This window comes from Equus przewalskii, chromosome 9, assembly GCF_037783145.1.
Source record: "Equus przewalskii isolate Varuska chromosome 9, EquPr2, whole genome shotgun sequence".
In the NCBI taxonomy this organism is placed as follows: Eukaryota; Metazoa; Chordata; class Mammalia; order Perissodactyla; family Equidae; genus Equus; species Equus przewalskii.
Genome location: NC_091839.1, coordinates 71,776,213 through 71,920,391, shown reverse-complemented (window position 1 = coordinate 71,920,391; position 144,179 = coordinate 71,776,213). Strand labels below are relative to the sequence as shown.

Genomic DNA, 144,179 nt, shown 5'->3' with positions numbered 1-144,179 from the left:
CACGGATCTGTTCAGCAACGCTTCACTGTTTGGCTTCTTTTCTTCTCATTGATAACTAGATCCTCTCTGTGCTTATAAATTATCTCATTAAGAGCGCCAGCAATTAACTAACATATTAATCAATCACAAAGTAACAAAGGATGATGAGATTCTTTTTGACATTTGCAAGTTAAACTGTGGCCTTGATCTCCCTTCAGAGTTCTCCTTCCCCACGTGAAAAGAAGAAAATGGTCATCGTAAATTAGGAAAGTTTAAGGGAGGGTGTTTTATCTGATACTGCAGCCTGCAGTTACTTACTGACATTTACTATCTGTGAAACAGAATGGTGCTGTGTGTGGAGTCCTACAGCATTCTGCAGACATTCGGTCCTGAATCCCTGGGACAGAGAAAATGAACAGATTAAATTACCCTGTACTATTCCTTCACCTGTTCATAGTAGAATCTATGAAAACAAACGAACTCCACCAATAGAGGGAAAATCCAATGGCCCAAGTAGAAAGCAGCCTTTCCTTCAAATGTAAGGAAATCTTGTTTTATGGGTCAGAACTTTAGAATTAGAAGGCACTTTAAAAATCAGATGGTTCAGCTTCTATTATAGATGACACTCTGTTTATCTAACTCATATTTTTCTGATTCTATGTTTTAACCCGGATTGCCATGTTAGGTTTTGTTACAAAACCGTCTGGCCCTATTAACAAATCAGGCTGTAAAACACCTTCTACAATGTGTCATTTATTGGCGGAGAGTGGTCCTGGGAGAGAATTAGAAACAGCTGAAAGCATATACAGGCCCACTGCGGCTCCTGTTTTAAGGGCAGTTTAAAAGTTCAAATCAAGAACCAGCCCTGATGGCTACTGGTTAAGGTTCAGCACTCCCCACTCAGGTAGCCTGGGTTCAGTTGCCCGGTGTGGAACCACCCCACTTGTTTGTCAGTAGCCATGCTGTGGTGGCAGTTCACATGGAAGAACCAGACGGACTTGCAACTAGAATATACAACTATGTACTGGGGCTTCGGAGGGCGGAAAAAAGGTTCAAATCAAGAGATAGGAAGAAACAGAAAGAGCAGAACAGATGTGGCTGCTGCTGTGGCTCTGGCTGTAGACAGGCCCTGGCCTCAGAGACAGGGAAGACCATCCTGGCAGTTTGACATACTTCCTCCCCAGCTCCCTGGCATCCCAGCCTCACCTGGGCATGAGAGAAGAGAACAGGCGTGTCCCAATCCTGAATACTCCTGCTTAAGAGAAATGTCATGACCCTTGGACAAATAGCATCTTCTCTGGCAGAAGTTGGGAACACATCTCTCAAACAGACTTTTTTTTTTAAATTAAATTAACATTTTTAAGCTCCTAATTTGTGCCCCTCTGCAAACATCCTGATTGCTCACACTTCCTGTCCCTGAAATGGGTCTCCTTTCTCCATCCTCTCCCCAGCTCCCATCACCATTTTCTCATCACCATATCTAGGGGAATGTCATGCTAGGTTCCAGGTTCTGAGGATAAAAGATGGATCAGACACAAGAATCTTCCTGTCTAGTATCACCGTTATGATAAAACTGCCTGAGAAATATTCCTTGAGCTCAGAAATGTACTTCCAAAAAGTTAAAGAATTCTTCTGCAGCTTCATGGTTTGCCATTTGGTTTTTCCACCTTCTAAGGTCAACTCCACTTTAAAATGACAGGAGCCTAAAGGAAAGGAAACTTCGCCCAACTTATAAGCTAAAAAAATTGCCATTTCAGTTATGATGAACCAAAGACACATGAAGACCCGGAAGTATCCCTAAAGAATACTTAGGTAATATTCTATAACATATATATTCTGTATAAAGTGAGATGCACTATCCACAGAAGAACCTTTCTGCTTAATATTCCTTTCCAAGCTCTAAAATGCAATTCCTTGGCAATATAGCCACCTGAGATTCACTCAGCGTTTACTTAGCAGTAGCAGATTCTGACATGGCTTCTCTGTGCGAAGCGATCTCTCCACACAGGAGACCTTCGTGATCGCCGTGACTCCTGCATTGTAATTCTGGAAAGTCCTAGGAGGCAGTGTGGGTACTGGAAAATGCATGAGCCACGGCATTACAGAGTTTACATCCTGACACAGCAATGCAATAGGGGAACCACCTTGGGTGAGTCATTTAACCTTTCAGAGCCTGTTTGTGCACCTGCAGAAAGCAGATAACGATACTCTGAGGAGGTGAATAATGTGGTAGAGCTCCTAGGAAGGGGCCTGGCACAAAGGAGCTGCTCTTGGAAGAATGGTATTATCACTGCCATCTAAATACCCCTTGGACTCGCTCCCTGACACCCTCTCACCCCCTAACCCCACTGTCCTGTGCTTTTAGTGAGGCCGAGCTCTGCAGCTGCAGCATCCGCCCTTTCATCTCATTTGTTTCCTAGTATCAATGTCTGTTGCGACCACGTGCAATATTCACCACTCGCTGCCTTTGCTGTTTGCTGTTTTTCTCTCTCGTTTTCTTCTCTCTTCCATCAAACTTCCTCTACACTTCTTGGCTTGAATGCTGATGTGGTTGGCCTTTTAGGATTTTTATACGATACTGAAGTGGCTCTATTCCTTCTGAATAGCAAACCAAGAGACCATTAAGTGCCAAGTGCCACCTTGGGCCAATCCAATCAGTGTTTTGGTTTGATGGCTTTAATACTGGATGCTCTGGGTCAACTTTTTTTTTTCCATTGGACACACTTTTAACTTTTTTCTCTCTTTAGATCCTCTGGGTTCCATGCCATTCCGGATATTTAAGATCACTGGAATTTTGGCCTCTGGGATAAGTGAGGTGTTGCTGCAAATTGTAGGTCTACTCTTTAACAGTTAGGAATGCACTGGAACATCCACAACAGCATTTCCTTTAGTGAGAAGTACAGAAAAATATTCCATATGATTGGAAACTGCCTATTATTTGAATTTTTTCCTAGTTCTCTATTAGTATAACTTATTGTACATATTACTTAACTTGGATGCTGTTTTATAGGAGTAACTGTTTTTCTTGATTTAAAAGGGAAATTCTGCTGCTGAGTATTTGCCTTAGTTTCACTTCTTTTTCGGTGTTTGGTGAAGGACTGGGCCACGACATCAAAGATACCTGATGGGTCGTGGGGTACCACATCCCCAAGACAGTGGCAGGCGTCAAGGTCCGCTGTGAAATTCACCTGCACCCCCTACCTGATTCCTAATGATGCCAGGCTGGTGAACAGGGACAGACTGTAGCTTTGGTCACTCTAGAGGGATAAAAGTTTGTCTATCCCGTGCGATAAGGATGAGGTCACAGGCTAGCTAGAGATTCTTGTGCAAGTAGGAAAATCTTTACTGAAGATGGGCATCTGTGGAGAAGATTTGAGGGCTCATGAGGAAACTGATGCAAGGGGTTATTTACTCAGATAATAATTAAACACCAAACACAAGAGTAACGTCTTTTTGTTGTTGTTGTTTCTGAGGAAGATTAGCCCTGAGCTAACATCCACTGCCAATCCATCTCTTTTTGCTGAAGAAGAATGGCCCTGAGCTAACATCCATGCCCATCTTCCTCTATTTTATATGTGGGGTGCCTACCACAGCATGGCTTGCCGAGTGGCGCCATGTCCGCACCTAGGACCCCAACTGGCGAACCCCGGGCCGTCGAAATGAATGTGTGCACTTAACTGCTGCGCCACCGGGCCAGCCCAGTAATGTTGTCTTTATACATGCAGAACGCCTCCACTCTATAATCCAGATACACCCAGCAGTGACTCTAACACACCTATCAATGGCAATTGGCTTGGAGCCAAACTGTCCTTGCTCCACTTAAGTTAACTGGACAGAAGGCACATCTTTCTTGGTAACGTCTTTGCCATCACCCTCAGCCACCACAGGCTTGGCTCACTCTGCAGCTGCTCATTTGAGCAGAAAGCCCTCCCGTACTCTAATCAATGGCTGGTTTCACGGCGGAAGTTGTGCACACTGATTTTTGCCACACTGCAATAATGCATCACAGGCAAGAAAGTGGCAAAACAGAACAAAACCCATCTCTCCCTGGAATAAACATTCCTTTTGTAATGTTCCTTTGCTCCCAGACTTAAAATCCTAATGTATCTTCTCTGAGCCGAGTTGTCCTGCTTCAGCCTAGTTACATGCATGATCAAAGTGCTCCTCTAAACCTCATCTTTCTGGTCTCTGTCAGAGCTAAGCTCGGATGCCTTTCTACCCTATTTAAAAAGGAGGGGATTCCATGTGAAATTCCTTTATTTTATTACCTCACCCATTTTAATATAAATATAACATCAATTTTCTGCTGATTATAATTCGTTGACAATGTGAATTATAAGCATCTTCTTTTTGGACATATAGATTGTGGCTTCTTCACCTCAGCGCTAGTAATGTTTTGGGCCAGATAATTCTTAGCTGTGGGAGGCTGTCAATTGCTTTGTAGGAATTTTAGTAACAACCCTGGCCCCTGCCTACTAGATGCACAGCCCCCTTCCTTGTTACAACCCAAAATGGCTCCAAACATTGCCAAATGTTCCCTTGGGGCAAAAATCACCCCAAAGTTGAGAACCACTGATATTGATCAACTATTAACCTTTTTATCTATGAAGATACAGCAGGCAGAAGTGGTATTCCCTCCTTGGACGTTTTCAAGGAAAAAAAAGAACTTGAATTTGGTCAGACATGGTCTTTACCCTTTAGTCAGTTCCTAAAGCAAACTTATGAATGTTTTCTGGACAAATTTTCTCAGCTCGATCCATTGCCATCTATTCTCTTGCCAAATCTTTTACATAAAGAACAGATTACAAAATTTATTTCATACCTAGAATTCATTTAATTTCCACAAATGATAAGAAGTGGGTACTGATAGTCAGTTGGCTGGGGAGCAGCAGAGGGTCATTGAAAGGAAAGATTTGGAGGAGGACAGGCCTGAGTTTCAATTCTGGCACCACTGTCCACTGGCGATGAAAACCGAGGCAAGTTGTTCAGCTTCTGTGCAACTCAGGGCTCTCATCTGAAATGTGGGAGTATTAACCCCTTGGAGGGATGTTGGGAGAACTAAAATGAGATGAGATATGTAACAATATATCTCACTAGCAGAGGATGAATCGGTTATGGCTCTTCTTATTACAACACTAAGATCAGAGCTTTGTGTCCTGTACTACAGCTGCATATGGAAGCAGCTTTCTCAAGAGCGGCAGATTTTGCCCCCATTCTGGTCACAGATCTCTTTAAGGATCTGATAAACAGAAAACTACTCATAAGCAGAACAATTTATAGGCAATTTCAGGATATTCAGATTCCTCTGAAGTGTATATTGAGCCCAAGTGAAGAATCCCTCTACTGGACATGATGAGAGCCTTCTCATTTTATCTTCTCCTCTAACTGACTCAAGGAAGTGGTGCCAACTTGTTTCCTTTGCCCATCGCTTTAAACTGGCAGGCTTTCTGTGGAAATAAATTGATTCCTCTTTCTCCTGAAGCTAGAGAGAGATGGTTGGCCAACACGTCCTTGAAATAAGTCATTGGTCTTGTAGAGTACAAATAGGCTTGCCAATTTCCCTTCTTCAGGAAAAAAAAAAAAAAGATGAAGAAGCGTAATTGGTAAAACTGGTAAAAAGGAGTCAAGGTCATCATTATGATTAGTCACTGGATTAGCTTCCTATTGCTGCTATAACACATTGCCACAGACTCAGTAACTTAGCACAGTTCAAATGCATTATCTTACAGTTCTAGAAGTCACAAGTCCAAATGGGTCTTTCTGGGCTAAAATCAAAGTGTTGGCCAGGCTGCATTCCTTTCTAGAGACTTGAGGGGAAAATCTAATTTCCTTGCCTTTTCCAACTTATTGAGATGGCCCACATTCCTCGGCTCACGGTCCCCTTCCATCTTCAAAGCCAGCAATGACCAGCTGAGTCTTTCTCACATGGCATCCCTCTGATGCTTACTCTTCTGTCTCCCCTTTCCATCTTTAACGATGCCTTTGACTACATCTGGTCCATCTGGATAATCCAGGATAATCTCCCTATTTCAAATTCAGCTGATTAGCAAATTTAACTCCCTTTTGCCAGGTACTCTAACATATTAACAGGTTCTGGAGATTAGCATATGGACATCCTCAGGATAGTCTACATACTATAGTCACATTCTTCTGGATATTTTTTGTGACAAGGTAGGAACAAGCCCTGTTACAAGCCCTGATGAACATTTACAGTTTAGAAAAGCAGCAAGTTGGCCTTATTTTTTGAATTGTCAAAATAGCAATTAACAAAATATCAAAACAATTAACAAAATAAAATATCCATATCTATCTTTAAAATAGGGCCTCTCAAAAACTGCATATACTCAATTCATAATTTCTCAGCAACTTAAGGTCTTCCAATTCCTGATAACTCAGGCAACTGGAGAAATTCTTTATAGCTCACTACACAAAGTAAAGAGAACTCATGTATTTTGTAAAGAAAGTTGCAAATACAGGTAGAGATACCCGTGAAGACTAAGTCAAGCCTGCAAGAATGAGGAAGAGCTCAAAGCAGATGAAGGCACTAATGGCAGAAGAAGGGGACAAGGCCACACAGAAGAAAACATAACAGGTACCCCACACATCTAGCCATTGCTTCATGGCACCCGTCTCTAGAATGTTCCTCATTATATCCTTTTGTTTATTTATTTTTGTTTTCCTCCAGGGGACCTGACTACTTTGTCTCTGATCCTTCCTTTATTTAGCACCACCTACCACCATAAAAGTAGCTTCTAGTCCACCATCCCAGCCATTTTTAATAGATGCCCCCACTGTCCTTGGCATTCACCTGCTGCTTACTCATATTTAATCCTGTTGCTGCCCCACTCTCCAAAACAACTATTTTATGTCTTCATGTCTCTCCTTAACCCTCCACCGCCTCCTCCTCCATTCACAAGTATTCTGGCCTCCTCTCCTCCCAGGAGCATGGTAAGATGGCACTCCACAGCCTCCTATGAAGTTAGATGTGATCGTGTTACTTATTTTGGCCAAAGATATGTAACAAAAGGGTCATATATGCCTTCCAGGGACTGGCTTTAAGAAGTGGGGTGTCATTTTTCTTTTTTTCAGTCTCGGCAATAGAGTTGCTCAGAGAGCCACCTAGCTCCCTGGATGAGGTTAGAGTGGCGGCCCCTAACTGACCAGCAATAGGCATTTAGCATGAGAGAGAAAGAAGCCTTTGATGTGTTGAACCACTGAGATACAGAAGTTGCTATTACTACAACATAATCTAGTCTAAACTTTGCTTCCTGTTTCAGTGAGAAAATAGAAGCAATCAGAAGATAACTTCCACAACCTCCCAGGGCCACATCTGCTATTAATTAGTCATCATGTACTCTCCCTTCCTCCTGTATTATGGATGAGTCTCCATATTCCAAAGGCCAGTCTTTCATCTCTCATACATTAGAATGCATCCTCTTTTCTCCACTCAAGGCTGCCATTCCAGCATTTCTCTCCTCTGTCTCTTACATCATCAATTTCCCCCTCTCTACTAGATCACCTCCATTAGTAAATAAACACACCATAATACCTCCTATCTCTAAAAACAAAATCTCTCCTCTAGTAGCCCCACTCCATTTTAAATGAGTTGCAATACTCCCTCCCGTTCTCTCTGGAAGCAGTTAGGGTTCTGCTCACCCCGCTACAACTGAATCTGCACTTTCAAGGTCACCAGTGACACCGAGTTTGCTAAGTCTGTGGTCAAATCTCAACCTTACCTGCTATCATATTGACTTGGTTGACCACGTTCGTCCTTTCTTGAGATATTTTCTTCATTGGCTTCCAGGGCACAACTACAGTGTCTCTTAGTCCTCTTCCTACCTCACTGGCTGCTGCTTCTTGCTCTCTGAAGCTCTAAATGTTGGTTTGTCCCAAGGCTGAGCTTAGACATCTTTTCTTCTTCATCCACACTTTCTTGCCAGGTGATCTTATCCAGTCTCACAGTTTTACAAACCATCTTATATGCTAATCACGCAAAATTTTTACCTTTCCTCTGACCTCCAGATTTCTATCTCTCTTAGGCTTTCTAACAGGTATCCCAACATGTCCTAAACTAAACTTCTGATTCCTACCCTTCCCTACAACCTATTCTTCTCACAGTTTTCTCCAGCTCACTAAATAGCAACTCCATCCTTCCAAGTGGCCAGGCCAAAACTGTGGAGTCATCCTTGACTCCTCTTTCTCTCATACCCCATGTCCAATCTGTCACAAATCCTGTTAGTCCTACCTTCAGACTGTATCCAAAAGTCAGTAACATCTCACCCCCTGGTCCACCACTACCACCCTGGAACAAACCAAAATCATCTCCCCAAGGAATTATTTCGAAAGTCTCCTAACTGGACTCCCTGCTCCTCCCTGCCCGATACAGTCTATTTCCAACATTACCCTCTCTCCTTGAGTCCTTCACTACGGGTGTCCACTAAATGCTTTTAAAAATTTACCATTGGTTGTTGATGGAATTAAGATAGATGGTTGAGACAGACCCTGACCAACTTTTTGGGGTAGGGGATCCTTCAGCTCTCGACGGGTTAGGGAGGTTGCCCCTCATCATGGGATTGTCTTCACTTCCTAGCCCACTTACGGTTCTCTCCAAAGTACTTTGCTATGGCTAGCCCCAAAGTCCTCCCACTAGTTTTGTCACTCCTAATTAATTTCTCCTTTCCAAATTACTTTCCTTATGCCTCTTAAAATGTTTTAGACTGCCTGCCTTAGAGTTCTTTACCTCTTCCTCCAATCCGACACAGTTGCTAAAAGGCAAGATTTTAGTGCAATTCGGCATAGCCCTCCTCCTTTACACACACACTCCCTCCGCCCCTCCCCGGTAAGGCAATCCCTTTAAAAGACTGACAGAGTTCATCTGAGTAGAGTTCAGCAAACAAGCAGTAATGAGTGCCCAGTACTGTGTCTGCCCTGGATGCTGCAATGCCCCAGGGGCGGCCACCAAGGCCAAAAGGTGGAGGATAGGACACAAGGGTCTGGGAAAATGAGTGAGGAACTGTAGGAGGAGAGAGAGGAAGGAGTCACGACGGGGAGGAAGAAGAGGGAGGAGGGGGAAGGAGAAAGCGAAGGAGGCAGGAGGAGGGAGGGGGAGGAGAGGAGGGGGCGGGGCTTCGGGGGCGGAGCTTCGGGGTGGCCGCGCGGCCTGCTCCTCCCGCTCGGCCTCCGGGGCCGCATGGCTTCGGCCTCCGTTCCGCTCGCGGGCCGCGGGGTCAGGGACCTGCTGCGCTTCCTGCGGTTGGTGGGCCAGCTCAAGGTGAGCGGGCGCCGGTCGCGCCGTCCTGACCGCAGGCGGAGGGAGCGAGGCGCGGGGACGGGGCTGGTGGCCGGGCGGCCAGGCCGGGAGCGTCTGGACCGCGGGGTACCCGGGGCCGGGAGGAGAGCCTGGCTCGGGAGGTTTCGGGAGCAGCTGGCGCGGGGATGTGCGAGGGGGCCCCGGCCATGGTCGCCTCTGCTCGGGGCTTCCGACCCCACCGGGGCGGTCGGGGTGGGCTCCGAGCAGGGGTTGTGAAGAACTGAAGCCGCCTGTCCCGCCGATGTGACGTGGAGCGCTTTACATCTGTCTCAGTTACTTCCAGAAATAACAGGACCTTTTTTTTTACAGAGGATTTTATATATGTCACGCTGGAGTTACGTCATGTGCGTGTCCCACCCCCCCGTCGTGATTTTGCAGAACTTCTAAGTTCAGAGCAGATGATCTGTTTCATGCCATTACGACTACTGTTTATAAGATTCTTTAGAAATGTAGACTTAGGAGGAAAAAGTGCAGTCTCGGAAGATCACATCATCTGAACAAAGCAAGAGTCGTGACTGGTGATAGCAGGAAGTGATTAGAAACGCCTTTATCCCTTCTGCTTCAGAACTTGGAAGTCTGTCACTTGGTCAAGTTTCGAGCTTTCACCACAGTATTTTCTACTTGTGTTGAATGGGGTTCTTTGAAGGCAAAAAGTCCCAACTCTTATAGTTGACGGGAATAAGGTACTTTACAGTTTACGTCTAAAGGACTTGCATATGTTCCATAATTTATATATGTTACACAGAGTAACCTGATTGTTGGACTTTTGTGTTGTATGCTTGTGGGTATCTCTGTCTGTCTTTCTCTGACCTTACTGGTTTATTTGTTTCCAGATGTTGATCATTTTGGTTTGTGGTGGTTAGGGCCTTCCAGTCCATTCTGTCTCCTAGCGACCCTGTGCACAGCACAGTAGAACGACCCCCTGGTCTTTTTGCGCCATCCTCTCACCTTCCAGCACTGTTTCAGTCAATGCTCCTCTGCTATTCATAGGGTTTTGATGGCCGATTTTTTCAGAAGTGGGCTGCCGGGTCCTTCTTCCTAGTGTGTCTTAGTCTGGAAATTCAACTGAAACCTGGCCAGTATGGGTGACCCTGCTGATATTTGAAATGCCAGGGGTATAGCTTTCAGCATCACAGCAACATGCAGCCACCATAGTATGACACCCATAGATGGGTGGTGTGGTTCCCTGACCTGGAAATGAGAATGCCGAATCTTAACCACTAGACCATCAGGGCTGGCCTCATTTTGGTTAGTTAAGCATTTTTTAATATATTCTAAAAACATGATCCTGCTTCTGGTCCCTATTCCCTGGACTTCTCTTGAAGAGCGTAGCAGATAGTTAAAATATTTATTTTTAAAAACGTCTTTTTCGCTTCTCATTTTCATCAGAGAGTCCCACGGACTGGCTGGGTATACAGAAATGTCGAGAGGCCAGAGAGTGTGTCAGATCACATGTACAGGATGGCAGTTATGGCTCTGGTGACCAAAGATGAGCATCTCAACAAAGACCGGTAAGCCGATGTGAACTTCGCTGCCTGTGAGGGGTCTAGGAGTCTGCACCACTTTTCATGACTGAGGCCTGTGTCTAATTCTCATAGGTTAGTTTATGTCAAGAAAAATTGTTTGAGACAAACCATACAGATTCAGGAGGAAGGATGGGGAACTATGTGTGTTGATTGCTTCAGTTGTTGTAAATTGCACTCTGGGTTTTCTCTTGACAAGTGAAAGAGCCTGTCTTGGTCTCAAGGATACTAAGTGTGACATTAGGGTCTCCAGGGACTTGAAGGTGAGTGTGTTATGTCTAGAATTCTATCATTGTGTTAGTACACCATGTACTTTTATCCAGCGCCCCCATTTGTGAGGTGTCTTTCTGGAGTGGTATGTGCAAGATATAGCTGAGAAAGAAATACCCTCCCCCTCTTCAGTTGATCAACAGTGTTTAAAATGCTTTTTGAGCACAGGCCAAAGTTTACTAGCAATATAAGACAGTAAATAAATCGCATATGAATTACACAGGCCAAAGTTGGCTTCCAAAAAAAGCACGAACTAAGTGATGTTAGAAAATTAGCAAAGTGTTCTAGAAGGAGAGATCACTGTTCTTGAGTGACCTTAAGGGAGGGGGCAGACTCTGAGATGAGCTCTAAAGGGCTGACTAGGTAGAGAAGTGGGAGAAGGCACAGCACACCGAGGGAAGGGCGTAGAAGCCAAAGCTCTGATGGGAGGAAAGTCCAGGTGTATTTTGGAAATGATAAGGCAGTCGATTTGAGTGCAGCAAAGGGCTCGTGAGGGAGCGTGGGGAGCCCTGTTCCTCTGTAGATGGTGTTGAATGGAGGAGATTTTTGACAGGCAGTATCAGATGAACCCGTGTCGGATGGAGATGAACTTAAGAGTAGCCTGCAGTTTGAACTGGATGAGACAGAGCCTGCAGGCAGGGACACCTACAAGGAGGCTGTCGTCCTTGTACGGCCTTGGTAATAGCGGGAACAGGAAAGAGGCTGGCCCTCTGGGGCATTCATCTCATGACCTGCCTGTGTTATTTTGATAGTGATTATCCTAATCACTGATCATTATCACTAATAATCATAACCATTTGTTGAATGATCAACATGTGCCAGAAACAGACATTATCAAATTTAATTGTCATATCAGCCTTGTGAAGTATCATTACCCCTTTTTTACAGATGATAAAATAAAGGCTGATAAAACTGAGCATTTAAAGAAATTAAGTAACTTGGCAAAGGTCACACAGCTAATAAATGTTGGCTGCTGGATTCGAACTCAGATCTGTCCGGCTCTACCTATTTCTCTATAGAGGGCCTCATTTTGACATCTAACTAGTGTGTTGGACAAATGATTGTTTCTGAATTTTTTATCAGTAAGTAAATGCTGTAACCAGATTACCTCCTGGCTTTGTAATCTGAAGTTATCAATCTTTTAAAGTGATATTTGAGAAACCAGCCAGTTTTTAAAAAAAACGCATGCTAAAAATGTCCCCTGCCCTCTCATGTATTGTGTTGAATAAACTATCAGTTTTGATTCAGAACTGTTGCCAGCTGGCAGAATATAATTGCTTTAGAAAATACTGCATTAAAATTCTCTATGAGGGTGGAGAAAGAAAAATGTATTATGCAACTTCAAAATAGTGTAGAGGAGGAACCTGTAGTGAATATAATTCTGTGTAATTATTCACCGTTTCTTGCCTGGTCAGATGTGTGCGCCTAGCCCTGGTTCACGATATGGCAGAATGCATCGTGGGGGACATAGCACCAGCAGATAACATCCCCAAAGAAGAAAAACATAGGCGAGAAGAGGTTAGTGTTGACTGTTGACTCCGTAAGAGACCGCCGGAGAAAGCTGTTGCTGAAACCAAGCTAAGTTTGTTAGACCTGTTGCAGTCAGGGAGAGTATCTCCTTGATAGAGCTTAACAGTGTCTCAGGAAGGGGAAGATCAGGGAGGATCTTTATAGTGTTTTAGGGCCTGGGCTGGAGGATGTTTCCGTGGATCTTCCAGGATGGCTAACTAGTTGGGATCGCACAGAGTTTAGGACATGATGGCTTTGGATTGGTGGGATTGGTGAGGCAAGGTCTTAAAGAGGGTCTTGAAGAGTAAGCTGTTGGTGCTTACTCTCTTTTGGGTAGTTTACCATCTTACCTTCCAAAAGTAAGGATTTCCTGGAGTAAGCTGCGAATGGGTTTTTGCTTGTTCTCAACCTTGTTTAACACAAGAGCAGAAAAGTCTGCCTGCTCCCAGCCTTGTATAACATGGGGACATGCTTTCCCTTCTCAGTATGTGGACATAGATAATATGGCTTTCATTAGAACAATGGAAACAGCTGGAACTTGAAGGAATTCTCGATGCTAGTTAAGCTCTTTGGAGAGAAGTTCTGTATATCATAAGAATAATCATTATTTAGTAAATTTTAAATTAGTCCTTTAATTTAGTGGTTAAAAGTAAAAGAAAAAAATTTGCATTAGAAAGAAATGAATAACATCAATAAAACATTGTCAGTGTTGATTTGGGCTCTAAAGCCAGATCCCAGAGCCAAAGAGGAAGACGTATTTGAGGCAGAGGATGGGAAATCCAGGAAGGCTTTTTTTTTAAATGCCGACTGGCTGGTTCTCAATTCAGGGATTCTTACAAGCTACTTTGACTATAGGCCAGAGATCCTAAGTTACTAAGTGGACTGATCCTTTATCAGTATGGTTTGACAGGGCAGGTGAGCTTAACTAGCTGTTCCCAGAGCTGGAGGGAGACTAGAGCTCAGTAGCCAACAGCATTTTACCCCTCTAGAGGGAAGAAGATCCATGAGGAATTCCACTTTAGGAGTTCCAACACATCCTAAATTATGGAAACAAGGGGACTAATGTAAGGGATGTGTTCTTGCTGCCAAAATACAGGTCCAGAATATAGGCTTCAGCCTGTATCATGTAAAAAGGGAGGAAGCTAAGGAAATAGTTGTCCATAGGAGTCTAGACTGTCATGAATAAAGAATTCCTAGATTGATTGGCAGAATCAATACAAAAAGAAACCATTAGCTCAAGATTCTGAATTGCGGAAAGGAATTAGCCCTGAACCAGAGGATGTTGAGTAGTGACCAATGACATACAGTAAAAGAAGTGGAAAAAGCTCCCCAGTTCTACAGCTCATTTCAGGATGTATGATAGTTTTATGCAAGGGTAAATCTGGACATTGTGGAGGAGAAATCACCTCCTGAAGCACCAGGGGGTAGTCAAAGACCTTAAGTGACACAGAGAAAAAGACAAACCACCCCTATGCAGATACACCGTGAGTTTGAAGTTTATTCCACAGAGGAGCAAGTCAGAACCTTCTGAAGAAAAACCAGTCCATCAGAAGCATCTCCAGCCACTGGAGATGAGAGAACACCTCCTACTGTCCTGACAAGGCTGAGTCTGGGCTAGTGATGCCCCACTGAGGGACAGAGAGGGGACCTGAACCATCAGGGAGGGCGCGGCGGTGTTCCTGGACGCTGTCTCCTGGCCATGAGGAAAAGCCTGTCCAGCCTCATTAAACCTCCTGACTGATGCCCACTCCCTCATTCACAGGAGAGTAAATATCAAAATCAGAAGGAACAGGGGAAACATCTTAAAGAACCACAAGTTCTTGAACAAGAAACCAAAGGCTTGGAGAGCGCTGATCTTCTGTTGCTTCTTCCTGCTGCTGGTTAGGGTTTGAGAACAGAGAGAAAGATCTGGGTGGTGAACAGTGCTTTATGCACATGGTATTTATCAACAAATTTGCATGTCTGAACCATGCATTAAGATAGTTAAATGAAAGTTTCTTGGCTCGAGATGAATGCACATAATGAGAACCAGGAAGCCTCATTTGTCCAGAGGCCAGCCAACTGTATCAGAAAGGCCTTAAACTGAAGTAGGAGGAAGGAATATTCTTGATAAGCCTGGAAGGCTGTTTGTTTTGGAAGAGAGCAGGTATTAAGATGAAAGGCAGAATGAGGGCATAGAAGAGAAAATTAGGGGCCAAAAGCAATACTTATAGGCTGATTCCCCCTCCTAAATAGGATAAAATAATGAACTTTATATTATTACTCAAGTTGATAAATGATGTTTCGTGGGGATCACCAAGAACTAGTGGCATGCTTGACACTGAAATACAGCAATGGCAGGTTATACTCCTTTGCAAAGGGAATAACATATTACAAGTTGGAAGGCAGAGTCATGGTATGTGTGTATGTGTGAGGGTTGAAATTGCTAAAGAACCGAGAGTTTAAAAGGAGATGAACCAGACTTTATTACAGGAGTGAAGATGGCAAGTGGGAGAAAATGAAAAATATCAGGAACATGTGCCAGATAAGGAGCATTTTATATATGTTAACTATTTAAGCCTCACAACGGTCCTTTCAGTGAGGTACCATTATCAACCCCATTTTACAGACGAGAAACCTGGAAGACAAAGAGGTTAAGTAACTTGCTCAGGGTTCCACAGCTAGTAAACGGTGAGCTGGCTTTGAAACCCCGTCTGAATCTACAGTTTCTCATTAACTACTGTACTCTTCAGCCTCACCAGGGCTGTGTAACGCTCTCTGGATGCTTGTCACAAAACTGACACAAGACATTTGCTGAAAGCTTCATTCAGCTCAGAACTTGAGGCAAATTCTTGACATGCTTTGCTAACAGGAAGAAGCTATGGAAATTATCATTCTAAATCTGCATGTGAACAGGGCAAAACAATATAGAAGTAGGAGTGGCGGGGCTCACCACCAGGAAGGGAAAGTCTGGCATCTTCAGCTGTGTACCGTGGACAGGGAGGGTTCGCAGGGTTCATTTACAAAGATAGGCGTGATTCTGTGGCGTATGCATCCAAACAAGGAATATGGACTACCTAAGAGATCTCAAAATGCAATTCTGATTGTATAATAACAAATGATATCAATGAGTTTAGATCCACAAAAATCATTACTCAGTTTTAGGAAGAGAGCAGCCACATATTTGTTTGTTATCTGTTTTGTTTTTTAAAGGACATGGTGATTTTAGTCAACAGGAAGCTTATTAGTAAGTTAGTCATTGGATGTGATCTCCAAAAAGTCAATTCAGTCTTAGGCTGCATATATAGGGGCATAGTATCCAGCATGATGGAGGCAGTGATTCCATTCTGTTCCACTGCTCAGACCACACATCAGTCACCTTAAACGGAATAAAATAATCCCTTGTCAAAGCAAGACTTCTATGTTTGTGTTCTAAATTTTTAGATTTTGATATACCTGTACATATATGTTACTCACTTTATTCTTTTTTTTTTTTGAGGAAGATTAGCCCTGAGCTAACTACTGCTAATCCTCCTCTTTTTGCTGAGGAAGACTGGCCCTGAGCTAACCTTCATGCCCATCTTCCTCTACTTTATACGTGGGGCGCCTACCACAGCATGGCTTGCCAAGCGGTGCCATGTCCACATCCTGGATCCGAACCGGCAAACCCCAGGCCGCCGAGAAGCAGAATGTGCGAACTCAATTGTTGCGCCACCGGGCCATCCCCCCAGTTTGTTCTTTTCTGACAAAAGCAATGGGCAAACTTGTGTTTCTGGAACAGTCTAGAGAAAGGCAATCTATTTATAAAGACACCTTTAGTTTTTGAAAATGCAAAGTATTTTCTCAAATATTTTGCTGAGATTTATGAAAAAGAAACAAGGGAGAATGCAGGTGCAAAATACCTTGTAACTTTCATACCAGTAAGGGTGGTGTGACACTACCAGCCATTCAGGATGGTGATGTTCCTGATGAGACTAGTTGTTGACACTGGCAAATACTGTTTGCTCAGGAAATGGTTGTATTCTATAACCTTCTTTTCCTCCCAGTAGCAAAGAAATATACATACAAATATCCATTTTTATTTTCATTGCTTTTCGTCAACTCATAATTTGATTTCATAAGACCTTGGTCACTTTTGTGTAACCATTTTGCCAAAAGTAGTACAACCGTATTCTTTTCAAGGAGCCTGACCTCAGGTTAGAGGAACTGAAGCAGATTAAGAGGTGTAGGTTGAGGATGGTGAAGGAATTTGAAGCCATTTGAGCGTAAGATGCAGACCTCATGCCCCCAAAATGTGATATTTTAGAAGGATGCTGGAGCAACACAGAAATGAAGGAAGAGACAGGAATGAGGGTGGCTCTCGGACTTGGGAGACTAGAAACAAGTACAGAATACCCTCCACTCTCTTAGTCTCTCATCTCTGCTTTTCCTTGGGTTTTGGGTCTCTCAGGCTTCTGCTCGTGGCTTCTCTCTCCCATCTCAGCTGGACAAGTCATGCAGATGGCCCTGAGTGGCTCATTTGAGTTACATGGCCATTCCTTGGATCATCACTGTGGCCGCAGAGATTCTGACCCAGCTGGGTCACTGCCCACCTGTATGACATTGAGGTTGTGTGTGAGGGAGCAAAGCAGGAGGGATGGAGTTGGCCATCGGGGAAAAACTGCAGGGATGATTTTCAGCTTGATGTAAGAAAGTACTTTCTGTCTGCTGCCTAAAGGGCCTTTGGGCAGCCTCTTGAGGTGCTAGGTTCCTACCACTGGATCATTTACGGAGGGAGGGCAAGAAGGGTACGCTGATGCTGCTGAAGGGCTCAGATACTACCTGGATGGTTTGGCCAATTACCCTCTAATATGCCCTTTCAGCCTGTGAGTCTCTGAGCCTACAAAATGCTATCATATAATTTCCTTTGTGCTAGTAACTGCCCGTGTGTATAGTGCTTTACATTTTGTGATAAAAACATTAACAATAGAAAATAAATATATTAGTGTACAAAGAATTTCTTTGACCTTTATAATTCAGTGTTACTTTCCTGTTCTGTCCACTCTCAGGTTTGTTTTGAACTCTAGTATGCTTACGGTTAAAATTTACGTGGGCATCTTGCAGTTCACCCACAAGATGTGAAATCCTTGACCTCGCTTCTGAAATTTCTGAGCTCATCTCACACCCTCCGCATTGTTCTTTTTTGTGTCTGGTGAGCTGCAGGCCAGGAAATAAGTGCTCAATGAAGCTCATATGAATAAATAGACTTATTTATTTAATGTACGCTGCCCTCCTTGTAAGCCATAAATATTGCCCAATGTTCCATTGTCCCTTTGGGAGTTATTTGTAAGAGTTTGAGCCCATTATTTAGTTTTCGTAGATGAGTTGTTAAATTAGATAAATGGGAACATGATTAAAATAATGGTTTGATATTTCAGGAAGCTATGAAGCAGCTAACCCGGCTCCTCCCAGAGGACCTCAGAAAGGAGCTCTATGAACTTTGGGAAGTAAGTGTGTATGATGGATTGCTTTTTATTTACTGTAACTGAATTTATATAGCTCATCGGTGTTTCAGTTGACTAAGATGCTCTTAACAAGCTGTATCTAACTTTTTAGTTCCTGGTCTGTGTCTGTTTCTCTCCGCCCAGCTGCTGCAGGAATTTTCTCTTGGCTAATAGAAATTTCTCTTCCCTTCACTTTCCCTTGTCACCCTAATGCCTGGTATGGATTTAACCCCTGGATTTCCTGATGCGTTGCTCTCACCCCCCCGACCCTACCGGCCCCACACCCGCCCACCCATTTCTGGTCCTTGAAAAAGACGCGGGCTTTGGGGTAGTTTGCCCTGCCGAGCTCTCCCCTGAGCCTCCGAGCTGGCAGAATTCCCTCCCCACTGCCTCGTGAGGCGAGCTTGAGTAAGGCAGGCGTTTCCTTCACTTGGGAAGACAGGAACAGGATGGAAGTGCCCGGGCTCGAAATCCCGAAGCATTTCTCCTGGAAATGCCGTTTTACTCAGTGGTCAGATTCTGGAGTGTGCTGTTGTTTCTGTGGTTTAGCTGGATTGTGGGAGGAAATAACATTTTATTTCAAGGCAGTGGAGTGTGATGCAGAGAGCAGGGGCTTGCAGCCAGAGAGACATGGATTTGAACCCCTCCTCCTGGCTCCATGCCCTTGGGTGAGTTACTTGGCTCTGGTTAACCTCTTTCTCCTCTAGAAAAAGAATAATACAGCTCCACATGCCCTTAGCCATGGTTAGGAAATTTACCAAGTTCAGAGAGCCGGTTTGTAAAAAACCTGACCTAAGCTGAACTCATTCAGCTGCAAAATCTTACCCAAATCAACATGAGGCTCATAGAGTCCCCACTCATCCCGCTTGGTGTGAAAATTAGCATGCTTTGATGTAGTCATATTCATCTGTTTGGTAACCGAGTCTGCCCCAGACCCCACTAGAGATTTTCTGAAATATATACTATATGTACCATTTTATTTTCTAAAATAAAGAAAACACCAAAAACTGGAACAGTTCTGGCCTGAGGATTTAAGATGAGAGATTGTGGGTCTTTAGTACCTACTTTGTCAAATAATTGTGAAAATTAAATTTGGCAAAGCATTCGAGATGTGGAGCCGGAGCCTGGCTCAGGTGGTTATCTGTTACCAGGTCTAACAGGGTTTCTTTAGGAAAAGAATCTCTTGTTCCAAAGTATGGACTTTTAAGTGAACTTTTGGAACGCTATGAATTGGGGAATAATGGAGTGGAGTTGGGTTGCATTTTATACATAAAAAGAAAAAAACTGGCCCCTGAGCTTATGAAACTAATCTCATGTATCGTTTCTTAAGGAAGAAAGACCCTCATAATTTGAATATCTTTTACAAGAATTTGTATGCTTGTGCCTCCTAATTATTATAGACATGGTGGCCGACATCTGTTATTTTCTTAGTTAGCCGTCAACAACTAGCTAAATGAAGCTTACTGCAAAATTTACTTTAATTACAACAGTATCTTATCTTCCAAATGAAGATTTGGAAGGCACAGTGACTACAACAGTCACTTAGGAAGACTTTGGATTTGGGAAAGTATAAAACACAAAGCATTAAATGATTTGATAACCCCCAAACAAGTAATGATTTTATGATCTTGCAGAAGTCGTTGCTTGAATTCATTAAGCTGTTAAAGATCTCAGGACAGATAGCCAGCAGCCACCCTGGAATGTGACATCCTCCTTTCGAGTTGTTGCATCCAGGCAACCAGCAACTTAAAAGAAGCAGGCCATGGGTTAAATTTCTTTATTGGTAATACTGTGTGGGATGTTGAGGACTGATGGGGAGGAGAAAAATTGTGAGTTTTTTAACTTTCTGACATGAACGTTTGCATACTCATTTTTGCATACTATGAAAGGGTCCGGGAACTCTTTTTTGTTTTTGTATTAAAGGTCAGAGAGGAATAAATAAGGACCATAGAAATAATCAACAACGCATTCCCAAACAGAATTATAGAAATTTATTCATAGAAAATATTATTCATGGCTCTTAAACTCTCCTTAACCAATTCACACGTTCCTTGGAATGAAGTAGCGGCTTTGGGTCAGTAGGGTGAGGTTGAGAGGGGCCCCAGAGGTACAGACTGAGCATACTATTTAAGTCTCGGTGTTTATTCTCGAGTGGAGTGTGAGTGTGTATGTGTATTTAGACACTGGTGGGTGCAAGTGTGTTTGAACTTATCCGGGAATCATTAAACTAAAGGGGGAAAATGTACATCTGTAATATCTAATATTATTTTGTAGAATGAGTTTTGGACATTAGAATTGTCCCTAGTTTCTTTGACCATTTCTCCCCATCTTGTGCCTGTTAAATTCTGCTGTTTCAAGAACTAGGGTATCACTCTCTCTATGTACCGAATACATGCTTTTTAGAGCCTACAGAATCTTTTGACAAAAAAGCCTAGCTCTAGGTGATACCTAAGAAGAAAATATTGCTCGCATGCTCACTCTCTCCCTGATACAGGTTGAATTGTGCCCCCTAAAATTCATATGTACCTCCCAGTGAGACCTTATTTAGAGATAGGATTTTTATAGAGATAATCAAGTTAAAATGAGGTCGTTCCCGTGAGCCCTAATCCAATATGATTTGTGTCCTTAGAAGAAGAGGAGTTAGGACAAAGAAATGCACATTTTGGGAGAATGCCGTGTAAACTTGAAAATGGCCATCTGTAAACCAAGTAGGGAGGCCTGGAGCGGATCCAGCCCACAGAAGCAACCAACCCTGCCCGTACCTTGATTTCCAACTTCCAGCCTCCAAGATGAGTCAATAAATTTCTATTGAAGTCACCCAGTTGTGGTACTTTCTGCAGCAGCCCTAGCGAACTAATTTTTTCTCTCTCTCTCTTTCTTCCTTTCTCTGATACGTTTTGTACTATGCAGTGGCTACTTTATTATAGTCTTAGCTGTTTTTAAATTATCTCTATATTCTGTCACTTTTGTTCTTTACTATATCTGTTAGAGTTTCATAAAGTTAAAACAGAGTAAATCCATTTCCAACTCCCTTATCTTATGGATGGGAAGATTAAGGGCTGAAGAGCCTTACCTTCCCCATGGTCTCCTAGCCAGTGGGTGACTGCAATATTGTGCTTTATAAGAAATATATGTATCTGGTCATTCAGATGACCGGAATGTATTTCTCATATATTTCGTCTTCATCTGCAATTCCTGGCTCATAGCTCCCAAGACCCTTGGGATTTCCTAAGTGTTGATAGTGATGCAGATGTATTTTGTTATATTAATGAAGGTGGTTTTGGGGTCCACCCAAGGGTGGGGCTGGTTGCCAGGAGAACCAGCCATGTGATCAGAGGATTGAACTTGTAGTGCACCTCCTGATTTCCGGGGAGTGGAGGGGGGATGAGGTTGAATTGGTCACCCAGGGCTGATGACTTAGTCAGTCATGACATTGTAATGAGGCCTCCATAAAAACCCACAAAGACAGCTCTTTTTTTTGGAGACCTTCCACGTTGGGGAACCAGAACTGTTCTATCTGCTACCCTGCCAGGCCTCCAACTCCAGAGGACAGAAGCACCTTTGTTGGGGACCTCATCCTATGTATCTTTTTATCTGGCTTTTGATTTGTATCCTTTAATATCCTTTGTAATAGATCTGTAATCTAGTGAGTAAACAGGTTTTCTTGAGTTCTTTGAGCTGTTCTCGCAAATTAATCAAACCTGAGGAGGGGGGTCATGGGAACCCCTAGCTTGTAGCCTGTTGGTCAGAAGTACAGGTAACAACCTGGGCTTGCGACTGGCTTCTGAACGGAAGGCAGTCTGGTGGGACTGAGCCCTTCACCTGTGGAATCTGATGCTGTCTCCCAGTAGATGGTATCAGAAGTGAATTGAATTTTAGGACACGCTGCTGGCGTCCAAGAACTGCCTGCTGGTGTGGGGAAGCGTCCACACATACACACACACTCACACAGACACACAAACGTACGTTGGAATTGGGTCCAGGAGCCCTTTTATAGAGACAAAGCTAAGCCACAAGCCTACCTCCTAGTTGAGCATTTTCTTTATGTCATTATGCCACATGTTGTTAATTGAACAAGCGTTTATAGTTCTTTTGTATTGATGATACCATTTCACTTATTATTAATGGGAGATTCTCTTGGTTTCCTAGGGCTGCTGTAACAAATTACCACAAACTTGGATTGCTTAAAACAACAGAAGTTTATTTTCGCATAGTTCTGGAGGCCAGAAATCCAGATCAAGGGCAGGGCCTGCTCTGAAGGGTCTCAGGAGGATCCCTCCTCGCCTCTCCCTCGCTTCTGGTGAATGCCTCTACCAGCTCTGGCACTCCTTGTCTTAGGGACACATCGCTCCCATCTCTGCCTGGTTAATCAGATGCTGTCCTCCCTGTGTCTGTATCTGTGCTCAGAGTCCTCTCTACTTATAAGGACGCCAGTCATTGCATTAGGGTCCATCCTAATCCAGGATGACTTTAGCTTAATTTGGTTACGTATGCAAAGGGCTTATTTCCAAATAAGGTCACATTTTTAGGTTCAGGTAGACATGAATTTTTGGGGAATGCTATTCAACCCAGTACACAGACTCTTATATTAACCTAAGGATTTTTATAATTCATGTCCAATTTAGTACATGGACTTTGATATCAGATTTCCAGGGTTCAAATACTGACTCCTCTGTTTACTAGCTATGTGATTTTGTGCAACTTACTGAACCTCTCTGTGCCTTAATTTCCTCATCTATAAAATGGCAATAACAATAGTATACCTATCTTATAGGGTTGTTTGGCAACCAAATTTATTTATATATGTAAAGCATTTAGAATATTGCCTGACACATAGCCCTATTTTTCCTCTGTCTCCAGTCCGTATGTTCTGATTTTGATGCAAGAAAATATGGTCATTCTGTACCCAGGGAACTTAGAATAGTACTAGTTACAGAGAAAATGCCAGTTGATTGATTTCTGAAATGTTAATCACAGCCATTCACCATGATAAGTAGCTCTCCACCCAGAGGGTTGCATCTATTTAAAGCAATTAAAACATCCTTGATTATAATGTTTCTTTCACCACAGAAATGTGAAATCAAATTTCAGCAAGCCAAGAGAAAACATTTTCATTTTTTTCTCAAAGTATCACAGAACGATGTCCACCCCACATGCATTTCACTTTCAAGAAATATCCCTTTGAATCCCAAGGCATCGCAGGAGCCACTCCCCCACATGCTGAATGTCTGGCACACACCCTGCATTTTCTCTCCACCTTGTCTGAAGCTCAGTCCATTGGAGATACAGTTGGGTTAACAAGTACCCTTTTAAAAATGGCTCCATGTTCTATCCTTTGAAGTACAGGTGCAGCATTTTGTGGGGGAGTTTGATGTAGAGAGCATGAGGATCCTGGGTCCCAAAGGGAGAGTCACGAGGACATGGGAGAGTGGAAGATGCAAGAGATCAACATCATATATATCAGCCCTTGAGTCAGGGCCAACCTTTCCCCAAGGGGGAGTGAGGAAACCTGGGATCCTCCTCTCTTTCTGCCCTTCCCTTCTCTTTAGTCCCCCGTGCTCAGGACCTAGAGCTTGTATCTCTTTCCTCCTTGAACTCCGTGTCCCCTCTGTCTCTGGCCCCACATCAGCTATCCATCCCTCTCTTCAGACACCTACTTTGCCGCTTCTCCCCCAACTTTATAGCAAATGATCTCTTCTTCTTCATTGAGAAAACAGAGGCTTTCAGATGGGAACTTTTTCAGCTTTTTGTAAGCCTGGTGCATTTGTTCACACACCCTGTGTTGAAATAAACTTCGGTGGATGCCACATTTCCCTACTTCCTTCACGACCAGATGGGTAAGGCATTGTCTCCTCCCCCTGACTCACAGCCCACCGCAGTGTGACTTAGCCCCACCATGTCCTGCTTTTGCTAAGGTCAGAGGCAGCTTCTGTGTGGCTCCATCCAGCAAGCCCTTCTCTGCCCACGTGCCACCTGACACCTGGCTGCCTAGAAGATGTTACTGAAGTCCTCTCATCCCTCGGGTCTGTGGCCTGAGCGCTCCTTCCTGATTTTCTCTGTGTCTCTTTGGCTGGTCTTTGTGAGTTTCTTCAAATGCTCCTCTTCTTGGCCCATCTCTTCAGAGCCTACCTTCCCTTCCAGGGCTGTGTCCTTGGCCGCCTTCTCTACACACTCCTCTTGGGCTTCAGTGATCACGTGCTGACTATTCCATATATTCTCCTAAAAAATCTTCCTCCTAAGATCCAGACTCGTAAATGCAACAGCCTAATGGACAACTCCACCTACATATCCAGCTCACCAGGTTCACGAGCATACTCATTGTCTTCAGCCATTTTTGTTATTTTTAAAACCTTTCTTATTGAAAAATAAAACACAGAAAACCACGCAAAAACCAGTGTACAGCATAATGAGGTATTAGGAGAATAACATCCTTGTAACTACCATCCGCGTCAAGATCTAGAACTTTGCCATTCACCCCAGAAGCCCGTTCCTGTGCCCTGACCCGAAGGAAGCTCCCTCCTTTCCTCCAGAAGGAACCGCTGCCCTGGTTTTCATAGTGATCACCTGAATTTCTGGATGGTTTTATCACCCAGGTGTTCACCTCTGGATATTTTAGCTTCATCTTGCCCATTTTTAAAATCGTAATAGGTCTTTTAAATCTCCTTTAGTTCTCTTTCTTACAAGTTATCCTTTTGAGGATCCAGACCGCTTGGCCTATGGAGTTTCCCATAGTCTGGGTTTGGCCAGTTTCACACTCACGATGCAGTTCATGTTCCTCCATCCTCCTCTTTTCTGCAGATTGGCAACTGGACCCGGCGGCTGGATCAGACTCAGTTTGATCCTTTTGTCAAAACTGTAGATGATGTTGGATTCTTTCACCGAGAGGCACGTAATGTCTTGGTTTTCTTGTTGCTTATATCCCTTAATCCTTAGCGGTCGCAGAATAGTGATATACTAATGTTTTTATGTCGTTTTCATTTAGTAGCTGAAATAATTTTATTACTAGATGCTTCTTCCTCATCTGCTCTTTGGTTGCAGTTCCTATAGGAAAGGTGGGATTTCAAAGACTTGACTTTGGTCGCTTCCTGGATAGCAGGAGTAGTGGGTAGTCCAGCCTCATTCACCTTGAGCCTGCTCTGGCCAGACCCCTGTTTTGTTCTTTACTTTTAAATAGGAATTGTTCTTTTAAGACCACAATATGGGTACTAGGGGTGCTCATTGCTACTGAGTTGGTTATTGTTTCTATGCTTTTTAGTAGACATAGCAAGAATATGTATGTGTGTGTGTGTATATATATATTTATATATATAAGATGCCTCGTGAGTTTATAGTGATATTTCCAGTTCAGATTCAGTACTGCACAGTTTTTACTTAACCTTTTCTATATTAGGTCACATATCCTTTCTTCTACTCCAGGAATCCTGCTTATTAGGCTTTATCCTTCTTTACGCAGGTACCCATCTCAGAATAACAATAGTATATACCACCGTCATCAATTCTGATTACTGAAAACAGTTTAAAAAATTGTTTTGCCTGTGCTATCTCCTTTCTCCCCCTATTTTTAAAATAGTTGTACTATATCTACAGTGTCAAAACAGTTGACTATTACATTCTCTGTCCTCTCTCTTTTAAACCATCTTAGTTCTCAAGCAACTGTCTAGTTGATGCTCACCATCAGTCCTTATGTCAGTGTCTCCCCAGTCTCTTCGGTTGTCTGAAACATGTTCTCTAGTAAGTTCTTCAGGAACAATATTCCTTAACTTTTGCATGTTTATGATAGTTCCTTTGTGTTCTTTATACTTGAAGGCCAGTTTTCCTTGCTATAAAATTCTTGGCTCCCCGTTTCTTTCCTTGAATATCTTAAACATGTTATTCCCATTTTCTTCTGTCAGAAAGCATTGCTGTCAAAATCTTATCATAATTTTATTTTCCTTATATGTCAGATGCTCTTTTGTTTGCATAGGTGTCAAAGGATTTATTTTTCCTTTTCAGTCTGGTAATTTTATTAGTGTGTGTCTTAGTGTTGGTCATTCTGAGTTAAGATCCTTAGGTACTTGGTGTACATTTTCAATATATACTTTCAAATTTGTGTTTATTTTTTAATTTCAAGAAAATTTTCTCTTTTTAAAATTTATTTTTTATTGAGGTAACATCATGTAAATTTCAGGTATACATTATTATATTTCAACTTCTGTATAGACTACATCATTCATCACCAGAAGTCTTATTTCCATCTGTCAGGGTACAAATGTGCCCCTTTAGCCTTCTCCCCACTCCCCTTGCCCTCTGGTAACCAACAATCTATTTTCTGTATCTATGTGTGTGTTTATCTTCCACGTATGTGTGAAATCACACTGTATTTGTCTTTCTCCATCTGACTTATGTTGCTTAGCATAATACCCTCAAGGTCCATCCATGTTGTCACAAATGGCAAGATTCCATCCTTTTTTATGCTGAGTAGTATTCCATTGCACGTAAGTACCACATCTTCTTTATCCATTCATCTGTTGGTGGGCACTTAGGTTGTTTCCAAGCCCTGGCTATTGTGAATAATGCTGCAATGAACCTAAGGGTGCATATATCTTCTTGAATTAGTACCCAGAAGTGGAATAGCTAGATCATATGGTAGTTCTGTATTTAATTTTTTGAGGAATCTCCATACTGTTTTCCATCGTGGCTGCACCACTTTGCAATCCCACCAGCGGTGTATGAGAGTTCCCTTTTCTCCACATCCTCTCCAACACTTGTTATTCCTCATCTTTTTAATAATAGCTGTTTGGATAGGAGTGAGGTGATACCTCATTGTGGTTTTGATTTGCATTTCCCTAATAATTAGTGATGTTGCGCATCTTTCAAGAAAATTTTCTTGAAGATAGTTTTTCCTTTTGCTTTGTTCCCCCCCTCCACCAAGACTCCTATATATCTGTTTCTTGGTTCTTCTTTGCCTATCTTCAATATTTGTCACTTTCTCTCAAATCCTTTATATCGTCTTCATTTCTTTTTGACTTTTAAACTTAATCTCCTTTTCAATTTCTGTGTCTCTCAAGGCATTATTCATCGTGTTTAATTATCCTCGTGTTCTTTATTGCTTAGCCTTCATTTCTAAAATGACTTTTTCTTTTACCTCTAATTCCTTTTATATTATTCTTTCATGTCTTATTTTCTTAGTATCTTTTAGTTCTTTTTGAAATAGTTTTTGTAGATTTGATCCTTCTAAAACCAATTTGAGAACGTCTTTCTGATGTGAATAGTCTGCAGAGATATTTTCCTTATTCTCTTTATCTTAACGGTAAGTTTGTATGGATCTGACTGCTGGGCTTTTTCTGTTGCTCATTTTGATGTGCAATCGGTTTTCCTGAACTTTTGGAAAGAAACTTGGTTCAGATAGCTTTTATAACTTCATAGAGCTTCCTCTTCTCTTTTACTTATTTATTTTTTTAAATATAGTATTAAAAAAAACGGCGGCTTGCTTTCAGAGATTTCCTGGCTTCTTTCCCCTTCCCCACTTTTATTGGACTTTTTCTTTTCTTCATCTCTGTTATCCTTATCCCACTCCATTTTGATTCCACTCCCAGGAGTTCCTCCTCACGTGGGGCCCTGTCCAGGAAGGGACCCCAGGAGATCAGACTGGCGAATTCACCAGAGCTGGGGTTGTACTCATCTGCCGTAGGAGCAGACAGGATCCTTCCCAGTGTTGACCTCTGTTAAAATTCAAGGATTCTGTGAACACCTGTTGGCTATTTTGAGATTCTCCTATTCTGGGGTCTGTCAGATGCCCGATTGTTCCTCCATGCTTCCTCCCAGATGGACGCTGATCGCATGCAGGGCTTGTGGCTGGAGGTGATTTGTCTCCGCTCCTGTATATTTTGCAGTTCATGGTTGTGTCATGTCCCTCAGTTTTGTTACAAATGTCATCCATGAGATTTCAGTTTTACTATGTCTTTGCTTTGTCAGGTTTTTGGTCTATTTCTTCTCGTTTGCTCCCTCTTTAGTTACCCAAGCAGACACTAGGAGGTCATTTTCAGCTCTCCCTTTCATTCGCTTTCACATTTTGGTTCACTTCTTTGTCCTTAACATTTCTCAAATCTGCCCACTTCTCCCCATCTTCATTGCCGTGATATTAGGCCAGACCAGATTCTCATAACTTCTCTGCCATGCTACAAAGTCTCAGAACTTGATTTCTCTGCTTCCGGTCTAGCCATTTTCTACACTGGAGCTGGAATAGATCTTTTTAAAATGCAAATCTGGTCTTGACCCTTCTTGCTTGAAAGCTTTCAGTGGTGTCCCGTAGTTGCAGGAGAAGCTGAGGCCCTTTAGCATAAGCCACAAGGCCTCTCAGAGCTGGCTCTTCCTCCATCATCAGCCTCTTCTCTCTCCTCTTCCCCCCTGCAGTTCTCCATTCTGTCTTGCAGGAACTACTTGCAGTAAGTTCTCCAAAGATACCACGGCTCCATCTCACTTCTAGAGCTTTGTCTGTGGTATTCTTCTCCCTGTCCAGCCTCTTTGTTGGAAAGTGAAATTGAGGAATGCCTGAACCATTATTTTTTGAGAAACAACACAACAATTTATATTTATATATTTTTTAAAAGATTGGCACCTGAGCTAACAACTGTTGCCAATCTTCTTTTTTTTAATTTTCTTTCTGCTTTTTCTCCCCAAATCCCCCCAGTACATAGTTGTATATATTTTTTTTTCAGTTGTGGGTCCTTCTAGTTGTGGCACGTGGGACGCCTCCTCAGCATGGCCTGACGAGCAGTGCCATGTCTGCACCCAGGATCCAAACCAGCAAAACCCCGGGCTGCCGAAACGGAGTGCGCGAACTTAACCACTCGGCCAAGGGGCCGGCCCCAACAATTTATATTTTTGAAAGAAATGTGTAGTTCACCAGAATTTGTTATAAAATGTGCTGTATTTCCTAATGTTCTTGACAGCTTTTTTCTCACTTTTCACAGAGGAAAATCCTAGACTGCTATACTTGGAGTATTCTGTTTCTTTTTGTGAGATAATGAACTTGAATTTATTAAATATAAATATATAACTATAAATGTGAATAAGTATTTAAGTAAAATGCAGTGATTTTTAAGTGCCTTTGAAATAAAACAAAATGTATTTGGTTTTACAGTAAAATGATTTCCCTGTACAATTTTAAGCTCTATCAAAAATCCAAATAGCTGCCTTTATAAGAATAAGGCATCTAACAAAAACCAAGACATCTTCAGTGATTCACATCACGTCACCTGCCAAGAAAGCATGACAGGTTCGTCATCTGAATACATCTAGGGTGGAATTACAAATGAGAACTTCTCAGGGAAACCACTTGGGGGCGCTGTGGTCGTCATAGAAGAGTGATTCTAGATGGTGTTATTGCGACTTGTGGTCGTGCGACATGTGTCGTGCTCTAAGAAGCAGACCTCCTAGAACTTCTTGTTTCGGGTCTGCACTGAGGGGGGGGGGCCAATGGGAAGAGGAAAGGTCAAAAAGCTGCTCCCCTCCACTGCCTTCACCACCTCCCTGCCAGCAGCACACACACACACACACCAGGGCGTGTAAAATTCACAGACCCTGACTGTGTCCTCAAGAGCCAACCCAGAGGGACCTGATTCAATCCTCCCGCTGAGAAAGTAAGGACAGAGATTCCCAGTATAAAATGGCAACCAGAATTAAATGAGAAAGCTAGCAGTTCACTTAAAAAGGAACAGGAAACCTGACAGGGAAATAATTTGAGAAGCAAAAGATAAAATATTAGCTTAAAGTTAAAAAGACCTAAACCACTCAGGTGGATTAAAGAATAGTGATCTTGAAGACAAGATGCTAAACAAGAAGAAAAATGCTTGAAAGTGTCAACATGGACAAATGAGACTTGGAGGCCTCTGGTGGAATATATGAGATGGTGAGCGCATGCTTCTTGCATGCAGTGCTGGTGTTAGGCTGTGAGATTACAGGGGAAGCGTCTCTTTGTATACAGAGCAATGTGGCCAATACAGAATGTGCTTTTAGCTGTGACTCTGGTTTCAGGTGCCAGCCTCAGCTTTCCTGACCACCCCATCATGCAGCCCTCCTCATGCTGCTTTACTTATCCCTTTCCTTAGGAGTACGAGACCCAGTCTAGTGCAGAAGCCAGATTTGTGAAGCAGTTAGACCAGTGTGAGATGATTCTTCAGGCGTCTGAGTATGAAGACCTTGAGAACAAACCTGGGAGACTGCAGGACTTCTATGATTCCACGGCAGGTACTCAGTGCTATTGTCAACAAGCGTGCATTTTAATTCGGCTTACTCTTAGTCTAGAGAATAACGTTATATTCGTGAAATCCTCTGTTGTTAACGTCTTCTGACCCTTTCCTATGGAGCATCTAAAAAGACAGTTGTGGGATTCATGGTGAGAGGCAGCCTGGTGCATGAGAGCATTGCCGCCCTGGAGCACCAGGTTGACATTCTGCCTCTGCCACCTGCTAACAGTATGTGCCCCCCAGCAATCTCCTGACCTCTCAGAATCTGTGTCCTCTCTGAAATCTTGGAATCGTAATACTCATCCTAAGTCATAGGTTGGTTTTGAGATTCAGGAGAGAGAATGTATGTGAAAGTGCTTTGTAATTTGTAAGTGCTTTATAGATGTAAGGTCACGTGAGATGGAGGTAGAAATAAAGATTTAAAAAGGAAAATTGCAAACAGCTGAAGTCCCCATCATCGGTATAGCACTTCATAGCCCGGACCTGGAGTCAAACTGCTTGGGTTTGAATCCTGGTTCCGCCACATACAATCTGTGTAACCTCCAGTAAATTACTCAAACTCTCCAGGCCTCGGTCTCCTTGTCTTTAAAATGAGGGTGGTTACAGACTCTGCTTTATAGAGCTGTTTGAGGATGTAGTGGGTCAGTTCTCATGAAGTGCGCAGAATAATAGTTGGCAGAAAGCCTTAGCTATCTTCGTTTTGATAGGGTTCCCAGACTGAGGAGCTAAGTAAGCAGAAGTGTTAGTGATGGCTGGCGTTCATGTCGCTCCTGGGAGTAAAACTTCCTCTCTTCCCCGAGGACTCCTCAGGCTCAGCTCAGCCTCCATCTCCCTGGAGAGTGCTTTTAGAGAGAGCCTTTCTGGGACCTCAGGCCCCTCACGTGGCCTCACCAAACAGAGGAAGGTCCCAGCTCACACACTATGTCCTAAGATAGGATTTGTGTTATGTGAAGTTGATTCAGTTTTTCTTCTCTCTTTTCCAGCCCCACTACCTCGGCCCTAGACAAGACCTCATTATTTCTCCATCAGACTGTTGTTACAACCTCCTAACTTAACCTGCCAGGCTGGCTAGTTCATCCCGCACGTCTCATTTTTTTCCTTCTTTGTAGATCTAGGTATCATCACGTCTTTGTTTTAAAAACTTTTGTGGCTTTCCTCTTTCTAAAGAATAAAATCCTGACACTTTTGAGTGGCCTGAAAATCTCTCCCGTCTAAGGCCACTCATCTCTCTGGTCTCCTTTCCTAACCTTGCTTCCTAACCTAACCTAACCTGTCCAAATTAAGCATTCTTTGGTCTAGAGCTTGCCATAGTACTGTCACTATCTGACTTGCATTCTCCTGAGTGATGTTCCTCTCTAATGGGTTCTCTTCCCAAAACCCCATTTGCTCACCCTACCAAATAGTAAGCTGTCTGAGGACCAAGACCAGCTTTGTCTCGTCCATCTTTGATAGGTATAGGCAGTGGTCAGAAATGTTTAACGTTAGTTAAAGAGAATAACATTGTAAATCAGAGGTCCGCAAACTATGGCCCGTGGGCCAAATTGGCCTGCTGCCTGTTTGTGTAAATAAAGTTTTATTGAAATGGCGACGCCCATTCTTTGTGCATCGGCTCTGCTGCTTTTTCACTACGACAGCAGAGTTGAGTAGTTGCAACAGAGACCATATAACTCACGAAGCCTAAGATATTTACTATCCGCCTCTTTACGGAAAAGTTTTGCCAACCCATGTTATAAGCAATGACTGGGTTCTGAGATAGCATATTTCACTTAAAATGTAAGTTTATGTGGTTCTTTGTACTATTATCTTCTACCTTGATACATTTACAATGAAAAATAGAAAATGAAACATGAGAATAGTAGTAGGATAAAAAACATGGGAGCTGGAAGGGTCATCTAGTTTAAACTACACATTTTATTGAAGAAGAAACTGAAGCCCAGAAAGATGGTGACTTGCCCATAGCTGAGTTGAAATTAAAATTCACCGCACTTTCTACTCTGGTGCACTGCTTCTGTTAAGAAATTAATAAATAAAAATAATATAACTGATGTAGGAAGTCATTTCTCACTTATCTCAATAACTAATGCCTGAAGGAAAAAGAAGAAACAAGTTTAATTAGAGGTGAAGATGTGGACTGTGACCGTAATGAGGATTTTGAAGGGGACTTTGGGCTTTGGTTTGATAACACTTATATTCTTATTTCTCTGATTCAGTCATAACTTGATGTTCTCTTTTTCTTTCTTTTCTTTTGGACACCTTGTGTGTTGAGGAACAGCATGGAGGCCAGTGTGGCTAGTGGGGGTAGATGAGAGGAGAGGGTGGGAAATAAGCGCAGAGAAGTGGGCTGAGGCCCATATGGCCTTGAGGCCTGCGCAGGACATTGGCTTGTGCCTGCGTGAGATGAGGAGTCCTTGGAGGAGGTGGAGCACAGAACCGATGTGATCTGACTTGTGTTTTGAAAGTGTCACTAGGGTTGGAAGCAGGGAACCAGTTGGGGGCTACGGCAGTTTCACAGCGAGAAAGATGGTGGTTTGGACCAGGGTGGTAGTGGTAGAGGAAGTAAGAAGTGGTCAGATTCTGGATGTATTTTGAATGAGGAATCCAAGGATTTTGGCTTGGGCAACTGGAAGAATGGAGTTGCCATTAGTTGGGGAAGACAGGGGAAGAATTGATTTGGGGGAAGAAAATCAGGGGTCCCAGAAGCTGAAGGAAGAAAGTGTTTCAAGAGGGAAGGAGTAGCCATCAGATTTAGCAGCATGGAGCTGAGTGGTGTCCTCAGTAAGAGCAGTTTTGGTGGAACAGTGGTAGTAAAAGCCTGATTGAAGTGTGTTCAAGAGATGATGAGAGCAAAGGATTGAGAGACAGTGAGTATAAACTATCCTTTTGAGAATTTGCTTAAAGGGCAGCAGATAAGTGGGGCTGTAAGCTAGAGAGGGATGCATGGTCAAGTGAGGGTGGGTTTGTTAAGATGGAATTTAAAAGAGCTTGTTTATATGCTGATAGAAATAGTCAGAGAAAGAAAGGGGAGAGAATTGCTGAGTTGGAATGTAATGCACAAGTGGAGAGGTGAGTGGGGGAAGTTCATCCTCAGTAACAATTATTAGTAGTGATGAATTCCAGGGTGTGCCTGTGGGAGGAGTGACTGAGGTGGGGGCACAGAGAGAGCATTTCTATAGGAGAGGAGGTGACAGAATGGAGAGGCCGGATTATTGGAAGGATCATATATGTGAGCATTGAAATCAAGAATTAACAGTGGGTGGCGTTAAAGAGAATTGACGATGAACTTGAAGCTAGAATTTTCCAGGCATGAAGACTTGAGGTTCTAAGATGTTTATAACCAGGAGGAGCAGTGAGTGGTTAAAGGGGTTCTGGTCACCCAATTTCCAACACAGGGTTGGGGGGGGGTCCCTCTACATTACCAAGCATTCTCAGACACCAGCTGGGTGTCCTACAATCCAACTAAAGTCTGACACTATCTACCGGGAGATGGCCTCAGATGCCACCCAGGCCCACAAGACTGCTCTCCACTTCACATGCCAGTTTGCAAGCCCAGGTTGTCACATGTGTATGTTGAAGGTTCCAACGGCCCCGTCCTTTGGTCACAAGTTAAGGGCTCAGTCCCACAAGACTACCACCCCCTGCCCAACACACACACACTTCATATGCCCATTGCAAGTCCAGGTTGCCACTTATTCTTCTGACCTAATGGCTATAAACCAGAGGTTCCCAGGACCCCCTCCTTGGGTTCCACTAATTTGCCAGAGCAGCTCACAGAACTCACGGAAACGTTTTGCTTAACTGAATTACCAGTTTATTATAAAAGGATGTAACTCAGGAACAGCCAGATGGAAGAGATGCACGGGGCAAGGTATGGGGAAAGGGCATGGACCTTCCATGCCCTCTCCAAGCGCCACTCTCCTCAAACTTCCACGTGTTCACTAACAGGAAGCTCTCCAAACCCAGTCCTTTTGGGGTTTTATGGAGTTTTCATTACTGAGACATGATTGATTAAAATCGTTGGTCATTGGCAAGTTTCAGCCTCCAGCTCATTTGCCCTCCCCAGAGGTCAACAGGTGGGACTGAAAAGTCCAGCCCACCAATCTTGGGGTTGGGTCCTCTGGCAACCACTCCTAGGGGCATTCCAAAAGTCACCTCATGAACATGGCAAAAGACACCTTTATCGCTCTCACCACATAGGAAATTCCAAGGTTTTAGAAGCTCTGTGCTACAATGCAGACTAAGACCAAATATATATTTCTTATTAAGACTCCCAGTGTCACAGTGGTATAGTCTGACAGCATGACCTTTACTGAGAGAGGCAGAGGGTGGCCTGGAAGCAGTGAAGAGCATGGCAGACAGGCCCAGGCCTGGTGGTAAGAGCTATGTGAGAGAGAAAACAGCCACCACGTGAGAGGGCTGCAGGGAAACTGTCCTCATGACAAGCCGGGTGTCCGGGCGAGAAAGTGAAGGAAGATTCAGAGAAGAGGGTGAGCATGGGAACGAAATGGAATAGAGTTTACTGTGGAATGAACAGTAAGCCGCAAAAGCCTGGCAAGAACAGACAGTCAGGCAAGACATGCGGGTTTAACAGTCCCGGTGCCAGCCACCAGCCACCTAAGACAGCTTGGAGCTTGGTTGGAAATCTGGGAAGGGCAGAGACAGCAGCACAGATCTGCCGGTTTCAGTGTAAAGGTGTTTGCAAGAGACATTTGCCTTCCTGTTTGCCTCCTGGGAGAGCCGAGACCCCAGGTCTTCCTGCTGGTCTTTTCATATGTAGGTGCTTTGTTCCCCTTGTTTAACTGCAAGTTTGGCATGGGCAGGGAGGTCGTCAGCAATCTGGGTCTGTTCTACCTGAGTTTCCCAGTAAATTCCTGGTAGAGGCATTCAAGGACTGCCTGGTGGAATTTCCCCCAGCGCTGCCTAATCGACAGTTCCTTACTCAGTGGCATCTGGGGTGACAGAGAATAGGCTCCCAGTGGTCCCCTTGGGCCCCTCTCCAGGACCTGGGCTTTCGTTCTTCTGCGTTGGAGTAGAGTGTGGGTTAGATCCCAGAATCGAGCCCCTGACACACCCTGTGATCAAGCTAGGGAAACTGATGTATTCTCTTGTTACCACACAACATTGGGGGTCTCTTGCCCGATGTGCATAAAAAATGCTAATTATTACAGTGTCAGCTTTTGGGAAAAGAAATGTGGCTTTATTTTGTGAGATCAATTGGCAAGGAGACGGGAGCGTGTGCCCTCAGATCTGTCTCCCTGATCCAGGGCTTGGGGCACAATTGATGGGCTGAAGGGCAGAGTGTCTGAAGTGTGGAGATAGATGATTGGAAGTAAGAAGTGAGGTAACTGTTGATCTGTGCAGGCATATAGTCAAGCTTCATTCTGCTTCATAGGACACACGGTCACAAAATGGCCGTGTCACTGTGGTCTGAGGGTGGAGTTTTTAGCTCCTTGACTCCAGAAAGGTCATTTATCAAGCATTTGCACAGGCCCAGTTGATGGGTTGGTGGCCTCAACTGGCCTGAACTGGACAAGGGGTCTCAGTTCCTGAAAGACAACTCTTAATTACTCTGTTGATAAGATGGGGTCAGTTGAACTGGTCCGGGAGGGCCTGCGGTTTACATTGTCAGTGTCTTTTCCCCTGTCTTTTGCTTTGCAGGAAAATTCAGTCACCCTGAGATAGTCCAGCTTGTTTCTGAACTCGAGGCGGAAAGAAACGCTAACATTGCTGCCACCACCAGTGAGCCGCACTCCTGAGATAGTCTCTAAGTTGCTTCACTCCTGTAACAAACATTTTACTTTTCTGTTTCATGTCACTGTGTTTTGCCACCATCAGGCTGTTGATTTCCCCAGATGTGAGTCTGTTTATTGTCAGTTGTCTGGACTCCAGCAAAAAACCTGATACCATTTGGGTGGCGAAAGAAGCTACAGAACAGGATGTGGTCACGACAATGCTATAGGTGAAGACTTGGGGTGACGGGCATGCCTTTTTGTGAACTAAATAAATAAATTTTAAAAACCTTATATTTTGGAATATTTATTTGGAGATTTTAAATTATCTTCTTCTGAATTAATAACTTACATCCCTGAAGGCCAGATTCATTGAACCATAGAAAATTTAATTATGATTGCTTTTAAGAACAGACTCTTCAGCTGAGTTAGTGACAAGGATCCAGGAAAAAGAGTATAGTGTAATGCATTCGCTCTTTGGATGAAATGCTGCTTTCTTCAGATGATCACTGTCAGGAGCCAGGTTTTTAATTTCACTGTGACCTGCTTTAGGTCCCCATCTCAGACTCGTTCCCACCTAACAGGTTCCCCCCTCCTCTAATCCTTTGTTTCATTTGGGGATATAAATTGAGGCATGCAATTTCAAATGTCACTTGTCTTCCTTTGTGTATTTTTCCCTGTCTGATTTACAAATCTTCAGACCATGATTACAAGAAGATTTATCATCAGGTGAGAAATATAGAAGAAAATGAATATTGCTGGGGTCACTGGATTTTATGTAGGAAACACGTCAGACCCGGGTTCTTCCCCTCATTTTCTTCCCATCAATAAGTAATCCTCGCCGCTTGCCTTTAAATGCCGCACACCCATTGAATGGTGGGGAAAAGAAGGCCCTCCGAGCAAACCTGCCCAGTGGTTTGGTGTGGAACAATGTTGCCTGGCCCTTTAATTCCAGTGTCAGTTTCCATTTGAAGAAGGCCTGTTCGGTTGGCATGGGGAGAATGCTAGGCAGCAGCGTTTCTTTGGAAACTCTTCGCAGTCTCCATGGATACCCAATCTGCAGGAAGCGAGGTGCCTGATCTTTTCAGAAGCAGACACACGTGTACATAGAGCTGCTCTGCATTGAAAAGAGCAAGGCTGCTCTGCGCTGAAACACTGTTGCATCTTAGCAACGGTACAGCCTGTACATTTGAAAATCAGCAAAGTCTGATTATTACTGGAGATACACTTAGTAGGAAAACAGAACTCCACCTATCAGTATTTTGGAGTTTTTTCTCCTGGCACGAAAACATGCACAGAAAATAACCACAGGTAAAGTTCCAATAGTTATAACCAGAAGATATTCTGTGGCCCTGGAGTTTTATTTGGGATGTTTTGCCTACTGTAATTTTCATAAATTCACAGAGAGACTTTGGAAGTCCCTACTGCGTCAGACTTAATACTGGTCACTTCCTCATCATCTCAGGTTTCTATTTACCTACCAAGTCAGGGTTCATGCTTAGTCCTAAACTTCACTTGCTGTGGTAATACATTTAACAACCAAGAAAATGTAATGATGCTATAAATAAAATACCATTTAATAAGAACAAACAAAGGTCAATAAAAGAAGATAACTATTGGGCCAGCCTGTGGCCTAGTGGTTAAGTTCAGCATGCTACACTTCAGCAGCTCAGGTTTTGGTTCCCAGGTACAGACCTACACCTCTGCTCAGCAGCCACGCTGCGGTGGCGACCCACATACAAAATAGAGGAAGATTGGCAACAGATGTTAGCTCAGGGCCAATCTTCCTCAGAAAAAGAAAAAAAAAAAGCTATTGAATTTACCAGCCAATATAAAAATATTTAAGCATTAGCACTTAAAATTTTTTTTTTCTTGGAAGATATCTGCTGCTTGCCTGGAATTGGTCTTCTCAATAACAAACGCCATAATCATGATGCACAGTAAATAATTATTCTTGGGGTGAACTCAACAAAAAGGAATTCCTGGTTACCTCCTTGTAATGGAGAGGTGTGGAGGAGAGGGTGGAAGGCTAAGGCTGCAGGGGACACACCTCAAGCCAGTTCGCCCTGCCTGGTCCCTGGGGAAGACTAGGGTGGGGATATGGGGATTCCCCAAAAACAAGTCCTTGTTTTTCCCTTGTGGACTGGCATTTAATCAGCTGTTCCATAATTTTCAATGCCCTTGTATTTGAAAAATGTCCATTTTAACAAAATGTCCAACCTGTTCATTTCAAAGTCTCATGGTGCTCTATGCTCTGGGGTAAATGACTGATGAAGCGCCTTGTGAAAAAGCATCCTCTGTACCCAGCATCTTTCTCTAAGACATTTGCCAGTCTGCATGTTCAAAGTTACATTGGGGATGATTTCTCTGGGAGATTTAGGATTATGTTATTTTTGGTTTTCCTGGATATATACTCTTCATGGTATGAACTAAAAGTCAAATAGAAATGTAGAATAAAGGATTTTACCCTTCTTAAATAGAGATTATCAAAAGTAACCATAAGATTTTCCCAAATATTATAGTTTGAAACTGTATTTGAACATCAAGTTTGAAGAAGTTGCTTTACATTTCACATTAAATCACTTTTTAACCTTATCACCATCTTCCTGTCAAAACTGACTATAGTGGAGCCATTTTAAAATCAAGTTGGAGCTGCCTTTCCAGAGAAACTGTCTTGCTATCTTGAACCTTGGACTGGCCCAAAACAGCAACTGTTTTACAAGCAATTGTTTGAAAAGGCAGTGGGAGAACAAACATCCTGATCACAAAGACTGGAGATGGAGTCAATAGTCCATCAATATGTAACCAAGACTAGCTCTCTGCCTCCAACTCCAATTAAAATTCTTTATAATACAACCTCCCTTCTTTGCCTTTTAAGCCCTGATGTTTTACTCCCTAGTGGGACACTATTTGGGTTTCTACCTGGTTCTGTGCTCCCCGAACTGCAATTCTGAGACTCCCCCAAATAAATTTTTTGCTTCTCTTGCAGTTTATGCCTTTTATTTGTTGACATTCCTTTATCAAACCCACCCACACTCCGATTTGATGATAGTGAGAGGAGAGTGTTAGAGTTGCGGTTCACAACTTTATGCACCATTTTATAATGAAGTTCAACAAGCTTCAAGCCAACAGGTAATTCTGGAACAATGAAGAGTGGCAGAGAGCAGCTTAAATTCCCAGCGTTCTCTTCACGTTGACCACTGTGAATGGCGTGGCACATCAAGACATTCCATAATAAATCACGCAGTTTGTTCTGTTTTCTATGGTTTGTGGAATTGAAAAAAGATGGAGTCTCTCATGTTAAGACCCTAAAATGGAGCCAGGAGGACATGAAGAGGAGAGGAAGAAATTCCTTCTTCAGAATGAACTCCTGAACTCATCAAATGCCTGAAATGCATCTGCATGTCTTCTCAAGGAAGATAAGATTATCGGGACAGAGACCTCATTCCTGTCAAGGTCACCGTCTATATTCCTAAATTTTCATGGCTTGTTTCAACCGACCCTCATCCCATGACTACCTTGGGCCTGGGATTTGGTGAGACCTTCCTTTCTCTTTTATTCTTTGCGTTTCTTAGCCATGACTATCAGGCCTTCCCTCTCCTTTCCAAGGCCGGAACACAATTCAGGTGCTACTTGAATCTGTGACCCAGGCTGCAGTGCTAAAAAACCCTGAGTAAACCTCTGTTTGTTTGAGTCTATGAGAGCCTACCTCACAATTGGTTGACAGGTTCAGGAGCAGATTTTTAAGAACGTGTAGTTTAGGGTAAGATGCAGATTGCTTGGCTGACATGATCTACCAATAATCATAGTCTTTATGAGATGTGAGTTTAAGATAAAGTAGCGGTGTAAATTTATGAATATTTTCAATCAAAGCAATAGTATCTAAAAAGCAGTAAACGGTTAAACTAGAGAATGAATTCCTTTTTTGAAAAGCAGGTATATTTTGTAATCACAATTCACATTGAAATTTTCGATTATTGAGATCCATTTTGTATTGACATCATTTTGTATACATGGTGTGGATCAGAAGTCATTTTGATTTGTTAGTACAAGGTTATGTCCATTGTGTGCAAAAACCTTTTAGCACTTGTGGAACAGGTTAAACTACTGTGTGTGAACTGAGCCCAGCTGGGCAGAATAGGGAGTGAGCAGCCACTCCAGTTGGGATGAGCTGGCACATGAGAAATGGGGGAGAAACAGGCAGCTCTTGAGTGACTAGGCAGTGAGGAAATGCAACCGCTGGGCTAAGACCACCCCCCTACCAACAACTGATTTAGTTATTATGCTCCATCAAGTGATGTGGCTTATTCACACACGTCTTATGACAAAATGAAAAAATACCCATGTCATTGTCATTATATCACTCCCAGATTAGAGTGAATAATTTTTTTAAAAACTTTTCAATTAATAGGGGTGGCATGAATATAGAATTTGAAATCAGAAGTTTTGAAGAATGGTTTAAAATAAACAACTAAAATATATTTGAAGCTTTGAAGCATTAACACTAATTTTCTTGATTCTTTCTCTATCCAATTTTAATACTGTGTTTTCAGATTGTAAGGCTGAGACTATTGTGTGCAGAAATTGGTTGGTGAATTAAGATATTTGTTTATAAAACCGTAACTCTGCTTTTCCTAATACAATGCAGTGTGCTGAGTGCTGTCAAAAAGAAGGTGGCAGTGAGTTTAGAAGAGGTGACCATTTCAGACGCACCAGGCAACTGCAGATTGGGTTCAGAGAGATTGGAACCGGTGCAGCAGCGGGCGAGCAACACAGTCACAAGCCAGCTGGATGGGGTTTGGCTTCAACCAACAGGCTGGAAGGATAAATTAGGGAGAATGCCAACGTTCCCACTGGCAGGGCTTTGTTGTTCACAGTTGTCCACTCTGGTTCATGTTTACAGCCCCAAAGCGCTCTCTGCTAAGATTCCATGCCTCAGAGATGATGGCCCTGACCCAGTCTGATTTTCACTTAGGTGTGCAAATTGTCCTGCTCTATTACTTTGCATAGAATTTTCAGATTGGCTTTATTTCACTATGTCACATATATCCACTTCTATTTAAGAATAAATTTAAAAATGAACAATGAACATACTAACAAGAATATATAAATATATATATTACGTGGATTATATACTTAAGTATTTATATTTGAATTGTGATTTTTTAGTTAGTACGTCTATTCTGTGTGCATTTAAGAAATGTATCTATAGGATGTAGCTTTGGTAGTTACAAATGTATATTCCTATTCAGAAGAAAAGAGAACCATATGATGTGGAAAGTAGGCGTTACCACAGAAATCTGATTGTGTTCATGCGATGCTTTTTTCATTCACGTGAGCAATTTGCAAACTGGAAGGGGGTGCAGACCTCTGCTTCTCGTTTTCTAGCCACCCCTTTTCCGACATCCCTTACCTACTTACTCAGTAGTTACCTGACTTAACTACTTCTCCACGTGGGTTAGAGAGAATTTTAGAATTGGAGATTATTTTAGCATCCTAGGGTGGCTAAGGTTATAATCACTTTCGGATCCACTCTCATGTTCACTAAATTCGCAGTGGAAGTTGATTTAAGATAGCGTCTTCAGAATCGTTAACTACCACGTTTTTAAGGTCATCAACAGCCCTGAGGAGTTAAAGAAATCAAGAATTCAAAGTCATCATTAAAGTCAATTATTTTAATTGCTTAAATAAACATACATAATTGATAGAGGTGAGGGGCGATCACAGGCAGGTTGATGAAATTTGCAGTCATCCCGTTGCTAGAGACGGTCGGTCGGAAAGAGCTCCCTCCCGTGGACCGACTCAACCGAGAGGGGGTACTCACTTAGCGCCCAAAGACATGCACATGGTAAAGGAGTCCAAGCAAACACCACAGCAAATAAGTAAGAGCTACAGGTTTGGAAGGTATGTTGAATTACACAAAGACAAGGGTCACGACCAATTGTGCACCTGCTCAAATCAGGACATTTTACAAGAGGACAGTCTGTGAAGACTGAAGTGGGATGGTCAAGCGGTCCATCATCAACACAAATACAAGTGGAAGTCATTTTATTAAACTTGGCGCGAGGCCAGTTGAAGAACAAGGTCAAGGCCTGGCTTTTCCCAGCGGGAGTCTGGTCTCCAGGTCGGGGGTGCGGGCCGGGGCTAGCACTGCAGCTCCTCCTCCTCGGCCCGCCGGGGGCCGCCCCCCGAGCTCTGCGCGCTGGCCTGCGCCGCGGAGCTGAGCACCTCCTCGAAGCTGCCTCCGCCGTGGGTCGTCCCGCCTACTTTCGTCTGAAACGGGTGCAGACGCAAAAGTGCAGTTAGTTCATTGTTTCGGTAATGTTTTTATAAGATAGCTTGGTTACTTTCAAGTTCAGGAATACTTTTATTCTTGAAAGAGGATATAAAGGATGCGGAGAAGTCAGGTCCCTTTAGCACTGTGCTAAGATGTCCTTCATACTTGGGCTCCGGGATTGGATTAAAAACTTCTGTTTTACAATTTTAGCAACACTCCCATTATCTCTTCTACATCTGATTCCTAGTCCCTTCGGGAGCATATCCGGATCTGTGGATCTGCACTCTCTACTCACTCACTCAAAGAACCGATTTAATCAGAACGGAACTGGATTTTAGATAAATTCCCCCAATTTTGCAAACGTATGAACGTCTTTAAGTGACTTCAGCTTAGGTTTTCTACTTGGCATTTAGCAAGGCAATCTGGATTTCTGACAAATGTCCTTTGAAAAGGCAGAGAGGCTCAACGGGATTTCTGGTCTCCGCTTTCCTAGCTGGAGCTGCATCAAGTCTGAAGCATTGGTCACTGCACATCTTTCTAGGCAGTTGCCTTTAAAGGACGAACACCTCTTAAAATGCAAAGTTATGATGCTTTACGAGGCTCCCTTTTTGTGTACTTGTTATTGGCTAATAAGACTAGAATCGGGAAGGGGTCGGCCCCGTGGCCGAGGGGTCGAGTGGTTAATTTCGGGAGCTCCACTGCAGGTGGCCCAGTGTTTCGTCAGTTCGAATCCTGGGTGCGGACAATGGCACTGCTCATCGAGCCACGCTGAGGCGGCGTCCCACATGCCACAACTAGAAGGACCCACAACGAAGAATATACAACTATGTACCGGGGGCCTTTGGGGAGAAAAAGGAAAAAATAAAATCTTAAAAGAAAAAAAGAATAGAATCAGGAAGAAATCAATTTATGATATAAGAAATACATATTTTGAAAACTTCCTTATTAAAAAGTCCTTCAAAAGAATATTTAATGGTCCAAAATGCATAATGCAAGTCTTATTAATGGTCATGTTGGCCTTCCTCTAACCATTAACAATATAGAACAACGCTTTGGGGAAAAGGAAGGTATAGAACAGATAACGTTGCTGTTCCCAAAATGCTGTCTCCATCTCAGTCACCAAGTCATCACTCACAAGAACAGAAACCACAGGAGGATGTGTCCACACCCTGCCTGGCCTGCACACACACTTTTCTCCAATTATCACTAAAATCCCTCTCTGCCTTTTTTTTAAGATTTTATTTTTTTCCTTTTTCTCCCCAAAGCCCCCCGGTACATAGGTGTATATTCTTCGTTGTGGGTCCTTCTAGTTGTGGCATGTGGGATGCCACCTCAGCGTGGTTTGATGAGCAGTGCCATGTCCGCGCCCAGGATGCGAACCGACGAAACTCTGGGCCGCCTGCAGCGGAGCGCATGAACTTAACCACTCGGCCCCGGGGCCAGCCCCCCCCTCTGCCTTTTTAAGTTCAATTACTAAGCTGAATTTTTCCACTCTGCTTAGGCTCAGAAAACTCGTTCTGGAAAGTGACAGATAGTAAATATTTTAGGCTTAGGAACCACACAGTCTCTGTCACAAATACTCAAACCAGCCATTGTAGAAAGCAGCCAAGGACAGTACATAAGTGAATGAGCATGGCTGTGTTCCAAAAAGACTGTTATGTATGGACACTGAAATGTGAATTTGATGTAATTTTCACGTCACAAACAATTATTTTTCCTTTGATTTTTTTTTCAACCATTAAAAAATGTAAACACAATTCTTAGCTTATAGGCCATTCAAAAAGAGGCAAACAGCTGCATTTGACCCACAGGCCTTTGTCTGCAGACCTCTGGCTCAGAGCATCAAGTCCTGCTCCATTCTGTGTTACCTTAGCCCTGGGAAGAAGGGTTTGCTTTCAACTATGTGATTTTTCACTATGCTTATTTCATCCCAGAGAGAAACAGGATTAATTCAATGTAACCTATGCTATTAATAGTTCCCACTCTCTTTATTTTATTCCGATTTTCTTTTGCAATCGACGTCACACACAGTATTGAGTTAGGTGAATACTAATTACTGATATTTTCTTCTGGGCCTTGTTTCATTCTTCTCTCCTAGTTCTTGATTTTCTCAAATCAAAATGGGGAAATAAAGAAGGAGGGAATCTCTTTGAAATAAAGCAATTTGGCAAAGAGAGGAGTGGAATAAAGGAGTTTCTCCACCATGTGGGTGTCGTGACCACACACTGCAATACTTTGGGCCAGGACCTGCTCAAGCAAAGATGGGAACAACAAACCTCTCCCGGACTCTTCCCGTCGTGATGGCTTTTTCAGCCAAGGATTTGTCAATTTGTCCCCAAAATTATAACTGTTCTTTACATAAAATTTTATTTGAATTACTGAGTTGGGCTGCCTAATCTCATAAAATAGCTGGTTGAAAGGACACAAAGAAGCAATCGCTATAATATATTTTGCCTTTTTTTAAGGTTTTAATTCAGGCCATGCAATATATTCATCAAAAAGTAGGTGCATTGAAAATATGGTTTGCTTGACATGGTGCAGAACGGTTGGAAGCGAGATGGTTATTTGTGATTCACTGGAACACAGCAGAATATTCCAAATGTAGTTTCACAGGAGCTAAGTCTGGGTCTGCTTTTGGTTTGTTTGTTTTGGATGAAATAGAAAGTGTGCCCTTTGGGTGCACAGATGACACCAGCTCAGATGTCATCAAGTGATATAGTGACGTATTACAAGGATGAAGGCAGAAAGGACTAAATTTTCTATGATTATGATGAATTGGAAGGTTTTTCATGGAAAATCAAAACATCTACAGAATTGGGGATAAAGGAAGAACAAATAATTGGTGCAAATGCCACACGTTGTGTGACAGATTGTGTGAGAAGATGGCAGAAATGGACCTCACTTCACGGCAGAACATTATTTCTAAGAGGACACAAAAATGAACCTGATCCCCTTTAAGTGGTGTATTAAAAATCAAGCTTAACGCAGGACGTGTGAAAGGAAATGCAGCACAGAGACCTGCAAGGAATTTCACCCATCCTTAGTGGTTCATTTCTTCAGCAGAAAACAGCCTCAGGATCCATACATGAAGAAAGTTATAGAAATTTTGGAGAAGATTTAGAACACAAAAGTAAACTATGCAGAAAATAAATTAGATAAAAAAAGGGCTAAACATCTATTATTTAGTCTGGAGAAAAAAGGAATGAGAAATTTCTAATTATTGAGGAAGTGGGAGGTTTTACACAAAGTACGATTATTAGCTATTCTCCATTGCCTGGGTGGGCAGAAAAAGAAGAATGAGGCATTGACCATGACATAGGAGGTGGGTGGGATATAAGTCTTGTTAAACCCATGAACAATCATGTAGACCCAGAATCTACTTTCAGGAGGTCTTGACACCAGCCAGTATCCAGTCGGCTGAGTTAGTTTTGAGCATGTCTGAAGGAGGAGGCAGACTCTAAACCTTCCGTCCCGATGGGGGGAATAAAGTGAGAAGCTGAGAGTAGGGACCAAGCCCTTAGGTCATCTGTGAGCTGTGAGCTTACCAGAGTTTCCTAAAAAGCAAATGAAAATAGGTTGTTCTTTATTCTTCTTTTGCTTCTTCATCTCTCCTTCTTCTAAAGAAAACCTAAAAGGTACAACTTCTCCTATGTCAGAACTTGTCTAACAAGCAACAGAATCCATCCTCTTTGGAATGTCTAAAGCTGAGAAGCAAATGTTGAGAAATGGACTCCTAGGATCTCCTGAGGCTTTTGCTTTGAGAATAGATATTCTAGCAAGAGAAAGGTCCAAAATACTGCATGGCCCTCTCTATCAAAAGTTTTCCCTACAAAAGGGGGCAACTTAGTGGTCCCTATTGGTCCCTATATTACTCAATGAGTGATGATTTTGACAAGCAGGGTAGTGAAATTGCACAACTAGAAACTGCTGGTAAATGAAACCATGGTAAATGCTGAGTAATAATTTCATTCTTGCCTTAAACAACTAATCAAGGCCGAATAAAGCAGAAGTAGAGACTATGTGAAAGACCTTCCCCTAAGAGGAAGGAAAGACCCTCCAGGGCAAAATCAATAAGAGCTTCTAGAACCTCTAGGAAGGAGTCACTGATGTGCTCACAGACGCTCACTGGGCAGCACGGGGGAGAGCAGGATGGTGAGGGACGACTCACAAGAGGCTGGATAACCAGCATGTTCATATAGCTGCTTTTCATCTGGTTAAAATTCATATGTATTCTTAATCTTCCCAGGGATTAAGGGATTAAGATTAAGATTAGGGAAATACAGAAATGGACTGTATACAAAATAGGGATAATGATATCAAGATGTAATTAAGTCACTGTTTAAGGGACATCTTTAAAAAAATAAATTAGTAGTTTCAATGATTCTTCCCATTTTAAAAGGTCTATACATTCTAAGACTAGACTAATTTTATGTTTGCTCTTCTCTCCTCTGTAGATGAACCTGCCTCTGCTCAAACAATAAATTCAATGAATTCTTTTAGCACCTACCATGTAACGGGCATAGTTTCAGTTTATATACAGGGATTACATGCATTATTAAAAATAACGCATTTGGGGGCTGAGCTTTATTTTCCCTCCGTGATTACCATACTGCACTGTGCTCAGTATACATGTGAACCGAGTAAATGAGTCGAGGCAGCCGACGAGCAGCGGATGGCTATATAGCACATGGAGCCAAGTTCATGTTTGCTAGTGCACGTCCAAACCAGAGGAGCTTGGAGCTGTTCTTGAACTTTCACTTACACTTTAAATTCAGAATTCACATATCCTTCATCCTATCCGCAATCCTCTCTCCCATATCTACTTTTGGGGGGATGGCATTAGGAGTTCTAACCAGTGAAGAGGTGAATACAAACCTTAATTCACTTTAATGAACAATTCACCCTAAATGGTTTATACAAACAACTCTGTAAGGATACAGTAACACTATTCAATGCTGGTTTTATTTATAGATTTATATGTGAAGAAAAGGACTGACTCTATACAAGGCTGCCTTGTTGGTTGTACCGGCGGCTGGCAGCCCCACCTATGGAACTAACCACAGCAATGACTGAGCTGACCTGATTCAATGGACCCAATGACACAAAATTCACTTCATCTGTACCTTAAGGCTTGTGACAGTTGTCTCAACCCTCTCCTCAAATGATTTGAAAGTAGGAGAATTCCTAAAATAACAAAAAAAGAGAGGTCAGCTCCAAAGACCAAGCTGTCTTAGCAACCTTGCCATGTGGTTTTCTGCTCTTATTTGTGAGCATCAGCTCTGCACCAGAGCTGGATGTAGGTTTGCCACCTACACCGGCCATGTTTTGAAATACATGTCACTTCTGCTACGTTAGATCCAGAAACCATAACCTGCCACAGAATTTTTCTAAGTAAAGTAGTCAGATACTCAACTGTAGAATAAATAATATAGCATTTGACAATGATACAGCTCTAACAATTCCATGGTGAACCATAAATCATTTCCAATAAGTCAAAGGTAGTTTCATTTTTCATTTACTAATTAATTGTTTCTATCGCAACAACTCCTTTTCCCAACTCAGTTTTTTTGTAAGCAATGGAAAGTCTATCTGAAGAATATCATGTTTGAGTTTTCCCACTTGGAATTTTAAAAGTTAGTTATTTCAGTGAATGTGAGACAAGACAGAAATAGCTCAAGATAAAAAACGGTTCATAAGTTTTCTCTTTCCAGTGCCTTAAAAAGTAATCATTTTGTCAACTTCCATGAAGCAGTATTTCTAAAAGTCAATGCTTTCATTATAAGTTGAAATATACCCATTACTTGTCTAAGCCTTGATCAAGATGACATTATAAGCACATGCTGTTTTTCCTCTCAAAGAGGGTACACTTACTCATTCTCTTACCAGAGAGAACCTTCGCAGTTGACTGACATACTATTTGTGACTCATCCATCGTGTTAAATAATCATTATACCATCTTCTTACTTGAAGCATTAGACACTTCATTTGGTGCTTTTTTATTTCCTGTACTGAATTTGGCCACACGACATGATGATTTAATGTCATCATTACCATTAAAAATGATATCACAAAGTACAACTAAAGAACAGGAACTGAACTAAAAATGTATATTAAATCTTGTATCCATGTCAGCTTTCACTAACAACGACTGCCATGATTTTCAGGTCAAATAATTCACCTGGATGTTAGTATATTTGATATACTAATGGCTACTTGGTATCTCTCCAGAGTGCAGAAGAAATAAAATAAGAGGAATAGCCTAGAAAACTTCATAAGAGAGAGTGGCTATAAAATAGGGGCTTCATTGTATGGTGTGGGATGAAGCACGGCTCTAGCACTTTCCAGAGGAAACTATGTAGAGAATATGTTTTTGAGTGAATTTGACTTTCGTAAGGATTATCTCCTGAGACCCTGACGCTCCAGATGGTCAGAAAAGCATTTGCATTCAAGTATGTGAATTAACAACGGTGAGTTCAGAGGGCCCAACCACAGCATCACATCTTGCATATGACTCAAACATAAGTCAAATTCCTATAAGTAATCCTCCATCAGACCTCTGTTTCACGATGAAATATTAGTGAAATTACACTTGAATGACTCAAAAGTATACTCTTATTGACACCTGACTTCCACCACAAGTTTTATTTGGTCCACCCTGCTCACATAACTGGTGTCACCCATCAGTTACACAGGACCACAGCGGGCAAACAGTTCAGCTTCATGGTTCATGGGTATGCTAGATGAGGAAAATCATTTTTTTTAAGTTAATTTCAAGCAAGCTCATGAGGGCTGCATTTGATCCATAAGCCACTAGATGGATTCATGGTTTACAGAGTACAACCATGTTAATTTTTTGGAAGCCTTGTTTGGACACCCAGACTTAAAAGTTAACAGTAAAAGAGCTCAGGGCCATACATTGTGCTACTCAATTTGGGTGTTTTTATGCTAGGGGGAGCAAGTCATTCAAAGACAGACTAAGCAATCCTGAATCTATGCTCTCTATTTTTACCACCAAATTAGGGAAATCAAATGCCATGGTTAAATTTCCAAAGTAACCAAATAACCCCAGTGTAGAAAAGACATCACCAGATATAATAAAACAGATAGAAAATCTCCAGAATGTGTGCCGGAGAACAGGGAGAAAATGTTTACTCAGATTTAATCATATCTTTTACAACTACACACAGTTTGCAGTTGCAAATGACCCTAGAAAGAATTTGGCTTCAGCGGTCTCAAACTATTCAGAGTAACTGAACCCGAGCTATAACGTATTTACACCACAATATATAACAGAAAGCAGGCGGAAGAGGGGCAGTTCTGACTGAAGGAGGGGAGGGTCCCAGAGGCTTCATCCCTGCCCCCCGCCCCCTCCTCCCTTGCAGCCCAAGGCAGCTCTAGGGTTCCTGGGAGCACCAAGGGAAGAGCAGGAAATCTGGTTCTAGACTCTTATTTTAAACGTGATCTAACTTATTATCACTGAGGTGACTTTCCCGAGGCTGCAAAGTTCATTCTTGGCAGAAGTGGGCTACAATGCATCTGCTGATTCCCAGTCTAACATTCTTTCCTCTATACTGTATTACAGTGAGTGGGATTTTATTAGATTGTGTCTCTAAACCATGCAAACTGGAAGTGGGGAGCATCCTTCTCAGAAGTTCTCATCCGGCCAGTAATTTTAATGACATTCTTACTGTATAACAGATACTTCACCTTAATATCTACTTTTAAAAATCCTAATGATATCCTTTCTTGAACCATATTCCTCTTAGTCTCCTATCCTTTCATCTAAATTTTCTCCCAGGCTTGCATTTAATTCTGCTGAAATAGGAAACATATTTTTACCTTTGCAAGTTTGCTCGGAATCTTCCAGGCCCTGTGCTAAGTGCTTTACACAGGTTACTTTGTCTCACAACAACCACATGAGGCAGGTCTTATTTCTCCCAGCGTACGGATAAGAGAATGGAGGTTGAGATGGGTGAAGTAACTTGTCTCAGGTCATACAGATCAGGAGAGGCTGGGTTTAAGCTGGCGTGTCTGGTCAAAAGCCCAAGCTCATTATACCTACAACACTTCTACAGAATTGTCAGCCTTTTCTCCTGAAGACCATCAGAAAAGAGAATACGACAGGTCATGGAAGTTCCTTACATATAAAGGGGGAAAACCCTACAAAATAAATATCAATAAAGTAACACTTCATACACATTCTGCATTAATATTATGTAAAGTATTTTACACACATTACCTCATAGCAGGCATACTTATGGAATGGCGAATGGAGTAGCTTCAGGGCAAAGGCAGATTAAAGTGGAAAAAAAGAAAGAAAAAAGAAGATAGCACAATGTAAGTACGAGACACTCCCTATTCACAGTTCTAAAACAGCAATTTCAACTACCTGAAGTACTCCCTGCCCACCCCAAGATGATATTTGTTTTCGTTGGGTAGGATGGGCCCCGGTGGCTTCCAGGGGTAATAAAAGGAGAGTAGATAGTCCATAGGTGCATATTATTTTACTTCCTGTAGGTTCTCTGTAGGCCAGGCAATCTGAGGAGAATGTCTGGTTTCCCCCAGGTCAGCCCGGTGGCCCCTGGGCATCCTCTCCAGGTCCAGCTCCCTTCTGTTCAGGACGACAGGAAGGGCAGTGTCCAGGCAGTAGAGCCAGGCAGGTAAAAGCTAAACATTCCATTGTGGAGAAACTCTCCAGAGAAATATACATACTTAACGTAAGACAGTCAAGGAAACACGTGTCAGGCAAACACAGTCAACACAGGAGCAGGGACTTCTGCATTCATTCCAGAACATCTGGTACAAATACCACCATTTCCGAGAACTCTAAGAGCGTCAGCCTTCTCATCCTATTAATCCTAGAGTAGCTGACTCATCTTCCCTCTGATTGATTGCCTGTTATTTTCTGTGAGTTCCACTCAGAAATCAGGCTGGGTGAAGCAAAATGGGGTCCATTCTGCTAAGCTGGTGCTCCCCCATCACACTTTCCAACACTGTTCCTGCTTTCTCTTCTCCCAAGAAGCTAACAGGTAAGGCATCAAACGCATCACCCTCCCCAACAATATCCCCTGAGGTCATAAGTAGGAGCAGCACTTTACTAGAACTCAGAAAGAAAACGACAGAGAAATTCAGGGGACACTTATGGTCTTACCCTCCAACTCCATTTAGAAACTGTAGGTAAAATATTTCCTCAGAAATTACATTAAAAGAAATTCGTCAGCATTATCAACCTATTCATCTCTTTAAATATAGGCAGTTTTCTTAAGAAAAAAATTTCCCCAAAACAAAGTATATAATAAGATTCCAGCTAAAAGAAAGCTCCATTCAGAGGCCTGGGACTGACAAGTGCACACTTCCCAACATACGTGCTCTTCCAGTACCCTTCCTCCTTTTCAACTTCAGAAGGGAGCGGAAGCTGAAGGTGATTCATCCACACGGGTAACCATTACAAGCAGTTCAGAAAAACACGACAGTCTAGAGAAAATAATTTTCTATTTCTCTACTTTACTTTCTAAAGTTCCATAAACATACACAACTCTCAGTGTCCACTTCCTTTTTTTCTTCTTTCAAAGCTAAGGACCTCTGCCAATGAAGGAAGGAATGATGCAGAGAAAGAGATTCCTAAGAGATTGCTCAGCAAGTGAAACTGGTGTATATGATTCAGAAATGAGATCAATCTATGCTTAAATAAATTCAAATGCATCAGGCGCCCTATACTCTGTAACTCCTTGGTCATGAACACTCTCGGGAAAATAGATCGAGGTTTTTGGCGGAGGCACCCACAGTGTGAAAGGAACAGCGGGCTCTGGGGAGGAAGGAGCAGCAAGGAAGCCGCAGGGCCCCACAGGCAGCGCTTACCCGATGGAGTGAGACCTGCAGCCAGGGCAGCACATGAGAGAACAGGAGCAGAGTTAGCACATCAGGATGCCAAGAAACGACCGCGCTGCCTCTCGTCTCCTTTCAAGAGCCCCAAAGCAAAGATTAGGCAACTCCATTCATTACCTTTTTTTGAGTACGTGGCTTTTTAAATATGTCTTAACAATTTCTTTACCAACCTGTTTTAAGTTGTGCTTCTATTATTCTCATGGATATATAGAGACAGTTGGACTCTAATAAAATTATATGCCTCCCCCAAAGATTTCATCTCCACTAGATCACACGCAGCTTGAACAAATTCACTGAGAAGTGCCAAGAAGATGCCAATATTATTATAAACACGATTTCAACAGCTTGCATTTCTTCAGAGGGCTTTCATAAATGTGACCTCATCTTAACTTCACAGGAAGCATTTTAGTTAGGTGGCTATTAACAGTGTCATTTCACAGATGGAGGAGGGGATGGAGCGGTTCCGTGACTGCACTGAGGGGACTTCACTCAGTGGCAATCAGGATAAAATGAGAATCTTAGCTAGGGAAATATTACTTATTTTTATCAAATATTTAAATTAAATCCTAACACAGTGCTTTTCATTCAGTTACTAAAAGGACCAAATTCTAGGTTTTCAAAATCTCTAAGTTATACTAACTTGGAATTATTTTAAAGAAAAACTAGAGGTACTGTTTTTCTTCCCAGGTATCTAAATTTTGGTGGCAATCTTTTTTAAACAAGTTCAAAAATTTGTTCCCAGAAAGTACAAAAGAATTTCACAGTGTAACTAACAAACATATAGAGTAATATGATACTTTTAAACCATAAAAGGGGTTCAAGGTCAAATGTCTGTGATAAAGTTTTAAAATTTCCCCACTATCATTTCATAAACTGGCAAATTAATTTGAATGAAAAATAAAAACTTACTAATTCTCCTCCTTTAAGAATCTTTACTATATTTAACATAAGCAATTTTCAAATATGACTTTTACGTATATTGCTTGTTCTTGCATAATTTAAAACTAAAAATTCTTTGTAAAACATTGCTTTCACAGGGACTTATCCTCATTTATATACAAACATTAGATGTTATACTTTGAGAAAAATGTAGGTCTGAATTTTGCAAACTCTACAAAATATTACAGGGCCATATTTGAGTCTCTAGTGACAAGCTACATTTTCTAATATTTTTTTAGCCACAGTTTATAATGAGAGTTGTAGCCTCTATACAGAATGATAATTAATGAAAAGTTTGGAACGCCTGGGAAATGGGTTATCCATTATGCTGAAACAGAGCCACACTGAAATAGGAGGAAAAGAAGTCAACACAACCTTGATATTATACCCAATTAATGTGTGCACATAAATATGTCAACATATCGCACATGCGAAACACAGTTTTGTTCTTTTCTACTTAGAAAAATAAGCAGAGCCTTTATGAAATACTGTGCGCTCCTGGCAATGGACTCTCCCTGATTTCCATCAGGTCGGGCCACCTTGTCTGAGGCAGTCACTTAGTAAAGATAAAAACTAGCATTTATTGAGTGCTTAATACACGTCAGGCTCTTTTCTGCTACTTTTATAATAACCCGATGACGCTGCTACTCTTCTCATTTTCTAACTGGGAACACTCCGGTACAAGCGAGCTAAGGTACATCTGGCCTCCTCATAACCCGACTACTTGATCACCTGAGAGCGTGTTACAAATGCACATCCTGGACTCCACCCAAGACCCACGGAGGCACCATCTTGGAGAGGTGGAATCTGGGAATATGTATTTTAAACAAGCTTCAGAGGCATTTGTAAGGCCCCCTAAAGATGGAGAAACACTATTCTAGTGTTATGCTGAGGTCCCAGTATTCAAGTGAAAGATTTCAACTATGTATGTGGAGAATAAATCTTATAAACATGGCAAAATATACTTTCTCGGATATAACAGGTAATAGGGTATTTCCTGTTTTAAGGAATTATTTAATTAGTTTAGATAAATGTTTTAATGCCATTGAAATGATAGCAAAATTTAATTTGTAATCAAATGAAAGTTAATTGGTAACCCAGAATGTTTACCTGTTCATCACAGGTGGCCTCTGAAGAATTTCAATTGCTTTTCGTTACTGCATTATTAGTAAATATGAAGATAAAACCAAGTACTCAGATTCATGCGCATGCACCTACTTAACTCCAGCCTCATGAATGCCAAGTTGTTAAGTTGGTGCACGAATACTGGGTACAATCCAGCAATTTTTGGAGCCAAAAAATAACTTAAACACAAAGATATAAATATTTGCCTCTAGGTATCAAAAGTGTGGGTAATAAAGAAAGTAATAGTTTAAGAATCCAGTGAAATAATATGCATGTATTTTTTTAAAGGAAGACATTTTAAATGTACTCCAAAAGATTTTAAGAAATGAACTCAATTTCTAGAGAGAAAAATGAAATTGATTTATAAAGAAAAATCTCCTAAGCATATCAGCCAAATTCAAGATAAGCTATGATAGTTATTTAAATAAGCAAAACATATGATTGTAACAACTCTAAATAAAATAACTTCCTAAACATAATACAAAAAATAGAAATGGCCAATACTTCATTGTTTTTCTGATGCCTATGGTGAGGACACTTGGTTCTCAGTTCAAAATCTTGATGTTTACCCTAATTTCATATAATAGTAAAATACTGAAAATAATCAAAATGTGCAAGGGGACTTGTTTAAAAGTTTTGCTACAGCTATGCACTGGAAGATAATACAGCCATTAAAAATGAAGGTGTAATAAACATTTATTAACTTATTCACAATATATTGCTAAAGTGAAGAAAGAAAATTAACAGAAGTATATACCATATGGTACTTTTTTGGAATGAGAGAATAAATATGTATGTATTTAGCATAGAAAAATATATATTAGATGGATGTATACAAAAACGTAACCTAGAATAGTTCATCAGAGCATATTCCACTGAATGCATATTTTAACTTATTGTTTAAATTACAGTGATAAAACTTCAATGTATGCTGCATTCTTTTGAAATTCCCCTTTTACTAGCAATTGAAGGCACCCTCTGTCTTCTGTTTTTACTAGGTCAGGTCCTAGTGGAAGGGCATCTTCCAGACCAGGCCAACTAAGCTGACCTTCAGGCAGAAGACATCTCCATATAAAGATTTATCTCAATCACCAACCACTATCAACCACATAAAATTTTAATCCAATTTAAAAAAAAGAATACGTTAGGAAGACCGCCGACAGATAATGCTCCCCTCCTCTGGGACAGCCCAGCGCTCAGCACCACTCCCCTGGTTCTTTCCCACAGTACCTCATGTCTCCAAACTTCTTGCTGATGGCCGTCCCAACGTTGCTGAAGGCTGCAGTCGCCTTCTGCCCTGCGTGACTCAGGGTTTCGTGTGTTTTCTTGTAGCTAGAGGTAAAATAGAACAACAGTAACACAGTTTATATATCGCGATTGCCTATAAAACGTTCATCATCCTTCTCCCTCCTTACTTTGAAAGTTCCCTTTCCAAAACAGATTTAGGAAGAAGATGACCAGCAGGAGTCATTGTTTTATTCATTGTTTGGCAGTAATGAGTTGGCTACCACTCAATCGAGGGAAAGTCAGATCATTAAATCTGAATTCAGGAAAAAAAAAATATATATATATATATATATATATACACACACACATACAAGTACAGATGTAAATATGCCAGCTTTTTAATCACAAATAGTGGAACTGCTCTGAGAAGAGAGTTATTCTTAAGAAGTGTATTAACTACGAAGAGAGACTTGCCAATGAAAGCTCTAGCCATGAAAGGTAACACAGAAACTAGAAAATGTAAATTTCAAAGGGAAATTTAAGCTTCTACTGTTAATGTGGGTAAAATTAACCAGAAAAGGGCAAAATATAACTAGAAATTGACTTATTTTTCTAATACTTATAGCTGGGAACAAGAAGGGCACATAATCTGAAGATAAGATAGTGACTTTTTTCAAAACAGTTGTAGGAATACAGCACTGCAACTATCTGTTCATAAGCCCTTGTCCCTACTAGCCTGATCCTTGAGGACAAGAAGCCATTCATCTTTGTGCGCCCAGTGTCTGGCAGAGGGAGACAGGAGACAGGAGACACTAGCAGTAAATACTAGACGAATGAGCGGATGATCAAAGAGGACGCTCCCCTGTGGCTGTGAACTGGGAGTCATGGCAGTAAGTCAGACAGAAGTGGGTGGATTGGAGATAGAATGGACAGAGTTGACAGGAGCTTGTAAGTGACAAGTAGAACAAGCCAAAAAGATTGGCCAGCCGTTTTGAGCAGGAAAGACAGTGGTGTATCCATGGGGCTGAGGAATTTCTAAGAATTCTTTAATAAAGTGGGAAACCAAAGGCACCTAACATACGGGAATAGGAAGAAATCAGCAAAAAGTTTTGCCTATCATTTCACAATGCACGTGAGCCAGGCCATTACGCTGTGCGCCTTAAATTTACACAGTGCTGCATGTCAATTATATCTCAGTAAAACTGAAAAAAAAAAAATCCAAACAGAAAATGTTCTGTACTTATTTTTAAAAAATGAACTACTTCTTATAATACACATACTGTCTTCTTCTAATGTATGCTGCTCCTAGGTCAGTTCCCCCAAAGCTGCCTGCTTCGTCCAGAACACGTGCACGTATGTGGTACCTTTGAGAAGACTTTATGTCATAAGAAATCGGTTGCGTAGGAAATTCCCTTATGCCTCCAGCCCTTCCATCTCCCACAAGTCATCCAGTCCCAAATATACCATCAGACTCTACGGAAATGCTTTAAAACATGCCCCTTGGTCTTCCTTGAAACTGAAATCACTTTATTAACATGGTATTCTATTATTCTCTTTTTTGTTGGCAGGATGGAATGAGCCTCTAATATTATCAGCATCATACGTTATTTATCTACACACTTTCTGTTTTTCAGGAAGTGTAAAAATCATATATTATTTAGATCATAAAACCCAGCCAAATAGTCATTTACTAAACAGACATTTCCCAGCGAATATGGAAGGACCAAGGGGGTCCAAGGGTCAAAGAAGAATCTGGTGACTAGGAGGTAACTTGTGACTCTGGAGAGTGTTGTGTGAGCAGAATGGGGAAGGTGGACCCAGGTGGCTCCGGGTCAAGCAGCAATGAGAGGTGAGAAGATGGAAGAAAGGAACAGCTTTTAGGATGTTTGCCTAATTTTGTTTTCTGCAAAGGTACAAAAATATTGGCTTATTCAAATTACAAATTTATTTTTACATTTTACCATATAATTTTAGGTTTTAATTATGGGAAAAACCATTTTTGACCATGTGAAACTGTGGACTTTCAGGCAGTTGAAACATGAAATAAAATATTAATATATAACTTGCTATTAGTGATAAGGCAGTTAAAATAGTACTAAATAGGTGCCAGCCCCATGGCCGAGTGGTTAAGTTCCCACGCTCTGCTTCAGAGGCCCAGGGTCTCACTGGTTCGGATCCTGGGTGCAGACCTGGCACCGCTCATCATGCCATGCTGAAGCGGTGTCCCACACAGCACAACTAGAAGGACCTACAACTAGAATATACAGCTGCAGGAAAAGAAGAGAAAAAAAACGATTGGCAACAGATGTTAGCTCAGGTGCCAATCTTAAAAAAAAAAAAAAATAGTACAACACATTAAAGACCAGAAATAAAAACATCAGTCATTATTACAAGATTTTAACGAGGTGTGATCTTGGAATGGCACATGCTGAGAATTCAGAAGAAACCATCTACTAAACAGGTTCCCACAGCAGTGTCCTGAACACTTGGATTAACTCGGCTTAGAAATAGTATTTAAAAGTGGGATTTAAATGTAGTGGTTTTAGCCTTAAAAACAAAAGAATTTATTTACACATGAAGAAAAAATCTGGAATTCCTATTCCAGGTATACTTTCAGGATACTGACAAAGTTTTCACAAAGTTGTAATTGGGCCATGAAATCAGATCTACAAAAAATGCATTAAAAAACTGGAATCCAGACATGACGGAAGTGAGGAAAGCACAGAATCATATGCAGATGAAACATTTCTTGCACTATGGACCGGGACTCTTTCTACTCACATTACAATTCTGAAAAGTCTCAAGAAAAACTTTCTTCTTTTTTTTTTGAGGAAGATTAGCCCTGAGCTAACTACTGCCAGTCCTCCTCTTTTTGCTGAGGAAGCCTGGCCCTGAGCTAACATCCATGCCCAACTTCCTCTACTTTATATGTGGGATGCCTACCACAGCATGGCTTTTGCCAAGTGGTGCCACGTCCGCACCCAGGATCCAAACCGGGGAACCCTGGGCCAAGAAGTGGAAGGTGTGAACTTAACCACTGCACCACTTGGCCGGCCCCAAGAAAAACTTTTACTATGCAAAAGTTTCTCATGTAAATTGATGAGATTGGTATATATTCTCATGTATATACTCATGTATATAGAGTAATCTATAAATGCCCAAAATAGGCCACTGAGTACCATCTCTGCCCCTTCTGTTCCTCTCACCCACCATATCCAATCCATCGAGAGACCCTGTTGGTTCAACCTTCAAAACACAGCTAGAATCTGTCGACTGTCTCACCACTTCCACTGCCCTCCAGTTAGGTCAATCCACCATCATCACTCACCCGGGCTATTGCAACAGGCTCCTCACTAGTCTCCCACTTCTACCCTTATCTCTACATCCCCCTCCCACACAACTGGCAGAGGACTCCATTAAAACAGTCAGAGCACGTCACTCCTCTGTCACTGGCTCCTCATTCCCCTCAGAGTAACAGCCGAAGTCCATACCCCAGGCCTTGTGATGAGCCTGCACAAGCGGGGCCCCAGCCCTTCCCTCACCTTCTCTTCCTACTCACTCCCTCTGCTCCAGCCACCCTGACCTCCTCCGCACTGTTCCTCCAACATGCCAGGCTCCATCCTGCCTTAGCACCTCAGCTCTAGCTGTTCAGCTATGTGATGCCGCCAAAATGGCAAGAAAAAGGGGTTTTTTTTGTTTTTTTTGTATTGTAAATACCCCACTTTGAAGAATTAAACAGACCTGAGCCTGCACCCTTAGGAAGACTTAACAGCCGCCTCTCTCTGTTCAATCAGGGCTGGACGTCTCTGCGGCCTTGGCCAGGTGGATGTCAGCAGAATAGAGTTCTGGGAGAAAGGGGCAATGGGGATAGAAAGGGGAATGGAGGAAGGCGGAGGGAAGAAGTCTGCTGGGCATCGACTGGCACTGACACTGGGAGGCCTGAAAGGCGACTCAGGGGGAGTGAAGAGAAACCTGCCACACCTGTGGCCTCCGTGTGAGGTGGGAGTGGGTGCCGGCTGGAGAATTCCTTCCCGTGTTGGTCCTGCAGCTCTTCAGGAACCTCTTGCAATTAGATCAAATATTTCTTTTTCTTGTAAACCGCTCCAGTGTACTTTAACTTTATATATTGGAGAACGCTTTGAATTTTGAGATGAGGTGACTTTTGAACACTTTCTTGTGCATGTGTCACATTCCGAGTTCCATGGCTTAATCCAAAAATAGCTAGAGAACACCATGTAGTCTGCACGGAAATCGAGATATAACGATGTACACCTGAAATTTATACAATGTTATAAATCGGTGTTACCTCAATAAAAAAACAGTTAGCTAGAGAGAAGTACTAAGTGGGAGCTACCTTGTGCTTAAAGCCACTGCTAAACCAAAATGTGAGCTGGGTGTAGACAGGCGTCTGACTACTTTAGCGAGCTATCATTGACATTTATGTCCTCACCAGGAACAATGCAACTCTCTATCTGTGTGAAATTTCAAAGTTAAAATTCAACCATATGGAAAGCTCAATGGAGTGTTAAAGAGGGATTTTTAGGACTGTCAACTCTTTATTTGAGAATTATATAACGTTAAATCTGAAAGGCACTGGAGCCCAATCCTTTCAGGTGACAGATGATGAACCTGAGGCCCAGAAGAGCTGTGTGATTCTTTAATGACAGAGGGAGGGTTAGGGTACTGTACCTGACTTCCATCGGAAGTCTTGTCGCCTCGGAGATGACTGACAGTTGAGGGTGCGTTAGGTCAGCTGTCTCTAGCTCCAGTGTTTTGTGGAGAGAAATTGTAATACCATATTTCAAGAATTCTAAGACGCCCATTTTTTCCCCACATTCTTACACCTCTTCCCTAGACTAACCATCCCATTTCTTGAAAACAACTAGCAGTCATGCTACATAGATTCTGCAGAGACCAACAATGGAGGGAAAGAGATTTTGAGGGGGCAGATAATGAGAGAGGGTTATACATAAGCAAGTGACTTCCAAGAACAAAGTAACCAGGGACCTCACTGGGCTCAGAGCATTTGAAAGCTCCACATCATAGTCTAAGTGAAGGGTCCCTCTGGAGTTGTGCACCACACAGACTCTGTAACCTTATGCTGCATCCTAAGAGGGCTTGATCTTAAAATTGAATAAGTAGGGGGCTGGCCCAGTGGCGTAGTAGTTAAATTCACGTGCCATGCTTTGACGGCCCAGGGTTCACAGCTTCGGATCCTGGGCACAGACCTATACACCACTCATCAGCCATGCTGTGGCAGTGTCCCACATACAAAATAGAGGAAGACTGACACAGACATTGGCTTAGGGCCAATCTTCCTCAGCCAAAAAAAAAAAGAAAGAAAGAAAGAAAAAGTAATATACATTCCCATTCAGAGGCTAAGAGCCTGCATCTTGAAAAAGACCCTCCTGTCAGGCCACTGATAACCTGCAAGGAAGCTGGTGTATTTGCATTTTACTCCCTTTATTGTGCCATGGAATTTGGTACATAGTTTGTACTACTAATACTTAAAACTTTTTTAGCAATATCATATATAATCATGTTCAATAATATTTAAGTAATGAAAAACAACTTAACTACCAACCTTCTGATTGACTTGACAATCTTGTAAGTTAAATGGAAATGGTATTTAGCATTTTAGATTACTAGTGCCTCTTATTTAAGCTAAATATAAGTTACACCATTGCTGACTTACATACTTCATAAAGCAGCGGACTATACATTTTCCTTAAATAAAAGTTGAAGGGTTAAAATGTCCTCAAATTGCTGTCAATTGTCATTAGGAGGCAGAAAAATTGGGAGTATACGCCTGAAGAAGACTGTGTTATGGGCATCTCCTCTGTGTTCCCATAATCCCCTTTGCATAGGTCTTTCCAAACATTTTTCCACGTGTTGCAATTGTGGTTTCCGAATCTGTCTCTGTGACCTGCCTGAGCTTCCAGAGGGCAGGGGCCACATCTTGTTCATCATCACTGTATCCCCAGTGCCTGAATTAACCAGAGTAAGGGTCACAGGAGACCAAAGGAGGGAAATAGGGCCCAGTTTGATTGGCAGACGTCAGCTACTGGTGCAGAGTTGGGACCTTCGAATGAAAGTTCCCATGAAAGGTTCTGACTTTGGAGGAGAGCGATGCAGGCCTCAAGGTAAGTAAGGGAAACTGGTTCCTGGGCTCTAAAGCAGTTCCACAAACAGCAGCTTTGTAGGGACCTGACTTCCCAAAAAGGCTCGGGTCTGGTCCAGCGCTCAACCTTTCTTTGGCAACGATTTGACCATGCTGGCAAACAGCAGCTCACGTTTGCTGAGTACTTTATATGCATTATCTCATGGTCGAGTGCTGACAGGGAGACTTTTTGCTCTGTGTACAAGTAACCTTCCTATTTTTCAATGAAAGTGACCAGGAAAATAGGCTGTAGTCATCAGAGATTCAGTCTGGCTGGAATGGATAGCTTTATATCTTTCTTTTCTTTTTTTTCCCAGCTTTATTGAGTTATAATTGACAAATAAAATTGTAAGCTATTTAAAGTGCATTTGATATACATACACATTATGAAAGGATTCCCACCATCTAGTTAATTAACACATCCATCATCTCACATATTTATACATATATTTTGGTGAGAATCTTTAAGTCCTACTCTCTTAGCAAATTTCAATGATGCTATGCAGTGTTATCAACTATAGCCACCATATTAGATACTCAGACTTTATTCATCTTATAACTGAAAGTTTGTACTCGTTTACCAGCCTCGCCTTATTCCTCCCTGCCAGGCCCTAGCAACCACCCTTCCAACCTCGGTTTCCAAGAATCTGACTTTTTTTTTTTAGGTTCCACATATAACTGATACCATGCAGTAATCTGTCCTTCTCTGTCAGACTGACTTCACGTAGCATAATGCCCTCAAGGTCCATCCATGTTGTTGCAAATGGCAGGATTTCCTTCCTTCTCATGGCTGCACGGTATTCTACTGTGTATATATATTTACACCACATCTTCTTTAAGGAATGGCTAGCATCTAATGGCCTGGACTGGTTAGTTGTCTGGCCGGCACACCCACAGGAGCTCTTCAGCAGTGTGGAGTAAGGTGTCTGCAAGCCAAATAAACAGCATCCTATTGACTTTTCATGCAGTTTCCTCTTGTCTGTCTTGCTAATTTGAAAGTCAGCGTTAATAATCAAAGGGAGAGGGGGCTGGCCCCGTGGCCGAGTGGTTAAGTTCGCGCGCTCCGCTGCAGGCGGCCCAGTGTTTCGTCGGTTCGAATCCTGGGTGCGGACATGGCACTGCTCGTCAGACCACGCTGAGGCAGCGTCCCACATGCCACAACTAGAGGAACCCACAACGAAGAATACACAACTATGTACCGGGGGGGCTTTGGGGAGAAAAAGGAAAAAATAAAATCTTTAAAAAAAAAAAAAAAAAAAAAAAAAAAAAAAAAAAATAATCAAAGGGAGAAAGCATGTCATCTTCTAAAAGGTTTTGACTTAAAGCACTTTTTTATACAGAGAGAAGGAAAAATTAAAAATGCAACAGTCTTTTTACCAGAAGAGATCTTAAAGCATGAGTAGATTTTCTATTATGGGATTTAAAAGAAAGCATTACTTGAATGGTTGCATATACAGCATTTTACCAAAGATACAAAAAATATTTAGGCTTATTTTCGTACAAAGGTTCCCTAAATGTGTTATCAAAACATGGGTTTACCACTCAAACCCCGAAAAGAATTGACTTCCTGCTTTGTGTGCCAAGATGAAAGCCGAAAGGTAAGAAGAATGAACAATTGTGTCAGAGATGGGCCACGTGTGTCCTTTTAAATTAGGTCTTTAATCTTCACTGGCGCTTCTGAACTCAACAATGCCACACAGGCTCCTCATAAAAAGAGATGATAATAATTACTGACCATAATGGTCTGCAAGTCTTAGAAGCCCAAAATCAAAGAGTAAATAAATCATAAACTAAATGTCAATTTTCAAGTACTGTGCATTTTTTAAATGCTGAATATCAGAATTTTACTCCTCTTTATATAGGATGAAGTTATTAAGCTTTCCAAAAAGATGGAATTGATAAATAAATGAAAAGCAACAGTATATGTTGGAGTATATGAGGAAGCCATTTGGTTTAAAACTAATTCAGCCTGACCTTGTTTTTCCAAAAGGGCTTGACGTGGCCTGCTGAGCATGCATTGTGCCATCATATAGGCATTTCTTTAAGGATAAGGATTAATTACTGACCTGCTGTGCTCACCTGGTGACCACCGACCTGCTGATCATCGACCTGCTGTGCCAGCTAGGCATCTTGTGACAGTCGTAAAAGAGATATTCCTGTTATATGTGATGTATGCTCTTTGTTCCAAGACGGTATATAACCACTCTGTACACCCCACTTCTTTGGTGCCCTTCCTTCCTTAGGGAAGGAAGGCCCCAGGCTATAGTTGTCAAATCTGGCTCATAATAAACTGACCCCAATCTTGATTTATTGATTGACTATGGATTATTTGCATCAACAGAATGGTTTAAGGAAAATCTTCTCCCCGTTGTAGACCTAGCATTGGGTCTGTGGTAGAACTCAGAGGAGTTTACTAGTAGGGGAATTTCATGGGTTAGCAAAGGCTGAACACTTATTAAAATGAAGCCTATTAGTTCGAATAGCCCACCACGATGTTGCATTTTCAAATTCTTACTCCTTCTACCTATAGAAGACATTCAATTTCTCCTCCTGTGGCCTCCCCACTTATTCACATCAAAGCCACCCACCTTCCCCTGCCTCCTTAAAGCTTAAAGACAACATGAAAAGCAGCAGAGAACCAAAAAAAAAAAGGAGGTAGGGTAATTTTGTGTGTGTTCTCAGATACTCTCAAATCAAGGCACTGAAAAAACTATGAAAAAAACAGCAACAACAAGCCCCAGACACAGATGATCTCTTGACCTGCTACTGTATGGTTATCTTTCTGTAAAGGAGATAATTTCAGTCTGCTGTGTAAGGATTCCTCCTCATCCGGTCCTATTCCAATTGGAATCCTACCACAGACTAAAATATGCCTAGATCTTTCATTACCATGCCATAGATTTTCTTTTCCTCACAAGTCAAACTAAATAGGTCATGATTGCTTCATCAGTATGCAAAGTACCACCTCTGGGAATGACATACAATCCTCTGACAGCTAACATTCTTTTTAGTGCTTTGAAATCTAATTCTACCCAATTTAACCCCACCCCAGCTCATCACTCCTCACATGAGAATCTCCATCATGTGAGGTGTAGATCTTGTTCTGGAATGGGCATCACGGACATCAACAGCAGAGATTTAATTAATTCAGAGGGAAAAGAGATTCTGTTATCACCCTTCCCCTACTAACATCTGATGAGGAGGTTTTCCCTGCCCTCAGCAGCCAAGAAAAAAGGGTGGGAAGAAGATGCTCTCCAGAAGTTATGTTGCTGATAGACTTATGCTCCCTCTTAAGAAAGGGAATGATTCTTCCTGACAAGAGAAAGTTCACATGATTCCTGAAAATTAGTGAACCCACAATCATATTATTTATTAAATAATCTCCGAGGAAATTTCATCTAGTCCTATGGATCTCAATGATATCAATACACAGACGACTCCCGAATGCCCATCTCTATCTCTGACTTGTGCTCCCAGTTGCCCTCTCAATATATAAACTTGTTTGTCTACTGGGCATTTCAGACTGCGCAGAGCCAAAACAGAATTCTTGGGTCTCCTCACCAGACGTGTTTCCTAGAACAGCAAACAGGCTTACAAGGTGTCAGACACTGTTCTCATGCTTTACAAATATTAACTCATTGAATCCTCACTACCTATGCAATAGGTACTAAGATGATCTCATTGCACGGATGCAGGGGGGCCTAGATTTCAACCCAAGCAACTGGAGTCCACAACCCACTAGCTTAAGCACAATGCTATATACCCTCATTGCTGGAAATAGTCCCGCTGCTCACCCAGCAGCCCAAGTCAAAGACCTGGGTCACATCTGATCCCTCTATTTCCCTCAGCCTCCACCTCCAAACCATTGGGAAGTCCTGTTGGCCAGACTTCCAAATCCTATTCTTTCTCTGTCCATGACTTTCCCTCACCATCATCACCCGCCTGGACTACTGCAATATCCTGCCTCTCCACAATCTACATTACACAAAGAAACCAGAGTGATCTTCCTGCTTCACACTCTCTAATGGCTTCCACAGCACTAGGAATAAGATCCCCCCTCCTCCAGGGCATAGGAGGCCCCTGAGGCTCTGATCTCACCTCCTCTCACAGCACTCCAAATCTGCAAAGCTACTTCTTGCCTCAGGGTCTTTGCAGCAACTTTCACTTGAAAGCTCTTCCCTGGATCATCACAAGACTGGATCTTTCTTGTCATTCAGGTCTCAGCTCAAAGTAACCTCCGGGGACAGGATTACCCTGACTGGGACCCGGTCATCCAGTACACCACCCTATGATATTTTCATTATAGCACTTCCCGCTATTTCTTCATTTGTTTATTTTGTTGTTTCTTGTTCTTTTTCCTTTTGACACTCAAAGACAGTAGGAATTTTGTCCATCTTGTTGAATCCTGTATCCTGAGTGCTTACTTTAGCCCCTGTGTAATAATGTCTACTACCAGAAACTAATTAATACGGTTGGATAAAAGCGCTGCCACTAGCCCTTTAATGGCCTTCTATTGCCTGTGGACAAAGAATAACTCTGTTAACAGGTGCCACCAGGCCACTTCTCCTGCTGTCTCAACAAGACTAATTAACTGGACCACTTGCCCTTGGGAGAGGGAGCCTTCTGCGGGCCCTCACCAGGCTGTGCCTCCCCCAGGAGGCTCCTCCTGCCCCTCGTGGCCTGATTAAATTCTGACTCATCCCTCAGAGTTCAGCTTAAACATCTCTTCTTCAGGAAACCTTCCCTGAGACGCCAGGCAAGGTTCAATCTCCCGCTCCACATCCCACAATACCCTGTATTTTCCCCTCACATCACTTTTCATACTCATCATTGAACTGGTTATTTGCAATAAGTTGTAAAACAAACAAAACCAAAACAAAACTGTGTTCCTAACTACACTATAAACTCCATACCCTCAGGGAGTAAATCTCTTTATTTATCCGACAAAAAGCTTGACACTAAGCAGACTGCCTGATTATAAAACCAATTTGCTTTTCGAACACGGGAAACACACAAACTACATATTCTCCTTGTGGGAAGAGGCGACAAGCCTTCCTAGAACCTGCCTGCTCTAACGCCAAGTCCTAAGATGAATCCGAATCTCCCCTCACTACCCCACCTCCCAGCCGGTCCCCATCAGACCGGGGGCAAACCCAGCACACCCTCTGCCCAGGCAGTCCCTGCTCCCTCCCTCCCTTCAGCACGGCACACCCACAGTTGCCCTGCCCTCCATTCCGTTAACCGAACCCTGCGGTGTGGTCAGGGAGGCTGAGCAGAAAGATCCCGCCTGGCTCTTAGGCTCCAGAAGGAAGTTCGGATCAGTGTGACACAAAGCCACCAGACCTAGATTAAATACAGCGACGACCAGCCCCAGGGAACTGGAGATTGTTCAACCTCACACAGTCAGGGACATTAATGGGTATAGGCCACCAAAGTGCAAAGATGGAGGCCAAAACCACCAACAGATACACTCACTGAATTTAGTGCCTAAAATCCAGCTACGCTTTTTAGCAGATTGTTCATACCGTGTTGCAACATATATTTTAAATCAACAAACATCAATGAGTGGTTTTTATCTTCTTCCATAATTGTCATCTCGGGCTGGAGAAGGTTGGTTAGCCTCTGGAAACAAACTAATGGGCTCCCTGGCTCCATCCTGCCCTGCTCTGGGCTGTGTCCTGACCCTGTCTGCATGAGCCCTTGGGGTGCACAATCACAGAAGTGGATACGACCGTTATGGGAGAAAACATGCCCCTTTACAGGAAAACTAAGAGAACCACCATGGGGAGACATCAGGTTCCTTTCAGATGGAACTCCTCATACAAAGGGCACCTTCACACAGAAACAAAAGGTCTTAGACCTTAGTTCTCAGGAACCAGCAAGCAAAGTTGGCCTCCAGCAAGACTGAGATAATTGCTGTCCATCACTGGCACCTCTTCCTACTACCTGGCCTCTCTATGCCCAGGAAAAACATTCCAGCAAAGAGAAAAATCGATTCCCACTTAGATATTAGGAATACAATGTCTTTATCTTCCAATGGGGAGTACCAGGGGTTTGGGCTAGGATAGGAAGCCTCTGTGGTTTTGGCATCAGCCCCTAATCCCCAACACACAAAAAGAAGAAAAATCACATCGTTATGGGGCACCTTCTTCCCTTTGGTACGAGACCACCTGGCAAGCAAAATATCTTAAATCCTTAGAAAAAGACCACAATATCAAATATTTCACATACTTTAAAAAGTAATCCAATAAAAGTATGATTGTACAAGACCCAAAGTTGTTCCGTGCTCTGCCTAACATCAGACAAGAAGATGGCAGTAAAGCCAAAAGCATTTCCGTTGGCCTAAACTCAGCTCTAAATAACCCCTGGAGCAGTGGGGATGAAAAGCACATCCCCAAAATATGAGAGGTACAAGGTTTCTTTTTTTTTTTTTTTTTTTTAAGATTGGCACCTGGGCTAACAACTGTTAATCTTCTTTTTTTTTTTTTCTGCTTTATCTATCCAACCCGCGCCCCCCATACACAGTTGTATATCTTAGTTGCTGGTCCTTCCAGTTGTGGGATGTGGGACGCCGCCTCAACATGGCCTGACGAGCAGTGCCATGTTCGTGCCCAGGATGGGAACCCTGGGCCACCGCAGCAGAGCACACAAACTTAACCACTCAGCCATGGAGCCAGCCCCCAAGCTTTCTTTTTTAAATTAATGGCTAACAGGCCTGTACTAAAATGGTCAATCATTTTTGATAGAAACTCAAAATAGTAGGGAATGCCAAGTACTCAGGAAAAAGCACCTGCCCATTTAGAATATTACGAGAAAACATACAGAAAAAAACTATATTTAACGAATGTTTAAAAATATATAATAAAGACAAAAAAATTTAAACCATAAAAATCTATGAAAGCAGTCTGAGTCAAAACAGAGTTTTGGTGAATAAAGTTTAATTCCATGAAGCTACTTTATAGAGTCTGTTTTACACGTGACATATTGGATGATTATTCATATTCCTTTATTTTACTTCTAGAGAAAATATTTTTCCTAGCCACAAATACCAAGTCAGCCACATAGAAGAGAAAGAACAGAAGAGTGGCAAGACAGCAGGCTAAGGAATTTTTTAAAAATTCAGTTAACAGACTTACGCAGGTGTAGTCTGCATGTCATGCCAGCTTTTGCTGAAGTTCTGTTTTAATTCATTCATCAGGTTCATGCCGAGTTTTTGCTTGATCTCAACCAGATGCCTTTCTTTCGCTGATAAAACTTGTCGTAATGTTGTAATTTCGTCTTCTAGCTACAGGTAAGAGGGAAAACAGTGAGGAAAAACATCAGAGCAGCCAAAACACACCTGCAAAAGTTCTGGGGGCCCCACGGCAGCCTCTGCGCCCTCTTGTTGGCACAGGCCCACGCTTGGCTGGAGCAAACCCATCCTACAGAGACGATACTCTATATTCAAAAGTAGAAATCGATTTTTTTAGTTTTAACCATTATCAAAGTAACCACTGCTCCTTGTAAACAATTCATTTGTACAGCAAAATGTAAACAAGAAAATAAAAATCACCTGTAATCCACTAGGAACTAGCCATCGCTTAATTCTTTGGTTGCTAATCTTCCAAATGTTCTTCTAAAATTGTACACAGATATAGCTTTTGAACAAAAAACTGCTTTATTTATTTATTTATTTAATTTTAAAAATTATTTATTTATCTATTTATATGTTTGTTAAAGGTATTTTTTTTTTGGTGAGGAAGATTGGCCCTGAGCTAACACCTTTTGGCTTTATTTTAGAAACTACTTCTTTTCAAATGTCACTAGTCAGTGTCGTTTGTCGTTTGCTAACCACACACAGCTGTCCTGGTGCAGGCACGGATGGGCAGACATTGTGGTTTTGCCAGAAGGAGGAAGAAGGGAGGAGGGGATATACGTAAAGGAGTGATTTGTTTCCTCTTTTCAACAATTTTATTGACATACACTTAAGTGGACACATTTAAAGTGTAAAATCTATAAGTTTTGACGTATGCATACTTCTGTGACGTCATGACCACAATCAAGAGAGTGATTATATCCATCACCTCCCAAAATTTTCTAGCTCCTCTTTGTAATTCCTCCCTCCCTCTTCTCCCTCTTCCCCCAGGGAGCCACCGATCTTTTTGTCATTGGAGTTTAGTTTGCATTTTCTAGAACTTTACATAAATTGAAATATAGAGTATATATTCATTCTTGCCTGGCTTTGTTCGCTCAACCTAATGATTTGAGATGATCTGAGATGTGGCCCTGTTGCTGCATTATCAGTGGTTCTTCCCTTTTCATTGCAGAGCAGTATTCCACCATGTGGATATACCACAGTTTCTTCTCTGCTCACCTGCTGAAGGACATTCGAGTTTGGCTAATGCAAACAAAACTGCTACGACCATTCACATACACGGATTTGTAGGGACATGTTTCCTCCGTTCCCCGTGCCACAGAGAAGCAAATCTCTTCAGCATTATAAAATTGCTCTTGCAAATGGAATTTCTAACAAAGGAGTTCTGTAAAACACCCAGATTTTAGAGAGTGTTGCTATATCCCGTGAAAATAAGCTTGAACCTCCACAAGACCTTTGATTCTAATTTGTTGTTGAATTTTATAATTCATTGCCCTGGCAATATTGCTTAAATTTACATCTTTGTTTTGAAATGTATAAATCCCGGTGACTTTCCTTGTGAAGCCAGAAGAGAATCATGAGTACTCCCTTAGCATCCCACATGCACGGAGGTAATAAAAGCCTGACACTTTGCAAGATTTCTTGTTTAAAAAAAAAAAAAAATGGAGCAGCTGTGTCTCATTTACATTCAAAGTGTCACTCTACTTCTGACCACAAGCCGCATCCCTAACCCTGTCAGTGTTCTTGCAAATGTGTTCTTTGGGTCACCAGAGACATAGCTGCTAGAAAAGCACCTCAAGAAAGACAGCGACCTTTGCTAGAATTTGTCTTTTACTAGCACAAGGAAGATTTTGCCCCACTGGTGAACAGACAGGAATAAAGTTGTGAACCTTCGTATACACAGATAATCACTTATGCAAAACAGTCAGAAATACTGAATGAGAAGCATCTTAAATGCCACAGTAGAAAAGAACAATATCTTGGGGTTTTAACATCAGCAAAATGTCCTGGTAATTTAACATTATCCATTTTTTTACATTCATGGAACATCTGTTTTATGCTCATGGAAATCTTTTCTAAATGAATTATACATTCTATGAACATGTCATAATCAACAGCATGCTCTCTTTTCTTGATGAGCAAGAGTCTTCAGGATGCAGACATACATGGATTACTGCAAAAGGATCCTGCTCAGAGACCACCAAGGGGACAATGCTTTTAGTTCCTCCATTAAATGAGAACACACTGTGATTTAAAAATTAAACCCTTCTATTCTTTGTCAATCATGTCATATTCCACATTGTCTTTCTTGTCAACATGTTCTCCTGCATTTCATCTGCTGCCTAGTATTTCTCAAGGCTGTCTCTCCAGCCCTCTCACCATAGAAAATGCTTGGGCTTCATGTCAGCCTTTTAGTCTCTATTAGAAAGAACTTTTTGGCTTTCTTTTGGATGATAGTGCTTTGAGTGACTGAAATTACTATGAGTCTGTTTCTTTTACACATCAGGTATTACTGTAGTTTCCACTGTGTACTAAAAATAATGGGAAACATTTTAACTTGTAGAAGGAAATTGCAGATGGAGAGAAGGAGAAAGAAGCTTAAAAATCTTGATAGTCTCAATCTTACATCTATGGAACCCCAGAAATTTATTCAAAATTAGAGGGGCAGTAGTTATTTGGTGTAAGGAGTGAGTAAAGCATTTATAGTTTTATAATGAAATCCTTGCTCTAAAAAAATGATAGAAACACTGAAGTGACCAACTCACCAAATATCATCCTAAAGAAAGAAATGTAAGCCTCACATTTAATAACTTAAAAATCAAAGCACAAGTTAAAAGGTATTTGTGGGGAAGACACTTCTAATGATGGAGACACGAATTTGGTTTCTTAGTTGGGTCTATTCTCAGGTTCTATAACGAAATTCTCACCATTTCCATAAAACACATGACTCACACTTCTCAAAGCTTTCAGTATATTTATCAGAAATCTAAATATATGCCAAAAAATCTATTAAGCAAATCCCAGAAGTTGGAAAAACAAATCACCTGAGATTATGTTAACTTGCAAGGTTTAAAATGGCCAACCACATCTCTTTCTACAGAGTGGAGTCCAGTCAGGATAGGAAAGCCTTTAAGAACAAATGCTTTAAGTGACAATCCTGGTGAGAGTCAATCTCTCATTTGACTAATGAGATTTTTTGGTCTGGTTACACCAGTGACTCTCAACTTCAGTTTACATAAACGTCACCCAGAGAGCATCTTTAAAATGCAGATTCTGGATGTATATCCCTTTCATGCCCTGAGATTCTGATGTCTTAAATTTTCTGGGGCCAGACTACTTACATCACTTAACAAGCACCCCCAGATATTCTGATGTAGGTAGGTATGGAAACTCTATATTGTAAGTACCCCTGTGAGCCACATCAAATTCCTTTTGAAATGAGGTGGAGTGCAGGTAAATCACTTAAGTAAAGTATTTAATATATCTTTTCCCTTTTAGTTTTCAATTAATCTTTCTTTATTAGAAACTAATAGTCTGATTCTTTGGTTTCTTGACTCCCTAGACGATCCCCTTGTAGGATAAATATTTATGCCCACGATTAGATATTTAAGCTTGATTATTTAAATATAAATTAAAAGGAAAATAATAAGTTTTGGCAAAGATGTAGAGAAATTGGAACCCTAGTACCTAGCTGGTGGGATAGTAAAACGGTTCCGTCATGGTGAAAAATAGACTGGCAGTTTCTTAAAAAGTTAAACATAGAACTACCATATGACCTAGCAATTCCACTCCTACGTATGTACCCGAGGAATTGAGAACAGGTACTCAAACAAGTATATGTACACATATGTTCATAGCAACACTATTTGCAATAGCCAAAGGATAAAAATAGCCCAAATATCCATCAAACTATGAACAGATAAACAAATTGTAGTATATACATAAAACGGAGTATTATTCAGCCATACAAAGGAATGAAGTATTGAGATACGCTACAACATGGATGAACCTCAAAAACATCAGGCTGAGTGAAAGAAGTCAGACACAAAAGGTCACATATTGTATGACGGATTTATATAAAATATCCAGAATAGGCAAATCCGGAGACACAGAATGCAGATTAGTAGTTACTGGGGAGAAGAAGGAATGGGCAGTAACTGCTTAATGAGTATGAAGTTTCCTTTTGGGATGATGAAAATATTGTGGAACTAGATAGAGTGGTGGTTACACAATATTGTAAGCGAAATAAATACCACTGAATTGTTCACCTTAAAATGGTTAATTACATGTTATATTAATTTACCTCAATAAAAAAGAAAAATAAATTAATCTGAATTAGCTAATAAATCAGCATCAATATGAAATTTATGTTAGAAAGGTGAAAATTTACTTTTCTATTTTATCTGCTAGATTACATAAAGTATCTAACTTAAATCCAGAAAAAGAAATACTTTCATAAACCATTAATCACCACGACGACGTTTTGGAGTAAGAGCATTTGGTCTCTTGTACCCACTGCTTCAGGGCCTGTCTCTTCTTCTAGCTACTCCCGCCCTTGGCTAAGAATCCAGAAGAACTAGAATTAAAATGCAGATACCATCTGGGACAGTGTGATGGTTAACCTTATGTGTCAACTTGACTGGGCTGTGGGGGGGCCCAAACATTTGGTCAAACACTATTCTATGAAGATGTTTCTGGATGAGATGAAATTTGAACAGGCAGACTTAGCAGAGCAGATTGCCCTCCCTAAGTGGGTGGGCCTCATTCAATCAGTGGAAGGTCTAAATAGAGCAAAAGGGCTGACCCTCCCTTGCGTAGGAGGGAGCTCTTCCTACCTGACTGTGATTGACATTGGACAGTTGTTTTTTTTTTTCTTGCCTTTGGACTCATTAGTTCTTCCTGGTTCTCAAGCCACTGGCCTTCAAATTGGACTACACCATGAACTCCCCTGGGTCCCCAGCTTGATGATTATAGATCTTGGGACTTGTCAGCCTCCATAATCACATGAGCCAATTCCTTATAATAAATCTCTTTCTATATATATACATACACATACTATCGGTTCTGTTTCTCTGGAGAACCCTGACTAATACAGAGGGGCGTTATAATAAGATATTATTGGTTATGAATACTCTGGTTGTTCACTAGCTCAGTTTAGAAATAACGAAGGTCTTAGAGGAAGGAATTGAGAGAAAAAGGTCAAGAGCCTGAGGCACTTCTTTGTAATTCTAAGAGCCAGGTGGCTTGAGGGCATTGTGTGCTGTTCTTGGGGAGCCACACGCCAAAAGAAGCGGGAAGAGCCACTAGTGAGATGGAAGGAGCCTGAAAATAGGTTCTGCCTACTCGATAGTGCTGTCTGGTATTTTCCTCCTCCTATTAATGCCTATTTTCTTTGAGTCATTTTATCTAGGGGATGTTGGCAGTATTTGACTGTTATATAATCACAAATTTACAGCATTAACGCCAACACTTCATCCTTTTCAAAAGCCAACACACATTATGGAATACTAAGCATAGAATGCAGCTTAATGAAATGAAACTGGGAGTGGGAAGTTAGCACAGAAATATTGAGCAAATTAATTTAAAAAGAGAGAGAAAGGAAAAAATCCCCCACAGATGTGTAAAGACCTCAGAAAAGCTGTTAGGAGCAGCTGGTGATAAGACTAATGAGAATAAATATCTGAAACAAAATAGTATTTCTTTATATACTGCAAAGCATATTCTACTTCTGATATTTACAAATGTAAATATTTGTTGAAGCTATAAAGTAATTCAAGTTAATTATAAATCTTAATTGCACACCTTCTATGCACAACTACTGTACCAGATCAGAGGTGATACTGGCCTCACATTCGAGGAACTTTTAAGAACACACATATTGCATGACCACAATAATAAACTAAAGACTAAATTGTATTAACAACAGATTTCTCTTTTAAAACGCAGACTTCATCCAAGATGTAGCCTTTTGGCCAATACTGGCTTATTTTATGTCTCCCACCACAAGTACACGTCTTCCTATTGCCAGCACTTGCTAAGCACACAACAATACGTTGGCTGTGTGGGTGAATGGAGTTATGAGACTGCCTGAAATCTAAGGGCATCTTCATAGGAATATTAACAACAAAACAGTGTAGGATAAGGCAGCGGGGAGGGATCCAGCATAGCCAGAAGACAGTAGGAGAATCCAAGGAAACCAGCGAGAGGAGTGAATTGAAGAGGAGCCTGGGTCCCTAGCACACCCCAAGACCTCTTTTAAGCAAAGCAGTCAGAGATAAGAAGTCCTTGTACACGAAGTCTTGCTTTGGATCATGGCCACAAGTGATCCGTGCAATCCACAGTGATTGCCTAACTCAGAGGCAGTCATCTAACAGGCTCACCTGTGAGGTGTCCTGTTACCCATGTGGCTAACAGTCCCAGTGGGCTCTTCCCTCAGACATAGAGAGGGGTTGCCTGTGACCACGGGGCTGGGAAGAATGTCTGTGGAAAGTCGAGGCAGAGAAGCTAAGCTGTCTAAAAGATGCCTCAGTTCTTCCTAAGGCCGGTTGTGAGACTCTGAGACAGCTCTCTGTGTGTTCCTGTTACAATGAAACCTCAGCATCAGAGGTAATCTGAATGCATCTGTGATCTGAAGGAAATTGATTGGTGTCTGGGTGTGTGTGTGTGCACATGTGCTTATGCGTATGGGTGCACATACACTCATGTGTGCATGTGCACACACCTGTAGAAGGGCAGGGAAAGCAGATTTAAGAAAAGAATGAGCATAACAGGAAGGTGGCCTGAGGTGGAGGGAGAAGAAATGGAAATGTGAAGAAGAACAAAGTGTGCTTGCTAAGTACACTTCCTTTCCTTTTCGCTGAGCCTCGTCATACAGCTGTGGCCGTGTGTCTTCGGAGCCATGATGCAAACCGGCAAAATGCAGTATTTCTTCATCTCCGCAGAACCCAGAAACATGCGACAGGATGCATGGAGGCTAATGCATTCTCAAGGATGAAAACATGAGTCTCGGTAACTTGAACACAGTAACAAGGAATCTGGTGTTATTTTCAGAAGTCAGGCTCAGAAACTGTCATGAATAAGACACGCTGGAAGCTTATTAATGTGGCCAAAGGAAACAGGGATTTCTGAAAACACTGCTAGTTTTTTATATTCATGGAGGCATCCATTTAAAACCAATACCTAATTTTGATTATAAAAGTAGGAAACACTCATTGTTGAACGTTTAGAAAATATAGAACGCACAAAAAACATACATTGATATGTGTGTCTATGTATAGTCCATTAATTCCAGAACCCAGAAAAATCAAGGCATTTTATAAAAGTTGGTCTGTTACAGAGCTTATGCCTGAATTTAAATTTGGACTACAACAACGGAGTTAAATTTAGCTCAAATCATTTATACAGAGAATACAACTTCTGGACACTGCAAGTGACATGAACAGATCATGAGCCAGAATTCCAGGCCTTAAGAAAATGTGCAGGGGCCGGCCCGTGGCCAAGAGGTTAAGTTCACGCGCTCTGCTTGGGTGGCCCAGGGTTTGACCGGTTCGGATCCTGGTCGCGGACACGGCACTGCTCATCAGGCCACGGTGAGGCGGCATCCCACATGCCACAACCAGAAGGACCCACAACTAAAATATACAACTATGTACTGGGGAGATTTGGGGAGAAAAAGCAGGAAAAAAAAAACAAGATTGGCAACAGTTGTTGGCTCAGGCGTCAATCTTCAAAAAAAAAAGTACAGCTGGACATTCTCCGTTAAGGCTGACTTTGATCTGTGTACTCTGGCACATGTGGCCAAACTGAAGTAAACTGGGTGGTTCTGGATCACTGGCCACAGACAGACAGACGCAGCCAAAGAACCAGGCTATTTGATTTGAGACGCTGTGCTCACTGAAATAATTTCTGCTGCACCAGAGGAACAAGCTGCTCCTTTATTTTACAATGAAGTTATTTTAGGGTGTGCCTTGCGAAAGCACCTGGAAAGTCTTCCACATCATTATGAGTTGTCATAAATACACGTTTCAGAACATTAGAGCTTGAAGAGTCCAGAGTGGACAAAGGGGGGTGAGGGTCAGGTGGAGCTCAAAGTGGGTCCTCAGCCTGCAGAAGGGGCCAGAACAGGAGGCTGAAGCCTGGCTTCCAGCCAGACCAGGAGCTTCTTGCCCTCTGAGCCAGGGATGCGGAATGGCGAGGAATATGGGCCTCTTCCTCTCTTGCTCTACTGCTCATTCTACTTGGAAAAGCTCCCTTTCTCAGCCCTTTCCTCCTATAATGTAAACGCTCCTTAGCAAAGTGTTTGAAGGTTAGCGGACCCTGCAAGGAAAGGCTTGAACAAAGAGTCGCATTCATGGGGAGCCAGGCATCACCCTGGCCTCTAGGCCCAGATGCGCCCAGCAACTACACAAGATCTAAGGAAGCCTAAACTCAGCAGAGCTTTCTTCTCTACCCTCTGAGCTTTATTCTTGCGCAAAAGAGGACACAACTTAATAAATTCAGTCATTTCTATGACTGACCTTTTCATTACAAAAATAAGTCATTTCAAAGTATTCGTTGAACGAAGTTGCTGACCTAGGACAAGAACTGCTCTTAAAAAGGAGCTTGCGGTGCTGGCCCCGTGGCCGAGTGGTTAAGTTCGCGCACTCCGCTGCAGGCGACCCAGTGTTTCGTTGGTTCGGGTCCTGGGTGCGGACATGGCACTGCTCATCGGGCCACGCTGAGGCAGTGTCCCACATGCCACAACTGGAGGGACCCACAACAAAGAATGTACAACTATGTACCGGCGGGCTTTGGGGAGAGAAAGAAAAAAAAAAAAAAAAAAGGAGCTTGCATCTACACCAAGGTCTTGAAGGAATTCCATCAGGTTTGTAAGTGACTTATTGTTCCCCTAGCCTTGGGATACCAAAAAGACTAAGAGGTGCACACGTACAACTAATTAATTAATCATTGTTGCTTAAGCAGCATAACCATTCGTTTTACTACTGAAACCAACAGGTAATGGACAACAGCATTACAAAAATACCCCAGAAAAATGAATCACCTTGCAATATGCCATTTATTAAATTTTATTAAGTGAAAGACAGCATAATCGTAATATGGGACTTATGTCCCACTAATAATAACTTTGAAGATCCAGAAATAGAAGTAGCAACAATAGGAAGATTACTAAACATACCTGAACTAATTCTGCCTTCAACTCCTCTTTCTCCTCCTCAGAGAGCATGGTAGAGAAGTCAGCACTGGCTACTGCATCTTCGTCTCTTCCTTGCAATGGTTCCGTCTCCAGCAAACCTTTAGACAGGTTGATAGAACACAATGCAATTGAAAAAATGAATCTAGCCAACTTCTATTTCTACAGTCTGCAGGACTAGATACACTGACTGACTCTCCCACTGAAAAACAATTAAAAAGTCCAGGAAAAAAAACCTTTCTAAATATGTGATGAGCTGCCAAGAAAGTAAAAAACACCAAGAAGCCAAAAAACTAAGCGAAAACGAGAAGTCACAGACGTAAACAAACAAGTTTCCTTAGTTTTACATTTGCCACCTAGATGAATTCCAGCTTCCAGTTTCCACCGTCCCATAGTCCCATCGGGTGCAGCAGGCAGAGGACAAGCCAGGACCACCCAAGGAGAGGAGTTTAAGATGAGAGCCCTGCGGAAACCTGTGTCACCACAGAGCTACCCCCTGAGACGAAGGTGAACTGGGAACAAATACCTGTGCTCCCCACAGGGATCTGCCATGCAAATCGCCTGCCTGGACACTCAGCCCAAACGGACAGAGGAAAGAGCACCCCCAGAGAATTCACAATCCCAAGTGGGATTGCCTGTGAGCTGGCAGTGATTGCACACCACCTGGGTGGTCCGAAACAACCCCGAGATAGGCGCGTTGAAGACTCTTTTCCACTTGGGATGTGGAAATCTGTGGCCATGAAACCTGGAGCAGCTGCAGCTGTGAGGAATCATCACGGACAAGCCGATTCTGGCAGAGGGAAAACGGGAAGAGCCTGGGTTCTTGATGACATCATTGTGCCACAGACTGACCTGGAACCGTACAACTGCTAACTTGTTATGTAAGAGAAACGCCTTATTATTAAAAAAATAAAGACATTCCCTAGTGGAGCCCCTTGGCTTCTAGAGAACTCAAATGCACACATTCTCTGAAGGACCCAGGAAACAGGCCCACACATAATATGGAAACTTCATTTATGACATGAGTTACGACAGAGCTGGCATTTATACACCTGTGGGGAAAGGAAGGTCTTTTAATTAATTGTCCTGGAACAAACAGTTATCCATATAAAAAAATAAAATTGGACACCTTCACAGTATTCACAGAGATCAAATTATAAACACTTTAGAAGACAATATAGGAGTTTATATTTATGAACCTCTGAGTGGGAAAGGATTGCTTTAGAAAGATACAAACAAGGGCAAATCATGAAAGACAGGATAGACAAGATTAAGAATGTCTCTTCATCAAACACACTATATAGAAAATGAAAAGACAAGTCACTAATTGGAAGAAGAAATCTCCCACATGTATAACCAGCAAAAGATTAGTGCCCAGAATAAACAGAATTCCTACAAACCAATTTCAAAAATGCAAATAACCCAATAGAAACATGGGCTAAAAGACCAAAACAGATTTGTTATAGGGAGAAATCACAAATGGTTAATAAACCCAAGAAACATGCTCAATCTCATTAATGTTCAGAGAAAGACAAATTAAATCATTTGATATCTAATGGATGAGCAGAAAGTTAACAGTCTGACATTACTGAATGTTGATGACTATGTGGAGTATGGAAACTCTCATTTACTGCTGGCAAAAATATAAATAGACACAAATAACTTGAAAAATAATTAAACATTATCTAGTAAAGTTGAACATTCACACACCCTACAACCCAGCAATTCCACACCTATGTGTATACCCAAGACACTCATACATGAGCACCTGAGGTCATTAAATAAGAACTCTCATGGTAGCAAAAAACTGTAAGTCATGCAGAAGTCCATAAACAGGAGAATGCATAAGCGTACCATGGTGCATTCACACCAGGATGACTCGACAATAGTGAGGTGAATGAATGACAGCTACATACACTACATGGATGAAACGCAGAAACAAGATATTCAGTGAAAAACACAAGCTGCAGGAGAATATCAAAGCATAATTCCACTTATACGAAGTCCAAAAACATGTAAAACTAAATAAAATATTGTTTAAGAATCCAATTATAAAGAAAAGCAAAATTATGATAAAAAATTCAGCACCGTGGTTTTCTCGGCGGCGGAGGAGATGAGAACGGAGACCCTGCAGGGGATCTCTACAGGATTAATGGTAATGCTCCATTTCTGGGACACTGAATTTCTGTGTATGAGTATTTTCTGCACTTTTATTTTGTAAATATTCTTTTGAATATTATTTGATGAAACAATTAAAATACATTTTGTCTAAAGTCAAAAGAGAAAGCTAAATAATTATCTACAAAATCAGAACATTCTAGATAAAGAGAGTAAAAATACGGCCCAATCTGCAAAGCTCTTCCCAAGCTGGCCCCACTCTTGAGTCCCTTGTGCTCACATCCTTTTGTCAGAGTCAACAGTGGGCCACCATCCGCACCTCCTGTCACTGCCGAGACACCAACACACATCAGTCAATATGGATCTTGCGGATGCAACTTCATCTGACCCTAGTCCCATCACCTACCCCATGGGCCAGTTTCAACGCTAAATAATTTTATTTTTCATGAACAATACCTGTTCACTGTAGAAGACAGTAAAAAATAAAATTATCCATTATAAATTAAAATTACTATTAATCACACTACCCAGAAACAATTATCATTTTGGTTCATCCTTTCTGGTATTTCTTCTATGCATATGTATGCATTTTCTTGTATATATTTATATGCATTTAATTAACTTACTTATTCAATAAGACATAATGAATATCCTTTATGTCTAAAAAACACACATCTACATTTATATATTTTTGATGGCTGTCAGTATTTTGTCTCATGTATGATTGATAATTTATCCTGTTTATTGGGAAGCTGCAGTGAACATCACCTAACCAAGTCACTAGGCAAAATCTTGATGATTTCCTACATAGTGCACTACACAGTCAAGGGCATGGGCATTTTGAAATTTACTGCCTAATTATCCCCCAGAAACGCTGTGCCAGATTTACGCAAACATCAGCAACCTATAAGAATATCTCTAGACTCTCAGTACAATGCTAAGTGGGTCATTTAAAGGGCAAAAATCCCACTGTCATTTATTTCCACTAGTAAATATTTATGTTTACATGTAGCGATGTATTTTTAGTCAATGATCTATCATAACTGTCTAAATCAGGAATCAGCAGCAACTCCAAGCACAGGTTTAGGAGATGGGCCCAGAAGGTAAGCTGCCCCCTGCACTGGAGGTTAGGGAAGAGACGTAGGAGGAACCTGTAAGACACTCAGGTCTTCTCCCCAACTCAGCCTGGCCCAGGAACTTAATGGATATTGCTCAAACTTAGCTAGAACCCAAATTCTCAATCATCCCCTCTCTTGACAGTGTGAGAGGACATGTGCCAGGGAACAGACAATAGCTCCAGGTACTGAGACTTCTCAAGACATCAAACATCTTTAGTATCTTCCTATATTCTAGGAGGAAAAGAAAAATCAAAATCCATTTTAATTGATAATACATGAATTGGGAAACTTCTAGTGAATTTAGGGACAGACAGACCCCTGAGTGCACCAAGGAGCTTCTACTTTTCAGCAGGGAGGTACATAAACCTGATAAAGTGGGATATTCTGCACCAGCCTTCAGCTCTGATCTGTCACTCGTGTCACTCCTCAGAGACATCATGAATCTCTCTGTCTCACTCCCAGAAAGCAGCCATTCTGGAAATCTGCTGGGAGGCCAGGGTGCTGGTTCGTTCAGATCTAACTAGACCAGTTACCTTCTTCACTCTTGTCTTTGAAATTAAATGCCAGGTCCTCATTTTCTTTTTCTACTTCGGCATTTATTTCCCTGCTGCAGCCTCTTCCCATGGGTGTTCTCTGAGTTACACAGTTGAGCACAGGGTGCCATGTAAACACAAACAAATGAAAACAGGCCTGCTGTTTTCAGCAGAATATGCTCGACTCACTGAGTCAGAGAAGCAGCAATCAAATTATGAGATCCAAGGACAATTCCAGAATCAAGGAGTAGGTGAAAAGAAGAGCTGGATAAAAAAGTGATTAACCAGTAAAGTGCATCAGAATCAAGAGGGAAAAAAAGCACAAATGATAAGGGACACCAAATGACAGATGATAATGTGAGAAGGGCGGAAAAAATGAGCATAAAATGACCTAGTTACCATAGAAGCAGATAGAGAAGATTAAAAACGTAGTTGTAATGAAATAAATTCTTAGTGGGCAAAACTGCTCAAGAAGCATAATTTTTAGCAGGTACTAGTACATTATAAGCCAACTTAATGAGTTTGGTTCTCTTTTCCAAATGTGCAAACTCTGCCCCATTGTCACAGAACAAAGAGAACTACAACAGGGGTCAGGAGATGTAGAAATCTCCCTGTCTGTGGGTTTGCTGCTAACTAGCAGAGTACACTTGGCCACAATTATCTCATCTGTAAAATGGATGCCTTATAATGAATTGTTGTTAAGATTAAGTGATGTTCAATCAGATACAATATGTGAAACTGTTATATAAATTTTTAATTTCCATACAGACATATTCCAAACAAACACAGTAACATATTGGTGAAATTGGGGGTAATAATTATAAAAAATATTAATGTGCTATATTCTCTTCTGCCTGCCCAAGAATATAGTATTTTCCTAGCTGGTCTAAGGCATCCATCTGTCTGAGGCTGGGCAGAGGAGCAAAAGAAACACACACACAAAAAAATATTCAGATTTTTGGCATTTGCAATTGGATTTGCCAGAAAGACAACAGCTTTGCGAAAGCAGCAATTTTCCCAGAAGAGAATGTTCTTCATATCTTTATTTCCCTTTTCGTAAATCAGAAGGCAAGCCCAGGTCATCCAGGAAGTTCCCCTTCCTGTGTACAGGAAGGAACACAGTGCATTAGGGTTTACCAAGGATGTATGTGTTCTCTGCCTCATTCCTGGGAGACGGTGGGAAGAGGGAAGGGAGAAAGGAGGAGAGAGAAGCTGGGAGATGTGTATGTTCAATCTTTCCCTTTGGGCTTTAGCCCAGAAAGATTTACAGAGGAACCTGCTGGGGATTCTGTTTGCCCCTCCAGACCCACTCTCTACCCTTCTCTACTCTGCTCTGCCCTGGGAGACCGATCTAAGGATTATATCAACATGATTCCCTTACCCTTCTGCATCCTTTCCACACTGGCCGTGGGGATCCCCAGCGGAACGCTGGAGGGCTCCAGAAAGGGGTAGGGACTGCCTCCCTCCCTGCCAGGCTGCGTTGCACAGGTTCAGCTTTCCACTAGGAGACCACAGCTCCTATTAGCTAGTCCTCTTCTACGGCTCCGCTCCTGTCAAGCGCCTAGAGCCCCACCCTCTCCTCTAGCCTAGAGATTGTATTGACTGCTGCTGCTGTGGTTCTGAGATGTTTCGACATTCTCTATTGCTTTCCCCTAACTCTTCCTATCTTTCTAATCCTCCCTTCGTTAGATTCTCTTGACTCAGGCACCCCTTTTGAACACACCATCCATCTGCTTCTTTCCTGGCCCTTGACTGCTACAGATTGGATCCTGCCCCAATTGCGTTTCCGGGCTCTAGAAAAAAAATATCTTTCAGGCTCTCCCACACCCACCTGGAGCACAGCCACATTCCTGTGAACTGGGCAGGTGCTGGGTGGTTGCGCAGATGGGACCCTGGTGTTTAGTTCCCCACTTCACTCTTGTGCAGTCAATTAACCATGTCTGGGATCCAGAACTCCCTGCAGTACTTAGGGAGAAACTAGCCACGGTGGCAAGGGGTTGGTGCCTCTGCAGGGGGGTGGTGTTGGGGTTACTGGCCCAGAGAATCTGCCACCAATGAGAGCCAAGGCGAGGGTGAATCAGCTTGGAAGGGCAACTGGGCCCAAACCCAGCTGAGGAAGAAAGACTACGAGTAATCTCCTCAGAAAATGTCAGCATCAGAAGACATCACGGTCCCAGCTGCCCAAAGAGCCAGAAGAGAAGACATGACACTGCATGGGCTCTTCCTGCTTCCATACCAGACACTCCCTTAGCCGGCACAAGGCACAGGGGAGGTGAGAAGGGACAAATCTGTGCTAGAGGGTAATTTTACTGAGGAAATGAATACTATTTAAAGGGGCTTTAAAAAGTATTGCATTGGAATGCACTAAACTTATTTTTCTTCCCCACTACCCACAGCCTAAGGGCTCATACTCAGATCAGATATAGATTTTTTAAAAAATGGAGCACATGTATGAACACCAAGATGTAGTGTGAATAAACTTTGTGATCCTGCTATAGGAAGAGTATTTTGCACCTAAAGATAGCCATTTTACTTTCATTTACATGCAATAAAATATATAGACTTGTTTTAATAAAGGTAACAAATATCCACAGGTCTGACTCTAATGCAGGAATTCTGCTTCTCCACTGACCAGGTGACATCTTTGGGAAGCAGGTAGGTCTTAGTATTTGTGAAATGCTACCATATGCTTTCACTAAACCTACAATTGGCCAGTAATAATGACTCACTTAAGTCCCACAGGTGGGGCTGAATGACAAAAGAAACTGAACCAGATTCAAGTGAGAAGCCATTGTGGGCCAGTTCCAGCCTTGCTGATGAGGACACTGGCTCATGGGGCCTGGGATCAGGGTCTGGCTCAGTCTCAAGTTGTCAGGCTCTAACTTAGACTGACGCCAAAGTGCGTGCCCTTCCCTGTCTTACAGCCATTTGCAGAATTGTAAACAAACTGTTGGCAAGTACAAAGCAAGAGATGAACTTTGGATTAAAGTGCCTCCTTCAACCTTGAAATGAAATCACCCATTGGCATCAACACCCTTTTAATACATCCTGTCAGGCATTCCAGTGGATTAGATACTGACTTCATGCACATGATTGAAACAGTACAGACGGCTATGAATTAAAACGATTATGAACTATGATTTCAGATGAGTGACCATATCCTGCATTTGGGCAAATATATAAAAGTTACAGAATTTCTTTTAAATAACAAAATGATGTTGTGGGGTGGAGGGTGGGCAGAGGGGGTGAAGGGGAGCACTTGTGTGGTGATGGTCAAGAAATAATGTACAACTGAAATCTCACATTGATGTAAACTACTATGAACTCAATAAAAAATAATTGAGAAAAAATTAAAATATAAAAGAAGAAAAAAATAGCAAAATGATCTTGCCTGTATATATGTGTGCACTATACTAAGGAATTAACAAATAAATCTGGTTGTGTAACCAAGCAAAGAAAGAAAAGGGTATATTTTCAAAAAGAATACAAAATTATTCTAGGATTTAATAAAAGAAAGAATGCAATAAGGTAGCTTAAATGAAAATTTACCACGTTTTAAATAAGAAATTTAAGACTGTAATATTTATTACTTAATTGTATTTTTTTCATGATGTTTGGTAAAAATAACCTCAGGCATTCTTTTATCGTAAAACTTCAAAATATCTCCATTTATTCACTAAGGGAAAAACTATTGAGCTAATCTCATTACTGTTGGACTTATGATTATCTTTAAGTACACAAAAAACTAAGACATGTTAATTAGAGCGTGAAAATTAAAGACATAAAACAAGTTTATTTATTAGAATCCTTTCTGCACATTTACTAAACCTACGACAAAAACCTAACTATTATTTCCTATGGACCTCCATTATTGAACTGCTTTTCACTCATTTACCAATTACTTGTATCTAGCCTATAACTGAATCATGTGTATAGTAGATAGAGCTTTAAATGTGGTTTTTCCTGTTGCCCTGGATTTTGGCAGAGGCCTCAAATGCTAAGAACAACACAATGAGAGCTTTATACTCCCACATCCTAAAACCAAAGCTTGAACGCTACTGCATTACATGCCAATAGATTTTACGACTGGTTCCGCCAGGGTTGGGAACAGGGAGCAGGGAGAGAGCAGCATTGCAGGAAATCTGCATACACGGACAAGCAATAAATAAAGACAAACCATACTCCCATTTCCAGAGATCACCACTATAAAACCTCCATGTACATCTTTCCAGATCTTTTCCTATGTATTGTAGCACACATTTTTTCCCACACCTTAACATCTCTGAAATCAGGATGCCTATTACAATCAACGGTGTCTTATAATTAATTGGCAGCACTTTTTTTTCTCTCTTTTGGTACATAAAACAATAGACATCTTTGCCATCTTAGATTTGAAAAATATAATATATAGACAGATACATATAAGATTTAATATATCTAACATATATATATTTAGATATATCCACCTAACTAAAAATGAGATGACATTGTTTTGTAAGTTGATTTTTTTTTTCAGACAACTTTCTCATCTTTTTTCGTCTCACCTGAAACCCGACCATATCGAAGGTCCCCACTTCATCCCATATTGTATCCAGCACTTGGATGGACAAATTCATGTCTAGTCCACAACAGCATACTTGCCCCATAAGCCTCTTTTCTCTAGCTGACTAATTCATGACTTACAGAAGAGACCAGGCTGTGTCTTGGTGAATTTATCCAGATATTTTGATTAACGATTCATCAGGTGATTGGAAGAATATATGATATTGGGAAGAGTGTAGCTTTTGGGGACAAACTAATCTCAGGAAGAATTCCAACTCCACTCCTTTTTAACTTTGTGACTGTGATAGTTTGAAACTCAGTCTTTTCAGCTGTAAAATGGGGATAATGATGTTTACCCACGAGGGTAGGTTGCCATGAGTTCCAGCTTTGCCAAACACCTGGCACAGTGCCTGGTATATAATAATCAGCCAGCACAGGTTAGCACCCAATCTAGTCATACTTGAGTGACATTCTTCCTAGATCAGAATTATTTATACAATTCTAGAGCTAGGAGAGAGAAAAAAAATCAAAGCTATTATTACTCTGTCCTCAAGGAGCTAAAAAAATTTCACCGTGGAGATGAGCCACTCACATTTAACCTTAAGTCATACCACTGCATAGTGGCATGCAATTACATATAAAGGGAACACCCTGGACAAGCATAAACCCCCATGCCATGTTCTGCTTATTTGTATACCTTAACCTGCTCCACCCCTGGAAGGGAGCCCTACGTTCATTTGGCACTATCTTTCTGCCATTGCCTAATGGGCTAGGCTGGACACCTGACCCAGGGGTAGCCTCTGGAATCCTCTCTTGTGATTTTAAACTGAGACAAAGGATGGATTCGTGGAGTAAGGTTAACTCGAGTGCTAGCAGAAGAATAGAGTGTGGGCCTAACTCTTTCTCACTGCTGCTCAGGTCATGTGTTTGTTCATTTATTCATTCATTCATTCAATAAACATTTACTGAGCATCTACTTAGTACTGTGCAGGTCTTTGCTCACACAGAACTTATAATGCTGCCTGTCCTAAGGCCAGCTGTTTGAGTTCTCCTAAATTTCCATGAGCTTTCTCTTTATCCTTAAAATAAACCTCATCTTTCATTTGAGTTAGTCTGAATGTCTTTTTTTCCCCAAACAAACTGAGATAAACAGAGACAATATTATAGAATTCAGGTAAAACACAGGTTATTAAGAACTCTACCAAATTTTAGCTCCATGACTTCAATGACTTGTCATGGCCTCAAAATAAATTAATTAAAAATTTTTGCCCTGAGCTGGCTCTCTCTAAACCTGGTCACTTTGCCACTTGTATAGTCTTTAAGATCTTCTCTGATAGAAATGGTTTAGGAGGTTTAAGCATACCTAAACCATAATGGTACCCTCCTTTACTTTCCCCGAGCCCAGTCCCCTTCACTCTGAGAGAGCAAGGCGTGGGGCAGGGGTCACTCAGTCTCACCAGCCCTCCAGAACTTCTCAACACAGCACCTTGTTCACGGCGTTTGGATGCTCCCAGACAGATGCGACTGTTACTACGAGTTGTTGGGCTATGGTCTCTATACAGATTCTGAAAGCTGATCTGGTCATTAAGGTTTGGCCTTTCCATAGTTTATCTGGAAACATCCCTGTACATGCATAGACAAAAGCCCAGGGATTCTGGCTAAACCGGAAGAGCTGGAGATACTTCTGGAATATCTCTGGGGGGGCACCAGGAATTTTCTGGAGCTGAAGTACAAGACTGGACTCCTAGAGTTCCCTGAGTCATCTACATGTGGGAAGATTGGTGCAGACCCCACAAGTGTGGGCTTGTCTTTAGGAGCTGTGTTATTTACCTGCCCTGAGAAGTGACAGATGAGTGTTCTCTACTCCAGTGTTTGGCCTTTCATGTCTGGCACTAGACATCTAGTCAAATAGTCTTAACACAAGGGAGAAAGCAGCGAGCACCTGAGGGTGGTACAGGCACTGGTCTAGTGCTGAGTGGTGACAATTGCACACCATGTCTGGCCCTTCACAGCCTGGACCTCCTGACAGCATAGACCAAGTCAGAACCATGGTTCCATTTGGGTCATATGGCCATAAGTGGCAGCCAAGAGTTGTGTGTCTCCAGGTGGACGATTGGGGTTACTAGGGGATAAGCCTTCAGCCAAGGATCTAGAACAAGGTGGGCTGTTTTCCAAGAAGGCTGACACAGGTAAAGTCCAGTCTTAAAGTTCAAGGCTGGGTCTGGGAAATAAGCAAAGCTGTGCCAGAGACGAGGCACATGGTAGAGACGAGATTCTGAGACCCTGAAGGAAGTGCCCAGCAGTTTTCCTCAACAGCTCTGTGCAGGCTCCTACTGGTTTTGAGCTGCAACCTAGGGCCTGCCCGCCCATTCCTGTCCTTTGGACGTAAAGGCTCTCTTCACCGGCACAGTGTCTTCTTTAGTAGGATGAAAGGGTCTGGAGCAAGGCATGGGATTCACTCTGAGATCATGGGGGCTCTGGACGGGGTGACTCCCTCAGCAATGCTGTCAGCACTGGTCTCATCACCACTCAGCCCCATATCAGCGCCTGTGCCACCCTCAGGCACTCACTACTTTCTCCCTTGTATTAGGTCTATTTGACTACACCTCTTATCTCCCGTGCTAGAATGTGAGCAACTGAATGACAGAAAACCGGTTTTGTTCACCTTGGCCTCCCTGCATTTCCTAGCATGACAATCTGTCCTGGCACGATGATGAAAGGAGAGACCCAACCTAGAGCAAAACGCAACAGCTGTGTTCAGACCCACTGATGAGGAACTGTCTCTGAAAAGAGTAACCCAGGATCAGATACGTGAATGTCACACTCATGTGTGCAAAGGTGACTACAGAAGGTCAAGACACTGCCAGGGTGAGGCTCCCTCCTCAGCCAAGCCCTCGTGGGGACAACCAGTCCTTCTTACAGAGACAGTTTCTTCCATCTTCTCCTTCAGAGTCACATTCACTGAGAGAGAGCTGTGTCTCTCTTCTTCCCCAGGCCTCATCCCTTTTCCTCTCCATGGACCACCGTCTTAGATGAACCATATTTACCACCTCCTTATCCCCAGCTCAATCCTGGTAAAATAAATAGAGCATTGCTATCAAGCTGCTCTTTGTTTCTCTCTCTGATACCTCGACCTTGAGAGAAGTCAGTGAAGGGCACCAGACCCTCAACTGCAACCAGGCAGCATAATAATCTCTTCTTAAACTTTTTTGGGTCCCTCTCTGTCAATCACTCCAAAACATATCCTGACAGTAGGACAAAGGATCTGCGCTGATGATGAAACCATATTGGAAAGGGCATAAGTGCTGCCGTGTCTTTGAGAACTTTCAGCAGTTTGTCAATTGCTCTCTTAAGGGAGGAAGTAGACAAATACTTTCTTTTCAACCACAGGCTATATGCCAGATGTGTTTCATATCATATCTTGTCTCATCCTCCCCAGAAACATATTAGGCAGATGGCATCAAGACAAAGGGTCTCAGATTTTACCCAACTCATAAGCTAACAAGTTATTAGCTTGTCACAATTTCATGGATGCTGGCAGAGGAGCCAAGACTCCTGGATCAGAGACTCACAGCATAGCAAGCAGCATAAACATCATGTTCAGGCTTGTTTCTCTTGCCACCAAGTTTCATGGTGGGTGACATGGTGGGACCTAGATGGAAAATGCTCACATAATGGGTTTGCATCAGAGCTAAAGAATCCTGAGCTAAGGGAATCCAAATCTTTTCTAACAGACAGTAAGCAAATCTGCCTTCTGCTCTAGAGGGCGACACTATCTCTATCTTCCAAGACTGTTCACTATAAACATCCTTGAAAAGATAGGGCAGAAAAAAGGCTGTCAATGTCTCTGCTTGAAAGATGTGCAGAAATGCAGGTGATTTATGGAGAATCATCTTCCATAGCTGGCATTTTCTCAGTTTTCAAATGAAGAAATGATGATTTAAAAAGTTAGATAACTTGCCCAAGCTCACATGATTGATGAGTGGTGGACTTGAGTTTGTTTTTTTCCTAAAGATTGGCACCGGAGCTAACATCTGTTGCCAATCTTTTTCTTCTAAAGATTGGCACCTGACCTAACATCTATTGCCAATCTTTTTTTTCTCTTCTTCTTCTCCCTAAAGCCTCCCAGTGCATAGCTGTATATTCTCGTTGCAGGTCCTTCTAGTTGTGCTATGTGGGATGCCACCTCAGCATGGGTCGGTGAGCGATGCCATGTCTGTTCCCAGGATCCAAACCGGGGAAACCCTGGGCGGCTGAACTGTAGTGTGCGAACTCAACCACTCAGCCACGGGGCCAGGCCCTGGACTTGAGATTTGAATGCAACTCTATTAGGTAACAGAGCTCATGCTTTTTCAACTTGACCACATCTCTCGCAGAGGTCAGACAGCAACTAGAATGTCTCTCTTTCCCACCCATAAAACCTTCTGCCCTGCAGGACTCAGGCTTACTGAAGGCCAAGATCTGTAGCTTCAATATATGCAGCCTCCTCACCATTGATAACTGGGAGGAGTCCAGGGTGGGCTTACAGCTCCTAAACCCACTCTTATAGGAGTTGTTCAACTAGTGTTTGTTGAATTAATCCCCTAAGCTGGAAAATCAAACTATCAAGTCTCCTCACGATATCTGTCATATCTGCATTCCTTTGAATTTTCATCGCCATGATAGTGATTTAGGCTTTTATCTCTATACACTCAGACTATTGAAATCTAAGCTAAATTTTATTTCCTTGCTTGCATTCTCTTTCTCCACCACCCAATCTACACAACACTCAGTATTTTGAACACATTACTTTCATCATGTCAAAACCCAGTTCAAAACACATTCAATGGATGGAATGAATTACAGCCTAAATTTGAAAATTCTTAGACTAGCATTCAAAACCTTCCACAGCTGGCTGCAAGTGACGATTCAACTAGCCTGCCTGTGCTTTTCCCACCAAACCCTCAAAACCAGGCAGACTGTCATATGCAGTGTCCCTCAGTCATGTTCTGTTTGATCATACATTTTTTATGCTACTCCATCTCTCTCAAAATCCTCTCTCCTCTGCCTCCTCAGTTTCTGTTCTGGAATCCTACCTAGCCGCCAATTACACTACAATAACACGTAACATGTTGTGTGCTGAATTCGATCTAAAATGTTGACTTTTTTGTTTTTTATATATCTTACTATCTACATTTCTAGTAAATACTATATGCAACACAAGCTACATTACAACTCGCATTATAAATTGCATTAAGACACATGATACCATATATTACTCTAATTATAGTTAAAGTTTATGCAGAAAATATTTCAGACACTGTCCTATAAAAGTTTACCATCCTTCTTAAAATACGAAGAACACATGAGTCTCTACTATTAATAGCATTCATTGTTTTCTAAAGGTTTGCTTTCATTTAATAATGTAGCCAAAAAAAGAAGTCATATCTATAATGCTTAGTCTGAGAGTGTACTGATCAGGTGAATAAAGAAAGATTTTATGCTTTTTACTAAGTATTTTATCTGAAGATGCTTCTGAGTTTATAGTAGACTAAATTAAATTCTTACACTCTGTCTTTCCACTTTTTTTTTTTTTCTAATATGCTGCTTAGGTATCAATCCAAATAGTTAGATGGTGATTAAAATTGACTCTAATCTCTAAAACCATTTGTGACTAGCCAAAACCTAACTTTGGCTAAAGATGGAAGTGACATGTTATTACAGATAGAGATCAACAAACATATGGAAATATTTCCTTGCATTTCTCATTCATCTATATGCACAAAGTGACTGTCTTTTGACTGCAAGAGGAAACATAACTTCGACAACATAACTTCGACATAAAATTCCCACATTCATCATGTACTGCTGAAGTCACCAAAATTCGAGTGAATACTAAAGATAGCAGAAAGGACATGGAACCCAACAGCTAAATAAGCACTGGGAGGTGCTGGAAGGTAGGCAATCAACAAGGAGCTCAAACCAATTAGGGATGCACGTAAATGTAAATTATCATTTCTGTGGCCAAAATCTGATCAAGACTTCTACTCATCTCCAGGAATAGGAATCTCAGAGAGCCTGAACTGGCCACATTTATCCAAGGCTTCTCTAGTCTCATGCCCACTCAATGCCTTTAGGATGCTCCTGAAGGCACTAAGAGATACGAAAATTTGGGGTGATGGGCAGGACCTGCTTGTCCTATGGCTACAGTGACACTGCCCAAGGCCATGGGAGCAGCTTGCTTCATGACGTCATCTCACTGGACTAACTAGAGAAAATGTCATTGCAGTAAAACACAGTTTCAATTACTATGTAAGACCAGCTGGTCATTCAGGCTGGGATCCCCAGGTTGGCTGCATATTTGAGAGATATCATATTTCAAGCTGTCCTATGTGGTTAGGTCCAGAATTTTATTTCACCAGTTCACACTATGGTGACCAGCTTCTCAGATGATAGTTTCTACTAACAAATCTCCTGGGAGATTGATTTGCCAAGTAGACCAAATATCTTATGGCAAATTCTGTGCTCTTTTCTTCCTCAGAACAAAATCTTCTTGAGAAACCAAATGAACAGCAGAAGATTATCTGGTTAACACTGGGAAGAATAAAGAGAGTTAGAAGACTTCAAGATATTGTAGCACTTACGCTATATTTTAACTATATGATTCATTGTCTTTCTCCTTCTTTAGATTATGAGGTACTTTATTCACTGTTACTACCAGGCACTCAGTAAATATTTGTGGAATAACTTAATCAGCTATCATGACCTTACATATGTACTATTCCAACGCCTATAAATTAAACCTGATACTCAGCCAGGGGAGCATCTTTCTTTTGTAGCGTTGAAGATAAAATGACTAAGACTGACAACCAATGCAATGGCCATTGACAGGAGTAGCAAACAACATGTAACCAGAGTAAGAATCAGCACACATCAGTGTACGAGCTGTACGGGTACCATCACTCCATTTTTGTTCTGCATTCAGTGCCTTCAAGGACTACATTAAGCCAGAGGCTAGCTTTCATTCTATCAATGTTCTGCCTGAGTTTATACTTCTATATTCCCAGATAAAAAAAATTTAAGTCTCCACTTCCTTGAAAAAGTTACAAGTAAGAAAAGTGAGAAAGATTAGAATGAACTAGGAGCTTCATGACACGACAGGTGACCCTAGAATGTTAACTGCATTTAGTAATAGAAGACACCTACATCAGGATCTTATCCAACATGCCAAAAAGTCAAAAATTGATGTATACCTGGGACTACTTGTGGTAGAAAGGTGTCTTTTCACGTTACCAGGACATAGTTGTGTCATACTTTCCAACCTCCATCATAATTTATGTTGTTTAGAATATCCATCAGTAAAAGAAAACTTCAGTTTAAAATGTGAATACTGTAGAAAATTTTTTAAAAATTGTTTTATAAGTAGGTTAAGGGAACAAGTATAGAAGACATCAGGTTTTCTGTAACGAAAGCCAGAAACAGAAAAGCTTAAGTTCCTCACAGTTGATGTGGTAGCTGTGCTCCTCGAGGGGCCGCTTCTGAACTTCCCTCCAGTGGGGCCAACAGGAATCACAACCAGAGCCCTCAGACCTGAGCTTTTATTCTTCACATGAGGTCACATGACCTTATCCACACCAATGGCTTCTGCTGGTTATGAGCATTTCAGTGACCACACTCAAAACCACCTAGAAAAACACTAAGTGAATTTTCAATTAAAAGATGTAAAATGTTTATCACAAACCTCAGCTTCAAGTATAAGGGCATTTGGGGTATTCCTCCCATTTCAAAACACTATTTGCCACTCTAGAAAAGGTACAGGTTGACACACACACAAAAGAGATGCACACTGGATAAAACTGGCACTCAGATCCAAACAACTCAAAAACAAAGTCATCAAAACACAGCAGCCACAAATTTGTGAATAAAAAAACAAACAAATAGTTAAGGAAAAACAAAAAATAGCTAATGCTCCTGATGCATAGACTCTAGGAACTTCCTCGTCTGAATGAACTCCTACATAGCATGAGGGAAAATAAAACTATTCCAGGAATGTGTGTAGACAAACCAAACATGGGTAGACCACCTTAACCTTTAAATCACCTTTTTCTCTGCATCTTCCCTTCATTTCTCAGCCTCCCTAACACACATATTCAAATTTACCTCTTAGGGAATTTGGAAAAGGCAGCCAAACCTGACAAAGGATAAACCTCCGAATTTAACAGCCAGCCATAGATTTTTGCCTTAAGCAAGAAGGGAGACAGTCTCAAATTACAAGAAAACTCCAAGGTAATAAATTATTCTGAATTCAAACTCATTAACAAAAAGTAACACTCATTTAAAGAAAAGGAAATCCCTGTCTTCTCCCTCCTCCCGTCTCCTCCCACTCAAGAACTGGGTTTTCCGTGCATTTTTTGGTGAGTTGTTCTGATACCCAAACTACAGCACAGGGCTCTGCGACCAGTTTCTATCTCCTGTAACTGCTGAGGGAGGGAGACAGACACAAGCTGTGCCTGTGGTCAGCTCCCTGGACATGCTACATTCCCCTCCTCGGTCATTCCTTGAATGCTCTCTGGTCTTTATAAAGTTCCGGGTCATCCTTTCAGGTGAGATGAGGAAAACAGTAAAACCATTCCCTTTGCAATGGAAGACATCCACTATGCACACGAAGCAAGACAAAATGTAACTTTTCCCCCCAAGGCATATTTAAAGAAAAGGGTAGATAGTAAGAAAGACGTCCTCAGACAGGCTAGAGATTGTTTAAGTAATCTAGGCCTTACACAACATCAATGTTAGGGTGAGAGTCAGAAAATGATTCCAGGATGCAGCCACCAATATGTCAAGCCTGGACTCATGCCTTTGGGTACTGCAGCCTGACTCGGGGGCCTGATCATTTAAGAAGCATCGGTCAGAGAGGTATCAGCAATATTCCTTTCACTTGAAGCAATCCGTTCAGTAACATTCACATTTCTCCAGTTTCACTTATCAAATCTTTATCATTTCAAATAGCTGCTACTGACAACAGCCAGGAGAAAATCTCTTTTTCTCTTGAAATCTGGGTAGGAAAATAACTATTAAAAGAGATGGAAATGTGTGTTTGTAAATCATGAAATGTTTAGCAAAAATAAAATATGCAAGAATTAGAAAAGTTTAAGGCAAGTCATACACAAGAAAATGCAATGGCCAAATAAAATGTGAAAAGACAACTTCACTAGTAATAAGAAAAATGCAAGTTAAAATCACAAAGATATGCATACTTATATGGTGTAAGACAAACAACAATGTACAACTGAAATCTCACTATGTTATAAGCTATTATGACCACAAGAAAAAAAATTAAAGAGGAAAAAAAGCAAAATCACAAAGATATATTGCCGGGAGCCGTGGCTACATCATTTGATCGGCTGTTTGACAGGGTCCAGCCGATTAACGCCTAGGGGTGCAGGGTTGCCCCTTGGTGAAGATAACCGGCCAGCCCCTCACATAGTTCTGAAACCTGTGCTGCTTCTAATTGCCCTTCATTCCTTTTCCTTTCTTAACCTCCAGTTTTCACTCCTTTGGGTGGCTGCTTGGGAGGCACTACCTCCCGGGAAAATTAAATATAGTAAGAGAATGTGACCACCTGCAGGTAACTTTCAAGATATTTTTCAGTTAATTAACGGAGGAGCACACAGTCCCATCTGAGACAAGCAGAAAGGAATCCTGCCCAGATAAGATGTCGAATTAGGTTTATGGCCTCCATCTGGTTAATGTTTCCTTCTCCCTCCAGTTCTTTGTCTAAATATATATGCATCGTCCTTCTAAGTTTGCTGGTTAATTGGATGACCAAGAAGTATCTATATATTATTCTTGATCTTCTGCTTTCTGTGAAAATGTTATAGAGGTTTTCTCCTAAAAGCAATAAATAATAAGTAATTGATGAGTAGAAGGGCCGAGGGGTGCAGGGATGCCCCTCGGTGAAGAATGGCCGGCCGACACCCCTGATATTTTCTGAATTATATGCATGCTTTCTATCAAGGTTATGTCTATACTTATTTCTGTTTTTTATTCTTGAAGATATACAGTTTAGCTTAGCTTTTCAGCCCTTTACTTTACTAACAAAATGATACTTTCTCCGGCAGTGTGCTTAAGGGACTGTTAGCTCCACAATCTAAAAGACAAAGGAATGCTTTCACCCCCTAAAGGGAGCGAAAAAGTAAAGATGTTTAACTGCCCGCTGAGAATGCAGATAGCCCTGGGGATAAGACACCCTGGAGTTGCCTTTTGTTCCCATTAACCATCTACACTAATGGCGTAAATGATTGAGGGAGGCAGGGATGGTTCCACCAGGATGTAACCAGACGGACTGCTGTCCTGTCCGGAGGCCTGGACCTTCTCTCTTTGATTTAACTTTACCATGAATTACAACAGGTGTCTAGGTACCTATCTCTTTTAGCTTAGAGACAACAAACACTAGTTAGTTGCGGAGAAGACGATCATTAACCTTATGCTCTATAGAATAGAATGCTAATAAATATTCTTGTGCTCGTTTTTTACTTCCTTATCTCTCTGAGAATATTTGTAGAACTATTTCTGTACTAATCCTGAAAAATATATAAACGACACTTGTGCACAGTAAAGTTGGACTTGCTAACACCAACCCAAGTCTCATGTCCTCTTTATTTTCCCCTCACTGCGCCGACGCCGTCCATCCCTCAGGAACCTGGACTCAGCCGGGGCGGGACCCCGGCAATATATCATCTTTTCATCTAAGAGATCAGTAAAAATGCAGAAGTTGGATAACAGCCTGTGTTGGCAAGGCTGTAGCGAAATAGGTCCTCTAATACTTTGTTGGCTTCTGGACTGTGACAGCTGACTGGGGAGAGCCGTTGGCCCAGCCATCCACTCTTAAGGATCAATCTCAGAAAAAAAGGAGCAGACCTCAGAAGATAGGTATAAAATATTTACTGCAGCCTTGTTGATAGCGGCAGAAAACTACAAAAACCTGAATGCCCATCAGGAACAAATGAAACAAGCACAGCACACCCACACTGCGTACTATTTTTCAGTCTAAAAATAACCAACTGGAGTGACGTGTATTGACCAGGAGGAATGTTCCTTGTATGTTGTTAAATGTGGAAAGCAAGTTGCTGAGTTATGTTTGCACATGATTCACTTGGGGACAGGAATAAAAATTGTTGGGGAAGGCATGCATTGGACCCCCACATGGCTGAATAAGAATGGGTCTCGGGCCTGGAACACTTCCTCTCCAAGAGATAAAGACCCCACATAGCCTGTGCTGGGTTATCACCTAGTGAGGGATTCTCTCTCCCTATCTCAGGCGCAGCGACTTAAGCTTGTGTATCAATGGCCCTTAGGCATGCCCTCAGCTTTTCAGTATTTCAGACTCCACGGGAGAGGTTGGGATCCTTCAAATCATTGTTGGTAGTGGTAGAAACATGAGGAATGTACAGTAGGCCAATTGCCCTGCATCGGCTGTTGGGGGTAGGGAAATGACAGGATGGGACACAGACCCGCTGGCCATGAAGGACTGACACACACCATTGAAGCTGATCTTGCTCTGTCTCTTTCCTATGTAAGTAAAGTGTTGTTCCATCTAGTGCCGGATCGCGTTGTTTTCTGTGGCAACTCCAATACCAAGAAGCAATGGAAAGAAGTGTTTGGAGTCCTCCCCTGGGATTGGTACACAGTGTTCTGCTCTCGGGATTAATAATCAGTACTTGGGGCCGGCCCTGTGGCCAAGTGGTTAAGTTCGTGTATCTGCTTCGGCGGCCCAGGGTTTCGCAGGTTCAGATCCAGGGCACGGGCATGGCACCGCTCATCAGGCCACGCTGAGGCAGCATCCCACATAGCACAACCAGAGACACTCACAACTAGAATCTGCAACTATGTACTGGGGGCTTTTGGGGAGAAAAAAAAAAAAGATTGGCAACAGTTGTTAGCTCAGGTGTCAATCTTTGAAAAAAAAAAACAAACCAGTACACAGCACTCTGCTCAACAAAAACACCTTTTATATGGGAACATGGATGTCCATGTGTCTGTACGAGCACTGAGAAAGGTGAGAAAAGACACACTGAATTGTTAATGCTGGTTACCGCAGAAGGGTGAGATTGGCTAGGGAAAAGATTAACTCTGTTTTACATACCTCTGTATTACTTGGCTGATTACAAAAAGCACGCGCAATGGACTGAATGCCTGTGTCTTCCCAAAATTCATATCTTGAAATCATAATCCCCAATGTGATGGTATTATGAGGTGGGGCCTTTGGGAGGTGGTTAGGTCATGAGGGTGGAGCCCTCATGAATGGGATTAGTGCCCTTGTAAGAGAGGCCCCAGAGAGCTTCCTCACCCCTTCCCCAGTGTGAGGACACAGCGAGAAGACAACCAGCTGTCTATGAACCAGGACGTGGTCTCTCCCCAGACAGGAATCTGCCAGGGCCTTGATCTTGGACTGCCCAGCCTCCAAAACTGTGAGAAATAAATATTTGCTATTTAAGCCACATAGTCTATGGTATTTTTACTACAGCAGCTCAAGTGGACTATGACAGCATGTAATTGTTAAAAATTTTGAAAATTTGTATTTTAAATATAAATAAAATTTTAAAGGATTACAGAAGTTGAAAATCTTAGATAACAGACATAAGATACTGTCTATCCTAGTCAATTCAGGTAAGAAAGATAGTACTTAAATCCTGGCTGTTTATTTTTCAAACATTCAGAAAATGGGACTATAGGTTCAAGAGTCCCATGATGGCAAATACTATGTCACAGCTGTTACAGTAAAAGAGTCCTTCCTAACATCTAACCCAAATGACTCTCACTGCCATCAAAGCAAATGCCTCATTCCCATTCAGCTCAACCAACATTTATTTATTGTTCTCCTTTTTCAGTGGAATTCATGAATACACGATATCACCGATGTGGTATTATTATGCTTTAACAATTTTAACTGGGATGTTCAGCAAACCATTACTGAAGACAGACAACAAAAAAGGTGAAATGTGTTAAATGTCCAAAAATGGATTATTATTTATAAACTTTATGGTAAATTCATACAAGCGAACATTATGCATCATAAAATATCATTTTCCAGAAAAATAATGAATGATTACTTTAAAAGCTCAAAATATCAGGCTAATTTTAAAATACACAAAACTGTAGGTTCAAATTTTGTATCAAATATTATATAAAATTCATAGATTTTCTATGCATAGGAAAAGACTATGAGGGATGAAACCCATAAAAATCTTCAAAATTAATATAAATGGAAAGTGGATTTACTGGTGATTTTTTTCATTTACTTCAAACTACTTTCTTGTAGTCTTCAAATACTCTAAAATAAACAGATATTAAGGAAAAAATGTAGAACTTTCTAGATTGGCTTCCTTGGGGCCCCTATATCCTCCACCCAAGGATAAGCTGGTCTATGACATCACAGTAGGGCCTTTGATGGTTTTCCACTGGGTGAAATATAACCCCCTTCGCAGAGCATCAGTACCAGCGAGAGCCGCTCTGCATAGGGCCCTTCAGCTGTTCTTCATCAGGCAGACTACTCTCCAGTCACGCCAGCTCACCAGTCGTTCTCAGAGCACTGAGCACTTTCTGCTCCCATTCCTCTGCTCACACTTCTCTTGGGCAAGTCATGCCCTTTCCCACCATCTTCATGTGTCCAACTTCACTTCACCCTCAAAGCCCAGATCACATGGTGCCTACATGGTGAAGCTTTTCTCTGAGTTAACTGCTTCCTCATGTATATGTCTTACCCATTCTCTTGGTTCTGTCCTAGCACTTATAATATTATATGAATTTAGTGCTTATTAGTCCTTACTGATAAACTCTTCAAGAGTTGAGACACTGTCTTAATAATGTCTGAATCTCCAGCACTTAGCACAGTTGTAGTATGCAAGAGGAGTTAAAACCTACTGGATGAATAAGTGAATATATAGTTAAATAGAAACAAAGTACAATTGTATATCCCACAATCATGGAGAATTATTGGAACCTCTGTCCAAAAATCACCACAAAAACAGAAGAAATAAGAAAAATTGCTGGATTGGTAAGTTCTTTCTAAGCAAGAGGATCACAGAGTTTTGGAAGAGGACTGTCTTACAAATTGCAATTAAAAATTGAAATCAAAGGCCATTTTTTAAAAAATCTTTACTCAGAGAAGATAGATTTTTATATGTACAAGAGTAGAAAGAATAGATTAGTCTTTTCAACTCTCAATGTTATCACCAAAGGACAATACATGTACAATATATATATATCTATATATGTATATATATAGATATATATAAACCACTAAATAACTCATTTCATTTTATGGTTTTGGTATCAATGGGAGGCAAATGCATACTCTTCTAAATCATGAGTGATGATTTTATTTCAAATACAGAATGGGTGAAGGAACATGAGTGAATAAATCTTAACATATGCAAACCAAGTAAATCGGGTCTAGGCAGAGTGGATCTGGATTTTAGAAGGTGGCTGAGGGGACAGTGTCTGTGGAGACCAGCTGGACAAGGACAAGGAGAACACACAGTCCCAAAGTTCATCTCCCTTGTAAGAATGCTCTTGGTATCTTTCAGACAGTACTCACGTTGCTGCTGCAATCAGAAGTCACCAGCAGCTGCTGGAGTGTCCCATATTCGCAGACACACAGTCTTTGATCTCTGGAGATCAGTGACTACTGAGGAACATTTAAAAGTTAGGTCATGTTGAATTATTGAAAAATTGTGTATATATGTTTCTGAAAACATTTTTGATAGTTTGAATGGAAATTTTTTCAAAGAAAATGCATACCAAATCTATTTGTGACTAGTGCAATTGGGGTCTATTTTCAATACGTTTTTAACAAATTACTGAGATGTAGAGGTATTTTTTTAAAAATTGAAGATTAAACTATCTTAAGAATTTATTAATGGAATTTATAGCATGCTAAACACAGAAGCAGGAAGGAACCCAAGTTCTCTTTTAAAATCCTTCCTAGTTGGCAAACAAAACTGAAGATGAAAGTCTGCAAATAAGTTGACTGAAAGAAGGGTTTTGATAATAATCAGTGGCTTTGAAAATGTATGTTCCTTTAAAAAAGGCACCACTTTAGAAGTTTAACACAGACTAGAAGTGTCAAACATGGCAATGACTGCTGGTTCTCTCATTGGTCCCAGGTAACTCAGCCCAGGAATTTGGGTGGTGATCCACTCACTTAGGAGATTTCACCTGGAACAATTTAGAAACTCAATGAAAGCTGAGCTTTAAAAACTGTACTATGGAGCCAGCCCTGATGGCCTAGCAGTTAAAGTTCTGAGCTCTCTGCTCTGGCAGCCTTAGCTCGGTTCCAGGGTGAGGAACCACACCACTTGTCTATCAGTAGCCATGCTGTGGTGGTGGCTCACACAAAAGAACTAGCAGAACTAGAACTTACAACTATATACAATTATGTAGGGCAGCTTTGGTGGGGGGGTCAGGAGGAAGATTGGCAACAGATGTTAGTTTAGGGTGAATCTTCCCTGACAAAAACAAAAACAAAAAACAGCCCTATGACTACAAAGCATTTTTATGCATTGAGTCATTTTAAAATTTTTATCAACATCTGATTTTCAATATTTTATGACATGAGTACTCAATTCTAGCACATTTTACTTTTATATTTAAGGCAAGCTAAACTTAATGCCTTTTCTCCTTTAGAGTTTCATCTGACTTAAAATAAGACTATATGCAGAATTTAACAAGTGACATTCTTGGTCCAGTGTGCATGCAAATATCAGCAACTATTTAGTAAATCATACAAACCTAGCAAAAGGTTTTAGGCTGCATTATTGGTAAAAATTAAAATCAAGAAAACCCAGCCTTTGATCCTACAATCCATAGTTCAATAAACCAGTTGAATAGTTAGAATTGCTTATTTAAATTTTTTTTAAAATCCTTTACTTTCTTAGAATCCAGGAAACATTTTCTTTCACCAGAATTGGATTTAGTTTCACAGCAGTGTCTAGACCTATACACTCTGCTTCTTTAAGCACCAGATGAGGTCAATAATTACGTTAACATGTTCTTTTTCCAAAGGATGAAGGAAAATCTGCCAACCTCATCCCTTTTTTGCTATGACTTTAGCTGGATGGGTTTCTCAACCTTGGCACTATTGACATTTTGGGCCAGAGGAGTCTTTGTTGGGTCCGGTGCATGTTCAGTAGCGTGTATGGCCTGGGCCAGCTAGATACCAGTAGTACCCTTCCGCTCAGTTGTGACTATCAAAACGTCTCCAGACATTGCCCAATGTCCGCTGTGGGGCAAACCACACCCAGTTGAGAACCATTGAGGAAGCTGAGCTCTAGCACAGAGACAGCCCCACATCCACAATTCTGGCTGCTGGGCTGGAGCTGACACCTGTGTTCACAGTGTGTCACTCACTAGGCCAGGGGTTTTATTTTATGCACATTAATTCATATGGGTAGATATCACCATCCCTAATTTACGGATGTGGAAATTGATGTCCACAGAGAGAAAGTGGTTGAACTAGGTTCCCCTGCCTTTTCTGTATTCAGATGACCTATCACCTCAACGTGTCCCTTGACCTCTCAGCTTTGGAAGCTGGTTATGTGTTTGTAAATGGATTTCCCTGACCCCATGCATCCAAGCATGGGTGTGCAGGGAGAGAATGGGGGCAGCCACTGCCAAGTGAGTAAAACTGGAAAATAAAGGTGGGGCACTTTGCAATTTTTCCATCTCCAGCGAACAGCTGAAAAATCACTTAGCAACATGGCCGCTACAGGTTTCAAATACTGCACTAGACACCTTCAAAGACAACAGACACAGAAGACTCAAATCGCCTTCCAGGGTTTAAAGCACCGTAGGAGCCCCCAGGGGCCGCGAGCCTTTGGGTTGCCCTGCTGTAGTCAAGATCACGGGGAGCTAACCGCAGACCTTCTGTCCCCGACGGCGGAGAGCTTGGAATCCTCCTCTGGGGAGCAAAGCAGAGCTCAAGATCACACTCAGATCAGGCAGAGAGCCAGCGTCTTGGCTTAAAGCCCAGGGGACAATCATAGTTCCTGGAAGGGCTTTGATGGTGTCGACCTTCCCAGATCCTGGCCTCTGCTTATTTAACTGGAGCCACAGGCTCACTCAGAGGTCCCCAGGCTAACTGATCCCATTGCCAGCCCAACTCTGACCTAGAACTGTGGCATTTGCCCAGCCTCACCTGTGGATTCCAGCAGGGAGCTGCTGTTAACCACACTCTGCTGTGACATCTCCTATGTCTCCTTGTTGCTTCTTTTTGGACCAAGAAAAAGAAGACTCTACTATTTCAGGTAATGGACACCCAAATGACTTTTTTTTAGAAAGAAAGTCTTTCAAAGTCTCTGAAAATTAGATGGTACACCCCTCACTTCTGAGGTTTCATGGGCTTCAATTCCCTTTGGACTCTCCCACTTGACCAGTTATGTACACTTTCGCTTTCTTAGTTCCTGCCATTCATCTGAATCCTTAACACTAAAATGAAAGGAAAAGTAACTTGGCAGGTGGTTATAATCTTTTGGGGCCCATCTTAGTTGAGAGTAATAATTGAAAAGGCACTCTTGTTTCCAAAGTGTGGCCTAACTTCAAGAAAACATTGAACTACATGTTATTTAGAAATAGCAAGTTTGGAGGCCAGGACGGTGATGTAGTGGATAAGTTCACATGCTCTGGTTTGGTGGCCCCGGGTTCACTGGTTCAGATCCCGGGCACGGACCTACTACTTATCAAGCCATGCTGTGGCAGGCATCCCACATACAAAAAATAGAGGAAGATGGGCACAGATGTTAGCTCAGGGCCAACCTTCCTGAACAAAAAGTGGAAGATTGGCTGCGGATGTTAGCTCAGGGCTAACCTTCCTCAAAAAAGAAAAGAAAAGAAATAGCAAGTTGGGATACTCGATAAGTACTTTCATTATACTCTACTTTGGGTAGAAAACAGACTTTGCTTTAAAAAAATCCTTCCAACTCTTCTGCCTCTCAGAGTTCTGAACCTCACACTTAACACTCCAAAAAGTCTTTACTTTGGGGCCTGGCAGGGAGAAAGAAGGGAGTGTTCACCGATGTTGAGGATAAATGTTTCTCTAAAATTCTCCCTGGTAGAAAAAGAATTCAAAATGGGCATGCAAATGAGCTGCAGAAAATCAGGAAAGTTACATCTCTTGCATTTCTGAGCCTGTGAACTTGATCCTACCCACGCTATGCTGAACTGGATGGTCGGTGGCTATATGAGGTTCAGAACCATTTAATTAGAGATTATGAAGACAACAGACCCACCAAGATGAAGAAGTAAAACAATTCAAGGGTTTGGAAGGTCAAAGTGATAACACAAAAAAACAGATTTTAGTCTGGAAAAAGAGACATCGCCCAAGACTGTCCACATTGGGAGGCTTGTGAAAGGGAAAAGGCAGCAGCTCTTTTCTCAGCAAGCACGATTATGAGTCTGTCTTAGGAAATATTTTCACATTATAAATTAAATGTAACTCCTGTGATCCAGAAGAGGTTGGGGAAATCTTTTCTGGATCTCCCCAGCAGGAGATTCACCACACGACTGTTCTGATTAAAAGCACCGACTAGGCCAGATATCTCTGAGGAATCATTTTAAGGTTGCTGTTTTTATTTGCCTGCCTAATGATTTAGGAATATGACCACACCTCTGATCCTCAGGGGCAGGAATTCTAATGCTGGGCCTGCCACTGACTGGGCAAGTGGCTCTGAGCAGGATTCTAACCCACTCTGCCCTCTGTGCTTCCTGTGTCAAACACGGGGGGCCGCACGTCACACTTCAACCTGTCCAGATCCCACGGGGAGGAGGGAGGTGGAGAGTCTAAGAATACAGTCTGATATCAAATGCACAAATACGAGCAAAAGGAAAGTTCTATTTACAGGGAAACGTGTTGTACAATTTTAATGGAATCTGATAAACACCAAAGACAAATTATGGATAAAATAAACATTCATTTCAAGTTACTCAATATAGAGTACTTTATATAAGCTAACAGAAAAATAGCCATTTAACATGCACTACATTTTTTAAAAATAACTTGGTGATCGTTGGTCTTGCATTGAGACAGAAGCCCAGGTGATAATTATTTACATTTCCTTTATCTGGAGGACAACATACCAAAACCTGTTTATATATTAAAACTATAATGAAGCTCTTACACTATCAAAAACAGTAATTAAAACTGCCCCAGATGTTTCTGTGGCCAAGTTCATGTTTGATCTTATTATTTCACTGTGACAGTCACAAGGATTAAGGAGATGAGATGAGGATTTAAGAAAAAATATAGACAGTCTTAAAAACAACCACAACTTTGGAAGCTATGGAAAGCTGATCTTTCCTTGTTTTCCTGACCTTTTGATGATTCATACATTTAGAGCCAAATTTAAGAGCATCATTCCAGGCCAGCTGAGTTGGAATCTTTGAGGTCAACCTTGAACATCTGTGTTTTTTTAAGCCCCACAGGTGACACCAACAGATAGCCAATGTTGAAAACCACTGATCTTCAATAATATAATATGATGTAAGTGGCACCACTGTGAGCCACTTACATCATATTATATATACATATATATGTGTATTTTGTTTTCACTTTCTTCTTTTATTGGGAAGCAGACACAGGGCACATCACAAGGTGAGAAGCATCCTGACAGCTCCTGGCAAGACCCAGGACAATGGTAGCCAGAATCAGGGATACCACTGTGGTCAGACCTACGCCCAAGTCCACAGAGGTACGAGAAGAGGTGGACCCCTCCATACCCTGGTCACCAGCCTTTCCCAGGAAGATCAGTGGACCCATGGTGACATCTGCTTCTTCTGTCATGTGCCTACAACTGCGGGAAACAGACTTGTGCCACTGTCTCACTAGGTAGGACGGCCTTCTGGAATGACATGGAATGCCACAGCCAACCTTACAGCATCGACAGACATCAGCAGTGCCTTTACTGGGGACCAGCTATTGGAGGACTTTGCTCTCATGAAGCTTAAGAGACACATGCTATGCAGACAAGCCACAACTCACCTGGCTGTGGTAGTGCTATAGTACAACAGGGCACTGTGACAGAGCGACTGGGGACAGGGCTTCTGTCTCAACACAAGACCAACAATGGTTTGAGAAGCCAGAGAAAGCCTCTCTAAGATGGGTCAGTAGTGTGGCACCAAGAAGGAGCTGCCATGTAAAATCCAAAAGAAAAGAGATTTCCAGGGAGAGGTCACAGCTAGTTCAACAGTCCTAAAGTTAAAATCTGCCTGGTCCATCAAAGGACCAAAAGGTGCAAGTGTTGATTAGAGCAATGCTCAAGAGGACAATGCTGATTTATCTGGTATTATCAGGGAATTTCACAAAAGTACCTTTCCCACAGATGTAAAGTTTGCTTAATGTTAAGCTATTTAAAAATGACTCATTTTATACAAAATCTTTCTCTCACTGAAGAGTGATACAAAAATGCATAACATGCTTCTTATCCTCAAAGAACAGAGTAGAGATCCTCAATGTACCCAGCCAGCTAGAAATCAAAAAAGAATGTATTAAACGCTTTAGCCAAGGTCTAAACCACGTACTACTGGCACAAATAAAGAGTGTTTAATTTCAACAGCTAATCCTGAAGATCTTCACAGAGATAACGTTGTCTGAGGTTGGTCTTACAAAATAAGGGGATTTTGACAGGTGGAGATGGGGAAGGGGATCGTGTAGGGAAGAGCATGGGCAAAGTTTCAGAACCATCAAAGTTCGGGTACGGTAAAAGCATGAAGAGCTGCTTGGACTAGCTGGGGTTAGGCTTCTAGGGGAAGGTCGTAAGAAAGATACCAAAAAGGATGTTTGGTCCAGGTCCTAGAGGCCTTGAATTGGAAAGGAGATGGAGGCAGCTGAGAAGCACAGAAGATTTCTGAGCAGGGGAATGAAAAAATAAGAGATGTGCTTGAGGAAGAAAATGTTACCTTCCTGATGCTCTGATGCTACGCGGACAACCTCAGGGGCTGCTGAGTTATAAATGGCCCTTACATCCGTCCACAAAAAGCTCAGAAATGCCGAGAATGTAGAGCTGGTATTTCTTCCAGATCTTTCCCTGGTGTCAAATGCCATTTCTAATTGACTGGAAACTAGAAGTTGCCAAAGGGAACAAAAAAGTCACACTTAATATTAATCTATAACTGAGTGAATAAGCTTGAAATCCAAAAGTGGGCCCGGTCAGCTCTTGGATACTGAAAGGCTTGGGGCCTTGTATTAACATTTTTTTTTTTTCACTTTTCAGAAAACTTTTCCACAGAATTCTCTGACTGTCTAAATCATGATGATCTAAGAGAACCGATCTATAAATTGAACTGCCAGTGTTATCCTCAAGAGAAACAAAAGCCCTTTGGGTTGTGAGCTCCTTGAAGGCCTGGGCACGGGCTTTATCCCCACCCATTCCCCAGCTCACTCTGCAAGGCTCATGGAGGAGATGCCACATAATGAAAGGAAACAGCCGTGTACCCTTACTAATGTGATGCTGGAAGTGGGAGAGGAGGAAAGACACACCTAGAGTCTAATACATTTTTTCATATATATTTCTTTTATATGTATATATATTTCACATATATGTGTTTTGCATGTGTATGTTTTCCATGAATATATGCATTTTACATATGTTTCATATTATATATACACACACATTTTTCATATATAGGGAGGCTGTTTTCCATCCTTTCTCAGCACTCCACAGCTGTAGGTACCACCTGAAGCTATGCCATCACAGAGAGAACTCTTCATGTAGGAAGTCACAGAAAAATTGCTTGGGGATTTGTCAGCCCCTCTTCAGCCCACTGGTTCTCAGCTATATTTCCATCACAGTGCTCCTGAGGGCTACAGCACACCCCTCAGGAACAGTGACTCAGTGTGGTAGTGACCTTCCATGCATGGTGAGCACAGGCCCTCCCCCCACCCTGCTGACCCAGGAAAGCAAATCAGACAGAATAGGGAAGAGGAAGACAATGGCAATGGGAATGCAGATGGGAAAGGGAAGATGAATGGAAGCAGATTGAAAAAATTCCCTAAATCCTTCTGCCATATCCCAAGGGGGTGGGGGGACAGGGCTTCACCCCAATCCCCACTCCCTAAATGGAGAACCACAGTATAATTCAAGAATTTGGCCTTTGGGTTACGACGGGCCTCAACCCTGTGCTAGCAACACAATTATTAGCTGACCAATCCTGCCATCTTGTTTAGCTTCCTCAACCTTCACTTTCCTCATCTGTAAAATAGAGAAAATGATAACTACTATCTCTAGCAGTTGTTTAGAGGATTAAATGAGATTAAATTATATAAACTGCTGGGTCCAATGTCTGCCACATAAGGCTAAGGAGTAGATGTTAGCCATGATTATCATAAACAACCAGCCAGGCCTGACCTCCCCCGTCAGTGCCCTTATAATTAAATGTTTGCCATGGAGGACATGGATGCTAATAAAATCTTTCAGGAAATCAGGAGGGACCCTTGTGACAGACCCAGCTCCCGTTGAAGTGGCCACACAGGGATCTGGCTTTCTCAGTAAGGTATGTGTGTGCGTCAGGTGCAGAGCATGAAGGAGGCGAGGCCCAGGGGACAATGCAGAGCACGAGGGATGGGCAGCGGTCAATGCAGACGCAGGCCCACCCACCATAGCAGACCATGGCAAAGCACTTGGTGGGTGTTTGGAACCACGGCTAAGAGTCTCTTTTCTCTTTGGGTTCTTATTATCTCTCAGAAGAGTGCACTCAGCCCTAGCCAGCAACTTAACAAAGAGGAAAAAAAATCGATGCTTATTTCCTTAGAAATGAAGATAGGCAGCAGGAGGCCTCCCTGTAAGGTGCTGCTGCACACAAAAACCCAGCCTTTCTCCGAAGGGGGTGCTAGTGGATGAAGCAGGAGCTCTCTGGCAACGGTATGTCCCCTGGTGAATAGGTGATGTCACAGCAGGTTCTTTTCCATCAAAGGGACAAAGTCTGAATGAGTCGCATCACAGCTGCATGCCCATTTCTCCTCCCCGTAATAGACTGGGTTTCCAGTTACCAGCAAGGACATTTTGGGATCCAGAAACAGTTTAATTGCTACAGATTAACCCAAAAGAACTTCATGCAGCTAGGGGCACTGGGTTTTGAAACCCTTGGCATTAAGGGCAGATGTCAACAGGACCGGGTGGTAGTCATACGCCTAAAGCTGAGTTCTAGTCAGGTTCATCAGGAAAACAAAAATTCCCACTTGGAGTCAAAGCCATCCTCAATCCTTCCCATGATTCTCCTACAACAAAGGCCCTGAGGGAACAAGGAGGAGAGGATATAGTTTTCTCCTCTGACAGCACATGACAGAAGTCATCAGGACAGCTGGTGGCCATGTAGTCACTACGTCAGGTCCTTCATTCACAATTTTGTTCAAATCTTTTATGATCTACTTCAATTCTGGCTTAGAACAGCAAGTTCCGTATGCTATTACACCGTGCGAATATTGGCTCTTTTAAATTTTTCTTGAACTTACCTTGTTAAAAAAATAATAACAGTTCATTATGACAAGGTATGTGTGTGTCCAATGAACAGAACAAGGAGGGAGAAGAACAGGTTTCTGAGGGCCACAGAGGACTGTGAGGTGTCCTACAGTTGTCCATTTCTTCCTTGCTCATGGCTGTCTCTCTCCTCAGAGGACAGAGAGAGAGACATGCTCAGAGCGTGTTTGGTCTTATACTCAGAATATCCGTGCCGTGTTTCTCTATTTTGACAAACCACATGTGAGAACAGCCAGCCAAATGGAAACACGGCTGTTCCTCAGTATCTATAAAGCTGTGCCAGTGAGATTTGACAGTGGGTAGGTTCCTCTACACTGTTTCAGTTAGAAAATAATACAATTCATCCAATTTTGAATACATTGTTATCCCTTCACCATTTCCTTTTGAAATTAAGGAAAAAGAATTAAATTCATATTTTGACAGAACCTGGAGTAGGATATTTGGTCTCTCTCTTCTTCATTTAGAAGAGAAGAGTGGAAAAGCCGCTGCCCGTGCTCATGGAAATACATCAGGCAGGTGGACAATGGAGGGGATGCAAGTGTCAAAGGACAATCGGTTCTTCTGCAAAATCATCCACTAGGAAATAAGGCTGGGAATATTACTGAGAATAAAGAAATGGAGAAAATATAATTTGAACAAAATACCCAAACACACACACACACACACACACACACACACACATGCATGTACACACACACCAAGAACAAAACAAGAACCCCAGGTCAGTGAGGACTATTCAATTTTAGAGAAAACATTAGGCATAGTTTCGAAGACAACCGAAAATAAAATTCTATTAAGGTTCCATATAACACATATGCTATAATGCAAATCACTGTAGTCAATGTGTAGAGAAGAGACAACAGAAACAGATGGTTCCACATTGTTTCCTTGGTATAGCAAAAGAGACTATACTGAATACATCCTAAAAACTCTAAAGCATGCTAATGTAACATTGATGGCTCTTGGGCCCATCGATTTCCCATCATCAGGTTGGTTGTTGCAATGACTCCCACATGCCACCTACTTCAGTACCCTTTTCAGAGAGAACGAGCTAGGACTTATTCTCAAAATGGAGCACCAGGGACAATAGTCTGCTTCACTTGGGATTGGTCACAAGTTTGGTGTCTCATTTTTTGACAGTCCTACAAACCAAAAAAGGCATATTAATTCTTGCCAGTCACAAAGTCACAGCTGGTAGAAATAGTTCAAATTACGACCAATATAGTTCATAGAAACTATTTCTAGTCTGGCACTCCAGTTACTTTGAGGTTAACTGTCTTCAGCTTTAGAAAGAAGTGCCAAATGTCTTAGGAACAGAAAGCTCTGTCCATACTTCCTTCCTATCCTAACCCCCAATACTTCAATGTTGGTAGAAAATTCTAGTAAAGGAAGGAAAGTGGAGGGTGAATTTTAGGGGTACCTATAATTTGACTTTCTACATCTCAGCATACCCTTCTTGTTATGTAGTTTTTCAAATGTAAGTTATCACTGCTCTTGCTTTTACTTTACAATCTTCTTTCTGTGATACTTATTAAAAAACTTGAAAAAAAAGGCCCAGTTTATTTCAAATACTCATGTAGTCAGGAAATAAAATCAAGTTTCTACCATATCAGATTTGGAACTACTTCAGAGTGAAAAAGAAATAACAGCGAGGTGGTGAAAGGAGAATTATGGAAAAGTACCAAGGAGAGAGACTGCCAATCTTCCTCTCCGCTCTTTCCCCACGTGATGAACTCTCTCTTGACAACACCCACAAAATCAAAGGCATCAATGTTAATCAGCGGGAAAAAATAAGTTCTATTAAAAAACGAAAGTTAACGGCAGGATGCAACAGTCTTTCTTTCCTAACGAATATCTAAAAAAAATTTTTATACACATAGCAAATTAGGTATATGTGCTACAAAGGATGACGTAGGCAGAGTCCATTTTCCACCTTCTTTTTTAAATTCTTTGCTCCCAAATTCAGTCAGATATGACACACATCATTTTCCTTTGCAAAACATGAGCCAGGTTTTCAAACTTCTGCTTTAAATGCCTGTACATCAACCTCCTCTGTGTTCATGGCCCACACAAATCCTGTATTTGGAAAGGAGTACACAACTGATCTTACTGGTCCTAAGAAAACTTAATTTGGCAGTTTGCCCAACTGGGGTAATTACTATTAATTACTGCTTAGTTTGGTATGGAAATTCTTCTTTTGCCAACTTGAGCATGCAATTTTAAAGTCTAAGTGGGAAAGATAACTCAAGAACGCTTAGGGCAGAGGTGAAATCGACTGCGATGCCTTCTAGTTACACCAAGATGACCAGCCTTCTCATGGCAGTCCCAACTGTTCGAGAAAAATCATTACCTAAGCCATCTACCACCACAGTAAAAAGGTATCTGCCCTCAGTTTAAGCTAATTATCTAGAAGTATCACAATGCTTTGCCTAAGATTTAAAACTACCTTAAGGAACCTGCTATCAGAAGGTCGTTCACATAGGATGGCTTTACTGGCATAGACTAAATAAAGCAAAAGACACCCAGGTCTGGATTTGACCTCTCTGAGTCACTGCCCTGCCAGCCCAGTGAAATCTTCTGACCAGGGAATGTCATACATGCAGTTTGATAGGAGTCCTTTGATGCAGTATTTTTTTCAAACTGTAGGTCACTAACCCATGTAATGGGTCACAAAGTCAACTTACGGGCTGTGATCAGCACTTTTTAAATGAAATAAAATACAGTAGAAATTATTGGAAATGCACATGGTAAGGGCAAGGAATATTTCATGAAATTTTGATTCAGTTATGGTCATTTTATATACACACACACACACACATGCAGGCACACAGCAACATGATACTGTGCAATATAAAATGTATTTGTTATTCTGTATCAAGGTTTGAAAAGTTAGAAAAACACTTCTAAGAAGGATATTTAATTTCATTGTTTAATATAAAATCTAAAAGTTCACACACTACCAATATAATTCCCTCTTTCCAACAAGGTAAGGGTGGGAACAAACGGACGAGAGAGGCCCCTTTTAGCTCTACTCAGAATGTGGCTGTGGGAGTAAGAATCGTCATCTACCACATGAAGATGATAGATCCACTGAAGGATAAAAATGTGCCTTTCCACTTAGATAACAAGTTGATGACGCAGATATCTTCACAGAGGAACGAGGCACTGTAAAATTTCCATTGGAGTCACTAGTTTTCTCAGCTATGGTAACTTGTTGTGAAACCTAAGCAGCTGTGAAGGCTTTGGTGGAATGTGCAGTATGCCTGGATAATTACGAGATATCTTACTTAATTGGTGATGCCATAAAACCTAGCCACCTTCTCAGTAGAAACTTCCAAAACAAGATCTCTGTTAATTATTCCTAAATGTGAATTGCTCCCCTTACTCCTCCCTCCAACCGCCAGCTAAAACACTCTGCTCCTCAGCATCTGACAGTTTCTGGATTTAAGATAACACAAGACTTCCTTTATTCTTTGGCAATGCATGTTTGGATGTATGTGTGTATATGCACATACAGTATATAATTATACATACACAATTTTTTGCCACTGTTTGACAAAAATGGCAGCATATTTATCTACTCCTCTGTGTCTTGCTATTCTTACCTAACCCTTCATAATGAATATATGTGCCAAATGGTACAGCTATAACTCATTCTTTTAAGTGTGGAATTATGATAAGCAAATATTGAATGTATTTAAAGTGCCCTGTTGATGAACATGTATTTATTTCACTTTTTTCTGGAGAATTCATTCAGTGATGCAATGAATATCTTTGTGCATGTATCATTACACAAGGTAGCTTTAGTTTCAAAAAATTCCAAGAGAAGAATTTAAATTTTAATAGATGCTGCCTGATTGTTTTCCAAAAAGACTGGAGCAATTCACACTTGCACCAGCAACACGTGAAAGTATTCTCTTTCTCCGTCCTTCTCAGCAATGGGAGTTACCACACTTACAACTTTTTGCCTGTCTAAGGTCTATAACACAATATCTTATCATTACTTAAATCTGCATTTCCCCAGAATAATTAATTTAAGCATCTTTTCATATGCTGTTGGATATGCTTTTCTGTAAATTGTCCATTCAAATTATTTGCATATTTTTCTGTTGCTATATCAAATGATTCGTTTTTTTGTATTTTATTAATATTAACCCATTAACTGCTATATGTGATGAAATTCTTTTTCCAACATATTGTTTGCCTCTTGAATTTGATAATATCTTTTGCCATGCAAATATTTTTAAATTTTATATAGGATAAAATGTCTATTAGTATTTTTCTTTTGTACCTTCTGTGTTTCCTTTCTTGGTTGAAAGAGTCTCCCCAGTTATTACATTGTACATAGTCATCTCATTTTTAATATTTGCATTATTTCATTTTTTATAGTAAAGACTTTAATATAAAATTAACTTTGTAAGGCATAGAATAAGAGTCAAACTTTATTTTTTTCAGATAGATAGTCAATTGTACTAGCACTTGTTATTAAATAAAGCATATTTCCCACTGAATTGCACATATTAAATTCTAGTATATTCCAAGATCCATTCTGGACTCCATTTTGTGGTACTTATCTATGATGCCAATACCATACTGTTTTGATGAGTGACTTTACCATGTATATTAATAGTCCCTAAGGAAACTCCCGTCTCCACCCAGTTGTCTTCATCATAGTGCCTTGTCTCATCTCACACATTTATTCTTTATAAGTACTCTAAGAGTATTTTATCCAACTCCACAATACCTTTGTTGGGACTTTAAATGGATTTACATTGAATATAGTTAATAATTTATCTATTGCAGTTTTAAGTTCTCCTTGGATCAATTTTGGTAGTTTATATTTTGCTATACTTCCTCTGGTTCAGAGGTCAGCCAACTATGGCTTGCAGGTCAAATCTGGTGATCTGTCTGCTTTTGTAAATAAAGTTTTATCGGATCATAGCCATGCCCCCTTGTTTTTATAATGCCCATGGCTTCTTTTGTGCTACAGTGACAGAATAGAGTAGCTGTTACAGAGACCATATGACTTGCAAAGCCTAAAATATTTACTATATGTCCCTTTATAGAAAAAGTTTGCAGATCCCAGCTCTAGGTTTAAAATTTAGTTTCCAAAAAGTTACACATGGTATTCTCCAGCTTCTAAAATTTCTTCAATATTTTAGGTTTTTTTTTTTTTTTTACATTTCTAACTTTGCTCTCTTTTTTTCTGGAAATAGGTTCACAAGAGGTTTCTGTCTTTGCAAAAATTAACTTTTGGATTTACTTATCTTTTCTACTCTTTTCATTGTTGCTGTTTTCAATTTCATTCATTTCTGCTATCATCTTTTAAAACCCTCTATTCTTTCAGTGTATTTTTTTTTCTAGTTTCTTAATTATTAACTTTTATGACTTGTAGTTACTCTGTGTCTCATGGATTTTGGAGTGTTCCACTTTTCACTGTTTTCCAGATAGTTTAGAATTTCATTTTGATATTACCTTTGGCCCAAGTGTGTTTCTTAATTTCCAAGTTGTTAAAAATTTGGAGTTACATTTTAATATTTATTTCTAATGTTGTTGGACAATGATTAAAGGAAGTGCTCTGTAAAAGCCCCTCTGAATTTTTTAAGCTATTCTTTGGGCCAAATTCTTCAGTCTTTTTTCTAAGTGTTTCATGGCACCCAGGGAGTTAGGAAAAGAACATGAAGTTCTATATAAAGTTCTATAATATATCTTATTTTTATTTTATTTTTTTTTGAGGAAGATTAGCCCTAAGCTGACATCTGCCACCAATCCTCCTCTTTTTTAACTATATTTCTTGTAGCAACTCTCATCTATGTTTTTATTTTTATCCCAATAGTCTCTCTCTTTACATATGAGTATTTAGCTCTTTTACTTATTTTTTAATTTTTTTGGTGAGGAAGATCGGCCCTGAGGTAACAGCTGTTGCCAATCCTCCACTTTTCCTTGAGGAAGATTGTTGCTGAGCTAAAATCTGTGTCAATCTTCCTCTACTTTGTATGCGGGATGCTGCCACAGCATGTCTTGATGAGCAGTGTGTAGGTCTGTGCCCAGTATCCAAACCCACGAAGCCCAGGCCGCCAAAGTCGAGCACAGGAAATTCACTACGCCACTGGGCTGGCCCCTCTTTTACATTTTAATGTAACAATAGTATACTTGATTGTTTTTCTAATTTTATATTTACAATTTATTGTTTTCTCCTCTTTTTCTCTTTCCTATTTTGCTGGCTTGGTAGAACTTCTATTCATTCCTTTTTCCTCTTGTTAATTTGAAAGCTCTACTACTCTTTTCAATTCCACAATTAGCTTCCCTTCACAAATATCTGTTTTTAAATCTGAAAATTAAATGCCTAATACTAGTAATCAGACAAAATCAAATGTCCGCTATCTTATCCCAAACAAAGTACCAAGTATTTCTTCCTGCCAGATAGGTTATTCCTACACTGCCACTCCCCCTGCCCCACAGGACGAGAGCTTGGAGTCCCTCCCCACGTGGATACACTCGCCTCTACTGCAAAGTCCCAGAAGCTGACGTCCTCAGAGTCAAGGGCCACATGTGACTCTGGTTTTGGTCAGTCAGAAGGTCCCTGTGTCCCCCCTCACCTCATGGTGTGACTCGTCCATCTTACTGGTGCAGACAGAAGCAGGTGTAGCACAGTTCTGTAGCCAATGGCTGGAGCAGCGGCTTGGTGACAAGGCAGGCCCCAATGGTGGGAGCAGCTTCCTGGTCTCAACTGCTTCTTAATAGTACCCAGGGCAGCAGGAACATGGGGCCCCAGTTCCGGGGAGTAGCATTAAGAGTTGTTCCTGAAAACTTAGTGTCTACTACTTCAGCCATATAATGCTTCTGAGGCCATTTAACGTGACTCGGTAACAGATTCCTTCCTGTTTAAAATGGATGAGTGGGTTCTGTCCTCTGCAATTGGACCCTGAATGATACTCCCCCTTTCTCCCCATAGAACTCTCAGATTTTACTGAGATAATAATTTCGTACTTTTGGTTTTAGACAAAGTTTTCCTTTCAACATGTCTCTTCTTTACCTGTTTAGCTCTTATGTTACACATTCCCAATCACTATCATTATTTATTTATATTTAACCAACATCTGAGAGTCAACCAAGTTGCCAGGAATTGGGTTTTGCAGAAAAAAAGGACAGCTAAAACTTGATCCCTGTCTTTTTGTTCTATAGTCAGCTTCACAGATTTTATTAATATTTTCCAATTTTATTCCCATGCAATCCAGTGATGCTTTGTTCATTGTTTTTATTAAAGGAACTTAGCTAAGGTCTTCCAGTGGAGTCATATAGAGAAATATCAACATCAGTATGTGTTCCATTCAAGGCCCTTCACTGGGCACTCTTCATGGATCTATGCTTCTTTCAACTATTGATACCCTATCATTTCTAACTACAAAATCTGGCCCCAAGCTCACGCTTCCAATAGGTTCTCCCGTGTAGTTCCAGGTGGCCACCCTGAACCTTCTAGATGCTTCAGAGTTCTACATGCCCTTTAATGCTGCTTTCCAAATATTCTTTTCATCTCTATTCACTGTATAAGGACTAATTCTATTAGAAATTCCTCAGAAAAGAAGAATTTGTCTTTTTGGCTCTCCTCATAGTTTATAATACAGTGATTGGTATGAAGTACTCAAAAATAATATTCCTTGCACTTTTAATACCCACAACATATGTGTGTAGTCATATGTGGTATATAAACACACACACACACACAGCAATTTTTGAGTACTCAGTGCACAAGTTACTTAAAGTCTCTAGGCCTCCATTTACTCATCTGTGAAATGGGGACACTGTCACCAGCCACGTAGCTGTGTTTTGGAACAGATTAAATGGGATCCTGTATGGTCATGCTTACTTAGCAGTGGTTCAGGATGCCAAGGTGAGGAAATCGTAGGGATGATGATGTCTGACAGCCGAGCCAGTGCTCCTAACATTCTGACTCCCTCAGCTGTTCTCAGCCAAGTTCATTTCATGTCCTCTTCTTCCATGTCCTTTCTTGTACTCTAAAAGCAGAGGCTACTTTAAGAAGCTGTACCCAACGCCTGGAACATCATCACACACCCAGATGGCAGGTTCCCTCCCTTTCTACCTTCAACCAACTCTCAAAAACCACCCCCTCAACAACCCCTTCCTGACTGACTATTACAGAGGAAGCCACGCTGCTCCACCTCACTCTCTAAAAATGCAACTCCTACAACACTTTGCTCACGACTTCAGCTCACGATGCCTGAAAAAGGCAGCTTGTGCTGACACATGGTCAAAAGCGACACAGCACTGTGCATTTGTTCACTGTTCACATACTTCCCCTGTGCCTCTATGTGCTTTTGATGTTGGTACATCTGCTTTTGAGAAGGCACAGTTGCTGTTTAAATTGGTTTGTACAATGCCCGGCCAAGTAACACACATTTACAAACTTTGGCTTAATAAAGGCCCCTGGCAGTGACTCAACAGCTCTGTCTACCTGCCTTCCTAGGGACTCTTGGTCATTATGGTTAACTGGTTTCTAGAAAGTACAGCTTCAGAGGAGCACTGTAGTGCCTCCCTACAGCCAGAAGCGTCCTAGAGGCAGCCTTGCCATAAGAACTGCCCTGAAGAGGTGATCTAGACAGGAGCCACCAGGAGAGGGGCAGTTCAAAGTCAACTTTCCAAATGAAACTCAACTGCCCCAGAATCTCCCAAATGTCCTAGAGACTCCTTAACGCTGGAATCAGTGCACTATCCAACACCGACTCACTCCAGTTCTCCTGGGAAATCCTGGCCTTCGACAACCTGAGAGGAGACAGAAATTGTCCAAAGATCTATGGCTCACACCATGCCGAGGCAAACCAATAAGGCCTGGATGTTCATAGTTACCTGTGCTGCCACATTCTAGCATCCGTTCTAGTTCGTGATTATGTCCCCAAAATCCATACATTGTGTAGCACACAGAAGACGTTCACCAAATGTTTGTCAGTAAACAAACAGTACCACAAAATAGCCTATGCTTCTAGCTAGGTCTGTCCTTGGTGCTAGCGTAAGACACCCAAATTCATCTAGTCTGATATTTAAATCCCACAATGCTGGTTAAGTCTTGATTTGGCTTCCTCTCTCTTTGTTCTCTAGAAAATAGATGGCATGGACACGATAAGATAAAATAGCTAGTTTGCCTCCACATTATCACTGAACTTCCCAGCTGCCTTAGCTCCTTGTTGAACCCTGGCTGAAACGTTTCTTCAGTCTCTTAGGTGGGTCTGTTATTTAGTTCTCTTGGTTATTCCTAATCCTCCTGAAGAAGTATTTTATATTCTAACCTCTTAGTCTTCCTGAATTTTGGTCTTGGCCTTGTTACTTATACTGATCACTTAGATCCCGTATTATCAGGTTTGCTTGTTAATTGCTACAAATTAATTACTACAGGGTATAAATAAATAATGACATCACATTCATTACATCATCTCTTGGTATCCATGACGGATTGGTTCCAGGATCCCCACAGACACCAAAATCCACTGATGCTCGAGTCCCTTATATAAAACGGTGCAGCATTTGCATGTAACCTAAGCACATCTCCCCTATTTAAATCATCTCTAGATTACTTATGATACTTAGTATAATATAAATACTATGTAAATAGTTGTTACACTGTATTGTTTAGGGAATAATGAGAAGAAAAAAAAAGTCTGTATATGTTCAGTAAAGACACAATCATCACAGGGCTTTCCATCAGCAGTTTGCTGAATTCTCGGATATGGAACCTTCAAATATGGTGGGTTGACTGTACTTGGTTCATTGCCATCAGATTCTTTACCTTTCTACATCTTAAAGAGAAAAACAAACTGTAGGCTTGAACTTAACCTCTAACATTAATTTAAGCCATCATTTTCCCCTCCTCTGGTTCCAGCTTTGTAATCTGCACAAGGGCAGCAGCCTCCTTCACACCGCCAGAAGGCACTGTGAACACTCACAATTAGATGTACTGAAAAGCAGTCAGCAAATATAAATGGTAATAGCAAGTCATGTAGCTGCAATTCTGTGGGTCCTCAGAGCAGGAAGCTGGTGTGATTCTGTTTCTTTATTTAAAAGCACTCTGAGAAGTAAATAGAAAATATTCTTGATACCTGAATGTATCATTAGAAAGACGGGGAGCAGTGTTTTATATAGATGGTAAACAGTCCCACTTCATGTTTTCAATTGTAAGCTGAATTCTCCAGAATGGGGTAATTAACACTCTCCTTTATGTTCTCTGATCAAGAAACAGCTGAAAAAATATACATACATATATATATCATATATTTTTATTTATTAATTTAAAATTTATGTACAACATAATTTAAATTTGCAAATTCTAATATGTCCGTAATTTCAGAAGCTTCAAGTTAAAGAAAAATTTTGCTCAATTAAAAAAAGTGGCAAACCATGCTTGGCACTAACTGTGTCCAATTAACCACAGCAAGTGGTAGGTAATTCTGGGAAAAGACTCACTTTCAAATAAATTTGTCTTTGAAAACCTAACAGTACAAGCCTGCCTTCCTCTTTCTTCCTTACCTTCCTTCTGCCTTCACTCCATAAAGGAGCTGAACCGGCTTACACCATCATATCTGATGAACTAACCATTACATCGAAATAAACTAGAGTTTGTGCAGCAGTTATTTTAAGAGACAAAAGGAAACTGAGACATCTGAAGAATCTCAAAGACTGAGTATAACAGTTACCCACAAGACAGAGCACAAACTGAAGAACAGCAAAAACCAGAGTTATGGGTTAAAGGTGATGAAAAGGTCCTGTCAGGATGGTATCAGAGTCCTGTCCCATGGTGCATTGAGGTACACTCAGACTCCAGGTAGAAAGTGGCTTTCCTTGTCGAAACAGCTTTCCAACACCCTCTCTTAACCAGACTGCCGTAAGATGCTGCTCCCCAGAGCAACACAGCCTTCTTACAAACCATTTCCGAATTTTCCTTAGAATGCTCAAACAACAGTATCCTGCATGAGAGTAGAAGAGACTCACTTTAAATCAGAGCCTTCTCAGCATTTCATCCTTAAAAAGATCAGTGGAATTCAGAGTGGGTAAATTGAAGGAATAGAAAATAAGACTAAGTTAGCACCATAGAGTGGAAAAAAAGAAATGAAAGATCATTCTGCTACATTGAAGCCATCCTGTGAAAAAGAACTTGTGCCTTAAATATATAGCAAGTACAATAAAATTATCAGCGTTGTAAAAACAAAACAGTATATAGTACAACTCACATTATCGTAAAGCCTAACTAGAAAGGGAAAAGGACCACCTGCTTGTGAAATGCTTTAAGCGATTTTTTAAATAAAAATTCAACCATTAATATGAAGGAAAACTAGCATTCCTGCAGTGGTTCTCAGTCACAAAGTGCTTTGAGGCACATGGGGATTATCATAATTCCTATTCACACCTGAGGGAGTCCAGTCTCTGAGCAGCTGCCTGCAACCAGGCAGCTGAGGGGGATGACCTGCTGGCTCTGGACTCGCTGGGCTGCCTTAAACATCACGTACCAAGCATCCTCTTGGGTGTAATCTATGGAACACAATGATGAATGAGAAACAAAACTGAGCCAAGACACAGTGTTTTTCCTCTCGAATTTCACTGTCTCCTGGAGAGCTAAAATTGATCAGGAAAGTGACAGGAAGTTGTGTTCAAATTGCAGGACACATGAGGGATGCTCCGAATTCAGTCAGATACTGCATGTCTGTTAAGACTGAGTGGTGTGAAGAATATGAAGGAATTCAGGGTTATATCAAAGGTCTTGACAGTTGGGTGGAAAGTACATTTACATTTTGTAAGAGCCAGAAAAATACAAAACCCAATCAAGCAATGTGGAGGCTGCAGGTTTCCCTTTAGAAGTCATGGAGCTGTGGACACAGTAATTATAAGTTCAGATTATTCACCAGGGTCACCAGTGGGCATCCAGGCAACCTCCGGACCCAAATCTCTGGTCCTTGTGCAACCTCAAGTGTACTCGGAAAGCCATCTCCCTCTGCTGGAAAGGAAGCTCAGATCACTGAAAAATGTCTGTGCAGAGTACCAATTCCAGAGAGAAATAGAATCATCCACAACCTCCACATTTCACATCCCCACTTTGCCAATTTATCATTTTCCTTAGCATTTACCAACATCTAGTACACAACATCTTTTATTTTATGTTGTTTACTACTTGCCTCCTAGCTAGAATATGAAATTCCCGAGGGCAGAAATTTTTATTTTGTTTGCTCGCATTTTTCTGGAGCCTAGAAGAGTGCCTGGCACATAGATATTATAAATAATTATTGACTCAAGAAATGAGTGAATGAAGAAATGAATAAAACCAAAACCATAACTGGTGTTTTTGTGGGGAGGTATCTGGATGTTTGGTATTCTATATTAAGATCGAGAGAATTTGGTCTATTGAGATATTATCAGGCTTGTAATTACAATTTTAAATGTTTAATTATGTAACATTTAAATGTGAGTTTTAAGTGGAAATCCTACTAAATTTGTAAGTAATATTAGAACATTTAAGAGAATCTTAGATTTACTATATTTATATATTTAATTTTTAGATTTATTAGATTTAAGTACTTGGGAAGGGCGGTCAATTAGAAAACTGAAGCACTTAAATACGAAATTGAGGGGCTGGCCCCGTGGCCGAGTGGTTAAGTTCTCGCGCTCCGCTGCTGGCGGCCCAGTGTTTCGTTGGTTCGAATCCTGGGCGCGGACATGGCACTGCTCATCAGACCACGCTGAGGCAGCGTCCCACATGCCACAACTAGAAGGACCCACAACGAAGAATATACAACTATGTACGCGGGGCTTTGGGGAGAAAAAGGAAAAAATAAAATCTTTAAAAAAAAAAAATACGAAATTGAGTACATCTGCTAAATTTGTATATCAGTTAATATCGTACTATTTGACGATCACATTATTCAAAGTTCCTTTAAAAGTAAATATTAACATTTACTAATTTTATGAATAGAATAAGATTTGCAAGCGGAACTTAAAAGTGTAAGTTTTCTGACTCTGACTTTAATGAAGAAAATGTTAACTTTTAAATTAAAAATAAACCTCCAAATGGTCTTTTCACAGGACATAGGTAAGAATCACCACAATGTGCTGCAGAAGGTGGAAAGCTGGATGTCGCAGAGAAAGGACCACAGGGCCGGCAGGCAGAACACCCCCGTTCTTGTCCCAGTGCCCCCACTTAGGAGAAACCAGCCCACGTCAATGGCCTGACCTCTTGGAGCGCTTACATCTATCAAATAAGGAGATCGTATGAGATCATTTATTAAGTACCTCCCAACTCTAAATTATGATGCTGCTCCTTATGGACATAAAACAGATTCAAAATGCTGTGGGAGTTGAGAAAAGAGGGAGATTACTTCCACTGGGAAAATCAGGGGCTCATTAGTAGCTGGGTGGGATCTGACAAGTCAAAATGAGCAGAAACAGCATTCGGAGTAGAGAAAACCATGTGAGCCAACGCTCTAACATGGGAAAGTAGAAAGTGGGTTTGGAAAATGGGGAGTCAGGGAAAATGTCCAGTGGTAAGCTAGCCATCAAGTCTGCTCAAGAGAGCCCCTCACTAATGTGTTGAAGAAGATATCTCATGCTCAAAAAGCTAACGTATTAGTAGCAGCCTTTACATTATCTGTTAGGAGGCTAGAGAGAGTTTAATAGCAGAAGGATAGTATTTACATAGGACCTAAACAACTGATTATCAAAATTATTATATCTATTTGTATTAAGATTAGATTCTACAAGAAGGATGTGCTTTTAAATCACACAGTAATTTCTTGGCAGCTTACTTAAAAATAAGCTTATACTACTTTACTAGTGTAAGGCTAATGAAGACGCAAATATTCATCTTACAGAATCCATCTTGAGGTCTATGAAACTGAAAGAATACCACCTAACCTGATATTTCTCTAGGAGACTTCCTCTGCCCTAAATTCTCACCAAAGCTAAAAATACTCTCCATCGAAAAGTCAGTGAAATTTGGAGATGAATGGATGCATATTCATCAATATTCAAACCCTAGCAGGCATCAGCGAGGACTTGGGGAGGGGGCACATTCAGGAAAGGAAATAAGCGTTTTTCAGGGTTAGTTCAGTCACTGCTTGCCGCATGCAAAATAACTCTTTTAAGCAACACAAGAATACAGACGTATTTTCTCATGAATCTCTATAAACTAGCTAAGGCGAGCAGCACATGTACATTGCACAAGAGAACGCCACCAAATTATTGTAGCTTCTTTTCTATAAATGAGACTTTCATCTGTCCAGTTACAATAATTTCAGCAGCTGTTGCCGATCCAGGTTTTCAACCGCACTGAACATCAGCTGCCCAGGCAGACCACTCTGCATGGGGTGGGCTGTGGCTTTCCCCCTCTCACCCCTCCTCCACCACGCTGGACCCTCCACACCAGGACAGAAACATGGGCACCCAGAGCACACGGTTCACTTGCACACGTCACACTGAGAGTTTAGGTATTTGCTCAATATTTGTTTCACGGAGACTGGGAGAAAGTGACTATCCATTTCTTTCTAAAATAGAAAGGTGTCCAGTGACCTCTTTTCTTTTGAGCTGTCCCACAACAAAACTCGATTCCCACAAAAATTCAAATGAGCAATGCAGAATTTACTAAAGAAACTACAGGGAAAGTAGGAGATGGTGTATAGCATTTCCTGGGAAGACACCATTAGAAGCATCTCTTGTCCTACGTTTCTCTCCTCGGCCTCCAGGCATCTCCTTCTCTCTGGCTCTATTTCTCTGTCTCCCTCCAGGGCTCAGTCTCCAGGGGTCCTTTCCTCCCCACTTCCCATATTCCCCCTTAATCTCCCCATATCCCCCTCACTCTCCTTTTCTTAAGAAGAGTCGCTTAGTTCTATCCCAACTTGTATTCTCATGTTGACATACCCGCCTCCTAAGCTTAATATCATCTTCAGGATTTCAGCACTGGGGACGACATTTTCTGACAGTGCAGGAGTACTGAGAACTCCTACTGTCACTCTCACACTTCTTAATTTGGGGAGCTCTAATGAGAAGTTACAATAAAATTTTTAAAAAACTATTCATTTCTTATAAAACGTGAAATGTCCATTCCCCATTATAACAGGGTTATATATGATATTATCTACTCAATACGAATCATTCATTCATCACGTTCCCCACATGTATTTACAGAGCACTTTCTATGAACCAATCATTTTCTAGACACTGGGAACATGATAATAAAGAAAACAGTCAAAGTCCCTGCCCCCAAGGAGCTTAAATGCTTGTTGGGAGAAAAAAGAAACAAATAATTAAGCGTAATATAAAATGCCATAGTGGTATGAAGAAAAACAAGGCAGAATGAAGGGGATAGACCACGATGGGGTCACTTATATATATATGCATGTATGTATGCATCCACATACATACTAAAAGTTTTCATTGTGCCTTATTTATTTTTTGAAACATCTAAAATAGCAAGAGCAGAAATCGGCACTTGTCATTAGAAGCATTTCAGAATGCTCAGCAATCTCAAGCACGCTGCTAAGCAACAGACACCAGGATCCTCACAGCCCTGCCACCCAGAACACACACCTTTCTCCACTGGCTTTGCCATCCTTCAGCAAGGCTGCACTGTAATAATCACCATCCCAGCCACGAGAGACCAGAAATAAGATCTGCTAACTGAAAAGACAAGCCCCGATGATTTGTCAAATGATTATGAGAGAAGCAATGGAAACGTAAGCAAAAAATTCAACCCGCTCATCCTCGACACGTGCCCAAACAATGAACATTGCTTTGTACGTCTGCTATGTGCACCTTTAAACTTACATTCAAGTAAATAAAGAAGGATGAAAAGAGCAAACGTTCAAAATATTTACCCTCCTGTTAGCAAAATTTCAGTGTGCGCTAGTAGGTAAAATTTGTGCTTCAGCAAAGAACGTTGCATGGGGGCCAGATGTCCAAATTCCATCAACTTATATATTTATTTCTATCTTCAACTTACTCATCTTTCCTTAGCTCCAGAAAGCTATTTTTAACTTTGTGGTAGGTGGTATACAAAATCCAAAACATTTTCTGATAAAAGAATGCATTAAAGATAGTAGCTTGACATGCAACTGCCACAACAAAAATAGGATGGTAAGCTCACGAAGAAAGGACTTTGGTTCAATCAACTGTTTCCCCAACACTCAGCACAGGGCCCTGCACAGGGGGTGCTCAATGCACACTTCATGAGAAATCAGGAAATGAATCTCTCCTTTCCTGTTAGCTGCCAAAATAGAACCAAGCAGTGTCACAAGCACTTCACATGCATCGCCTCAGTCAATCATCTCAAAACTCACCGGGCAGCCACCACTTTCACCATTTGTAGACGAGCAAACTGAGACTTAAGTAAGTTAAAGGTCACAAAGCCAAGAAGTGACTGAACTGGGACAAGAATCCAAATCTTTGTGACAACATCCATGCTCTCCAGCACTAGGCTGGAGTCCCTTCCTATGACAGAACCTTTCTATTTCCTTCCTTTTGACTTCTCCTCACATGACCACAGGCATCTCTTCTGCCTGGAGAAACCGCTTACGTGGGTATACAGTCATTCTCTAAATGAGAAGCAGCAGCACCTAGAATAAAATTTTAGGAATTACATTAGAAAATGGAAATATCTAACTTGGCTGCAAACTTCCCACATGGAAATGGAAGCAAACCCAGTTCAAGGGACAACAGCTTAACATATATACATACACACGTGTTATAGCTCACCCCAACCCCACCACACACCCAGGGACCCTCACCATTTCCCTTCCCTGCTTTTTGTCCTTTTTTTAGCAGCTATTTCCCTCTCATACGCTATATATTTTACCTAATGTGTTTTGTTCATTGTCTCTTCCCACCCCTCCTAAATCTAAGTTCCACATACATATATACACATATGTGTGTGTATATATATATTTTATTATTTTTTTAAAGCAACATGTGATGAAAGAATTTGAGTAAGCCTCTCAAGAAAGAGCTAGTTAAGACTCGAAGGGATCTGGTCCAACCCTCTCAGGTAAGACATGAGCAGACAGAGGACCTGAGAGGCAAGTGACAAAAGGTGGCAAAGCAGAGGCCAGGACCCAGGCCTCCTAGCTCCCAGGCCAGTGCCCGCTCTCTACATCATGTTGCCTCCCAAAAGGGCTTCATCAAGAAACAACAGAAAACTACTAACTACCTGGAGAAAAATTTAGATTTATGTTGGGGAGGACAACCACGGCCTCTATAAATCCTTCCTTGGACCATGTGCCTGACTCGAAGTGGAAAGTCCTCTGGCCTAAATGACTGAGTCAGTGCAGCTTTGTCAATTAGGGAAGAGAGGAGAATGGGGCACAGATCAATGGGGAGGGTGGACACTTTCCTCCTTCTGGATTCCTCCTGAGAGCATGCGCTCATGTCTCCACACCAACACACAGCAGCCAGGTAGCCACGGAATAAGAAGAGACTTGCTGACAAAGTCAGAGTGACATTCATGGGGATATGGGTGGACGGACTCTGGTCTTGTAAGAACAGCAAACCCCGGGCCAACTGGTCCTTTTTCTGGGGGAAGGGCTAGGGAATAGAACCCATGTTTTTATTTGACTATTTTGCTCCGATTATTTTCTTCACATTTATTTTTCCCATTCATGCAATACCTGACACTGAGCTGAGACAGCAGGAAGAGCCTGTCGATTTCAGTGGCGCATTAACAAGGAGGCAGCAGACTTTCCCAAAGATCGTAGTTCACTTCATTCATTTAATAAATATTGACTGAACCTCGACGACGTGTCAAGCTCTCTTCCAGGCGTTGGAGATTAAGCCGTGACACACCCAGTAAACTATCTCAGCCTCAGGGAACTTACATTTAGGGCGGGTGGGAAGAGACAATGAACAAAACAAGTAAGGTAAAATACATAGCATGTGAGAGGAGAATAGCTGCTAAAAATAAAAGACAAAAAGCAGAGAAGGGAAATAGTAAGTGTTCCTGTGTGTGTGGCGAGGGGACGAGGTGAGCATTCATCCAGAGAGGCCAGGACATGATGACCATGGCCAACATCTGCAGAGCACACAGCTGGCCCTCTGTCCCACACAGACCCTGCACGGTGTTAGGTGTCCACTGCTAGATCACAAATTACCACAAAGTTCAATGCTTAAAACCGCAAACATTCATTATCTCAGAGTTTCTGTGGGTCAGAAACAGCTGGTCTGGGGCCTCTCTCAGGGTCTCACAAAGCTGAGGTCAAGGCGTCAGCGGATGCATTCTCATCCAGAGGTCTGACTCAGGGGCAGTCCACTTCAAGGCTCCCTCAGGTTGCTGGCAGCTAGAGAACTGAAAGCCCTAGGTTTCTGCTGCCTTCCTCAGGTGCTAGAAAACACCCACCGTCTCTAGAGGCTGCCGGAAGTTCCTTGCCATGTGGGCTTGTCCACATGGCTACTTACTTCTGTGGGGACCTGAGGTTGGCCACCCCAAGATATGTCTCTTTGGCATCAGGATTATTTGAAGCTGATTGCTTTTGATAAACTGGGACAGGGAAGGAGGCTCTGAGGAATGGAACTTGCCCTTTGTTAGGACACATTTACATCTGTAAGGTAAATCTCTATCTGTAAAAGGTGCCTCCCTCTCTGTACCAGGAAGAAGAAAGGAGATGACCTTCTCTCTAGAAACTCTTAATCAATGCCAAAGGCAAGGACTTAAATCTGCATTTTATTGTGCTTCTCTGGTAACCTCCTGTAACTGACTTCCCTCCCCCTCCCAACTTTGGCATTTCTTTAAGGATTAAGCATCTTTCCTTAGGCTAGGAACTGATTGCTGCGCTCACCTGTGACCCCCCAGCTCCAGACAATCCACTTGCCTCCTGCTACGCCCACCGAGATAGCCGACCACTACCTGCTGTGTCCATCAGGCACTGTGCCGACAGGGCAATCTTGTGACTATTGTGGGAGGGACATTTCAATCACATGTGAAACACCCCGTTTGGGGGTATATAACCACTATGTGCACCCCACTTCTTCGGTGCCCTTTCTTCCTTCGGGAAGAAAGGCCCCGGGCCATGGTTCTTCATAAAGCTTTGTTTAATTTTCTCTTGCTATTCTGTCTCACGTGAATTTAATTCGTTCTCCGGCCAGACAAACCCACATTTGGGGAGAGGAAATGTCCTCCTCCCCTACACTTCATCAACCCACAAGGAGAGTCTCCGTCTAGTCTGCTAAGACAGAGTCTTATTGAAAGAACATCATCAAGGGAGTAACATCCCATCAAGTATGTCTCATTCCATTAGTTAGAAGCAAGTCACACATCCTGCCTGAAACCCAGGGGGAAGGATTATACAAGGGTAGGAATACCAGAAGTCAAGAATCACTGGGGGTCACTTGAGCGTCTGTCCACCACAGGCACCATTCGGGGCGGGGGGGGGGGGGGGTGCTGCTTCATGCACGTGTATGTGGACAACCTCACCCAGAGAGTTCACATCAGAATTCTCGGAGAGTGTGCATCAGTCATCGGAGGGTCTGTTAAGACAAAGACAGCCCACCCCCAAAGGTTCTGATTCACCAGGTCTGCGATGGGACTTAAGAAGTTGCATTTCTAACAAGTTCCCAGGTGAAGGTGACGGTGCTGGTCAAGGGATCACACTTTGAGAATCATACTCTAGCCTGTATGTCTGACCCACTCACACTGCCACCCCCAGAAACGGTGTCTCAGGATTAGGAATGTACATGTTGGCAGCATGGTCTGCCTATGGAAGGCACACACAAGCCTGGTGACACACTGAGGGCTGTTTCGGTAGAGAACTCTGGAGTCCCATGTATCCACGGTACGGTTTAAAAGAAGAAACACAGGTTCTAGGTGAACCTATAGACTACACATTCGGGACAAGGGTCAGACAGAAGAAGGCTAAAACAGGGCCCTCTAAAGTCGATGGCTTAGGATAGGTGTCAAGAATTGTGAAGGGTCAGATTTTGCCCTACTTGCAAGCAAACAAATAAGCCTGCCAGTTTCAGGGATGCTGGCAGAAGACACAAGACTCCTGGGTCACAGAAAAAAGACAATTACTCACAGCAATAGCAGTAGCCATAGTAACATCATTGCACCAGTTCTCGGAGCCCTAATTCCAAAAGGGTGACGTGATGAGGGCCAGATGCTGCCTGTTTACACAGCACAGAGTGTTTCAACAGAGTAACACCGAGCTTACGAAGCCACAATGTGATATACGGGTTGCCAGCAAATCTGCCCAAGACCTGGTCCAGAGGGAGACCTGATCTTTATTATCCCGGACAGTAAATCAAGCTGCCCCTAAGGCAGACAGTCTCTACCTTCCGGGGCTGCTTGCTATGCAAATGTCCTTGGAAAGCTAGAGCAGAGGAAATGAGCTGTTCAGGCCTTTGCTCAGAAGACCAGTTGTACAGAAACTTGAGAGACCTTTGGAGAACTGTCTCCTGATGACAGAGCTCCAGTTGCCGGGTGTGAGGGTAACACAGGCCAGCAAGGAGGACGCAAGCGAGGCAGCTATCTGAGGAAGAGTTTGAGGCAGCGGGCTTAGTAAGTTGAAAGGCTCTGAAGAGGAAGCAAATGGAATTAACCGGGAGCGCATCAGGAGCTGGGCTCAGGGAAGCAATGGTGAGGAACGACAGATCACGCAGCAGCACCCTTGTGGCCACTGTAAGGACTCTGCCCTTTGTTCCGAGTGAAATGAGGAGCTCCTGTAGAGTTCTGAAGGGAAGAGTGGCATGATACTATGTGTTTTGAGAGCATCATTCGCTCCAGTTACCACGTTGGGAAGAGACTGAAGTTAGACCAGGGCCCAAGCAGGGAAACGAGCGAGGAAACTCGTGCAGAACCCTGGTGAGAGATGATGCGGCCTGGACCAAGGCAGTATCAGCAGAGGGGGTGGGAAGGTGCACAACTCTAGATATATTTTGAAAATAGAAATTGCGTGACAGCCTGGCAATGGGGTTCGATGGGAGAAAATCAAAAACCAAAAACCTCTTGGGGGAATAGGTTTGGGGCGTTTGCATTTGAAATGGAGTTGCCATTAACTGAGGAGGGGATAACTCTGGGAAAACTAGGGGCATTTTGTAGGAAGGAGACGAGAAGTTCAATGTTAGATACGTTAAGTTTAAGATGTTTATTAGACATTCATGCAGGCATATCAAGTGGGCCATCTGAAGTTGCGGGGGGGGTGGGGCAGGTTTAGGTTGGGAAAATAAATTTGGGAGTGGTAGGGGTATGGATGGAATTTAAAAGCACGAGTCATGAGGAGCTCACCAAGAGAGTGAGTACAGATGGCAAGCAAAGGAGACTGAGGCAGGGCTTGGGAAGAAGGGAAAAAAAGAGAGGTCGGTGTCCTGGAAACCAAGAGCTCCAAGGAGGAGGTAGTGAGCAACTGTGCCAAGTGATGCTGGTAGGCCAGCTAATAAGATGAGGACTGAGAACTAACCGCTGGATGTTTTTTAAAGAGGAAGAGCTAATTTTCTCTTTCCTCAAATCAAATGGAACCCAATCTCAAAGCCATTACACAGGACCATTACACCTCCACCATATATAACAGTTCTCATTACATTAATCCAAAATATTTATTTTTCCTCAGTCTTGGGGAAGGGATAAGAAGAACAGACAAAAATCTGAGAAGGACAGAGGCCAGCTCTGCAGAGGCGGGCATGGGGCATCACCGCAGAGAGGAGAGGACACTGAGGCCCTCTCAAGTCAAACAGACACTGGCGGCAGGTTCTTTCTTTTCCCGAGGTCAGATCTCCACAGGGAGGTAGTTTTGTACTTTTATAGGTTGTGAATTCCCAGGTCACTGGAAATCAGCATATTTAACTGTAAGTACACAAAATGTGGGATGAAGCTAAATTATATAAATGGGGTTGTGCCCCCCATTAGCAAAGGTCATAAAAAATTATATTCATCTCTAATTGTAAGATTTGGGATGGCAGGATATAAAATGCCAGTGCTCGATACCACTGATCTATTTGCCCAGATCTCTTAATGAAGGAAGTCACACCCCAAAACATAGTCAAAAGAATTTAAGTCAATGGCGAGGGGAGGGATATTGTGACTTGAATTCTTCTCAAATGAATAGCTGAATCTTTTTTCAGATGTAGGTTTTACCTCTGTTTACTATTACTCAGCCCACCTCCTTTTTTTTCTCCCAATACCATCATGCATTCCTTAATGATGGGAATCCATTCTGAGAAATGCATTGCTAAGGATTTCACCATTGTGCAAACATCACAGAGTGTACTTACACATAGATGGTAGAGCCTACTACACACACCTAGGCTGTATGGCACTAATCTTATGGGACCACCATCATAGATGCAGTCTGCCGTTGACTGAAAAGTCACTATGCGGTGCCTGACTGAACAAGATACGCTTTTCAAATACATTAGATTATTTATTTGTAAGTACAAGGGCTGTCCTCCCTCCTTTGTGGATGCCAAAACCACTTCTGGAATGATGGGGCCAGGTTCTTCTCCTGTACGCAAGAGAACCTGTAACGTGCATGAGTTAAGCACTGCCACGAAGTAACCACCTACTTTCTGGCTGGTGGATGCTCCCCTCACGTCTTCTGCGTGCATAGTGCAGATTTTTTCAAACAGCAAGATCATATTTCAAAAAATTACTGAATGTGTGTTCTTATGTCTATACATCCTCTAAACTGTCACCATGAAAAAGTGGAAGTCCTTATCCCCAGAGCCTGCTTCCTTCTTTCAGGGGCAGCGTCATGGAGAGCAGGCTGTGGCAACTGATGCAGCAGCTCATGAGTAATTGGAACCATGTCTGGTACACAGTAGGCCCACAGTAAGTAGATATTTTCCTCGCCAGTAATGCCCTTTGGGGATTGGGGAAAATACAAGAAAGTAGAGAGTGGTTACAAGCGGCTTCCAATCACTTGAAAGAAACTGTGCAGGAAGCACAAATATCTTGAAACTTCCATTAGGAGCCCTGGGGTATCTAAAGAGGAAAAACAGGGTCCAAACACTTCAGTTTCCTCCTGGCCTGTCCTAACTGTTCAGTAAGTGAAACTGTCTTTCCATGATGTCTTCATGTAGAAATGAATCCATTTTGGAAGCCAAAATGTTGGAAAATATTTATAGACAATTTTCTTTTCAGTTCTCATTATTGCTACTCTCGGCTCATTCATGGACAGGGGGAAATATCCGTGGGAAAAAAATACAACAGCCAAAGACTCTGAAATTGAGAGATTTGAAGAGATCCCCTCCTACCACCCCCATCCCAATTTGTCTTTTTCTTTTGAATGAATCAAAATCAAGCATATTTTGAATGATCTGCTTCTAGGATTCTTGACAAGTCACTCTTGCTATTGACTGACAAAAGAAATGTCTAATTATAAGAAAAACGCAGATTGCAACTGCCAAGGGGCTGGAGGATTCTATGTTTCAGATATACATCAGCGAAAATGTAATTTGTGTAAAGTACAAATAACCACAGGTAACTGGGGATGAGGTGTAACATACACACACATTTCCCCGGCATCATACATTATCTGGCTACAGCACAAACAGCAAAGTGCCAGATCTTTGTCTTTTGAGAATAAAAGCAATATCTTAGTGATGATGGGGTATTCTTGGAGATTTGTGGTTTTATTCTGGGAATTTTGCTTCCTCTCCATCAAAATGCAGTATTTATGAATGACTCACATTGTGAGAAACTATTTAAAATTCATCTTTCTTGTAGGACCCAAAGCTTTCTTTTAGCCAACTCAAATTCATTAAAATGTTCTGCTGCCTTCCCTAGCACATTAATGATGATTCTTAATTTGATGCATACATTTTAAATAAATTATACACTTAAATGTTCAATGAAAAGCAGAATGACAGGTTTGAAAATCCATAATTTGGGGTCATCTTTATGTGTTCTTAAATGCATCCTAACCCAGTAAATTTAACAGGTGGCTTCAAGGTGTTCCTGGGGACAGTCCAGAAGGGTGAACGTCCACATGTATGGAGAGCAAGCCAGGCTGATAACCGAGGCTGAAGCCCTGTTGTTCACTTGCCACGTTAGACCATAAAAATTTAACACAGAGATGCTACAGCAGCTTAAGGACAAATCCTCTGACTATTCATTTTTCCCACTAGGTACCTTCTTAAAGTAGGTATTGTGCTAACATGCTTGGGAGATGGTTAAATAAATATAACATATTCGTAGAAACAAGTAATTATATCACTCATGAGACTATAAAAATCTTTCTTTTTCAGGTCCTCATTGAGATTAGTCCTTTCAGACAGCATCTAAAGAGTACAGATCCTACTTTCCGGAAACAAGCACGCGGATCCTATGCCTTTCATTTATTTGCAAGTCCTGAGATTAGTGGACATGGATGAACACCGAGTGGAATAATATATCTGAACCATTCCACATTTTAACTGGCTTTTTCTCATGGCTAGTAATAAGGTTCTACACCAGTTCTAAGAATTACATATCCTATGAATTCTACAGAATTCTTCATCTCGAAAACATAACTGAAACAGCAAGCTGTTGATTACATGAGCACCCGCTCCCCAACTTGCCATATTATGGGGCTTATTCTTGTAGACCTTAGGAATTCTGGATCATATTCAGATCAAGACCCTGCCCATATGTGAGATGGACAGTACAATTAAATCCTGCCCTTTTAAAACCCCTTGACCATATAGAATATAAAGTAAAATCTATTCTTTGTAACTTTGCACACTGACCACGTATGCATGCCAATTTCAGGAGATGATATAGAATAGTAATTGAAATCCCAAGATATGAAGTCAAACTCTCTGATTTCAAATCCGGGCTCCAACACGTCCAAGCTGCATGAGTTGGAGAAAGCTGTGTAACTACTCTGCCATTCAGTGTCCTCATCAGTAAAACGAAAATAACACTACCTTCCTTGTGACTCTGTTGTATTCATTAAATAACACGATTTTTTTTAAGTGCATAACATGGTATCTGGCATTGAAAAAAACCACTAAAATATTATTGTTATTATGACCATCAACGTGAGTTAGTTCTAATTAGCACTCTAGTACTCCAAAAATCCCATTGAGACGGAAACGTCATTTCATCAGTTCCATGTGCGTTACCCCTAGGGATGACTCTTCTTTGCTGCCCTCCCTGGAAAGATGACCCACGTCAAATTCATCTCTGCTTCCTGTTAGTATGTGTTGCCCAGCACACACAGAGGGACAGTGTAGTACAATGGGGAAGCTCATACTCAGGACTCAGATGGACACGGAGCTGAACCCTGCCTTCCTCGCCTTCAGTTTCTCTGCCTATAAAATGAGTTAAAAGTAACAGTATCTATCTTACAGTGTTATTATAAGGATTCAATGGGATAACACATGGAAAGTTCTTGGTATATGCCACTAAAAGCAACAGCAAACATTTACAGAGTCCTGACCACGTGCTAGGAACTGTTTTAAGCACTTGGCTTGTATTAAGTCCTTATATCCTTGTTACAATCCTACGCCATAGGCGTTATTATTATCCTCACTTTACAGATGAGGAAACCAAGCCCCAAGTAACCTGTTCCGGGTCGTATTAATGGGAAGTGACAATGGCAGGATTAAAATTCAGCCAGTTTGCCTTGATTCTGGAATCTTAGCCACTACCCACCGCTGCCTCTCATAAGTAAGTGCTTGTCGAATATTTGCTATGACTGCAATAATCAATAACTATTTGTTGAAATATTTAACAAACCAATATTTGCTGAAGTACTTGTTTATTATTTATGGTATCTCACTAAGTACCAAATCTTATCCTAGGCCACAAAAATGGACTCTCCTGCTATTAAGTTTTTTGAAACAACTTCTTAAATTCTGCCTACCCAGAGTATTAAGAAAATAAGGTGTATGTTAGGGAAGGCAATTCAGAAGAGGTTCCAATATCCGATAATATCTGTCATTTGTACAATTAGATTTTAGAAGAATTTGAATTGCAACAACAGTGTAAGATTTGCTGCAAATGATTGACTTCATCTAACGCACATCACGACCTACTTCAAAACTTTCATTTAGAAAGAAAATAAAACTAGGAAGTAGCTTTGAAGACAGTAAGAATACTCATAATAATATTTTTAAAAATCATAAATCAAAATGTACAACACCTAGCTCCCATATTTGGGGGTTTATGATTATATTGCCTGAAATATACAAAATAAATTTTTTCCGTGGGTAATCTGATTCCTACAATACAGGAGACTCGTGCTGCTGCTATTAGACAGGGGAAGGAGGGATTACTTTATCGTTTCATAACAAAAAACATACTTTGTTTACAAAGCAAGAATTTATTTTCCACACAATATTAATGAAAAGGATATAACTGTCTTCATTTTTCAAGAGCTTCATTCCTTGCTTCATTTTCTTTTCTTGTTATTTATTTTCTTTCACCTATTTCTAATTTACATTGTCTTGCAGGGTTTTATAGACCCATATAAACTGCCAGAAGTCTTCCTGGAACAATATGAGGGTACATAAATGTCCTGTGAGCAAAGCACGATGTCAGGTACATATGACATTTTCACTTGAATGGAATTTGCAAAAAGGTAGGATTAATCTGACATTTATTATTTTATGTCATTCATGCACTTCTGAGCATCTTCCTGAGTACAATGTTCAAATATAAAAAATAGTTACTGTAATAATGTCTCCCAAAGATGAGGTCCCAATCCTTAGAACCTGTAAATGTTACCTTACAGGAAAAGGGTCATGCAGATGTGATTAAGTTAAGGGTCTTGGGATGGGGAGATTATCTTGGGTTACCCAGGTGGGCCTAAGTGAAATCACAGGTGTCCTTATAAATTGGAGGCAGAGGGAGATTTGACATAGGCAGAAGGCAAGGCAGCGTCAGCACAGAGACTGACCACATGGGAGTGATGCGGCCAAAGATCGCCAGCAGCCAGCAGAAGCCGGAGGAGGGAAGGAATGGATTCTTTCCTAGTGCTTCCACAGGGAGCGAGGCCCTGTAGACATCTAGATTTTGGTCCAGTGAGAGCGATTTAGGACTTCTGGCCTCCAGAACTGCAAGAATACATTTCTGTTGTTTTAAACCACCAAATTTGTAGTAATTTTTTACAGCAGTCATAGGAAACTAATACAGTTATTAATCTATATATACAAGTGTTAAGTGGAAAGAAAACTTTCCTTTTAACATTAAAGACATTGAGAAAGACAAAAACAAAGTTATTTCCTAGAATAATGAAGTATTGAAAGGTCGTTTAAAGCGATCAGGAACTTTCTATTTTAAAGGACTGCCATATGTTTCAGGAAAATGCTACATTCCTAACCACATTGCCTCTCTAATATATCAATTATATGCAAGCAAAACTCTCTCATACCAGGAAAGCCACTGGGAACGTGAGCCTCCGGTGGGCCTCTCATTTCACACCTTCTCCAGCCCGCCTCCTTGAATCACTCTGCTCATAATCCCACTTCTGCGTTTTCCATTCTACGAACTTCCCAGAATGCCTTCTTGTCTTGCTAGAAGTAATCTATTCTTTCATAAAGTCAAATATTATATTTGGAGAATTTTACTTACAGAAAAGTTCCTAGCACCCGCTGCTCCGTTTATTGAACTATATATGCCAATAGTGTCCAGAGCACCTGGGTGGTCTCCTGGACAGGACAAGGGGACACCTCAGCAGCCGCTGCCTGCTTAACCTCACTCATCTCCACTGTCTCTAGATCAAGAGGCAGAAAGATAAGCCATCTCCATTCTAGATAATTCTAAAATAAACTGTGCCCATGGTAGAAAGTTGCACTTAGGAAAACATAGGGCTCTTAGAATCTAAGAGCCAATTTATTTAGCCAGAAAAATGTGCCAGATAGAAAGAAGATTTTCCCTTTAATATAAACTATAAACATTTTGTAAAAAGTTTTATTGGTTTTTTAATTGAGGTAATACTGGTTTCTAACATTATATAAATGTGTACATCATTCTTTTTTGATTTGTGTAGACTACACCACGTTCACCACCCAAAGACTAATTACCATCCATCACCGTCCACACGTGCCCAGTCACCTGTTTCGCCCTCCTGTCTCCCCACCTCCCCACTGGTAACCACCAATCCAGTCTCTAGGTGTCCTTGTTTGTTCGTCGCTGTTTTTATATTCCTCTTATGAATAAAAACATACAGTATTTGACCTTCTCTGTCTGACTTATTTTGCTTAGCACAATACAGCCAAGTTTTATTAAAAAGTTTTAGTCTTAAAGAATTTAATATGTCGGCTGCTTAAATGACAGGAAAAAAAAGAAGAAATCTGAAAAATGAAGAACTTAAAAGTAGCAGGAAAATGAGGATTTAAGATGCAAATATCATCCATCTGGCTGTAGAAGTGTAAACTTGGGTCAGCCTTGACCCACCCTCCTTCACATCCAATCCAAGTTCGTTTGACTTTTCTTCCTAAGGATTTAAGTCTATGCATTTTTCTCCTCCTGGCTGACAGTCACCCTAAATCAAGTCCCCCTAGGACAATGCATTTGCCTTTTAACTTGTCCTTCCCCCAGAGCTCAGGTTCCACCCAGCCATGAGCAGACGGTGGGGAAGAGTGGCAGAGGGGGCAGGGACAGGCAGGTGGGGACCCACGTTTTACCTTCCCCTTGAAAGTGGCAGGTTTTGAGTGGGAACGGGGCGCTCAAAGCATCAACTCTGCTACTCATTACCTACTTGATGTCAGGAGGAATTTACATTCTGTGACTGTTTCCTCTCTGTGGAATGAGAATAAGAACGCTACCCACGTTATGGAACTGCTGTAAAGAAGAAATGAGTCAACACACGTAAAGCACGAAGAACGGAAACAGGGGCACAGTAAACAATCTTCGCTTTGTGGATTACCACCTATTTGGCCTCAAGTTCTTCAGGCTCTCATCGCACTATGCGGGCCTCTTTCATAGCAGTAACACGCCTGCAATTTTTTTTTTAAATCAAGTAAGTATCAAACTAATGTCTGTCTCTTCTACTGTTAATTTCATGAAGTAGAAATCAAGTCTGCGATTGCTCCTCCAACCACGTGCTTGGCAAAGGAAAGCACTGGAACATTTTAAGTAAATCTCGCAAGTAAAGCAAACCAGTAAAGCTGACCAAAGACCCCAGAGGCTCCAATCCATATTTCAGATGTCTTCAGAATTGGGATGAAAATTTCCTACCTGCTGTGGCTTCTCTCCAACCTCACTGAATAAGAGAAGCACCTGGGAAGCCTTCAAATACACCCACGCCCAGACCCCAGAGATTCCAATTTGATTGGTCTGGAACTGGACAGAGCCAGTATCTAAGACTCGCCAAACAACTCTAAGCTGCAAGTCAGGTTGGAAAGCTCCAGTGTTGTTCCCACCTGTTTCGGTTCAGGAGGGAAGGCCTCCAAGCCGACCTGTGCTTTTCAATTTGACCAACTCAAAATCAAGCTTGCCCCCACCTTTGGCTGAATTCTTCTTTCCTATTAGATAATGGGGGGAAAAAAATACTGGAAGCTGGAAACGGCAGCTTTATGAGTAGGATCTTGGCTGATGGAACCAACGAGGACAGTTCGCGCTGTTCAGACAACTGTAATCCTGGCAGCAAATCTGTTGGGTGGCTCCAGGCCCCGGCACCTGCCAAACGGCGCTCATTCAGGACGCTTCCGCCCGCAGAGGGCGAGCGCACAGGGTCATGGAACCTCTTGCTCCTTTTTTTTTTTAATGGGCTTCTATTGATATAAAAAGCCATCACAGAATTTCCTACAGTGTAGAAGAAAGGTGGTGATAATTGTTTTAAAAGCTGAAAAAGGCTGAACTCGGCGACCCTTGCCTCCTTGGCGTTGCTCCCAAGATAGACTCGAGAGTCAGGGTCGTACCTCCCCGCCTCGTGCTCCGCATCCGCCCACCTCTGCTCCCTTCCACAACCCCTTTACTCCCATTCTAGCACGATTCTTCGGGATTCCCTAACCCTGGTCCGAGGGGGACCCCAGATAGGAGGCCGCCCTTCATAAAGCCGTCGCGGGCTCCTCCAGCGGGAGGCCCCCGGGAGCGGGGAGCCCGGCGGCCAGAACGCGGCCGGAGGCCCCGCGCGCCCGGGGGGCAGAGGTCGCTCCCCGGCCGTGGGAAACCGGGACGCCGGCGCTGGGCTGCTGGAGATCTGCGGGCGGTGACGCTCCCCTCGCCTCGGGAGGCGGTCCCCGCGCCGCAAGCCCCTCGCGCAGCCGGGAGACCCAGGTCTCCGCAGAGCCACCTGGGCGCGCGCCGCGCTCTTCCTCGAACTTGGGAGCTGCAGGACGCGAAGCCCCGCTCCCTCCTGGCTCCCCCGAGGGAAAGGGAACGGAGCGCGGATTCGCGACGCTGCACAACAGGTCCTTTGGGCACCCGCGAGGTTCGGGAAGCGGGGTCGACTGGCTGGGGAAAACGGTAGAGCGCTCCGTGGGCGCATTTCCTGCGAAGAGACCTCTCCCTCACTGGCCCCCAGCCCCGCCGCAAATCCTGAGTTTGGGGAGCAGGAATTACCCCCCCGGCGCGGGTAGGAGCAGAGTTGCGGACGCGTGGAGATGGCATCGATCCGCTGTGTCCGAGAGCAAAGTTAGGTGATGCAGGAAAAGCGCCTTTAGGCGCGCGCCAGGACCTGACCCTCAGGGCTGTCGGCGTCCACTCACCTTGTGCCTGCGCCTCCATGGTGGCCGACTTCGGGCTGAGCGTGGCGAGGACGCCCTGGCGCTTCGCAGACACGCAGGCAGCGGTGCCGGAGCTCAGAGCGCAGCTGGCCCGCCGCTCTCGCCCTCTTGCTGCGCGCGCCTCGCGCTCGCGGCGAGGAAGGGGTGGGGAACCGCGGGGCAGCCACCACTGGCCGCTTCTGGTTCCCTCCGCCCCTTCCAGTCCACCTGGCCCAGACCGAGCTGGGAAGGAGTCACCGCTGGCGCCACCTGCCGGCCGCGCTGCGCAGCGGGCCGAGGGCGCCCACTGCTGGCTCAGGGTGCGTGCTCGGACCCAAGAGCTGGCTGACCCGGCTGAAGTAGGCCCTGAGGTGGGCCATAGGCGCAAATGCCCTGGCAGAGAGGAAGGAGGGTGGGTTTACAATACTGAACCATCGCTCCTGCTGGAAAAGCAGACTTAGGTTCCTCTGACCCTCTGGTTCCAACATTTTTGTCAACTGATCAACAAATAACCCGGTGTTATGTGTGTTTCTGTTAAAAGATACTTTACTTAATATACAGTTGATTCATTGACATTGAGCTCATGGCCAACAGCGCTATACCTCATACCTGAATGAAACTTAATAAGCTTGTTTAACGTATACATTTTTTGCTTAAGGCACATACCAGCCTTCCTGCACTTAGGACACTAGACAGCTCTTCAGCACTATGCTTGGCGTCCATTTTAAATAGCAAAATCACCCAAGAAAAGCACAAAAATGGTCTATCTGCAGTGCGTTCAAACGGCACTAGTTTACAGTCTGAGAGCTGAAACAAAGGAGGTGGAGCTTAGCCTTGGCTGACCTTGGCTGGGAAGGTATGCACCTGTGGGCCCATGTTTCTCCCGCTCTGCCCTTGTCTGATAATGACCACGAAAACACTGTACTGACTTTAGTGTCACAAAGAAATCTGAATAAGGAGGCAAATTCACGAATATGGAATCTGCAAATAATAAGCATCAACTGTGTATATATTTTCTAATCCGAAACTTGTAGACTCTACCTGTCAGTTGATGAAGCAGTCATGTTTTCAGAGAACAGACCAGAAGCTTACAGTTCTGCTCCAAGCCTGGCCTGGCAATGTGACCAGAAAGCACGGAAGGGAGGAAGAAATATCAGCTCAAGTCTCACCTCCTCAGGTCTTTAGCCGTTCCAGATCTCCCCTTTTTCCTCACATCTGCACTATCTTCCTCTGTGAAATACATACAATGTATTTATTTACATTTGGTCTTGAATGGTTTGCCATGATTTTCAGTGGGTTTTCTTTTCTTTCTTAAATAGAGGTAAAGTCTGTCAGGGTCCAGTATAGGTCGTATCTTGAGCCTTCCGTATTTCCTGCCCAAGAGCCTTATACAAATTCATAGCTCAAAAAAGATTTATTGAATAAACAATTAACTAACCAGTAGGTTCTATTTTATCTATGTCCAAGTTACTCTCAAAGTAAAGACTAATAAACATTAATGGAGTCTTACATTTTTATTTGAAAGAAGGAGCAGCCATGATTTCTTGGCATATGTATAAACAAGTCAGTATTCTTTGTTATGTTGAAGATGTCCCTAATTTGTAATCTGTGCCATTAAAATTGCTCTATAAAACACCAAGCATAGGGTTTTTTAATGGTTTTTGGTGATTGTGACCATGGATGCACCGAGTGACAAATCAGAATCAGCGAGTAAATCACTTTTAGAGTCTGCTCAGTTGTTCTGGTCCTTTGTGCCCTGGAAATAAAACACCAAGTTAAGGCTGACTCCCAGCTGTAAAAAGGAGCTAAAAATAGTTAATGACTTTCCAGCTTGTGTCATCTAACCTTCATCTAAACTCTGACTCATTTTTCTGATTTATGAAATTTTAAGATACTACCCCCTTAATGTCTTTTATCATTAATAATAATAAAATATTGAAATTCATTCAGAAATAGTTACTGAATGTCTTCTCTGTGCCAGGGACTGCGCTAGATGCTAAGGATACAAGTAAAGGACAGGATCTTTTTTATGCAGGGAGGTCATGGGCTGGTGAGAAGGAGGGAGAAATGAGGCTTTATAAGGCAGTGCAATAGGATAGGTGCATGTGAGCAACCAGGGAGGGCTCCTCGCTCAGACTGGGGAGGAGATAAAAGAGGGTGTCGCCTCAGCTGAGTCTTGAAGGATGAAGGAATTAGCCCCATAAGTTGTGTTAGCCCCCAAATAATGGCTTAGCCAAAGAGACAATTGTTGAAGTTAACATATCATGAAAAGGAAGACTGTATATTTTATGTCTCTCCTTTTCTTTCGCTTACGATGGTGCATTTCCTTCATCTCTTTAAGGGTTAGTGACACAGCCATCTTCCCCCTCTTGCTCTTCATCTCTGTAGCTATTCCACGTGGACAAGAAGAGGTGAGTATTTGACTAAGTCCGTGAAAACCTGGTTCACTCCTCCAGAACTGATCTTTCTGCAGAGGTGGGGATGCAGTGGAAATCTAAATGTCCAAAGGCGAGGTGGATTCAACAGTCCTTGCCTAAACCAGGTTTGGGTCACCTGTAACGTAAGGTGCTGAGCGTGCTCTTGGGAGTGGCCAGAGCCAGAAACGAGAGGAAGGAGCAGGAAAGGACCCATAAAGTATGCTCCTTGGGCTCAGGAACCTTCCAAAGCCATTGAAGGAGAACATGGGCTTGGGAGCTCCATTAGATTCTCACTCTGAAAATTACTAGCTGAGTAACCTAAAGCCAGTTTCTCAGCCTCTCTGTACCTGGGTTTCTGCATTGTGGGGCAGCACGCTCTCTGAGGCATTAATCGGTGTGTTCTTTCCCTCCAGCCCCGGGGCTCCCGTGTTGCTGGGGCAATGCTTCCCGGCCCTCGTTTGCATCAGCACCACGGGGGGGCAGCCTTCCACACATTTCTGATACCTCAGCCCCACTCCCCACATATTCTGATTTGATTTTTTGAAAGCTCTCTAGGCCATATTGACCTGCTTCCAAGATTGAGAATGAACGTTTTAGAAACTGTCCACAGAAAAGGTGAAAGGTACTAAATTCTCAGCTTTTAAATTCAAAAGTTGCCACCCAGATAATAATAAAATAATAAAATAATAAATAATAATAAAATAGTAAAATAATAAAATAAGAAATAATAAAATAAGAAATAAATACTACTAATAAAATATAAATAGTTTATATTATTAAATATAATACATAATAAAATAATACAAAAGAAAAGAGAGCAGGCAGAGCAAGGATTTTTTGCCCCTCCTTCCAGGGGAGTTGGGGAGGGAAGGGAAGTTTGAAGGAGAGCTTAGACATGGCTCTGTCATGTCTCTTACCCCTTCCTTCCCTACCCTCCTCAGAGCAAAGAGGACCTGGCCTTGACAGTCCCATTGAGAACCTAATAATGGCCAGATCATTTTGAGACATGTTAGAAGCAGAGTGAATGTCACCTTGAATCCATCCTTCCCCACTTTCAAGTGGTGTAGGAAAACATCTAGGAGTTCCCTTGAGCCCCATGTGGGGTGTGGAAGTTAGGGGAGAGAGAACCAGCTGGTGAGCCAACATTGCCACGAGGCTGGAGGAAGAGAGGCTCCATAAGGGAAGGAAGATGGGAGGGGCTGCACAAAGGGAGAGGCAGTCAGCATCTGTGTGGGATCCCTGCTTGGCCAGAGGACTTGCTGGCCTCACCCACGTCATGCTGCTAAGCAGGGGAAAGGAAATGGGGGGAGAGAGTTTGGCGAGGTATTTCTCAGAGAGGGACTGCCTTCACCCCATTTCCACAAACTCCCCAGTCCTCAGAAGACCTGGAACGTGACTCC

General features: G+C 41.9%; 2 protein-coding genes and 1 long non-coding RNA gene across 22 annotated transcripts; 2 read left to right on the top strand and 1 right to left on the bottom strand.

Moving 5' to 3' along the window:
• Window positions 1-8,861: 8,861 nt before the first annotated feature.
• On the top strand, window positions 8,862-36,300 carry HDDC2 (HD domain containing 2). 5 transcript variants are annotated; one of them, XM_070556987.1, is made up of 7 exons: window positions 9,092-9,250; window positions 10,679-10,800; window positions 12,498-12,600; window positions 17,988-18,056; window positions 24,852-24,938; window positions 30,143-30,281; window positions 35,936-36,300. In XM_070556987.1, exons 1-7 carry the CDS (start codon window positions 9,170-9,172, stop codon window positions 36,031-36,033), a joined length of 699 nt encoding a protein of 232 aa, XP_070413088.1. In that variant the 5' UTR covers window positions 9,092-9,169; the 3' UTR covers window positions 36,034-36,300. The 5 variants fall into 5 exon arrangements, with proteins under 5 accessions (XP_008541055.2, XP_070413088.1, XP_070413090.1 ...); XM_070556989.1 differs by lacking the exon at window positions 35,936-36,300 and adding an exon at window positions 31,264-32,325; XM_070556990.1 differs by lacking the exon at window positions 9,092-9,250 and adding an exon at window positions 9,310-9,972.
• A 5,366-nt stretch (window positions 36,301-41,666) lies between these two features.
• On the bottom strand, window positions 41,667-140,652 carry TPD52L1 (TPD52 like 1). Of its 16 annotated transcripts, none has more exons than XM_008542814.2 (8): window positions 140,366-140,644; window positions 77,930-78,045; window positions 68,756-68,904; window positions 55,463-55,564; window positions 52,142-52,156; window positions 50,523-50,561; window positions 47,407-47,467; window positions 41,667-42,279 (listed from the first exon to the last, which is right to left on the bottom strand). In XM_008542814.2, exons 1-8 carry the CDS (start codon window positions 140,382-140,384, stop codon window positions 42,151-42,153), a joined length of 630 nt encoding a protein of 209 aa, XP_008541036.1. In that variant the 5' UTR covers window positions 140,385-140,644; the 3' UTR covers window positions 41,667-42,150. The 16 variants fall into 16 exon arrangements, with proteins under 16 accessions (XP_008541036.1, XP_070413077.1, XP_070413079.1 ...); XM_070556976.1 differs by lacking the exon at window positions 140,366-140,644 and adding an exon at window positions 93,736-93,845; XM_070556978.1 differs by lacking the exon at window positions 140,366-140,644 and adding an exon at window positions 93,488-93,807.
• On the top strand, window positions 98,537-107,774 carry LOC139073403 (uncharacterized). The gene is made up of 3 exons (XR_011522098.1): window positions 98,537-98,701; window positions 99,122-99,225; window positions 107,498-107,774. It is a non-coding gene; the product is annotated as an uncharacterized lncRNA (long non-coding RNA).
• Window positions 140,653-144,179: the final 3,527 nt, after the last annotated feature.

Coding starts and splice junctions, on each gene's coding strand:
- HDDC2 (XM_070556987.1), top strand. CDS start 9,170: ATGGCTTCGGCCTCCGTTCCGCTCGCGGGCCGCGGGGTCAGGGACCTG. Junction 10,801..12,497: donor GAGCATCTCAACAAAGACCG/GTAAGCCGATGT, acceptor TTGCCTGGTCAG/ATGTGTGCGCCTAGCCCTGG. Junction 18,057..24,851: donor AGCTCTATGAACTTTGGGAA/GTAAGTGTGTAT, acceptor TCTTTTCTGCAG/ATTGGCAACTGGACCCGGCG.
- TPD52L1 (XM_008542814.2), bottom strand. Junction 55,565..68,755: donor GACATGCAGACTACACCTGC/GTAAGTCTGTTA, acceptor TTTTACCTCTAG/CTACAAGAAAACACACGAAA. Junction 42,280..47,406: donor CAACTGTCACAAGCCTTAAG/GTACAGATGAAG, acceptor CACCCGTTTCAG/ACGAAAGTAGGCGGGACGAC.